The sequence below is a fragment of the Diadema antillarum genome, unplaced genomic scaffold, assembly GCF_040938485.1.
Source record: "Diadema antillarum isolate AM-2024a unplaced genomic scaffold, OU_Dant_1.0 scf00000146, whole genome shotgun sequence".
Classification (NCBI taxonomy): Eukaryota; Metazoa; Echinodermata; class Echinoidea; order Diadematoida; family Diadematidae; genus Diadema; species Diadema antillarum.
The window spans coordinates 1,855,856-2,000,034 of NW_027271035.1; the positions used below are offsets into that span (position 1 = coordinate 1,855,856).

At 37.9% G+C, this 144,179-nt stretch overlaps 3 protein-coding genes across 4 annotated transcripts; 2 read left to right on the forward strand and 1 right to left on the reverse strand.

Moving 5' to 3' along the window:
• Positions 1-1,094: 1,094 nt before the first annotated feature.
• LOC139721631 (uncharacterized) lies at positions 1,095-33,564 on the reverse strand. The gene is made up of 23 exons (XM_071632962.1): positions 33,370-33,564; positions 27,985-28,083; positions 27,346-27,434; positions 26,310-26,399; positions 25,272-25,460; positions 24,261-24,350; positions 23,566-23,677; positions 20,701-20,766; positions 20,015-20,088; positions 19,473-19,573; positions 11,857-12,051; positions 10,542-10,761; positions 9,911-10,009; positions 8,783-8,956; positions 7,812-7,922; positions 6,641-6,814; positions 6,048-6,146; positions 5,020-5,300; positions 4,182-4,478; positions 3,571-3,627; positions 2,930-2,978; positions 1,801-1,977; positions 1,095-1,256 (listed from the first exon to the last, which is right to left on the reverse strand). The coding sequence occupies exons 1-23, from the start codon at positions 33,413-33,415 to the stop codon at positions 1,095-1,097; spliced, it is 3,051 nt and encodes a 1,016-aa protein (XP_071489063.1). The 5' UTR covers positions 33,416-33,564.
• Positions 33,565-40,506: 6,942 nt separating this feature from the next.
• LOC139721665 (arfaptin-2-like) lies at positions 40,507-71,482 on the forward strand. Of its 2 annotated transcripts, XM_071632995.1 has the most exons (6): positions 40,507-40,943; positions 43,531-43,551; positions 64,538-64,725; positions 65,306-65,664; positions 68,440-68,614; positions 70,037-71,482. In XM_071632995.1, exons 1-6 carry the CDS (start codon positions 40,664-40,666, stop codon positions 70,190-70,192), a joined length of 1,179 nt encoding a protein of 392 aa, XP_071489096.1. In that variant the 5' UTR covers positions 40,507-40,663; the 3' UTR covers positions 70,193-71,482. The 2 variants fall into 2 exon arrangements, with proteins under 2 accessions (XP_071489096.1, XP_071489097.1); XM_071632996.1 differs by lacking the exon at positions 43,531-43,551.
• A 16,956-nt stretch (positions 71,483-88,438) lies between these two features.
• On the forward strand, positions 88,439-107,150 carry LOC139721600 (major facilitator superfamily domain-containing protein 6-like). Its single transcript, XM_071632931.1, has 4 exons — positions 88,439-88,502; positions 99,038-100,672; positions 105,069-105,272; positions 106,639-107,150. Exons 1-4 carry the CDS (start codon positions 88,439-88,441, stop codon positions 107,148-107,150), a joined length of 2,415 nt encoding a protein of 804 aa, XP_071489032.1.
• Positions 107,151-144,179: the final 37,029 nt, after the last annotated feature.

Below are 144,179 nucleotides of genomic sequence, written 5' to 3' on the forward strand. Positions count from 1 at the left end.
AGTAAGAAACATGAGGTATCATTGTTGTGTTTCATAGATTTCATCTCCAAACCAATTTCATTTCAAACCTCAACATGTTTACATGAGTGTATTTCTATTTCTTTTTCTTTTTCTAAACAGCAATTGAGTATGAAGTGTAATGATTTGGTGCATTTCTTTGGTCTCTGTATTATAAACCAGACAGAATGGACAAAGAATAAATCTTTGTCATGGATGGGGTCATAATTTTGATGATGATTTGATTCCCAATTGAAGGGATTCTGACAATATCACTGAACACATGTCCATCTGTTGACACACAAAATAATGCAGGCACACTTAACTCTCTTCAGAAGATATATATACAGATATAAGAAACTTTGTCCTCTACAACTTCTTCCGGGGTGTACATTTGGCAAAAGTTGCTTATATACATTGCTCACCACAAAGTCCTCGTAGGATTATATTGAGTTGCACTGGTGTTCCAAGGTCATTATTTCTGTATCGATCCTTCAATGAAATCAACGCAATGTTGCATAATACATGCATCAACAATCTGCTTACCAACTTCAAACTCTCATTACAACAAAACAATCTTTGTTTTTGCTTGTTTTTTTGCCAGTACCACAGTTCTTTGTTTTCCTATTTTCTGCTCAGATTTTTGCAGTTGTATCTGACAAGATCCATTCTGTTAGTTCCCCTCAGGTGTTTGTCATGAATTCCTACTGTTTCTGTCAATCAAACATACAATGCTCTTGCAGAAAGTACACCGATTATTATGACATCACAACTGAAATCAGAGAAAAAGAAATGAATTTGGTATTCAGGAGAACTGGTACACAGATTCCAAGCATCATCAGATTCACAAGTCATGCCCAAGAGCTACGTCTACTCATTCTTCAAATTGTCAAGCTTTGTGGAGTGCGTCGCTATTAAAATACCTTTTGCCAGATGAACTTCAGTTTCCTCTTACCCACCACATCTTAGTTGCTCATGTTCCATCGTTTCTGTAATGCCTAATTAGCAGCACTAATGACCTTGGCTTGTGCAGTGCTGGACAGCAGTAGCAGCACACAGCTGGCAAGATCACTTTTTTTGTCTAGCACAGATGAAAGTTAGATGTTCCTCTGAGCAAGCGGTGTCTTGTTCTCCTTCCCGTGGCTGAAGGCAGTGGACGGGTCAAACTTCCTGCGTCCTTCCGCTCTGTCCAACTTGTCCTTCAACTGGCGGATGGAACGGGTCTGCTTGGTGGTCTCCTCTCGTAGCTTGGCAACCTCCTGCATCACAGGACATGGGAGAGATGGGAACAGTGTATGGAGTTGTCATTATCTTCATTGTCATTATCACAGCATCTTCTATGATAGACAACCCTAGGATATCATCACTGACATCAATTAAATGTAATTTTATCATCATTCTTATTATCGATCCTATGATTGAAGCTATCGGCAATGTAGATATCATCGCTATCACCATCATCATCACCATATCATCATTACTATAACGAATACCATCGACATCATTATTATACTGTCATTATCATCACCACTACTACCATAACCCTTTACATTATCATCATTGGGATGACCAATCATTATTACCAGTGCAATCATCAACACTTTCTTATGGGAATTATGATGGTGCTGCAAACATTTAAGTGACTTTGAATTTGAATGTCAATATTGATATGAAAATATAATGCCTGCTATGTACAATACATTTTGCATAGACTAGTGTGTTTTAGGGCAACTCTCAAAACAATGTTGCTTGATAACTGATTAGGTTAGAGTGACAGAGGGATTGGTCCAAGAGTGTCTCTACCTTTTTGAGGTCGATGTTCTCCTCCTTAATCTTCATGATGTGGTGGATCTTCTGCTTCTGGTTCTGGTGGCCGAGGAGCTTGGCGTAGTCCCGGCTCAGCTTGCTGACCTCGCTCTCGGCCGCATCGTTGCGGCTGAGCAGCAGTCTCCGCTCGGCCTCAAACTGGTCTAGCTGATCCTGGTTGTACAGAAGGGGATGGGGGTCAAGGGCAAAACATAGTTCTCAGAAGGGCTTGAAATTAATCTATTACTACTATTACTATTACTATTATTTATAGTGCGCTTTTCCCACAAGGCCCAAAGCGCTTACAATCAATTCAAAACATGTACGACAGTATGTATAATTGGATAAATGTTATATATACAGCTACGAACTAGTTGCTACTGAAAAGATGTGTTTTCAAGGCTTTTTTGAACACACTGACTGATGGAGACTGTCTAACGGTAAGTGGTAAATTGTTCCAGTGCTTTGAAGCAGACACAGTAAATGTCCTATCACCGGCTAAGGTGCGAGTAACAGAGTATGTGAGACGAAGCGGATCACTAGATGACTTCAAATTTCTAGTAGGTGTATATAAAGTCAAACAGGCGTCTAAATATTTCGGGATCTCCCACCATTTGGAATTTGGTTGCAATACATCGACGGGGTCTACCTAGAAACTTGTCTAGCTGACGCAATTTACCAGGATGATGAGTTGTTACGTATTTTGAGAACAAACGAGTAAAATGATTTCGATTGTATGCATACGACTCTTATTCATGGAGAGTCCGCCCATTCAGTCGTGGGCAGGTGAAACATCACATGATGACAGATCATGCCCTAGCAATCATATTTACCAACAAGCTGCATGCGAGTCACTCTCACACAGAGAATCAATGGATACTGCTATGGCCCGATTTGTTGATTATCAGTCATAAAACATCACACAGCAACCATGATAGCATATGTTCTGAAATTGCAATACTGTATGTCGATATACTGTTCTGGCTAATATTTCACATTTTCATCATTACCCAATTGAAATTGAAATTGAAAATGCTGACAATGATATATTACAATACAATGAGAAAATATAATGATTTGACAGTAGAATATGACGGTTTACTAGGAAGTAAATCTACAAACTTACCTGAAAAGGAGCTATCTTTTCCATGAGTTCCTCAAACCTTGTCTTCCAGCTGAAAAATATGTTAAACAAACATGAGTCATAAGTAAAACAAGCCATGGAATTGAGCTGCAGACATTCAATAGCAGTGGTCATATGTACTCAAAGCTATTTGGAAGAAAACAAGGTGTTACCAAACTGTTCCATTTCCATTAATCTTGTGTCCCCAAGCAATGGCCAATGGAACTATCACTAATAAACTCACTTCTTAGTTTCATAAATTACCCACACCCTGCAAAAAATCCTACCTTACTGATAGCTACTGGTACTCAATCTAAGAGTTTCATACAAAATGCAGATATGACATTTTAACAAAACAAGCTCATTGCTTATTACTATAAAGCACCCTCTTTAATTCTGCTCAATGAAGAAGGAAATAAGGTGTGAATACTTGTGACAAGGTGTACAATGAAAAGTTGAAATGCCCTAAAACTCTTAGGCTACTCAATTAACAATATTCAAGGAAAGCAAAGGTTTCTGTTGGTGGGGCAAGAGGAGTGGGGAGATGGTATAGAGGGTTGGGAATTACTATAAATGAAAAGCCTTAGAGGTAATAATATCTCACTGCAGAGAACAGTTGGGTAGAATAGTTTGAAGTTCATTACCTCTCAGCGTCGTCCTTCAGCATTAGCAGCGTCTCCTCATCAACGCACTGGTGATTGCTGAAAGATTAGAATCATTGACAAAACATACAATCACTATTTGTCATACCAACAGAAAAAGGACTGTCATAAACACAGAATATTTTGTTGTTTTAACATTTGTAAGCATTTTGTGCTATGTAAATCCATTAAAAACAGAAATGCGCTAAATGTTTTCACTTCACTTCTTTTCACTTCTTCAGTAACTGTCAAATGACTTTAAAGATATGAACACCTAAACAATCTCTATCATTAATTGAAATATATTACTTCTCTTATAACATATTTTACTCTGTATATTCCTATGCATATTACTATGTATATTAGAAGGTAAAAGGGCATATCCAAAATGCATATATGTTAAGGCAGTAATGATTTTACTGCATCCTCTGCATAAGTTGTTACAGAAACAGAATAATTATTAAGCAATATGTGAACAGAGAAACAGTTGCAAATTACCTCCTGTAAAACTTTGCTGTTTTAACAAATACTGTCTAGAGATGATAGCTAAGATGTATTTGAGGAGAAGATTGGCAAACAGAGCTACAGCTACTGCACACTCATTTCCGACTCACTCTGCATTTTCCTGCAACTTGAAGGCCCTCTCCTCCAGTTCCTGGATCCGTTCCTCCAGCCGGGCCCGCATCTGGCCCACCTTGGCCTCGTGGTCCTCCCGGGTCCGGTCCAGCTCAGCCTCTTTCTGGGAGAGCCTGGTCTGGGTGTCCACCAGGCGGCGGCCAAACTCCTGTCGCTGGTGCAGACACGCCTCCTCCAGATCTTGCTTGAGGGCCGCCCACTCCGTCTCGCAACTCTGGAGCCGCTCCCTCAAGGCAGCGCTCTCCTTTTTGGCTGAGGCGGCATCACATTCGAGCCTGCTTGGACGGGAAATATTGATGGCAATTGGAGAATAAGAAGTGTGGGGGACATATATAGTAATAATTTTTCTTTCAAAAGAGAAATAGAAGCAGTTATTGATAGGTCATGAACTTATATTGTGAGCATTACACATATTCTGAAGTAGCTAATCATACGAACATATGAGGCTCTGAAAACATTTGTCTTTAATTGACTTAATATGATCAAAGTGTAAGCAGCAACATATCCCAGCTTATCTCTCAAAGAACAGGAAAGACTTAATAAAAATGTGAAACAAAATGATTCAAACTTGTATCAAAACAATCTAACTCCAACTGCTTCAATTCCTATCAGCTATCAGATAATTTCCAACCAACCAAACATTCCATAATGCAAACTTTGCCTGAAACATGCATCAAACAAGATAGATATATTGTACGTGGACATACATTGTACAAGAATGTGTGTGCAAGAATGTGTAGCAATAGATTTGCATGTAAAAAAAAAAAATGGTGGAAATATACTGCATTTATAATTCAAACCATTCACACTGCACACCTGTTTATCTGCTGCTGGCCTGCCAGCAAGTCAGCACTCAGCTTCTTCTTGGCTGCTTCCATAAGCTCCACCTGCCGGGTTAGACTCTCCTTGCCCTTCTCGCTGTCCTTCAGCCTCTGGCGGAGACTATCAGCCACCTCCCTCTGCTCCTCTACACTTGCCTCAACAGTCTTTTTCTCAGATTGTGCCAGTGCAAGGGCCTGCTCTGCACTGCTCTGTCTGCTCTCGGAGACTTTCAGGGCTGCCTGGAGTCTATCTTTTTCTAGCTTGATGTCCTCCACCTTGGGTGGATTGAAAAAAAAGGGGGGGTGATGCAACTTTTATGTGAGCTCAAGGAGAGTGGCATCAAATGATTAACGAAGTCCTATTCAATCTGATCATCAGCAGCTTTATCAACTTACTTGTTCATCAACAAGGATATAAGAGAAGCGTCTTCCACATTACATAGATATTATCTCAGCAGTAGTTGATTAATAAAGAAATATAAGCTTATGAGGCATATGCAGGTCATATACTGACTGTTTAGAACTTCATAGCCTTTAGTTTTGCATGATACAGATGATCTGTACTTATGATTTGATTGATTTGCAATACTAATTCTTTGTATATTGTGTATGTATGTGTAATATGATTACATAAACATCTTTCAAAGTCCATATGACCTTTGACAGTTTCCTCAAAAAAAAAAAAAAAAATTATCTGTGAGTGCTGTTACAAATACAAATGCATTCACATATTTGCCCTCATTTATATGCTGTAAAAGTGGAAGCTATCACGTACTCATTGCTTTTTAATCTGGGCCAACTTTAGTAAACTTTGAAGTTCACAATAAAACATGAGATAGTGATTTTGCAGATGAGAGTACTGCGTGTGTTACTCTTTTAACAATGTCTCAGCTGAGTGCACATTCCCACGTTGTGCAATATTCCACGTTTACAGCACTGATATATTTCTTACAGAGCACTAAGTCCTCGTGTATGGTAATTAGGGGTAGAGTGAAGCAGGGCGTATCGCAAGCTATTACTCACAGTTCCCTCCTGCTGGCTGATCCTGCTCTCAATGCTGCTCAAATCCTCAAGGTCTGCAGTCAACTCTCTCAGCTGTGTCTCCAGGCTCTCAACTTTCTCCTGAAAACAGACAGACAAATACCCAAGCAGAAAAAGGTTAAGATGATATCAAGGCATTTATTAATGTACATCAAATTGTCTTGTCCTTCTTCTATAAAAGGAAAACATTCAGACAAAACCACCATCGGATTTGGTTTCATTTCACACAAATCAAAAGTACATATATGTCTACATCTAAAAGGACAAAATGCAAGACAACCTTTACTCTCATGATGGATTACCCCGTTGAACTAGCAGAAGTTAGATAGCAGAAGATAGTTGGATGGATGCTGGATGGATGGATGGATGAATGACAGAATGAAAGAGTGAATAGAATAGTGAATGAATAAATTATATTAATTACTGGATGAATAACTGCATAACTCACCAAATAAACAAAAAGAAATAAAGAAATATAAAAACAAATCTGAACTGTATGCAACGGGTACCAATGTCATCAACTCAATGCCAGCATTAGTGACATACATCAAACATCAAACCAGAATGCTTTGTACCTGCTCTCTGCTAAGCTCCGTCTGCAGTGTCTTCTTGTCCAGGTCAAAAGTCCGCCTGTCACTCTCCCTGGTTGCTTCAGAGTCCCTGAGAGCTTGCTGCGTCTTCACCTTCTCCTCTGAGAGTGTGTCACACTTTGTCTGCAATTTGTCCTTCTCTGATTGCATGGCTTCAATCTATGTACCAAACATGGATGAAAAATGATCAGGGAGATATACTGTATAAGCTGTTATTTTCGCAAATTTCATGAATCACAGTTGGGCCGCGAATTCAAGAACATGTGAAAATGTACCTATGGGCTAGGGTAATAGTGCATTTACAATAGCTTCATTGTCAATACACGAAAACAACATCTCGCGAAAATGTCTGCCACCTCGTCATTCGCGAAAATATCTGTACGCGAAAATAACAGCTTATACAGTAATAGACATGAAATAAGACATATCTGTCTATCAACTACATTTTATTATTTGTCAAAATATAACCACTCATTAACTGAATTTCAAACTTTCATTTGATCCCCTTTATGAAAAATGGAATTTAGCGATATTTTTTTTGTGAATAACCAAATGGAGAGCTGCTTGACACGTACATTGTACATAGTTGTCAATTTGTCTTACTCTCTAAACTCTAACAGGCCATAATTTTTTTGTTTCTTTATTCTTTATCCCAAAATTTCACTGATCTGTTCCTCTGGATGTTCTGTTTTCATATAAAAGGATTGTAATATCAGGATGGCATTTACCTTTTAAGAACCTAATATCTTAAAGTTCGTGTGTCTCTTTTGTGACCCTGAAAATCAAATTCCTTTCATAAGCTGTTATATTGTAGAGATAAGTAATTGAGACCTTTCCTCGGAATAATGAAGGTGGAAACATTGTTATGATGGAGTGGGAAACAAAATTAAAAAAATAGATTTCCAGTGACTTTATTTACACCCTAAACAAATTTCAAGCATTAATCTAAGTACAAAAAGGGAGTGTACTTTCCAGTGACATTGATTTAGTTTTCCAATACTTGGAAAAAAAAAAATCTGAGGTGTATTACTGTAAGATTTTATACATGATGCTGGGAGACAATGTTCTTCAGCCATGCAAAATTTTGTGATATTTGCAAAAGGGATATAAGACCTTTACAGGATCATTAAACCTTTTGTCTCCCACTGGGCCTCACCTGATCCTCCTGTCTCTTCAGCTTGTCATTCAGACCACAGACTTCCTCCATCTCATCCTCCATCTCACGGCCAAGTTCCTCCAGCTGCCTCTGCAGGTAGTCCACCTGTTCCTGTGGGACAAAAAGAGATAAAAGAGGTGGTTGATCCATCCATAATCTACCATCATTACTGTAAAAGCTGTTATTTTTGCAGACAGATACTTTCGCAAATGAGGAGGTCACAAACTTTTTTTGCGAGATGTTGTTGTCAGGATTGACACTAAGGCTATTGTAAAACTAAATGCAAATGCCTGTTGTTTGCAATATTTGTGTGTGCAGCCCAACAGTGATTCGTGAAATTCGCAAATATTACACCCTCAGGAAAACAGCTTTTTACGGTATTAGTATTTCAAATAACATTGGATAACTGAAGCTTTACTCACCAGAATTAAAAAGAATCTATGGAGATGCTAAATTAAATGCTGTTTGTCAATTTTATGTCCATTGATACTTTTATGAAAAACACAAACATGTATCAAGTACCATAGTTGTCAAAAAGTTACAGATCACAGTCTCTTTGCGGGGCATCATAAGGGTGTCTCAAAGAGAAATAGAATCACCTGCTGCTAAAATGACAGCATATGATACAGAACTATCATCACATTAAAGTTGTGTTACCATTGTCAAATTTTCCTTGTAGAGTAGACTCTTTTGTCTCTCAGCAGCAAAAGAAAATTAAGGAAAAAGCAAAGAATGTGTTTATCTGTCATCTGCCATTGACAAACAATTGGGTATTTCAAGTTGGAATTGCGGCTTTCTGTGGTGAGATTAATTTGATGTGAATGATCAGATTCTGAAAATGATGAAGCCTATAAACTTTGCATAGCAACACACACAAACACACACACACACATAAATGAAAGCAAGAATCCCTCTGCTAGATAAAACATGACAAACTACAAACACTCCCATTTTAGAGACAAAGCACTGACCTTCTCAACACTGAGGGCAGCAGACAGCTGTGTCTTCTCCGTCTGAAAGAGGAGCTGTTGCTCATGGTGGCGTTGCTCCAGGGTTCTGGTCTCTTCCTCCGCCTCATGCTTCTCTCTCTCCAGCTCCTCTAAACGCTCCATTAGCTCCAGGCGAGTTGCTCTCATCTCACCCCACTGCAGCGGCCCAGGGATGGGGAAGGGGAAAGATTCAGTTATATACATTCACAACTATTGGCCCAGGACCAAAGCACTTTAGTTGGGCATGGTAAGAACTTGACTATGATGATCATGCAACTTGCAGATATTCTCATTGTTTCATCAGCTTTCAAAACAGTCTGAATGACACTTAATAGGGTGGTTTCTATAGATTTCACAGTATAAGGACAGCGATTGAAAGTAATTAACAGACCAAAGAATTAAGGAACAAGAATTGTTAAAGGGACTGTACAGTACTGGTTGAGGTGGGGATTCATGTTTTGCACATTCCTAAGAGAGATAATGAGAAACCTCTTATGAAATATGAAAGAGCATGTAATTCTAAGAAGGGTTCAACATCTATTTGATGAAAATTGGTTTTCAAATAGCTGAGATATCCCAAAAAGTGATAATAATAAAAGGCGACATGCCACAACTTTATTAGGATCTCTTTGTTTCACCTTGTTTTTGGATATCTCAGCCATTTCAAAACCGATTTTCATCAAATAAACTTTTGATACCCCCATGGAATTGCATGCTCTTTGACATCTCATAGAGTGGTTTCTGAATATCTTGCAAAACATTAAAAGCTAAATCCTCACCTCAACCAGAACTGTACACACCCTTTAAGCACTGTAATAATAACTATGATTATCACCATTCTCAACACTGTTATTATATCATTATCACCACCTCCACAATGAACATCATCATTACAATCTCGTCATTATGATTTAATTATCTCTGCACGCATATTGACAACACGCTTCGTGCCATGGCTGCATACATATTGCTTCTAACCTTAAGAATGTGTACTGAGAAAAATTACAGAAAAGGGAGAATATTGACATGGGGAGAAGACAATATAACACTTGGATGGAGGGAAGGGAAAAGAGAGAGAGAGGGAGGGATACATGTGATGACAATTCTCACATTCTCTTCCTGTGTCTTCACTCTTTGTTCAATCCGTTCCATCTCCTCCTTGTCCTTCTTCAAATCATCCACCTGTTGCTGCAGCAAGTCGGACTGTTCCTGCACACATAAATAAATGTGGAATCCATTCAAAGCATGTTTATTTTCTTCATCTTTTTTAAAGTCTTGATCAGGAAGAAAACTAACAGATTTCAAATAAAAAAGGATGACAAACTCTTCACAAATACATCGCTGAATAAGTGTGATGGAATTACAGATGTCAGATTATTTTTTTAATCATTTTAAGTTGTTTCCATGCAGGTCTCCTGCAATTAGCCTAAAATCTCTGGGTAAGCCTCTTTTTTTTTTCCACTGGGAAAATGTGGCCTTGTTTTAGCCCTCCTAATTGAGCCCTGCTAACTGCTTCTCTATGAAAATTTTCGTACATACACAGCTAGCTTGTTGACTAAGTGAACATGGGATAAGTTGTTTTTTTGTTTTTTTTAGACAAATATATTCAACTACGTACCATGATCTCAGACGGATCAGACTTTACTGATGTAGAGGGTAGATTTCATTTTTTGCTTTTTTTGAGTCATATAGTATTGATTCTCTGATCGACAAAGGAATTTTGAAAAGTAAAAATGTCTACCTTCTCCATGTTGTAGGCGTGGATGAGATCTTTGTTCTGGATCTGCAGCGCCTCACACTCTGCTGCCCTCTGTTGGCTAATGGCTTCGGCCGCAGCCAGCTGGGTCTTGTGGGTGTCCCCCTCCCAGGCCAGGTCTGCCTCAGTCTGGGCCAGGATTGCCTCAAGGGACTGGTACTTGTCACTCATCTGCCGCAGACTCTCTGTGGTACTAGACTCGGTCCTGTGACAAAGATTGAATTAAAGAAAGGACAACTTTAAATGCAGGATCATGCATTTACAAATGTGTACCAGTATGCAAAGTTCAAAGGAGGTTGGTTAGTTGTGGCTAAAAAGGCCTCCCAACATCATCACATTGATTTAAGATAACAAGTCAATGTGTTTAGGAGAAGGTATTCCTGGACTTGTACATCTGGAAGATATGCTCTAAAGGGGAGTGATATCCAAATATATTTGTGGGAATAAGTGAATGCAGTGCAATATATTCAGAACACAAAAGTGAAGTTTCACAAATATCAGACAATAAATTCGAAAGTTTTAAATCTTGTCAAGATTTTTTATGGCAACAGCTTGTGACATCACCACTGGACAACCATCTGAAGAACATATAAAAAGAATTCAACAAATTTTCATTCTTTAAGCATTATGAAAGATCACTTGACCTACCTTTTTCAGAAAGCAGGGGAATGATATTACCCTTAAAGGGACATTCCAGACGATTTTCATAATTTCACATCATGTAGTACATAAATCGACAACTCCATGTATAGCTTTATGGAATTTATTGTGGTTCTTGAGCAGAGAAACAATACTTTGAAAAACCTTAAACAAATTACACTGAACAAGGATGATGACATAGGAGGTTCACATATTTCAGAAATGTAGCAGTGTAACTTCATTACAATACCGCTTGCTTGCAAGTTCACCTGTGTATAATCTATGCATGCCTTCTACTTTTGTTCTGCTTCCTTGAGCCCCAACTCATGCATTCTTATGGTGACTCTGCCAAGTCATCATCCTTGCTCATTGCAATTTGTTCTAAATTTTGAAAATATGCTTATTCTTCTTCCCAATTATCACAAATTCTGAAACTCTGTCCTCAGTATAACTAATTTATAACTGTTCAAATGTAAAAATCAGAAAATCATCCGGAGGTCTCCTTTAACATATGCCAATGACAAGCCATGATAAAGTACTTATCATAAAGAATGAAATTTTTGTGGAATTGTCTTCATTTTGAGCTATTGAGAGTTAAAGCTTCTGTTTGAAATCATTACCAGAAGCCAGGCCATCCTACAGGTACAATATTGTATCTGACCTTTCCAGTTCTGCCTTGACATTCTCCGCCTCTTTCTCGGCCTCTTTTCTCTTCTCAGCCTCCTCCTCGTGCTTCTCCAGGGTGGCCGACAGCTCCCCTTCTAGTCTGGACAGCTGCTCCTTGAGGGCCGATTCCTGTTCCCTGAGGGTGGCAGTGCTGGCCTCAGCCTGAGCTAGCCCTTCACTCAGCTGAGTTCTGGCAAAATTGAAGCACAGAAAAATAGGAGTTTGTGACTTATTTTAGTGTAGTTTTTTTTTTTTTTTTCAGCTGGAAATTATGCTTTCAGACTCATACATGATATAGAAACAACGATTACGAAAGAAATGTTCTGCTTATTTGTGTACGATGCCTGTAAGTAAAACATACTTTGCACAAAGACCACAGGATGCTGACAGAAACTGACAATAAGTAGTCCTCCCTCCAGCTGTCCCTATCAGAACATATCCAGTTAGTTGTTTTCACACATGGGATTTTAGCCAGCTGTGTATGATGTCAATCTCCAGGTCATACATCCATGTAGCTCTCTGATTGTTTTCTAAACATCTACAGAAGAATTATTCTGATGTCTGACTTGAAAGAGAGACAATTTCTTTGAATCCTTAAATCAATTTTAGGCAATGATGCCCTCGGGCTCATGTTTACCCCAAACTAAGAGATGGGGACAATGCATACTCCGCCAGTTAAGGTGTTGTTGAGTTGATATGCAATAGCGCCATCTATGATAATAAGCAGTATAACTGTGACTTGTACCACTACCATGGTTCGTTGAATAAATGCTCCTCCAAGTATCAACAAACTAACGTTGTGTTTCTCCTTAATTGCGTGGTGGCAGCGCTGGAATACTACCCACAGCCTAAGTTAAATCTTGCCCATCACAGGAAGAAATTCTGCTGAAATAAAACAGCCAAGTCCACCGTAAACGTAAGTTTTTACTTAGGACTTCAATAGCAACTAGTTTGTTTGTACGGTACAGTCCCACACACCCACAATGGCGTGTGCTACGGCCAAAGTGCCAAAGCAATGGTGCTTGGGTAAAATAGAAACCATCACCTCGTTTGAGAGTTGGAGACAGAATCTCCTGTACACCCTAAATCTCGACCAGCACTTTGCACCCTTCCTAGGCGAGTCAGTGACATGGTCCAAAAAGACCAAGACAAATCCTAATCGGGGCTTTGTTGATGACACTAGCTCTGTCCCCACAGATTCTCGCAAAACAGCTCAGCAAAAGGCTGTCATGCTTGATTTAATGCTAGGACAGATTGCCAATTTCTGTCCTGTGATTGCGAGGAACTGTATAGTCCGCAGTTCCACTTCCCTCAATGACATTTGGTCGAAAATTCGTCTCCATTACGGTTTTCAGTCTACCGGTGCCCATTTTCTTGATTTTTCTAACATCAAGTTGGAAAGTGATGAACGGCCAGAGGACTTGTACCAAAGGATACTTGCCTTTGTAGAGGACAACCTGCTGACCTCAGGTGGAGGTATTACTCACCATGGCGATACCATTACAGAAGACGAAGAGCTCACTCCAACTATCGAAAATTTCATAGTGTTGCATTGGCTCCAATTGCTTCATCCTGATCTCCCCCAGCTAGTCAAACAGCGGTACGGCACAGAGCTCCGCTCACGTACCCTTGCTTCTCTTAAGCCTGAAATATCTCAGGCTCTCACTAGTCTCCTTGAGTCAGTTGAGTGTTCTAGGGCCATGCGTGCCGCTGCCCTTCCTCCGCGCAATCGCAATCAATCTAACCCTAGGCGCGCTCAACCACAATCTCGTGTTCGACCTCGCGCTAAGCCTGCTAGGTCATGCCCCCTCTGTCTCCAGGCTGGCCGCCCCAGCAATCACTTTCTTAGTGTATGCCCCTACCTCCCAGAATCTGATAGGCAGTACATGGCTAAAGCCCGCCAGGTTGCTAAGATTTTTGATAGTGATGAGATGCTTGCGGATGACATTGAACCCCAGGACACTCAGGTTGACCCAGATGCGGTGTCTGGGCCAGACTCCAGAGACTCCCCTGCTACACTCCGTGTTCAGGTGCGTCAGTCTCCTTACTTTGACGCTTTTTACAATCATCATGTTGTTCGTGTCACTGTTGACAGCGGTGCAACTGGGAACATGATGCGGGCCTCTACAGCACATGCACTAGGATGTATTGTGGCTCCCACATCCCAGTCTGCCCACCAAGCCGATGGATCATCCCCCTTGGAGGTCGTTGGTGAAACCCGTCTCACGTTGTCTCGTGATAGTCATGTTTTCCATTTTGAGGGCTTGGTTGTGGAGAATTTGGATGTTGAGGTCCTTGCTGGGACCCCATTTATGGAGCGCAATGATGTGGCTATTCGACCAGCTAAGCGGCAGATATCATTGGATGATGGCACTGTGTACTCCTATGGTTCCACTGGGAAGTCAAAAGTTGGCCATGCTGTTAGGCGTGCCCACGTTCTCCGAGCTCCTTCTAAAACCATGACTCTCTGGCCAGGAGAATTCCTTGAGCTTGCCTTGCCTCCCCAGTTTGCAGATGAGGAGACCTTTGTGTTAGAGCCTCGCACAGACTCTCCTCCTACTCCCTCCCTCCCAGAATTTTTCCCGGTTCCCCAGGTGGTCCCGAGTATCGCTGGTAAGATCCGCATTCCCAATCTGTCTGAGGCGCCCTGTATTATTCGGCGCAATTCGCATTTGTGTCAGGTCAGCCCCATGTGTATGGAGGATACAGGTCTGTCTACCCCACCCATCACAGGTCGGCTTGCAGCGCCCCCCACCCCGCCCCGTGGGGAAGGCTCCTCTGCCCAGTCTGCTGAATCAGTGATTCTCGATCCAGATGGGATTCTCCCAGCACAGACTAGGCATGCTTTCCAGGCACTTCATGCCAAGTGTGACAGTGTGTTTAGCTCCTCTTACATGGGTTATAACGGTGCTTCTGGACCATTCCAGGCTGTTGTGAACATGGGCCCAGTCCAACCACCTCAACGCAAAGGGCGGCTCCCCTTGTATTCCCATGACAAGCTTGTCGAGTTGCAGGATAAATTTGATGACCTGGAGAAACTTGGTGTTTTTGCTCGTCCAGAGGATATTGGTGTCACTGTTGAATATGTCAACCCATCCTTCTTGGTCAAGAAACCCAATGGCGGTCACCGGCTAGTCACAGCCTTTGCTGATGTAGGTCGTTATTCCAAGCCTCAGCCCTCGGTGCTCCCTGATGTTGATTCTACATTGCGTAAAGTTGGTCAGTGGAAGTACATTGTTGCATCAGACCTTGCCAGTGCATTCTATCAGATACCCCTTTCAAAGGAGTCCATGAAATACTGTGGTGTTGCTACACCCTTCCGAGGTATCCGGGTATACACCCGTTGTGCCATGGGTATGCCAGGCTCTGAGACTGCCTTGGAGGAAATGATGTGTCGCGTGCTTGGAGACTTGTTGGTTGAAGGCGTTGTTGTCAAGTTGGCAGATGATCTGTACTGTGGTGCCGACACACCACAATCCTTGCTGCAGAACTGGTCGCGGGTACTGCAGGCCCTAGCTGCCAATGGCCTTCACCTGTCCCCGACCAAGACTACTGTCTGTCCCAGGACTACAACTATCCTAGGGTGGATCTGGTCTGAAGGAACCCTCCGTGCAAGTCCACACAGGATGACAACATTGTCAACCTGCTCCCCTCCTACTACGGTGAAGGGCATGAGATCGTTTATTGGCGCGTACAAGATGCTTGCTCGTGTGCTCCCCAGCTGTGCTTCGTACGTGAGCCCCCTTGACGATTCTATTGCTGGCCTAAAGTCTCAAGACCGCATCCACTGGACAGATGAGTTGCATGGTGCATTCACCAAGGCTCAGTCCGCCATTCAGTCTTCACGGACTATCACTCTGCCACGCCCCTCTGACCAGTTGTGGATTGTCACAGATGGGTCAGTCAAGAAACATGGCCTCGGTGCCACCATGTATGTGACAAGAGATAAGAAACCCCTTGTGGCTGGTTTTTTTAGTGCTAAGCTGCATGGCCGCCAAGTCACCTGGCTCCCCTGTGAGGTGGAGGCATTGTCCATCGCCACTGCCACCAAGCATTTCAGCCCGTTCATTATTCAGTCACATCACCCTGTCTGTATCCTTACTGACAGCAAACCATGTGTTCAGGCCTATGAAAAGCTGTGCCGTGGAGAATTTTCTGCTAGTCCCAGAGTCTCTACATTCCTAACAACTGTGAGTAGGTACCAGGTATCCATTCGCCATCTAGCTGGCTCTGCGAATGTACCAGCTGATTTTGCCAGTAGGAATGCTCCTCCATGTCAAGAGCCCAAGTGTCAGATTTGCTCTTTCATTGCTCAGTTGGAGGGCGCCACTGTTCACCGCAATACCATAGACGAAGTTCTGTCTGGACGTACACGCATGCCATTCACATCCCGCAATGCGTGGGCACGGATTCAATCTGAATGCGCAGACCTCCGTCGTACACATGCCCATCTCAAGCAGGGTACCCGCCCTTCAAAGAAATTGACGGATATTCGCGATGTGAAGCGTTACCTACAGGTCGCTACCATTGCTAGTGACGGCCTCCTTGTTGTCCAGCAAGAACGCGCGTTCCAGCCACGGCAAGAGCGTATTGTAGTTCCCCGCAGGGTGCTTCCTGGCATCCTCACTGCCCTCCATCTCCAACTGAGTCACCCTACCCCACACCAGCTCAAACAAGTGGTGTCTCGGTATTTCTACGCCTTGGACCTTGATGCTGCCATTCAGCAGGTAAGCCTAGGTTGCCACTGCTGTCTCTCACTTCGGAATGTGCCTCATGCTGCCACACCCCAATCCACAAGTGATCCGCCATGTGTGGTTGGTGTATCATTTGCAGCAGATGTCATCAAGCGTGCACGACAGCTCATATTCGTCATCAGAGAGACAGTGACATCGTATACCTCATGCATGCTGATCCCGGATGAACGTGCTGGCTCCCTCCGCAATGCTCTACTCCATTTGTGCCCACCTTTACGACCGCTAGAGGGCCCTCTTGCTGTAGTGCGCACAGATCCAGCCCCGGGCTTTGCAGCCCTCCGGAATGATGAGTTGCTTCGTAGACAGGGGATTACCCTCGAACTTGGTCAACCCACAAACGTCAACAAGAACCCTGTCGCTGAAAAAGCAGTACGGGAACTGGAAGACGAACTACTCCGTGATGATCCACATGGTGGCCCAGTTACCCCCCTTGCCCTTGCTTTTGCTACAAATCGCCTCAACAGTCGGCTCCGTGGTAATGGCCTATCTGCTCGGGAGCTTTGGACTCAACGTGATCAGTTCACAAGTGAACAGATCCCTATCAAAGACCAAGATATCATCATGACTCAACACAACCGACGTCGTGCTAATCATGCTCCAAGTGTCAAGTCAAAGGCACCCACACGACCGCCCCCTTCACCAGACATCACCATTCACGTTGGTGATCTTGTCTATCTCCGCACGGCTCGCTCCAAGATGCATTCCCGACCCCGCTACCTCGTTTGTAGTGTTGAGGATGAGTGGTGCAACGTTCGCAGGTTCGTCGGTAACCAACTTCGGTCCACATCTTACCGTGTGCGCCGTTCTGACTGTCTGAAGGTTCCGTCCGATGTCCCCACTTTACCTTCTCGGTCCCCTGAATCTGATGGTGATGATGTGAGCGACCTACCCAGTGTTGATGCAACAGATCAAGCGAGGCCCCCGCCACATCCTCCTGAGGTTTCTACAGTAGCGGATGATCACATGCCCCCTCTGCATCCCAGTGCTATCACTTCGGTGCAACCTGACCTCCGGCCACCGGAGCCCCCCGATATCCCACATGAATTGTCTACCCCACACGATGAACCTATACCCCCACCAGCTCCTCCAGACAATTGTCAGACACCTGGTGTGCCCTCACCTAGCCGACGATATCCCCATCGCAGCCGACATGCCCCGCCTTACCTCTCCGATTATGTTCTCGAATAGATCAGTGCCTCGAGGCCCCCCCCCCCGCCCGGTTTTGTTCGTCAATGACATACAATGTAGTCTGAACTTTGTTGTTTTACACTATCATGTGACAACCCATGTACAGTTTGCGTAGTAACTAGTGCCTGGTGCTCATTCGATCCCCCAGCTAGTAATTTTTTTCAAGGACTGTAATTTTTGATAAAACATTTGATGTTATGTTTCACATGTACTATATACAATGTACATTCATTCTTTTGTTGTTTAATAGGTCATCCTGATGATATGTGCTAGCTACAGGCATATTTTTGTTCTATGGGGAAACTCTTTATATCAAGGTCCTCCAAGGAAGGAGACTTCTTTTTATTTGTTTTATTAGGTTGTCTGACATCATGCAGATTATGTGTGTTAGCTACTGGCATACAGGGGAAATCTTTATGATAAGGTCCTTGGGACCAAGCTGTTTTGTTTGTTATCAGATATTGTACGATGCTAGTCAAGGCGAATTGTGCTATTGTTCCCAAGTGCTGTATAGTACGATTTTAACAGTCAGTTTATATTGTATCTTATACAGAGTATAATGTTTCACACATGTCTTTTATAATTGTTCATGCATCCCCCTTTTTCTAATCACATGCCTTCTTTATTAGATACACGTATGTCGGTATATTTTTAGTCTGTCACCTCAGTTTCTCCCATTCCTATGGTGCCAGCTTTATTTCTCTTTCAATTATGATTAATCCACTTTATATTCATGTTTGCCCGATGCGATCAGATGTCTTATCAATATTGTCAAGGTTTGGAATTTTTTTTGGTTGCACTAGTAGGTGATGTCACAGATAACAAAAACAAAAACAATGATTTGTTTTGTTTTGAGATTTTGTTTATAATAATTGTTTGAGCAGCAGTAGTAAGGTATATTTGTATATGAAAGTTGATACAATGTAGTTTTTATGATACCGAGAAATGGCTATTTGTGCAGTGTGATGCTTGCAAAACATATTGTTCCCATGTTGAAGATTGTAAGCAGTTATTTCTTAAGATACAAGGTGTGATATTGGTTTTTTGTTACCCTACATGTAAGTCATTTATGAACATAGGTACATGTATATGTGTGTTGATTTATGATGTTAATTGGAGAAAGTATAGTGTAAAAGTTTTGTTTATTTGTTAGGTGACTTAAACATATATTTTATAGGATTTTCATATTGTGTTTGCTCTCATGTCACTATAAGTTTGTACTGTGAAGTTAGGTAAGTGTTGCGGTATGTAAAACTGTTAATTTTTGTATAATTGCTGCAAGGAGGAAAGAAGTGATTACGCCAGTTAAGGTGTTGTTGAATTGATATGCAATAGCGCCATCTATGATAATAAGCAGTATAACTGTGACTTGTACCACTACCATGGTTCGTTGAATAAATGCTCCTCCAAGTATCAACAAACTAACGTTGTGTTTCTCCTTAATTGCGCTCTTTCAGGGATATATAACTAGTATCCCGTCTGATACGGCCCCTGGCAGGAAAATATTCTATGCAGGCCAGTCACAGGAAAGAATTACGAGGCATCCTCACTTTATAGGGCAACAAGCATATTGTGCAACATCCCAAACTTACATGTACTTGCCCCAATGGGGGCAAGCAGAATTCTGAATTGTGTGTAGAGACCAGTCATGTATTTGACAGAGACTCACTTTTCTTGTTCTAGGGTTGAAACGACAGCCATTGAAGTGTGGAGCCTGGACTCTGCATCAGACAAGTTGTGTCTCAGCGACTCCTCCACCTTTTCACAAGCCTGGGGTTGCACGTACATCAAACAAGAAGTATTATTCATGAATCCACTCATGGAATGTCAGTGCATGACTGGTATTTAACTTAACAAAAAAACAAAAATATAAAAACTTATGCACAAGCATGACCAAGGAAGTGAATATCAAGTCATATTTGTTCAAGATAAAACATGCTACATTTATGAATTCACTCATAACATGGAAGTACATAGCACTTAATGAAAAACAAACACTACATAATGCACGTGTATAGCTCGCAAGGGAACTGAGCACACTACACAATTGTTTTGGCCTTATTCAAGTGTTTTTTTTTTCATAGTATGTCTGCTCTGCATAACAAGCTGCAAATCAACTGATACATTTCTGAGAAGAAAAAAAAAACTACACAAACAGCAAAAATTTAAACATTTTATTTCTGACCATGAAGGGAGTAAGTATGAAATTACCTGACATTGATCTTCAAGCTGACCAACATTTTCTTGCAATTGTCTGTTTTCTTTTCTGAGACAGTCAACCAGTTCTGTGGAACATATCAATACAGAAATAATATCAAAACATGTCTGTGTCAAGTGTGCAATTGTACTATAAAGATATATATCACCACATATATGTCTCAATTCATATAAAATCGGTTGTAATAATCTTCAAGTCTGAAGGATGCAGGACTATCAAAAGAAGAAGACTACCAAAAGAAGAAAAAGCCAAATTACATAGATGTCATAAAAGAGTCTGCATCTTATGTGAAATTCTATCAAATGTAATGGGCATAAATCCCTTGTTTTCATAGAGATGGCACTAGCTAAGTTTGTAGTGATCCATCAAAATTGCAAAATAGTCGCAAAAGCCTGAGAGCTGAGTCAGCCTCACACACTTTCGCTATACTCTGAATGAAAACAATTAAGAACAAAATGCCAGATAGGTCTCTTTACACATGACTGTTTAGGACCTCATTGCGTAATATGCCTCAGCTGGAAAAACAAAAATGATAAAATGCAAGTTTCAAATAAAAGCTTCTGAGCAAATACTGATCATTTGTTGTGATTTCTTACTTTTGGGGATCATCTGAACCAGTAAAATATTTAAAAATTGTTATACCAAACCTAAGGGTGGTTATACCATAATTAATACTCACCTTGCAGCTGTCTGATTTCATCCTCAATGCTATCGCCATGCTTCCTGATTTCCTCATTAGTTTGCTCTGTAGGGTGTGAGAGCATCATACCATTCAGTGTGTATAACATTTAGTCTGTATAAGTACATTCAATACTCCTCTTCTTCATACACATCTATCAAGCATAATCTCACAAACAAACAACAAACATAATACTAGTAATCCATCTTTTTCTTTACTTGGAAAATAGATCACACGTCAAGATAAATGTTGATGTGTCCAACAACAAACCATTATTGGGGAAAACCTAAACCAGCCGAGACATTACCATGGAATTAAACAGAAAATTTGCATACAAGCATGGATATATTCATGGCGTTCAGTAGCTGCATGTGTTTCAGACCAACTTCCAAGGTAAATTCAACAAACACATAATATAATCCAGAAGACGACATGTTTGTTGTTGTTTAAACTAAATCAGTTTGATTGCCAATAGGATCAAGAATGATTTGCATGTATGTGAATTGGTCACTCTGTCACAGTAAGTGAAATGAGAAAAGGTACTTTACTTTGGGGTTTTTAGGTCATGTACAAGTTCCGCATAGCTTGTAACACGGCAACAAACTAGTCATTATCCTCACATACTGTGGTAACAATTCTACTCTTCAAATAGCTTTGTGAAAATATGCCTCTATATAAAATTGGAAAGCACTGAAGGGACATAAGATTCATCAATAGAATCCATCAAGTGCACAATTAACAGTGCCTTTTAGGCTGATGAAACTCACCTTTCAAAGGTACCTGATAAATATTTCCTGACTACCATCTAATCTAGCAGTCGAGTTCTCCTCTCATTTTTGCATCTGTAATCTTGTCCTGTATCCACTAGTCTTTTGGATCTTTTTTCTTTGATGATTTCAGATTAATTGATACATGTCATGCTCCATTTCAATATTGGGATCACAGATTCAACATTCAGACACAATTTTGTCTCTGTATGATAATTCTCCAACATTTTTTTTCACTTTGTGCAGAAACAGTTCCTCAGTTTTTGAGTGCATGTGTTAGATGTAGACAATACAAGAAAGAAGAGAGTAAGAGACAAGGAGTAAACGGTGCAGTAGTACATGGATGATAGCTGGTAGTATGCTTTACTGTAAATAAACATGTCATTCTAAAATCAAAACTAAAATAAAACTAATCGCGATATGGCTGAAAGATTCAATTGGCTTGATTACAACCAACTCTTTACCAATGATCAAATGTTGAAACTATATTGAAAGCATGCATGCTTCTGTTAAGCAAAAAAATGTATTTTCATGTCATATTATAGCTCACCTTTCATTGCCATTAGTTTTATGCCATGATAACTGTATTGTATTAATCCATAAAAACATTATCTTTGTGACAGCATTGCAGTGTGTTATTGCTGTTAAATTTACAATCCAAGAATGCCAAAATTTAAAACACTGAAGCCATTATTTTGTTTTAACATGCAAATATCAATTTCTATTGACTGCTGGAGCATACATCATAACTTTGATTAATCAGTGGCATGATACTTTATGAGGAAATAGACACGGATACCTAGCTCATTTGCTGAAGAAGAAAAATGTGTAGGGGTAGAATTTGACCTTGTATTAGTCATAGGATACTTGTATATCACTGAAGTCATAACCCTGTATGCAACATATAACATCCTTTCTATAGCCATGTGTGACAAGAGAGTGCCTAGTCTAGAATATTATTGTTGAAGTGAGGATGTTGTTGAAAATTCATTTTTGTAACCTCGACATGGCAACCCGATTTTTATCAGTGGTTGTGAATGCAGATTTCAAAATGACAAGAGTTCAGACACTGAAATGTGTGCTAAATTCAAGATTATTCTTTATTTACAATCTGATTCTGTGATATGTGTATGACTTGAGTGGTACAGTTTGTTTAAAATCACCAGATATTTCAGACATTCGGGTGTAAGCATGACCAAAAAAATGTTGTTTCAGAAATGACATTGCATATGACTACATGTCTATTGATAAAGGGTGCTGCCAGCATCAAGACGTGGCAAAAAGTCATTTGCAACTATGATTGCTTTTGTTTTTTGATGAATTCAGAGTCACATTTCTTCTGATTATGCATCTATTTCATAAATTCCTTTATAGTCTCTTGCAGTTGAAACTGTTTTATTCTGGATTATGTAATATTGTAACATGGATCTCCTTGAGCAGCATGGCTTAAATCTTTTTTTCCTATGTCAATAAATGATTGTGAACCAAAATGTAATGAAAAAAAAAAAGAGAAGAGGGGAGAAGAATAAAACAAAGAGGAAAGTGAGCAAATAATAGCAAACAGAATGAAGGTGGTTGATAAACACAAATAAGAAATGACAAGCAAGAAGCAAGAAATAGAATCTACAAAAATGGAGAAAATAAACGCTTGAAAGGGGAAACAGGAAATGTATTCCTAGGAAACCTTACAATAATGACAAACTTGGTTTGTTTGTTTTTTTTTGCATGTACATGAAACCGACATCCTATGAGGAAAGAAGTTTTTACTGAAAATATAGTTTATACAGTATCATCAGTGTGACAACTTCTTAAACATTTATATGCATAAATTCAATCTACAATGATGAATTAAGAAGCAGGTTTCTGTGACAAAACACTGTAGGAGGTCAGTTTGAAAATGTATCATTAGGTTGATCATGTCTTAGCCAAGCAAAACTGTACCTTACAAAAACATATAAATGACAAAAAGAAGGAAAATGCATTTGTGTCAGTGCAGTGAGTTTGCCTGATGTAGTTTAAATGTTATATATGGTAATGATGAGTTACCAAAATTTAAACGGTTAATGTTACTACATTTCTTTTTTTAATTGACTCTTACCAAGAGCTTGTTTGCTTTCCTTGAGTGCCTGGATGGTGGTGTGTGCTGCGGTGAGGTCTGCCTGCAGGGACTGGACCTTACGGGTCAGCTCAGATTGGATCCTATCAAATTCCTGTGGTGAGGGGAAAAAATTGTTTTATAGACATAATAAACAACAGGAAACCACAATGCAAAAACATCAAAGCAAAATTGTAAATTGAAGCAAAATGCCAGTGTCACAAAAAAAAAAAAAAAAACTGTTGTAGGCTTTGTATAATTTACCCATATTACTTGTAAAGTGCAAGCAATAGCTTGTGTTGACAAGGACACAGATGTAGTTGCCCTTATAGATGCTGACATTCTTTTTCAGGGAGAGCAAGCTTCAGTTCATTGATGACATTTCACATCATGGTCAGAGGCACTCATCTGAAAATTAACAAGCTCTTTAGTTTTGAAATTAGAAATGAATCATTGTTTGTGCAATATGAAATGCTATCTCTAATGGATATATGCAACATTAACTTTGAACTTATCTATTTGTTACTCTATAGTATCTGTGACAATATCCAGAAATGTCTCATATCAAGTGTTAAAAATTGGCTGATAATCAATATGTTTGTACAATATGAGATGTTATCTCCAATGGATATTGGCTACATTAACTTTGAATTAATATCACCAGTGAGAAATTTTTGCAGAAATGATTTGCAACTAACCTCATCTCTCTTCCGCAGCTGCTGCTTAACCGTTTCTATCTCATCTGAGGTACTGTTGTGTCTGGCTTGAGTATTCTCCAGGGTTTCAATCTGAAGGGAAATAATTTAAAAGAGAAATACATGACGCTACATACACGAAAGACATTTGAAACAAGATAATGTGCTGATGAGCAAAAAGTGTTGCCCAGTTGCAAGTCTTACACTTTACATTCTGTACTTCTCACATTCTTCTACTGTAATATATGCAAGGGACAAGAATAGTGCAGACTCAAACAGCATGAATAGAAGTAATGAGTATGTACTGAAGATAAATCCTCAGTCATTTGAAAAGAAAACAAATCTTTCATACTGGCATACTGGCATCAACTCCCCTGATGACAAGGTTCTTTACACACCCCTTTGACTAAATAGTGCTCTGTGGATAGAGTAAATATTTTCTATTTAGAAAGTCAGGAAAACCATTACAGAATATTTTGTCAATCATGAGAATGAGTTTATGGTTTTAGGCAAATTTCATATTGGAGCCTTCAAGATTCTTCTGTAAGATTGTACATAAAAAAGTAGTGCTGGTAATATGTGACATGACATTTGAAAGTGTACTGTATGGCACCAATGTCTGCAAGCAGATATCACATCAAAATAATTGTTAGTCATGTACAAGGTAACTCTGGAAACTGTAACTGTAACTGTAACTAACTCTGGAAACTGCAGCATCAAAGTCTGCCTCAAAAAGATTTTACATCACGATTATTGCAAGACATGAAGGCCTACAGGGTTGTGTGAGTATAACTTGGAGAAAAAAACCCTGAAAAATATGGATGTGGAGAAAAAAAAAAACTGTGAAAATTTTGATGTATTTGAATTGCCAGAAAGTCTGAAAAGTGGGCTTTTGGTAGAGTAAAAAATAAAATAAAATCTGGAATCAGATTAAACTCTGAACTCTCACATCCCTGCATACATGTACAAGATAGGTAGATCAAGGAAACTGATAGCCCCAGTCTACCCCCTTACCTTGTTTCGCAGGACATCCTTGGAGCGGGAGAGTTCCAGGACCTGCTTCTCGGACTTGGCCAGCTGGGCCTTGAGCTGGCTCTTTTCCTTGATGGCTGCCTGGAGCTTTGCCTCCACCTTGCCCAGCTTGTCCCGGGCCTGGACCAGGTTGCGCCCCATCTCAGCCTCCTGCTGTTGCAGGTGCTTGATCTGAGAAGCAGAAATTGAGACATTGAGGCAACACGCACAAACGAATCATCCAAAGAGAAATACCAGTGGTATCTCACTGACTGTATACCCTCACACCCAGCACACTTGTCTGTCATGTATAGAACAAAATCAACAAAACAAACCAAGTCTTTTCAAATACAGTAGATGCTTTCCCCATTATTTATCTCTGACATTTTTATTTTTCCTTTAATGTTTTTAAATCTATTTTGCTATGATATCAGATGTAATAATCCAACCTTACCAAATGACAAGGTGATGTGAATTAGTTTATTGTGCTAGGTGTCCTAGGAGTCAATAATGTCATTACATGATTACTGTCAGCTATCACAAGCCTAGTAATGCCTGGGATCTCTCGCTGTGCTTTGCAAACAGGGGCAAGTATTTGTAAAAGGGGAGTAATCCATCAGAAGCTTACTGCAAGTTATTTTTAATGACATGGGTAAAGGAAATAGAGGCAGCATGGAAGTAAGAATTAAAGACAAAACAGACAAAATGAAGGGGGTTTTAACTCGCTGGATATCAGGTGATCATGTTACATTGTATGTAGCAGTCCATGAGAACTTCAAAGTAGCATCCTGGTCATTTGACAGTGGCATCTTGTATTTAAAAAAAAAACAAAACAAAACAAACAAACAAACAAAAAAACTACTCACTATTGCAGTTGTAAGCTCATTGTTGCTCATGATCAACTCATCTATATCAGGTAGTCCTACACAAGGGACACCAGCTCTTCATGACCTTAAACATGATGCATACAGGGCTTCACACACCCATATTCACCTATCTTTGTATCACAACCCACCCTCGATATAATAAACAAACATTTACCTTTGTTTCAAGTTCCTTGATTTTCCCATTTTCTGCCTGGGATGGCATCTTGTTGCTCCCTATCCTCTTCCGCCTCTCGGACCCAGGAACCTGGAAAAAAAAATTACCCAAAATTATACATAAGTCACAAGTTTACTTCTGTAATGACCGAATTTCATCTATTTTTGTGGGTGCTCAAGGATACATGAGGGAATTTTACACTGAAAATCATTTTAAGTTTCAGCAAGAATGACAATTTTTGCTTGTGAAACCAAATGAAAGAGAACAAAATATATCATGATATTATGGATGAGATGAGATAGACATGATAAGTGGCCATTACAAAGCACACATCTTTTTAGTAAGTCACAAAGAAATAAAAACCCCTCTGAAGTAATCTTAAGGGCAAAGAACAAAAGAAAAAGACACTTTTGACATGAAGGTATCGTTGCATGCGATATGCTTGTATCATCTACTGCATGATGCACTAGAGTCATTGATGATATTGAAGTTTGTTGAAAAAAAAATCAGAAATCAAAATTTTCAGGTGATTTTGATACATGGAAAAAGCAAAAGTGTATAGACTTGAGAAAAAAAAAAAATCTACAGAATATCATGCCTGTAAAGTCTAGACAGCTTTGTTGATTCCACCACAAAGCAGTGAGAGATTACTGAAATTAAACCATGATTTTTCGTCAAGTTCTTTGACCCTCAATGACCACAGCATTCATTCAAGACTTTGTCTCGGTCATCATATAATGCAAAATCTGTAAATAAATTCAGTCATATCTCTTCAAAACATTTAGAAGGTTCAGACCTTAGAGTACATTTCCTGTGAGGGCAGACAGACACAAATTCCATAGATATGTAATTGTTAGCACAAGGAAGCTGCTTGTATACATGTATATATAGTGTGTGCTTATAGGCATCTATGAATGGAGCTGCTATGAGAATCAAGTAAAATACATGTGTAATTGCAGAGTAAGGAATTTGCTGCGGTAGCACTTCAAGGAATCCATTTTTCACATACTGTATGAGGTAAATATTTTACACTCACCATGGACATGTTCACCTTGCTCGGAGTCCGAAGTTCACCCATAGATGAGCTTTGCGACAGGGTGGAGTCTGCTGAGCTGGCACAGGTATCTGCAATTTTTGAGTATGTCAAAGGAGTGTGAATTGATGAAAACTAATGAAATTAAAATAAAAATTTGCTTCAATATAGTTCAATAGTTAATCATTCATCAGTAAAGTTGGATGAGTAAGATTTCCTCCATGATACAAACTTTGAAACTTACCCACTGTTGTTGTTGTTTTTGTTTTGCGGTATTATCACATTGATTTGGACTCTGAAGATACTACAAATCTAATGTTATGTATCATTGTGTTAACCTCTTTTTCCATAACAGAATAACATTGTTGTGTTCTCTTCTTTGCAGGAACAGTAAATCAAAACATATTAGAAATGAGCATTGTAATTAAAACTTGGAAAGGTTTATAGATTGTATTGATGTGTAATTGCAAAGTGTCATCCGTGATGCATCACCACATATAATGAGAACAATAACAACTGTGCCAACAGGACATTACTGAATTATGTCAAAAGTGATCACTACTGCTGTTACATTACAGTTTGTACAACTGACTCGTTTCATTTGTTTGATTTCTGGAATTTCTGAGTTCTGTGACCTCTCACCTTTGACATCCTTGAATCTCTCAGTCTTCTCAACCATAGCAGCCACATTAACCTTCCTCTCTGAATTAATGTTGTAACTCCCCACAGCAGGTGCGCAACCTAAAAACATAAGATATTAAATGCTAGATCAAAATGATAAATAGTCGAGATGCTGCAAGATATAAAGGGGATAATCTGGTAAGAAATTGCCATCAATGTTAATTGTTATCTAAATCATCACTTATAACTCAAATGGGCACGATCACAATAAAACAGAAATCATGGCGCAATTGATGGATCATTGGATCTGGATCTGGATCTGGATCTGGTAGGATATTAGCATTAAACCGTTAAACACGGTACCTCTAGTAGTTCGGGGCCTCTTGTTATTAACTGTGTGCTCACAGATGTAGATGGTAGGCTGACCGTATGTACTTACCATATTACAGTTAGCAAGAGGTCCCTGAACTAGAGGCAGATTTATCGGTCTAGAACACCTCTAATAGTAACTTGTTAGACTGTAAAAATGACTTGCAGTAATGTTTGTGCTTTGGCAAACTGCATTTGGGGGAACAGAAAATTTGAATTTATTACCTATGATGACGCCCTTTAAATAGTCAAAGATTTTGTTGTAGTAGAGGGCATTGATCCAGTCACGAGCCTGGAGAGTTCAATGTGATGACTGATGTGTATCCACGGGGTGGTCAATTTAATTAGCACATTGAGTCAGGGCATCGATTTGCTGCAGGGGTTCAGTTTGCGGCACCCCTAGGAATAACTAACCATAACTTCAAAAGAAGAAGGGTTTTAATATTTTTTTCTAAATTGTTTTATTTGAAGAGCAACTGAAGAGCTTTCTTTTAATACCAAAATTATGAAATAATTCAGATGATGGCCTTCATAATTCTAATTTAAACCGTCTGTGTCACACTGTTTTTAAAAAAGTATGACTTTCTTAACAAAACGTTAAGATTTTGTTCTGTTGCTAGGCAATACTATCATCCCACGTTTGTAAATACAAAATCTTAATATCAAGAGGCCTGGAATGGTAAGGATTCCTCCTGTGACTGTGCTAAATATTCTTAAATTCATTTCCTTTATCAGTTTTGAGGATTGCAACAGAGACCAAAATGTCAGGGATGGGTCCCGTTTGCAGCACCCCTGTGGGATTTACACATTATAGCACTATTTTACATGTTAAAATGGGTGGAAATTGATGAAATGCACGCAATCTTGAAATACTATGAAATCGTGAATGATTGAGATAATGAATCCAAATAGTGTTCTAACAAGCTGAAAACTAGTTGGACCATCAAAAAATATTTGGTTTTTGCAAAATTTCAATGTTTGAAAAAATCAGGGGACATTTTTGTGTGGGGTGCTGCAAACTGGACCCCCTGCCGCAAACTGGGTCCTCTTGGTGGCTGCAAATTTTCTGCATAAAATTGATTAATATACGACTAGGGTAATTGTCCACCATACAAAATTGTGATGCAGTGTCAAGAGGCCTTTGGTACCTCTTTCAATAAAAAAATAAAATAATTAATTTATGTTGCACATTTTACCAGAATACTACAAAATACCCTTGAAAAGGCCGTTTAAAAACCTGCCGCAAACTGGGTCCGCTACTCAAGGTGAACTAGGAAGGTTCAATAGACTTGTAGAACCTGTATCAATTTTTGTGGAATCATGGTTGGACAGCTACTAACCCCAGGGCGCTCCTTGTACACAGTTATATTCGCGTTGGGGCTGGTCGCAGTTAGAAAGCTACTAGAATCTAAACTGTTAGACTCATTGACCGCTTTAAAATGCCTTGTATCCGAGAAAATATTCCTCAGTCTTCTGTCACCTTGATTTCCTTGCACTATGGCAGAAAATACCAGATTCAGATCACGGGCTCAGATTTTTTTACTTGTATCGTATGCGCGGAGTTTTTTGCGACAAATGAAAGCTCATCATTTTAATCGATCGACCCCCTGTTCTCCATTGATAAAACCACAAAGCATGTACTGAAGTAGGAAAGTAGTCAAGTGAATGGCAAAGACTAACTATACACAGCCCTGTCGCTGTACCGTGTGGACACTACGTAATCTTATAATTCTGGGGCGCCGACTCTATTTTGAATTTACTGCACCATATTTGTTACCATGACTACATAAGATGAAAACTTCATCTATTTAGCTACCGTTTTCAGCTATTGATATTGACACATATTTCACAACTTACCAAAAATGACACCTTTTTTAATCCTGTACACCACAGAAATCGTAGAAAATGATTCGAAATGTCGGCGCAGCACTCTGCAAAGGGGGCGCTGTCGACCGCGCGGACGTACAAACTCTAGCAGCACAATTTGCATCGTTCAAAGCTGGGAAAGATTTATTTTGAATGGCCCAGCGATGATCACAGCATTCCGGGATAAGATTGGACTTTTTGCTCAGTGTATGTTGCGTGAGGGCTCACTATGGACTGAAATACGATGCTCATAGTCCAAGCATCTCAATTCACGTGAGTGATTCGTAAAATTTGTGATAAGAATGTAGAAAGTTTCAACAGTTTTGTTGTTGTGTGGCCGTGTTCGAGGGGTTTATATGTGCATGGGGTTTAGTAGATACTGTAAAAGTGGAAATGTTCGCGGTGCTGAAATTTTCGCGCATTTCGCGCAACCAGAAACTACCGTGAAAATAAAAGCACGCAAATATTTTTGTTTGCCATATGTTCCTGTGCGTGATGTCGTGATTCCGCGGAGTTAAAAACACGCGAAACTCTTCCTTCCCAGCCGAGCGCGAAAAATTAGTCGCGCGAAAATATCCACTTTTACAGTAGGTCCATGTGTATCACACACCGTCAGACGCTGTGCGCTAGCACGGCGTTTGGTCGGGCTAGGCAAAGACGTGTTGACTGTACAATACATCAATCATGTGTAAGATGTTAGAAACTAAACGTCTTTGTGGGGATTTTCTTCAATTCTTTTTCCTCCAGTTTCCTCAGGTTCCCCTCATTTCTCTTGGTTTGTAATTATGTTCGCATATTCCAGCGTAGTGCGCCCCGTCCTGTGCGTACTTCTTTAGATCTTTTGTTTTATTTACACATTGTGCGTAGGTGGTCGATGAGTAATTATCTAACGTACAGTGTAAGACTGTATCAGACTATAGTCTCAAATGGTTAGAACTTTCTTCCTCACATTTTTTAAGCCCAAGAGCAAGACTTTAACTGTTATGACCCAGTGTTCTACCTTAGTCTGAACAGTTACACTTCCTAATTCTATTGACTTTAGAATCTATAGATTTTAAAATAGAATCTAACGTTAGATCTAACAGTTACAATAGTTTTTTTTCTAACATTAGGCAGAAACTCCTTGTTTATCATAGCACCCCCCCCCCCCGCCAACCAGGGTTAAAGGGATCAAATAGTTGGTAATCATGTACAAATGCACACCTACCGTTCGCTTCGCCGTTTGTCAATAAAATTTTGTGCAGCTATTAGAGATGCTAAATTGAACCATATCAGAGAGTTTTCATGGAATTAGAAAGCCGAAAAGGTAAGAAAAATATGAGAAATCGGAGTTGAAATGTACTCGGTCGCGAACATAGTCTCCGACGTAACTAGTGCACCGATTTCGCAGAGAACGATGTCAACAATTATAATCGATTCTGGTAGTCTCTAATTAGCCGCTTACTAACAATATCGAACTTGACTCGTGCAATACGTGTAGCCCCTACTTTCTTTTTCGTGTTTTTTTAATTATTATTGTTAGCTCACCTGAGTCGAAGCAGGGAGGTGAGTCGAAGGCTCAAGTGAGCTATTGTGATAGTTCTTTGTTTTCATTGCCACTATCATGATTACCACTATTCAAATTATTGATATGATTTATTCATACCAGGATTAAGACATCGATCCTTTCTTTAAAGATTGTGGCAAGTATTGATTTTATCATGACAAAAGTTGATAATAATTTTAAATTAAATTATCTAATTTGAATAGTTTTGAAGGGAATAGAATTAGGTTGAAGGAAAAGTGGAAGAAAAAGGTTGGGCTATTAGGAGGGAGAGAGAAAGAGAGAAAAGAAGATGAGAAGGAATTCAAAGGGGATTTGTTTCTAGTAATCTTCATAATTTGTAGGCCTAATTTAATAAATTGATGAGAATATTATTACAAAAAGTGTATTTTATACAATCATGTATTAATATTGAGGACTTCTCATAAAGTGCTCATTTTACCTACAACGAAACAGAATTTTGAGATGGAAATGGTAATATGTTTTTGATTGATAAGTTCAACTTATAGTAGAAAGAAATTGTTTTTATGATAGTATTTATTTTTCCATTTCATTTTTTTGATTATGTATACAAAAACTGCAACCCCAGTATTTGCTTTTGTTTTGTAGTAAAATCCATTTTATTGTGCAATATTCATGATGGATATTAAATTCCCATTTTTCATATATCTTTTACTGTTTTGTACACTGGTCACATATTATCCGTCCATCATTTAGTCAGCAAAAAATGTTGACAGATATACAGTCACACGCAGGAGAAAATTAACTAAAACGATAAAAAACAGACGCATCAAGATCACTTTCTTTTTTCCACATTTTACTGTCGAGCCGACGTAATTATTGTGGTTAAACACCAAACAAGCGGCTGTATTACAGACTACAACGATCGATCATCATCGTTATATCGCTCTTCCACATAATCGATCATCCATCATGCTACGCTGACACAGCCGTCGATCGGCGTACTGTCGAGTAAAAATTAGCTACTTTTCTTCTGTAATTGACTATGAAATTTCATGAAACCGTCAGATATGGTCCATCTTGACATTTCTGATAGCAACAAGAAGTTTTCATTGACAAATTAAGGAAGGAAATGGTAGGTGTGCATGGTGTGCATTTCTACATGATTACCAAATAGTTTTGGTTGAGACCTAATTTCAGGTTTCTAACATTTTTTGGTGAGATAATGTCGAGAAACTTCTTATGAAATATGAAAGAGCATGTAATTCTATGAGGAATTCAACATTTGATGAAAATTGGTTTTGAAATGGCTGAGATAGTCTATCCAAAAAAGAGCAATTCTCATGTGAGTAATAAAGTGTGGGATCCACACACACACACACACAGCACAGTGTCAGTGGCCATACTTGATTACTTTTTGTCCTCTTTTTTGGATGTTTCAGTCATTCCAAACCCAATTTTCATCAAATAAACTTTGATTTCCTCTTAAAATGGTGTGCTCTAGAACTATATCATAAATGTTTTCTTGGTATCTTGCATCTCCACCAACACTGTACCATCCCTTTAAGGTTATGGCCCTAAAATTAAAGCCATGACTTCGATCACTACTGTAACGTTAGATCTATCTGCTTTAGCCTTTGGCTTTATTCTGCATGCATTCTTCTCACCTGTCTTCTCATTGAAGCGTTGCACTCTGGACTTCGAAAATGACATGATTGATCAATTGCGTCTGATGGAGAAGAAGCTGGCTGATGGGCAGTTGAAAGGAGAGGAATTCAAGTATTCAAGTTCCCTTTGTTTACTAACTTGATCGAGTTCCTGTAAGACTGTGAAATTGACTGGAGCGTTAGATTATAGCGCGTCTCGGATCTTGTCTGAATCCCCGCCAGGCCGTCGTCGTCAGTACGATGAAATAGTTACCATTTACGTCCAAACGTACCGTATGTACCCGGGTGTGTATCTTCGTCGTGTGTCAGCTGTCGTGCTTGTGTGTACGATCTTCCAAGGGACGTACGTGTTTGGTTGAGTGTGTGTGATGTGCTTTTCCGGAACTGGGTCGGGTAGGCTGGTGCGTGCGTGTGTGAACGAGCGTGATAGTTATGTTTCGAAAAGACCTCCACAAAGCAGATGGTACCACATTCAACCAATCACAGTAGTGGACGTAAGAGGTGATTCCACAACTTATAAGCTGATAGAGGGCGTTTATATGTTTTTTTTTTTTTACGCACTAAGTATCGGCAAGTACTAGCAGTACTCAGTATAGTATTTCGCGTTTTTTTTTTTCTTATAAAAAAGAAGAAAAATTACATACTTACTTTGTTTTACTTTACTTACTTTTCCAGAACAGTGGTGCGGGACAGGGCCTGTTCATTGATCAGGCTTGGTTTATCCCCTGCTACTCTCCCTCCTTTCAATTCAATTCAAATGAAATTCTATTTCCAATAACACATGTTTGTTGTCAATGCAGATTCAAAGAAAAAAACACGTAAATGTATAACAACAAAAAATGCATATATTACTGTAAGAGAATAGACAATTTTCATGACAGAACATGTGCTTTATTTGAAAGGACTAGGTGTATACACACAATGGCAAATACAATGATTGAAAATATTTCACAAAAAGAAAAACATAGGCACTATGTGAGCCTATCAAACATCAAACATAATATTATTTACAAATCATACAAAATACATACCTACAAACGTTCAGTCGTTACTAATCTCATAACGAGGAAAGGTTTGATTATAATTCGAACATCATGTTTTTTGGCGTTTGTTTGTTTGTTTGTTTGTTTGTCTGTTTCATTTTCCAACTGAAAAATGGCTGGATAGCCCACATTCAGCTGCAATAGCTGGTCTTATATGGGGTCCAGTTGGATGTAAGGCGGGACCACTATAGCCACTTCACCAAGTTAAACATCCTGCTCTTTGCGATGAATAAATGAAGCGGGATCTTTTCAGTGCGTTATTCCGAAAGTTCGTTGTTCTGAAGATTCGTAATTCCAAAAATGAAAATGAGTTTTGTTATTCCGAAGATTCGTTAATCCAAGAACGAAAATTAATAAAGTTTGTTGTTCCGAAGGTTTGTTAATCCGAAAAATAAAATAAGGTTCATTCCGAAGGTTCGATCGTTAATCCGAAAATGTATAAGACGGTGCGCGACTAACGAACCGTTTTTCTTTTTCGGATTAAGGTATCTTATTTCATTTTCGGATTAATGAACCTTCGGTATTAATACGAAACTTCGGAATAACTAATTGTAACTATGTTTTCAAGGCCCCATTTCTTTAGATTCGGATACAAGATTTTCAAATGATTTGATCAGATATTGAAAACGTCACTCGACAATTAAACGATTGTTTTTATTGTCTTTTATTTCTGCGTTTGTTAATCACATTTCTCGAATCTCGTTGTCCGATAGTTTGTGACGTTTGTGGTGAACGCAATGTTCTCCCATAGAATACACAGTGAGTACACACGCACGGAACATGCAGTATGCTCCAGATCGTTGAATTTCAGTTCTAAAAATTCAAAATCTTTCATTATAATCCCCCCCCCCCTTCTGTCAATCTCCATGTCACAGTGAAGACACTGGCACATGGAGAAAAATATGTGATATTATTTAGTCATTCCTTACTTTCAGATTTAAGAATTTTCAAATATTCTGGCAAAAAGACAGTGTGCACCAGGAGGTGTTTCATCAATTTAGTCAGCGCTGACAAGTTTTCATTCTCTGACAATTTCAGTAAAATCCTTGGTTTTGATTGCCGGTTGACACACTCTTGTCACTGACTGTTTAATATACTATGGTAATTGTCAGTGACTGACAATTTGTCAGGGCTGACAACTTTCATGAAACGGTGCCCAGGTCTTTGAATGTCATTTCTATAAAAATGCAAATGCTCCTCCTTATATGGGAGGTGGGACACCTGGCCCCTCCCGCGTCCTCCGTGCTCGTTCGCTTCGCTATATCATACCTCATTTGCGCGTTCCACTCAAAATAATATTGAACATAAACCATTTCCCCACCCCAAGATATATATTCGTGCGTGTCCCGCCACAAAAGAAAGCAAAATGTGATGATCTTGATGATATCTTCCAAAGCATTTCTTGTGATATAGATTACGAATGTGGTTTCATTGAAAAGACTAGTTTTGTCCTACTTTTATCAATACATTTAAAATGACTCAGGCCCTATTATTGGTTTATTCGTTGTGTCGTTGAGAGCGCATTGCATTTTCATACCGATATAAATAATTCCATGTGTATTTGCATGGTCAAGTTAACTTTTAGACATTGATGAAAGCAAAATGAAATCAAACAAAAGGAAGGGCGAGGTCTCATCAAAACCGGATGTAATGACGACTTCAGAAACTTTCAAGGCCAGTTGTGCATTAACATGTAGCCGCTATTATGCATTAATGCAAATTAGATTATAAGTGGTTAAATCGTTCCCTCACTTGTCCCCACTTAAGAATGCAGACCGGATATCCATGTCGCAATAAAATTTCACCAAATCTCTTTCCTCATTCTATGACAAAAATATGCAAGCTCATAGCACGTCTTGTATGTCATACCATAGACCTATTACTACACATAATCATTCATCATTTGCTTAATGCATGCCTCTGTCTATGTCAACAGCGTCACAACAGCATTTTTAACATTCTTCCCTACTTTGATCGTATGAACTCCGCCGCCAACAAGCTGGGTCAAAACACAACGCAGCTTTGAACAATCTAAATTATATGCGCAGAATAATATAGCAACTGTCTTAAAAGGAAAATGCATGTGCAGTTGTGGTATATTGGTATATCACCGCTCAGACATTTTCATTAGCGGAATGCAGGTACTTTCGAAGAGATAGCTAGCTAATTGATCATGATTTGTTATCTCATTTTCTACCTTTTCCGCACATTTTTCCAGAGTAAAAACAGATAGTAAGGGAAGAGGATATGTGTATCTTTAGGCAAGGTCACTATACTGTGAGAGCGCTAGCGAGCGAATCGGTAATTTCCAATCCAATAAAACGAGATCAGTCATGTTCTGAGGTTTGCTGCAACATTATTCAAAGACCTTTCAGTCTGAATATAGGTGCATCAGCCAATTAAGACCGGAAAGAGGGAAAACAATTCTTTTGTCAGTGACGATGCAAGATTATGCAATCATAATTTTTGAGACACCTGTATGTACTCATTTTGAGATGCGCATAGTCAGATGGCGGCGGATCTCGTATATAGTCTTCAAAGTGGTGGGCTTCGTTGGAAGTCCATTCGTTAGTAGGTCCATGGTCAGGGTCTAGGGCAATTGCCCCCTGGGCAATTACCCCGGACCGTTCCCCTGGCCCTAATCCTAATCCTAATCCTGCACCTAATCCTATGCCTAACCCAAACTCCAAACCTAACCCTAACCCTAATCTTAACTCTTACCTTACCACTAACCAGTATTTAGCCGGGGGGGGGGGGGGGGGGGGGGGGGTAATTGCCCTCTGGGGGTAATTGCCCGGATACGCTATGGTCATACAGTAGTCCTAAACACTTTTTTGTTTTTCCTTCTTGATTTCATTCAAATTAGTCATGAATCAACCCATTCTATGGGTGTAACATGAAGAAAAACAATGCAAATACATTTCAAAACGCAAACAAATCCATAAACACACACACACATACACACACACGCACACAAACAAATACACACACACACACACACACACATCCATACCTATACGCGCGCGTGTGATATTCGCATATGTTGGAAATAGAATTAATCAACCAATATTAATGTAAACTGCAGATGAGATGGTCACACTGAAATGAAAACATTAGAGAAAAAAATATTTGTTAACGCTCTAAGTGTCAGATTGCGTATTCAGTATTCCTCTATGTGCCCCAACAGGGCCTGAAAATAAAATTCCTCACGAAGCAGGAGTTTAAATTGGTTTGTTTTTTAAACAATTAACCACATCAACTTAATATATGAACCAGCAATGAAGAGATATGGTGATAACATCTGTAGCAAACCATTTTTTTAAAACTTCATTTATGATCATACGAACTGGAGCTATACGTGTATATCATGTAGGCCTATAAAATATACATTAAAACATTAATGTTGCCAAGAAAAAAAATTCTCAAATGCTTGGAAGTTTGTCAGGTAAGTTCTTTATATATATATATATATATATATATATATATATATATATATATATATATACATATATTCATATATATATATGGTCGATCCCACGATAATTAATATACCGAATTTTTCTCTCACCAATCTTGGTCCTCTATATTAGAGAGAGCGAATTATGTGAGCTTATCTTGCGAGTGCTGTGACTAAAGAAAACGGATAATATTAATCAATGTACAAAACAAAAAATTGTACGAATGTAAATGAAGAACTTCTAGGTGTAAAGTATACCGAATTTATGCGTGGTTTTTATAAGTAATCTATATTGGCTGGTATTTAAACCAGACTAAAAAGATGGATAAGATCAAAATCCATTTCTAATCCTTTCGAGAAACGTTGGCCTTTTTAGAAACGAAAAACATTCTATATAATATAGTTTTCGGTTTTCACAAGGGTAAAACAATTTACAGAATCTATGATATCACCTACAAATGGACCGATAAGATTCTCAGTGATCACTTTTTTTCCCCTCCAAAATACCACAGTACACAATTTACTAAATGCAGCAATGACATGCTTGTGATATCACGCTGTTTATCAAAATAGATGGTGACCCGATAAAGGCTAGCTACTGTGCAAGTTGCATTGAGACTGGTAACTATCGCATCTTGTGCTCATCAGCGGGCATAATATGCACCTCTACAATGGCAATGCGAGAGATCCATCTCAGCGAAATTACTGTACACATTGCAAACGGAGACGTAAAGACTATAATTTCTACGTGTACGTGGCTGGACGAGAATTCCCGTGTAGGCGTAGTGTGGGATCTTCATAATCAGGTAAAATTACACACTTCTTTTCTATGCTTTGGTCAAATACATTATGCAGCTTCTGTCATAAACATCCCTTCTTATTCATTTCATATTTTCAAAGGGAAAGTAGGCTACTGAAAATGAGGGAACACATAACTTCTTTCATTCCCCACTGCCTGGACTGGTTTATCCAGATGATCCAGCGGAGCCGAATGTGTTCACGCCGCGGACGCCAGCTGAGCTATTCAGTGATGAAACTGATGAAAGTTATTGATGTCCTCGGCTCGAAGCTCGGTAGCCCTTTCGGTATCTCGAAGTGGGAGTTGCCCCTTCGGGCTTTGCTTCAGACAGTATTACTGCTGGCATGGCATTGGTCTAGCTATAGTCAGAGAATCCGTCATATATTCCCCTAACATTCAATACTCGTTGCCTAATTTTGAATGTAGACCAACTCCAGTGTAAGAAGGATTCTGCCTTTTTGACAGCAATTTATAGTCAGTAAAGTTAACACATTGTCATTGAAATTACAGGCATGCTGCAGCTGCTGGAGTGGACTGGAAGATTCATATTTTCTATGTGTAGCGTAGGTAATCTACTGTCAATGTCATTGCCAGAGCATTCCACATACCACACCAAGACAGACAGAGCATGTTTTTGTTGTGTTTGATTCTCAAGACTCAAGCTTGGCATGACAATCACTTAAAATTGAGCGTGGAAGAGTGGCTGCGTGTTAGTGCTACCTGCACATTTCCTGGTCAATGTGTAGTTTTTGTAATTTCTGCTGCATTCTACTTCTAGTTGATCAAATATATTTATATCATCAGTGACCAGCCCTAACACTCACAGTTAGTAGTTTTGACTCAATTTGTCAAGTCATCCATATGTATATAAAGTACTACTACTAGCAAACAGTTACAATACAGTGACATGTCCAGTATGATTGTTAAACAGAATGGATTAAATTAAGACTCATACACGTAAATACAGTGTAGTCTTCTACTACTCGTTCTGCCATACCTTTTAGATAAGATGAACAAATTACCAAGACTCTGTCCTGTATCAGGGCAAGTTCACCTTCATATACATAAGGATTGAGAGAATGCAGCAATTTTAGTAGAACATATCAATGAATGTTTGAATTTGTGAATTTTTGAAGTTGCAATTCTGCCATCGCTGGATATTAAGAGTACTACATATGTCATATGTAGAAGTAAATAGAACAGTACTATAAAGAAAATATAAAGAAAAGTCAACATATTTTCACTTTTCTTGCATAAAAAAAGAGCACTTGACTTGCCTCTTTCAAAAGGTAAGGGGAATAATATCCTTAACATATGTCAGTACCTGTATCAAATGAGTTAAGGGAATGTGTGCTTTAAAAAAAATGAAATTTTGTGGAATTCTCATATTTTTCTTATATCGTTCTAGATGCATGTGACATTATACACTATAGTACTTAGCCTTCTTATCCAGCAGTGACTGCACTTTAAAAAATTCATAACTTTGTTTCGAACAGATTGTCCAATTCTCCTCAAACTTTTACTGTGTTCTACTGATATTGCTGCATTCACTCAATCCACATGTATATGAATGTGAACTTGTCCTTTAAGGATTGCAACGATTAAAGTCTAAAATATCAGCAGAATAATGATGTACAAATGTAGACTAGAGGTAGACAGTGTTTCTTGGATGAGAAGATGAATCGATAATGATAGATCCAGCAAAGAGTGAGCATGGGTCCATGATCCATCCATCAGTATCATATGCTGCTTAATGATGAATTGTACACAAAAGTGGTACTGTAACTGTGGACAGAAATACTGCAATAATAATTTGCGTGTGTTTACTCTTGCAGTACTGCAGCAGACTGACCCACATGACACTGTGCATGCACAAAGAGCTGTGAGGTACACTTTTAGACAGGGAAAGGACAACATATTGCTTCGCAGCAAATACAAGGGAGCTCCCTGCTAGTGCTACTTTGCTCACAAATTTTTAATAACCGAAGAAGAACAATGAACCGTGAAAACGGAACAGGTTATGCTGCCGAAGACTTGGACGATACTTTTGAGCAGGACCTTCACAACATGATCAGGGAGGGGACGGGGGGAATCATGAACCCTCTGCCAGGGTCCACGGTAACTGGAGGGGGTGGTGCGTCGCTTGGTGTCGGACAGGGGAACAACAGCTTCACAGGAGTAGACCTGAATAGCCCACAGAAGGGAACAGCGCCCTCACCGTCAGTCAATGTTCACGCCAACCCATCAGTGGGAAGTAGACTAGCAAACACAAGAGGTGAGTTCTGTTGCCTTTCATATTATTGGCCAAATATACTGCATGCGAAATTATTGTTTGTATCATACTGTCTGAGGGAAAATGGGTTTTGAGACTTATTTTGTCCCCAATGCTTTGGAGTAGAATTACATATCATTTTTTAGTATCCATTGTTTATCCATCAAAAATATTGTAATTTGCTTTAAGGGTACCAGGAAAGAATTTGCTTGATGCTGCAGACACTTCAGAATGAATTACTTTGCATGTCCCATTTAGTTGTTTTAACATGTCATAGCATGCTTCCAGACCAAATTCAGTTGCTATGTCAACATTTTATTCATCAGCTTGGTTGAAATGGTAAAATGCTCCATGAAATATCTGTTAATTTCTAAATTCTTGAGAGTTTGCATATATTTGTTGCTCAAGAATATTGATGAAGAAGAATTTTCAGAAAGAAGCCACAGTGTTTTATGATACATCAGTCATGGCAAGACAGACTCTGGGACCTGTGTTTCAAAATTGAAGTAGGTGACATTGGATGTAATCCACACATTTTGATGATATTATTTACATTTTTGAAAATAAATTTTGCATGGTCAGATGAAGTAAATATAGGAATTCTGTACTATGAAGATGCATTGCATGTTTGATATTCAGAATTTCTGAACAAATCTACGCGTCACAATATTCTATCAACAATATGGTTTGAGAATACTAGATTCAGAATTATAAATTACTTTTAGTTGAGTTCAGTGATTAAAAAAAAATCTTATTGGTGCAACTATGCATGTAGGTTGCTGTATTTACTCTATACATTGTACATTGTATAAGCGTCGGGTTATACTATCAAAATTTATCATTATTGGGTTATACTTTCAATATGAATCATTATATTATATGAATTTTGATTTCTCTCATATTCTTACTGTTATTGTTAAAATGTACTCAGGCAAGAGCCCACAGGTTGTATCTCTAAACCAAAAAAGACGTCCACATGTGCAATGTAAGTGGGAGTGGTACCAAAACTACATGTAGACTTTGAAACTAAACTGCACTATAAAATTAACCAATTAGTGTTATTACTGTCACTGTAAATCTGCAACAACAATATCTACAGCCTTTTTCCTTTTTCCAGTACAGTTCAAAGGTAATCTGAAAGGAAGAAGTAAAAAGTTTTCTCAGCACAACAATAAAAATTTGATCAAGATCGGATGAAAAATGAATAAGTTATGAAATTTTGAAGCTTCTCTAATTTTCAGGGAAAAGTTCTTGAACAGTACGAATACCAGTATGCAAATAGTTCCAGTATGCAAATAGTGAAGAGATGCTGTCATCCCCTAACAACTTGCCATATAGTTTGTGCTCAAAATTGTGAAATTCCTGGTTTTACATTCAAACACAGTTACAAGTGTACATTGTATGTCTGAGTCGAAGCTCACTCATTTGCATTTTCACATCAACTGTATGAGAACTGTTCTGGAGAAATTACCAAAACATCACAATTTCATATCTTTTTTTTTTTTTTCCAATTTCAATGATATATTCACTGTTGTGCTTGTATTAAAGATATTACCATTTCTTATCAGACTAACCGTACTGGAACTTCTCTGTAAATGGGTATCTCTGGAGATTTTCTTAATCTTAACAGATCTTGACTTTTAGCTCTTTTGATATGGTTATTCTGGTTATTTAACTATGTACTTAGAGAAATATTCAAATCTACATTTGAAAGTTCCTGGTAATATAACATCTCCAAGGTTAAGAGATTTTTTTTTTCCTCTGGTCAATATAGAAAGATGAAATGAAAGCAAAATTTAGCAGATATAGACAAGGGTGATTAAAGAGTATCATTTGTTCACTGTGGGAATCAAAATAAAGGAGATATAGGTGTACAAGGAATTTAGCTCATAAACTAAATTCAGAAACTTACATTGTATTACCCCAATTAAATACAGTCTGTACTTTATGACTAAACCCGTGGTTGGTATGGAAGACTGAGCTGGACAAGGGCTAATTTGCCTTTGTGTCCAAATGTTGTTTTGAAGGATTGATAAACAGAGTCATGACAGAGAGACCAGACATTCTTGCATAGATTTGCCAACACTGATATTAATAGATGGGACTACACATCATGAGAGGGATTTTAAATTTTTTCCCAATTTTTAATTGTCACAAGAATCTCATGGCATATAAATTTGAATTTTTCATCCATGTCAATGCTGAAATTCTATAATTTGCATGTCAAAGCTCATGTTTGCATGTGCAAACATTGTACATCAGGGAGGAAGTTGTTATACTGAACGGCATTTTTTTTGTTTTTTGTTTAATGTCATACTACTAAATTTCGTTCATACACATATGATTGCATTGGTTGATGGCAATGGCAGCTACACCGATCATAATTTATCACTAATTTAATATCTTTATTGTCCTTTCCTTTCATTTCCCTCTCTTTCTCTTCTCTATTGAGCTACCTAATTCACTAATTGTGTGGGAAACGGTAATGGTTCATGTCATAATAAACATTAACAGATAATAGAAATTCATGCACGCTCCTAACATGCCTCGTAGATTTCACGATCACATTTTGCCTTTGTCTTTCACACAGAGGGGGAAGCCACAAATGAAAGTAAGCTAATATTCTTAATTTCTTTCCCAAACATGTGACTCACCCCCATTAATATGCATGTCTATGCATGTTTGTGCATGTTTGTGTTTGTGTTCGTGTGTCTTTCTTTATGTTTAGTTGTGGTGTGTTTTCAAAGATGTTCAATGGTAAATTGTGTTCTTAAACTTGTGCCAGTTTGCTAGTTGAAAATTCCTGTCTGTGGTGCATTAACTATTGGTATGATCATATTGTACACAGTACAACTAGTGATAAAGTTGAAAAAAAAACAGCAAAAAGAAAAGCAGCTTTGTATCCTCAATATGGGCAGTTCATTTACGTACATGTACAACCTGTATGTACATGTATTATGCATCATCTGGTTTTTCTCTACTGGGTGGACTCGTCTTGTTGGAATTTCTTATTTTTTTTTATTGCTTTCTTGTGCTGTAGCAGATTGAACACTTCAAGTTCTACTGCAGGTTCTGCCATTGACAGAAATGTAATGTTGGCTGTTTATCTGAAAATATTTCAATAAAAGCAGGTTCCATCAGAGTGTCACTTATAAACTGGGAAAAAAAAATGTTCCCTTATAAATATCTACAGCATGTCACATTCTCTGCTTGCCAAATATGATCTGTCATAGCTCGAGTATTCTACAATGTACCTATCATGCAGTAAATATCATTTACACACACTCTGCAAAATACTGTATACTATGATATTGATTTTTCCTAGCATGTGATGTTAATTTGTGGTAGTGTACCATGCTTGTATGTACACTGTAGGTATATTTGTGTGCCGCAGCTGTTAATGTTTTGAACTGCATTGCAGAGTGTGTTTCTGCGCTCACTGTCCCCATTCTTTTGTGGTGGAAAGATTTTAAAATATAATGTCATGTCATTATGGGCATGTTTCAGCAAAGTACTCAGTATACCTGTAACTACACATACATGTACAGTAGAAGATAGCCAGTTGGAAGAAAATTAAAAGTAATAGATGTTACCAGAAGGTCACAAGAAAAAAGTAAAAAGGTACAATGTAAGTGTTTCATGTATTATAACCGTGGAGCTCCATGGTATAATGATTGGCTAAATTTATACCGTGAGACATTCATCTTTAATGGGATATAAATAGTACAGCAACCTTTCTGTCCTATCACACTGAACTATAGTGTGGGTAGTCTGGATATTTATTGAAATATCAAAGATACACTCTTTATTTACTTTCTCTGCATCCAAATATTTTTTCACTAATGCATGATTATAGGCTGCCATCCCTCTTAATGCATAGAAAAATCATTTTCAGAAGCTTGAATTGGTGTGGTGCCTCGCAGGTCATGGACTGTAAACTTATGTGATACATGCATACTGCAAGTACAGCATAATGAACAGACATGATATTTACAATTCCTTCTTTGTTATGTGTGGAAAATGGCACTTTCAGTTTTTCAGTGTTCTGCGAGAAAAGACTGCAGTGTATTGCAGAAGTAAATATCCTCACACCCTTGAGTTGGCTAGTACTAAAGTCCAGATCCTTGAAAATGACAGTCATAATTATCCCAAGGAGAGGAAGTATCATAAGGCGTGTCTTCATCAGCCCGAAGTTCAAACTAGCGGGACATTTTGCGGTCTTAGAAAATAGCCCGATACAGCGAATGTGCGTCTTCATCAGCTCGAACAGCCTGCTTCGGGAAATTAGTCCGAAAATTGACGCATGCGCACTTTGCAATATTACTCTGCCTGGCTTGCGGTTCGAAAGTGAATTTCCCCGCTCAAAATCTCCTATATCACCGTATGTACGATTCTACAACCAGGGAGGTGAGCAGTACAGCAAATTCTCTCCAAATGGATATTAATAACGCTACTCTTTCTTCTGTCCAGTGAGGCATCTTATATGAAATTAACGAATTGCAATGTTTAAACAAATCCAAAATGCACACAATCTGCAAGAATCTTCAGCTAAGGTAGAGTGGACCAGAAGAAGAAGTTTACAAAAAACAGCTAGCATGCAGCACGACACTGAGTTTTAATAGGGAGGTGAGAGAAATCACCTCCCTTGTTTTAAAGATGACAACAACAGTAGGCCTATAGTACACACATGTGATCCTTGAATACACCTTGCGTGTAATGTACTATACACAATCACTAGCTTGTACATGCGCTTTCCATTGCCAGCTGGCTAACCAGAAGCGGTGAGGGATCGAGAAAATTTTGGACTGATGGAGACGCACCCAAAATAGCGCGCTATTTCACGAATTAGCGCTCTAGTTGACGAACTAGACCAAGATTTTGGGGGAAATTTTCCCGATCAAATAGCACGCTATTTGCGTCTTCATTACACAGATAGCGCGCTATTTTGACATCGGACTAGTTTGGTAACCGCAAGATAGCGCGCTATTTTGAAACTTCGGGCTGATGAAGACACGCCTAGTGTCACAAGAAACTTCAGCCCTCTCTGTAGCTGATGCATAGATGCTTGTACAGTTAAACCTGTCTTAACAGCCACCTGTCTATAATGGCCACCTGCTTGTAGCAGTAACTGAAAAATCCCCAACAAGAAATTGCTGTATTACACACCCTTTATACATTGTACAGCAGTCACCTGCCTAATGCGGCCAGTGGCCACTCATTTTGTATCCCGTGGTGAATTCTGTGTACAGCAACCACAAAATTGTAGCTGAACCATTAGATCAGCTATGAATGCGTTGTCTTTGATGTTCATTTGCGTGAATTCTACCCAGTCCTACCTAGCTCAGTCACAATAACATGTACCTTCGATTGACAAATGCAGCTCTTTGCAGTGAAAAGCTGTCTTGCCACTAATTTGACTAGATCTACAATAGGCTTCAGTAATGCCACCCTGAATAGATGCTACAAAGGCAAAGACAGCTCCTATAACATCTTAGAATTTTACCAAAATGCTGACTAATTAGTGATGGAAATCCCTTTGAATAAGGACAGTAGGATACTTGTCTGGGTATTGTTTGTTGTTAACGTCTGCTTCGCACATTATCGATCCCCTCGAACTCGTTCATGGAACCCCATTCATGCAAAATTGGTAAGAACCAGGTCCTTAGGCTCATAGTGTTATTTTAAAAATCAAAAGAACTGAAGTAGGCTAAAAGAAATTTAAAATGAAGTAAATTTTAATCAAAAAAATAATAATACAAAGTCCCATATCATAGCTGCTCATGCAAACTTGCTGTTTTTAAGAATAACATGTGGTATTTTATGCTATTATACAATGCAAGTGTTGAAATTTGAAATAGCCACTGACCTGTCTGTAGTGGCCACCTGTCTATAGCGGCCACTTTTGTTGTTTCCCTTGAGTGGCCGCTATAGACAGGTTTGACTGTACTTGCTTTGTCGTGCACATGGCTGATAGCACCTCTCTTTATTTTTTCCTGTGGCAGGCACACAGCACTCTTTCATAGAAACATTTAATAGTTGCCAAGTTGCTTGCAAAATATGATCACACATGCAGTAGATTGGCAGCTCCAATAGAAAATGATGCTTCAAAATAGACTCTTCTTTTCCATGGACACCTGAGACACTGTGGTTGCATGATCGAGATGACCGACTGAAAGTAGTTGTGAGGTCAGTATGGATTATGTGACAGCAAATAAATGGTCATAACTCTCTCATTGGTTGTCCAGTTTGCTGGAAGTGTTGCCTTTTGTCAATAACAGTGTGCTTTGGATGGCAAATTCTTTACAGTTTTTTATGCCATTAGAGTAATATGAATGTAAAATGTAAAGAATTATTGTGAGAAATTGGGCATATTGCTGGTCAATAGGAAATTGAAAAGTAATTTCACCTTAAAAAAAAAAAAGGTGGCTTTATAAAAGTAGAACAGTGTTTACAAACATTAGTTGACATATCATAGAATCTTAGATAATATGAGAGAAATATGAAGTCTTCAAAGTTTTACGTTTACAATTTCATGACACAGTGATACAGTTGTTTCCACATAATCGGGTAAGAAATGCACTGCCCGACACTACCCGAATAAGCGGAGAGTACTGTATTCATGAGTTATAGCCTACCCATGCAAACTACATAGATGAGGTGATAATGTTATAGTCTCACAATTCTGCTTTTTGTTTGTAAATAATTAATAATATCATTTTGATCAATAGTTTAAAATCTTGAACCCCCTTTCCCTCCAAAGTCATCATTTCTGACTCATAGCATCTCTACTTTAATCAGAAATGTGATGTAAACGACACAATCTATCAATTTTGATGTTGATCTCCTGTATCTCCATTTAACTAAGAGAGGATATGCTTCCTTCCACATTTAGAGGGATGTTAGTTATTTTAGCGTACCTGCAGGGCCGGCGGAGCGTTTTCAAAAGTGTGGGGGCCCACTTCCGGGTTTCATGAGCTAACAAGCAAAAAAAAAAAAAGAATTCAAGATCTCTCTCTATTTCTATTTAGTGCCACTTACGTACTTCCGGGTTTAAAAAAAAGTGTGGGGGCCCAAAGTGATGACACCTGCAATATGTATTCCTTTGTATGGTGCACAAAAAGTTTGGGGGCCCGAGCCCCCACGGCCCCCACGGTTCCGCCGGCCATGACCTGTAGATTCAGCAGTCATGCAAAGCCTTTTGATCTCCCACCATAGTTTGAGCAGGGAAAGCCCCACTATACATTAGTAGATTCCAGGACTGAAGTGAAACAAGTCACTTTGCTTCATGTAAACTGGAAGCTCCTTGATATAAAACTGGAAAGACATATTTTAATTTGATGGAATTTTGTACATTTTGTACTACATGTAGTAACATAATCAGTGGATAATTATTTATGGGCGACTGTTGTGTGACACCTCATGTACTTTGTGCAGAAGCATCCTTTCATAGTGCCGGTATTTAGTGCTTTGTTCTACATATAGTGATTTCACCCATGGAAGACTAGTCCTGAGTATACCGAGGCAGGTGTCTATGGGAAAACATGTGTTAAAGCAAAATCAGCTCTTCTGCAACGGGTTTAAGTGTTTTAATGCATTACTGATTGTAATTGGATACCACTTAGATGGGTACTCAGCTTAACAGTCCTGAGCGGAGCATGAGGAGTGGGTTCTAACATACAAAGTGTAGGCTGTTTAATCCAATAAAAGGGTCCCAGTCTCTGTGTAAAGATGGGTACAGAACTGGGCCCCGTTGCAAGAAAGTTGCAATCAATTGCAAATAATTGCTAATTTTGAAACAACCATTCTGATTGGCTCAGGGTCCGCCCTATTAAGAAGACATGCATGCAACAATGATTTTGATTGGCCAGTGACAATCAGTTGCAAGTTGCGTTTAAACGCAAAGTTTCTAGCAACGGGGCCCCGACCTGATAAAAGTCAACAATTGGAGCATCTTTAGTCACAAACTAGATACTTTTTCAGGTGATATAATTAGATGCACTGCCAAGGACATTTCATTCACAAGAGTGTATGTTGTACCTTGTGTGATATGGTTATTGAACAATTTGAATGTGTAGCATTATCCCAGTTTCTTTCACTAAGATTGCTGAGTATTCCAAAAGCTCACAAAATATCTGTGAAACTTGCCACTGGCAGGATACTGAAGTATCATCATCATCATCATTGTAATTTTTAATACATGTAATATAAAGATGGAAATATGAAAAACAATTAAAGTTATCAGTGAAGGCTTCTTTGTATCACAGTTCACAGAGATATCGTATGTACATTGTACTAGTAGTAAGTCGTGCAAATTATTTTATGCGTAGTGTGCATCAATGTAGAGAGTAGTACCAATTATGACATTTGTGCATGTGGACATGCTGTCTAGCAAAATCCTAACCCCCCCCCCCCCCCCTTTCCTGGTCTAATTGTGTTAGAAATGTGCTGTCCAAACAACCAACCTTGCCAGAATAGAAAGTACCCTTTGGTAACCAGTGTGCAGCTTTGCCTTTTTGTGTGTGATTTAACAAACAAAGCTACAAATTGTAAGTCGCAGAATGCAGCAATACAATATGACACGCCAGCCAAGTCACCTTTCAATACAGCAAGAGCAAATACTATGAATTCTTCCTTCATTTTTTTTTTTCAGATATGGTATTTATTTAGACTTTTTTTTTCATTGAAACAAGCTGATCACGAGATCATAGTATTGGAGAAAGTTGAATAACTGTTCCCTCATGGTATAAAGTACATGTACGACACGTAGGCAATTGTAACGTAGGCAATATGACCCAAGCACAGTTGTTTGCAAGCAAAGAGTCTACAAACATATGTGTATTAAAAACGAAAGACGAGAAACGCCTACCAGTACCTTTGTGGGGCTCTCTCAAGTGAGTGGAAATTTCATACTGCAATTTTTCAGTCCAATTTCATGACTCAGCGTGGAAAGGTACTTAATTCATACATTTTTGAAAATACGAGTGAAAATCATAGAAGAATGATGTACTCACACAAATCAAGGAGGTTTTTACCTGATATAGAATTTCATTCTGAGAATTCCAGCTGTAAAATGAAAGCAAGCTATTTCCAACTGCTCTTCTAACAAACCGAATGATCCATGCTTTTGAAAAGTCTGTGGTTCCAGAGACCATTGCAAAGTATTGATATAACTGGAAGCTGGTTTATTTACATTGACTACAAGACATATACTGTATACGCCGTATATTTCGCGAGTCTAAATTTTCGTGAATCGGGAATTCCCGATGATTTCGCAAGTGGTTAAATTTGCGATCGTGGAGTCCTGTACTGAACGGAGATAATGTACACGCGTACGTCACATCCACATCGGGATCAGAGTCAATATTTTCGCATGTCTTTAATTTTGTGAATAGCACCTGACTAGCGAAATTCGTGAAAATAAAAACCTCGTGAAATATTTGGCGTATACAGTAGTTATTGCAGCATATATTTTTGGCGTAACAGATGATGAGGAGTTTATTATGTTTGTCATGATTATCAACACATTGATACACAGCAACCTTGACTTCCAGTATGCTGAATACCAATTTGAGGTACTAGAAGACAATTTCAACCACGATGAAAGTATACAAGAGCTAATCATGCTGCAGATGTAAGACTATTGAAACTATACTAGCCAGTTGGTCATAAATAATTGTGAATGTAGTCCCTGCCTGCCATCAGTTTATCAGCCGATCAAGTACACGCACAGATCTATGGTCCGTGTACAAAGGATAGGCGAATGGTTACGTGAGCAAGTTGAGCTGCAATTTGTACAAACTGGGAAATTCATGCCTGGCGCCTTTGGGTAAGTGAGTGATAACACATGTGCATGCATACCTTCCCACCAGCTCGGCACTCGCTGATTGGGTCTCATTCTGGACAAACATGATTTTTGCTAAGAACAGTTCTAGATTTCAGGGCCTGATGAGCAGTCACATCATTGTTACCATATAGTAACCGCTCAATTTTGTACACAGAATCTTGATTTGCCGTCCGCATCGAGCTTGCGAAAACTCCCTATTCTCTGTATGAATGGACACAGAGGGGCATAAAGATGAAGTAATTCAGGAGCGCTCTTATGCCTGACTTTTACCCCTTTCAGGTAATCGTGGATGTGGATAATAGGAGCACTAAGTCGTAAAATTTTGATTACATGAACGGGAGAGGAGTAAAAAAGTCCGCATTATTTTGATGCTGCTATTATCCGCATTATTGCAGCATCAGGAGTTGATCGAGAATACATGAACGCGTTTTACGACTTATGCGGACTAACATTCCACAGTTCGGTCAAAGGTCACTCGATTTCCCGCACAACCGCTGATTGCTGAGCTTGAGCGAGAGCTGTGCATACACGTGAGTCCTGTCCCGATCACGACTGCGTTATAAGCAGTTTTGCAGTTAGTACACGCACGTGCATGTGTCGATTGGAAATATTCAAATGTTAGCTTTTATGAAAAAATAAATACTTCGTGTCTGTGTATTGTAATAAATTAATATTTTTTTCAATTTGAAATTATTTTAAAAAGGAAAGTTAAATTACGTCATTATAGAGGCGTGCGCAGTAACCATGACAAATACTCCGTCTTTCGCACTGTTATATGAACGGGCGCTTGTAAAAGTAGTGCGGACTTCATGGGATATGATGAACGCGATTTTGATTACTTCATCCGCATTATTTGGATGCGGATAATTGAACCGCGATTACCTGAAAGGAGTATTTGTACATTAATGGGGAATCATATTCTTCCTGTCTAAGGGGGAGGGGATGTAAACATTGCAACCCCCTTCCCAGTCCTGCATCCCCCTTACCCTGAAGAATGTTCCCTGGGGCCCCTGACTATGAGTTATCATAAGTTGTATTATTGAGGACTTTTTACAATAAAAGCATCATATTATATGAGTGGGAGAAAAATCAGCCAGGAGCCTGGAAGCAAGGCTACATGTAGCTGCTGCTGTGATGGTAATGGCAAAAGAAGGGGAGGGGGTCTCACTGAATCATATTTGGCAGATGAGCAAATATGGTGGGATGGCTTGATGTGATGTGTAGGTGTTGTAGAGGTGTAATGGTGCAGTTTCTGCTGATTGCCTCTCAGCTTAAGGTAAAATACCTTCTTAAAGGTTGCAGCTCACTTCGGCATGTCCTCTTATTAAAATCCACAACATTTTGACTCCAGATGCCCGATGAATCTGAGTATCCTGTGCCAAATTCTGAATCAAACTGCTGCCCATTAAAGACCCGATAGTGTGGGGATTCATAGAGTAGGAAGGCTGGCCCAGCTTGGATACGATGATATGCACATTTGTATACTGTAAAACGAGGAATGTTTGCGTGCATTTTAATTTCGCGAATTTCGCGAGCGCCAAGATTCGCGAAATTTCTTATCTACACTATATGCATTGAACGCAAGGGGCAATTCGCGAAAATTTCTTGCCACGAAAAAGGCCGTCGGCTCCAATTCGCGAAAATTTCGTGCCGCGAATATATCATGTTTTACAGTATTCAAGAATCCCCTTAACTCTTTATGTGCCGTGGTTGAAAACCCCTCTGTGCCACATTATTCTGAGACAACAACGTAGTCATGCTTTGAGAAAACATTCTGTTTTTCAAATCTATGTAACTTCTATACAGATTATTGTTAAGCTGGACATGTAGTGAGCAGAGTTGTAGAGAAAATGAGAAGCTTTGCTTTGATAAAAATTGTATGACAAATCGATGATTGTTTTTCTTTGAAATGACCAGTAGCTATATTACTATAGGCCTACAGGCATGACTTTTGCGCACAAAACAGTGACAGAAACTTAGAATTTACACGCAAATCTATTAGGGAACACCGCTTGATAGTCAGTCACCACATAAAATGCAAGCTATATGTGACACGAGCGGAAGCGCGAGAAAAGCTTTCGTTGTACTGCGGCATTTGGCGATTTATCGATCGGTTTTGGGCGGGTTTGTGGGTTTGAGCAGAATCTGCGAAGTTGGCACGCCATCGACTGAGTCGGACGTGCGAACGTGGCACCGAAAGAGTTAATGAATTGTGTGTAGCTTTATCATTGATCTTGGTGTAAGTACATTGTACACGCACAGCTGAAAAATCTTTGCTGGAGTTAGTGACCATTACTGATGAGCATGCACTTCAATGCACATGTTTGCTGACATGTGGCTGACGGGCAATATATTATTATGATTTTCAATGTACATGTACCCCGGTAGGAAGCGAATAAAGATTGATGCAATTGGGCCACCCTTGCTAGTGGGTCTTTAAAGGGGTAGTTACATCATAGTTTTGGTTGAAATGGGGATTCAGGTTTACATTTTGCGAAGTAATTAGAAAATGTTTATATGCAATACTAAAGAGCATACAATTCTAGGAGGAATTAAAAGTTTATTCGATGAAAAGTAGTTTTGAAATGGCTGAGATACCCCCAAACAAAGAGGTCCAACAGTATCAAAAGGTGGGACCCACCTTTCATTAGAACCACTTTGTCTTGCTTTGTTTTTGGATATCTCAGCCATTTCAAAATTTGATTTTCATCAAGTGAACTTTCAATTCCTCTTAGAATTGTATGCTCTCTAATATTTCATAAAAGTGGTTCCTATTTACTTTGCAAAAGGTTAAATCTTGAATCCCTATCTCAACCAAAACTGTACCATCCCTTTAACTCAGGCAATTGTCTCGATAGATGGGAAATGTGTGTTATAGCAAAATCAGCTTGTCCACAATGGGTTAAGGCAGGGCTCGACACTAACGGTGACCCGATGGCCCGGGGCCACCAAATTTTAAAAAAGGGCAATTTGGTGGCCCGCCTCGGGCCACCAAAATTTTTTGAAAAGTGTCATTTATTTATGTTTAGATGTTGCAATCCATGTGCCTGTCAATGAATATTTATACTTAGTCTTACCATTCAGCAGTTAAATTTGTTTAAAGGATGGATGAAAAGGACTGAATGAGTGCCTGAGAGTGAGTGTTAAGAGTTTGTTGAGGTTTATTTATGAGTAGATATGTCCAGCTTCCAATTCTTACTATGATAAAACTTAAATATTTGACTCATCAAAAAAAAGCAGGAATTTTAATGTTTTTTATTGTTTTTTGGGGGCCACCAAATTTTTCTCTCGGGCCCCCAAAAATTTGAAATTGATGATTTTGGTGGCCCCATTGGGCACCAAATAAAAAAGTTAGTGTGGAGCCCTGGTTAAGGTAAAACATCTTCCTCAAGGTTGCAGCTCACTTCAGCTTGTCCTGTCGTTATCCAACAAGATTTGGACTCCAGATGCGTGAGGATTCTGAGTATCCTACAATGTATGCCAATATTTCAAATCAAACTGCTGCCCTTTAATTAATCTTTTTGGTAGTCCTCGTGTCACATCCAGCCTCTTATTTGTTAGTGAAATACTGAAAAAAAACCCCATAATAATGATAATGTCATACATGTTTTATGGTTTCTTTTTTTGGAGAGAACATTGGATGGATGAGCTCAAATTTTCCCGATAGGCATGGGTACGAAAATCTGCAACAGCAGGCCTACACCATTGCCTCAACAGACCTACCAAAGCATTAGTGTCGCTACTGCCCTCCCATGTAGCAACCCTGTTTTAAGTGCTACCAGATGTTGTGATGTTGTAATTTCATGTTAGGTCAAAGCCACACCACAAAGATAATTATTTCCTCTCTTTGTGGTCGCTCGTAATGCTTTGTTAGTAGGGCCGACGCCCTTTAATGTGCACAGATGTACGAATGTATGCTACATATTATTGTACCACAAGAGGCATTCCAACGTGTTTGGCATGCAGACAATTTATGAACTTGTTTGGATCTTACCAAGGAGGTATCACACACACCTCCTTGGTCTTGCACAGAGTAGAGGTATTTGAACGTCAATTTTGGATTTTTGTCTTTGGGTTTTGTGTGTGTGTGTGTGATTTTTTAATTTTTAGCTCACCTGAGCCAAAGGCTCAAGTGAGCTATTGCGATCGCCCTTCGTCCGGCGTCCGTCGTGCGTCGTGCGTCGTGCGTCGTCCGTCGTCCGTCGTCCGTCGTCCGTCGTCCGTCGTGCGTCGTCCGTCGTGCGTCGTGCGTAAACTTTTTACATTTTCATCTTCTTCTTGAAAACCCCAAGACCGATTTTCATCAAACTTGGCAGGTAGCATCCCTAGGGGGTTAGGAACTCAATTTGTTAAAATGGGCACCATGCCCCACCCAGGGGGCCCCCAGGGGGGCCCAAACCCCCCAAAATTAAGGAATCTGTAAAAATCTTCTTCTCTAGAACCAGAAGTGATAGAGCTAAGTTAATACTATGAGTTAGTACATTGATGACTGTAGTTTCAAGTTTGTTCATGGCAGAATCAGGGGTGCCCCCCTTGGGACCCAGGGGAGGGGGGTGGGGAAGGGTTCTAATGGGGCCTAAATTGTACATTTTCATCTTCTTCTTGAGAACCCCATGACCCATTTTCACCAAACTTGGCAGGTAGCATCCCTAGGGGGTTAGGAACTCAATTTGTTAAAATGGGCACCATGCCCCACCCAGGGGGCCCTCAGGGGGCCCAAGCCCCCCAAAATTAAGGATTCTGCAAAAATCTTCTTCTCTAGAACCAGAAGTGATAGTGCTTAGTTAATACTATGAGTTAGTACATTGATGACTGTAGTTTCAAGTTTGTTCATGGCAGAATCAGGGGTGCCCCCCTTGGGACCCAGGGGAGGGGGTGAGGAGGGGTCCTAATGGGGCCTAAATTGTACATTTTTATCGTCTTCTTGAGAACCCCATGACCCATTTTCACCAAACTTGGCAGGTAGCATCCCTAGGGGGTTAGGATCTCAATTTGTTAAAATGGGCACCATGCCCCACCCAGGGGGCCCCCAGGGGTCCCAAACCCCCAAATGAAGGAATCTTTATAAATCTTCTCTAGAATCAGAAGTTATAGAGCTGAGATAATACTATGAGTGAGTACATTAATGACTGTAGTTTCAAGTTTGTTCATAGGAGATCCAGGGGTGCCCCTCTTGGGTAGGGGGGGGGGGGGGTGGTTGGAAGGGTCCAAATGGGGGCCTGAATTGTACATTTTCATCTTCTTCCTGAAAACCTCATGATGGATTTTTGTCAAACTTGGCAGGTAGCATCCCTAGGGGGTCAGGATCTCAATTTATCAAAATGGGCACCATGCCCCACCCAGAGGGCCCCAGGGGGCCCCAATCCCCCCAAATTAAGGAATCTTTAAAAAAATTGGGCCTTTATTGTACATTTTCATCTTCTACTTGAGAATGCCTGGTCAAATTTTGGTAGAGCTGTGAATAATTTAGGTTAGTGACTGCGTGAAAGGTGAACTTGCGATACTCAGGTGAGCGCTAGACCCGCGGGTCTCTTGTTTATTTTCAATTTGGGAGACATTTTAAAGATTTACCAAAGTGAAACTACCCTGAGATCTATATTTAGCACATAATTCTATGATGATTTATTTTGCCAAATGTAGTCATTATATATGTCCATCTGGATAATGGCTATCTGATTTAGTTTTTATTATCATATGTGAGGCAAATTGATAATTATAACAGTATAATATGCCTGGACAGAAAGTGAATTCCGCAGTATAATAGACGTCCCTTGTGATATGGAATCCTGAAGTAAAATGTTTTTATTGTATGTTGAATGTGGCAGAAAAAAAAAATAATGTTGTGTAGTGCTTTACTAGCAACAGGAAATTCTAACCCATGACGTTGATCATAATATAATCCACAATCACAGTTTCTTGATATAGACAAAAACATTCTATAGAGTTATACGATTGCCATTTGAAGCATTATGATTTTAAAAAAATGCAGAGTTTACTAACAGGATATTATCAGTACATCGACATGCAAGCAATGCAAGCTATAATTGCCACGCCTGTGAGAACATAAACGTCACTTTATTTGCATATTGCCTGCGAGTGTTTTAATCTGTATAATGTTTACCCATGCTTCATACTTTTCAGGATGAAGTTTACTTAAACATTCTAACTAACAAGAGATCTGAAAAGGTGTGAGGACATGGCAACTTAAAAACAAAAACAAAACACTGTTTCACTAACTTGTATTCTTAGTGGATAAAAGTATATTTTGTGCTGCAGTTGTCAAAAATCAATATCTATCATTTATTGAGTGAAGTTCACTTCATTCTTTAATGTCCAACGTGCTTCTTTTGTTGTTTGTTAAAAATACAAATGCACAAATGATAAATTTTTCATTTGCACACATGATCTAGAGTCCTCTTTCAAATTCATCATTGGAGATGATAGTTAAACATTTAGCATTCATTCTCCACCAAATCTGCATTTTTTTTTTTAAATTTCCAGATTTTATGCAAAACATCTTTTTTCTCAGAGGGCAAAATATCCTGTAAAAGTAGCAGCAGCAATAGTGGAAAAATCTTGGGCAGACTTTTTTCTATCTTATTGGATAGTCCTTTGTCTATTTTGTTTCTTGTTTTGCATAGTAAAGAACAATGCTTGTAGTTATAGATCTGACTCTTGCAGATTCGTTATTTTCTAATACCCAATATTCTAAAGAAACAGGAATATCCCCTTTTGTTGGTTGAAACCCCAAAATACAATCACAAGGAAAATAAATGTTTATTGTAATTTATTGGTATACAATGAAACAATTCAATGTAGATAGTGGCTTACCTAAAACTGGATGGATTATATGAGTATGACTTCTGAAAGATTCTGCAGGGTTCAATGTCCTGTCAAGATAAAAATAATCCCCCCCCCCCCCCTGATTTACAAATTACATACCCATTGAAATGAATGTAAGCCATGGGTATTGCCCATGATGCTCTTGGGAATCTCACTGATTGGTTTGGGTGTGCCTGTGAATGTTGTCAGCCCTGCTGCCGAGGTGCCTTTAATCGTCTGTGTGTTTGTGGTACTTGACCTTTAACTACAACTAGTTCACACTTGTATGTGTCTCACACACACACATGTATATACTCGAAACATGGAAGTGCTGTACTCACTCTCAAATGCAGGCATGTATAGAATGATTACAGGTCTGAACCAGACACAGTCAACCGAAAGTACCTGTTTGTTGGATGTGATCATTTTAATTTTAAAAATCATACTGCAGTATGATTCCATAACACATAGTCTACATTGTACGTATAATGGATGCTATCTGCTTGTGTGTTTGTGTGTGGGTGTTACTCTACCAGTATGTGTTTCTTTATGTACATTATATATTGGTAGCTGTGTTCTGATGGGAAAAATACAAGGTGCATACAGTGTATGTGTTTTGAATATGGAATCAATGAAAGATTATGGAGAAAAAAATTAGTCCTATACAAACGGTGATAATGTTTTTCAGTACATGGCTACGTTATATCACGGAGGTCGCTGGGCTACCGAAATACATTGACATTGTATCAGTATTATTATCGTCGGGGATATTTTCCGTGGACATCACTGGTACGTCTGGGCCCCGTCTTATAAAGCCCTCAAATCAATCGCAACTTGCATTGAAGCTCACATGAAACTTGTGATTGATTTCTATCACAAGTCTTTATAAGACAGCTTCACGGAACCCCCTCCAAATTACAATGATAATACAAACTGAAGGCTAAGTACAGGTGGGATGCTCTAGCACGGAAACCGATTCGCCCGTAATCAGTTACTAGTACTAGTTCAGAAGCGCGCAAGCGCACGTGCGCGTGACTACACGACACACACATGCTGTTGGCAGAGCTAAGAGCTCAGGTACTTGGTACAGGTAGGTGGAAGTACAATTGTATGTGGGAAGGGGATTTCCTGCACTCAACACGTTATACATTATGCACATTTCACTGTCAAAGATAGATTGTTGAGTGTACGATTGATTGTACTGTATCTGTATGCATCGTGAGTTTGCGAACAGTGTTGACGAGCGCGAGCTGGTAGCTGTGTTTTCCATGAAAACTACACCCAAATCTTCAATTTTTCGAACAGTCGGTGGGCGTGATTGCCGATGTGTTTATGAGATAATACATACAATGTAATAAGATGAATTTTGCCGATCTATCACGTCCTTATAGTCAGTGTAGGGACAGTGATGCATACCGCTACGCAGCGTTGTAAATTATGTCGGCCTTCCGTGTGTCTCGATCTCCGGAGCTCGGAGGAGGACCGTAATACTGAACAGTAAAATAAAACTCCGAACAGACGAAATCTTCGTCTAACGTTAGCCCTCACTACTCCTATGAGCAAACGTTAGTTGATATCAATAGCTAACGTTAGCTGACTTCCCGGCGGCTCCGTTAGCTAATGTTAGCTAACGATAATCTCCGTTAGCTAACGTTAGAAGTGAAACTTTATTGTGACGGATACTGTACATGTATTGACAGCTTGTGTACTGGTAGTTCATAAACATATAATGTATCCTAATGTATTTAATTCTGTATGCTAATAGTAGGTTGTTTGCTGTACTACCTTTTGTCATAAACAAAAGGAACACTGTCAACAACCAAATACCGTACACCCAGAATCGAGCAAAACTTGATTGGAAAATATTCCCAGAGCACAGGCGACCTAATGTGGCTTGAGAAACAGGTTTTGGAGAAATGTAATTCCAGCGCTCTTTCAGACTTGCTAAAACTCAATGATTAACATTAAAATGTGTTTCAGAACACATTTACGAATCAGTTCTTTTGTCTATCTGGAAAGGCTCTCCATTACAGTTTGGATACTTCACACTCTTTCCTTTTGTAATGTGTTTGTGGAGAATTGCTACGGGACTAGCTGTAGAATGTAGATTATGCTGCATTAGGCACATGACATTTTACTTGCTGCTGCCCAAATATTTATGAAATACACATGTTGGCTACTCAACTACAATTGCAATGGGTCTTTGTTGAATATTTTTAGGTGAGAAGTGTGCCTCTTAGAATAGCAGCTGTCCCTTCACACTCTATCAATCAATGTCTGTTGATTGTGGTTCATAAAACATTGATATGCAATCATAAACGAGGGCAGTATATAATCTGCAAAGGGGCGGGGGGGGGGGGGGGATGGGGAAGGGGAGAGCTTCCTGTGTAATACCAATGGGATGTTTAAAGTGCAGAGAAAGTATTAAGCATGCATGCCTGAGAAAGTTTACCACATTTAGACATCAGGAATGATTAACAGGCTTTGATTTGTTGCAGTAGAGCAAGGGAAGAATGACACAAAGTTGCCTCCCAGCAAACACAGAACGTTTTCAGAACGTTTCCTAAACGTTTTTTTGAGGTTCTGTACGTCTTCGTATAAAATGGACATTTGTAAAACGTACATACAACATCAAATTGGGGACTTAGCATTTACCGCAAAGCACAGGTTTTTTGGAAAACGCTTTAGAAACGTCAATGGACGTTACAAAATGTTTTTATTATGTCTGCAATGTCTTCGTCCTTTGTAAACGTCCACAAAACGTTTTTATTAGGTCTGCTACGTCGACTTCGTCTTTAATGAACGTTTAAAAAACATTTTTATTTCGTCCTCTATGCGTCTCTTTATTATGAATATTAATGCATAGTTATGAATATTCAAATTAAGGTGTGTGTGATCTAATTTTAGTAACCATGTCTTCATGCATCACAACATTTTGGTGGTATATAAAAGAATGTGATACAGATTCATCAATCGGGAATAGGTGGTAGGACATTAGGAATGGGTTAGGATAGGATTAGGGTTAGGATACATTAATCTCAGATTGCATCTATAATCTCATAACTATATTTTTTTTAAATACTCTATAAAAAATAAACATAAGACATTCTTAAAAGGTTTTCTGGATGTTCTAGACGGATATGGAAGATTCTCTGAACGTTCTGGAAAGGGTCATAAGACTTTTTAGACGTTCTTAAAACGTTCTAGACGGTTTTCAAAGGTTTTCTGGACGTCCGCAAAACGTCCACAGAACATTTTGAATAGTTTTAAAAGGTTTTACTGACGTCCACAACGTTCAAAATGTTTTCTGCAGGTCCTTAAAAATTCTGAAAGGTTTTTTATTGGTTTTCTAAACGTTTAAAAAACGTTTTTATAACGTCCATTTGAAACGTTTTGAATACATCGAAAACCTTCCACAAAAAGACGTTCTGAAAACGTTTGACAAAACGTCCAAATAACGAACTTGGAATGTTTCAAGAACGTTTAGAAAACGTCCTTGTGTTAGCTGGGCTGTGACGTTATGGTTGCATGTGCACTGCCCTTCATTTTGCCCACCCCTCAAATTAAAAAAAAAAAAAAATCTTTTTGCCATTTTTCTTTTCTTCTTCTCCTTCCAGTTTTCGTAGAATTACAAATAGATTGCCCGAAGCATGGTATGGTTGAATGTCTTATACAGTGACACCCTAACATTTTTTATCCATAGGAACTTTAGTATCTCACAATATGCCTGAAATTTTACTCACATGTGGAGAAAATGCTCTAAATTCACAAGTGCATTTGAAAATGTGATTTGAGTTACACATTCAAAGATTGCGGCTTTGAATGCGTGGTGTTAATTTTCCACACTCGAGTGTGCTGCACTTTGAAACAGACACCCCTTTCCTCTTTTGGCAATATACCTAGTTGAAGTGCACGTGATACATATCACACATGTATTTATGATTTATGGTATCATTTTTTTTTTCACTGTTTATTATCAGGGTTTTATTTCAGTTTGAATAGAAAACCATTGCATGTGGTCCCTTGCATGCAATTTTGTTCTTTACGTGTAATGCTATAAATAAAGGGGTGTCGGTTTCAATGTACAGTGTCAATGCATTAAACACCTACCATACTAATCAAATATTACTTGTATGGTATCTTATAATAGAAAAAAAATGCGAGCCTTGATACTGTATTTCCCCCGGCTTTCCTTGAAAGGTGATAAGGTGATGCTTGCCGAGTGTAGGAGAACCAGTATCATTCTAGGACTGATCATCACATTATTGCCTTAGGCAGCTACAGCAAAGCATCGGGGAACTTGAATACACTACAATTATATTTCCTTCATGTAACAGAGACCCTTGAAATCAATGTATCGCTTTATGAAAAAACGATCAGATACTAGTAGCATTGTTATGAGATTTGAGAACAGTATATACGCACACACACAGACACACATACCATCCTCTGTGTTCTGTGTGTCATAGTGAGGATTGTATGCCTTTGCTAAATGTATCTACAGTATTGCTTTATGATTCCTTTTCACAGAAGGCACACCTTTCCAAATTAATTGAAAACAGCCATGACTTGTTGACATTGAATAGCAAGAACGTGACATACTGATGCACTGTACAACTTGTCTATGTTCACAGATATAGATCGTACTATGCATATAGTTTAAGTATTTAAAGGGATGGTACAGTATTGGTGGAGATGAGAATTGGGCTTTTAACTTTTTGTGAGATACCAAGAAAACACTTCTGAAATAGTACAGAGCATACCATTTTACGAGGAATTCAAAGTTATTTGATGAAAATTGGGTTTGGAATGACTGAAACAGCCAAAACCAAAGTAAAACAAAGCGATTGTAATAAGAGGTGGGTCCCACACTTTATTAGAATCGCTCTGTTTTGGATATCTCAGCCATTTCAAAGCCAATTTTCATCAAATAAACATTGAATTCCTCATGGAATTACATGCTGTTTCATATTTCATAAGAGGTTTCTCATTATTTCACCCCCCAAAAAATGTTAGAAACCTGAAATTAGGCCTCAACCAAAACTATACGATCCCTTTAAGTATATTTGTGTGTGTGCGTGTGTGTGTGTGAGTCTTTGTGTATGTATGGGGGTAGTAGTCACTTTTGCCTTTGACAGCTAGAAACTGCAGAGGAATAAACCATTCAAGCCTTGTGCAATGATTTCTATTGATTACAATGCAACCAACCTGATATAATCAGCCTTGTGAAAGGCCATTCGAGTCCTCAGCTAGGTCAATGTACCTGTTTGTATCATGCAAGTCTTCGAATGCCTTGGAAATAGATACAGCCTTGTGCAGTACATACATGTGAAATGAATATTGCAAGTCAAAGCTGTTTTGCCTTTTTTGTCTGTCCCAGCAGATTCAGGTTCCACGAAATCAATAGTGCTTCGGGGAGAGAATGGTGTCGTGGAATAAAGTTAATATATTCTGATACTGTGATTGTTTCTGAAAGGAACATAGGCCCATAGGGAGAAATTGAACTTGCGACCTTCTGCTTCTAAAGCAGATACATGTATAAATGGAGATTTTCCACAGTGTAAATGTAGTGTTGAAGAGTGAACTTCAAGGGTTTGGAATACTTGTAGTCCTTCATCATTTTGAGAGGTTTGTTAATCAATCTTCAAGCAGACTTACCAGCACCTTTATATGTACCATACCTCTTCTTGTTTGGTTTTCATTGCGTACACACTTGTATGCTCTCTATGTCTACATGACTTAAAACATATTAGTAGTCTTGGAAACAAACTCTAGGCTTCTTCTTTTTTTTTCTGTGCACCATTGTATTTGTCTGTTTATGTCCCCTGTGAGTTTGTAGCTTGTAGAATGAGTACTGATATTGTGTCTATTCATGTGTTTGTGACTACCTTTCATGTATGTTTAACCCTATTTCTCATGAGATTAGCTATTTTGCAACATAGTATAACGCTATGACCGTCAGTGACAGTCGAATCTATTGTGACAGATATTTCTGTTGTATCGCTTCATGTTGTATCTTATGAAATCAGTTAGTCAGAGGTCTTTGGTTTTCTCAGATTACTGCATTCATGTTTAAGTATCACCGATGAAGTCCTGGACCGTCATTTGCTTCAAAATATTTCAGCTGTAATTTTAGGCATGGAAGAAATATTAGGGAATAATTTTACTTGTCAAATTTGATTAGCAGTTTTGATCTATGGGAAAATACTTTTAATAAAGTTCTGTACTGTCCGATGTAAAAAACCTGCGACACACAAATTTTGTATGGCAGTCATATAAAAAAATGCATAGCAAATCGCGATGCGATGCCAGGAAAGTTATTCCCTGAATATAGAGGCAAGAAATGGGCATTTGAATAAAAGAAATGAATATAGAAAAGCTGTGTCAAAATTAAAATAAATCATGTAAACATTCATGTTGAGAAAATTTGAATATCAGGATGAAGCAATCCATAATTCTGGACCATCTCAAGAAGTTTGCTGCTGCTTTATTACTTAGTAAATGTTGTATTACGTACTCTGCAAAGGTTTGTGCCAAAAATGTTACTCATTCAATCAGCAAAGCATCAGCAAAGCTTGTGTCTTAATGAAATAATAAGTCCAACTGAAATGCATTTAAGCCCAAAACATTTGAGGTAAGTTGAAGTTATCTTCATAAGAAGTAATCTTGTAGCAAGCTTTCTATTTACTCATGATTGTGAATGTACAGTGTAGTCTTTGCCACATTGATGTTCATCAAAACTGGAAAGGTGACATGATTTTTAAAGAGACGACTGCATTATCATATCGTCGTTTATTTCAAAACTACTGCATCCATGGCTTTTCTTTAATTAGTACCTGTAATAGGGACACTGTGTTATTCAAGATAAGATCTGAACACGATAATCTTACCTTGTTTGGTCATTCAAACTTTCCATCATGCGTCCCCACAGCATCACCGATACCAGCACAGCAGTCTCCCAGCGATGTTAGTCCCACGGGGAGCGGGTTCAGCAACCCCATGGCAATGGGCGGCGGTCGCGGGGACCAGGGGACGACGACGGCGGTGGCCAAGGCACGCCTCGACAGCTTCAAGAATTGGAGCATCTCAACGTACAAATGCACCAAACAGATGATGCAGGTATGGGTATTTCAACAGGCCAGGAGAATGGAGGATTTGGCTGTAAAATACAGGCATTAGGACCATTAGTTTGCAGACTTATTTTCTCGTGATAACAGTGTTGGACTTCCATTTTTCTGTTTCCTTAGGATATTGTAGAAGAAATATGTTATGTTTCATATGTCTATGAAATAGCTATAAAACATTGATTCATATTTGATAAGCCATTGTGTTTTTCATTCACTGGTGACAAGGCGGATTTTCCTTTTCACTAACTGGCTTTAAACTCGATGAAAGCTCAAGTTTTAGAAGTCAAAGATGTCATAGATTATTATCATCAGTTCAGGTTGTAGACTTACAGACCAGCATACTCTTCTTATTATCATGCCTTACCTTCACTAAATTTGTAGGCTCTTATTGGAAAGGCAATTTTCCATATGACTGGGTTTCTTTTTCCCCATGGTACATAAATCCCCCACACAGAATAATTTGATAGGCAACTTCTGTTACTTGATTTTGTTTTTCCTCTATCTTTCTATTCGGGTGTGGAATCGAAGTGATTGGATGTAATTGTGGTGTTGCTTTTTCTGTGTATCACCAGGAGAAACTTGGCAAAGCTTCGCGGACCGTCGACCTGCAGCTCGAGGCACAGATTGAGGTCCTGCGCGACACGCAGCGCAAGTACGCGCACATCCTGAAGCTGACGAGGGCGCTGACCAACCAGTTCTACCTGGTCGTCCAGACGCAGCGCTCGCTGGGCGACGCCTTCGGAGAGCTGGCGCAGAAGTCGGCCGAGCTCCAGGAGGAGTTCTCCTACAACGCCGAGACGCAGAAGTCACTTTGCGGCAATGGCGAGACCCTGCTGAGCGCCCTCAACTTCTTCACGTCCAGTGTCAGCACGTTGTGCAACAAGACGATGGAGGATACGTTGCTGACCATCAAGCAATATGAATCTGTCAGGTGGGTTGCGTTGGCTTATGCGTGGTGGTTATCCAGATCAAGTTGCTAGGTCAGGCAAATGTCCTGTACCTTCTTTTTTTTTTTGAAGAACAACATTTGCTAAGAATTACTCCAAATAATTCTCTATTAGATATGATCTGTCTACTACATGCACAAAGTTGTGTATATTTGTAAATGATTGTCAACTTACTGCAGCAGTCTTCACAAAAAAAAAAAAAAAAAAAAAAAAAATGAAGGTGGCTAGATATAATACTATCCGTAACTGATATACATGAATTTTTTTATTTTTAAATTTTCAGTCATTTTAGCCAAGTAAAAGAAAACACAGACAAACTGTTCAATATGAAGAGACTGCATATACAATAGCTGTCTACTGGTGTCAGTATGTGGCAATTAATACAACTACATCGGGTACATACACTTATCCCTGTGTGATTGAGATGTGCAAAATAGCATCAATGACAGATATGGGTTAGAGCATAGAGGGCAGCATCACCAAACACTAGGAACCTGTAGACCAACTACACACCTTCATGCACAAATGTTGCTGCTGCTCCTGCACTGTAGGCAGTATACCTTGTGTGCTGGTCACATAATTGAGGAATGTAATGTAGGCATGATACTGCAACCAATTTTCTTTGCTTTAAAAAGACTTTATCCAGGCATGAGACTTCACGTAGCAATGAGATGAATGTTGTGGTTTGATAAATTGATTGTGGGGGGGGGGGGGGACTTTTGCTACTGCTCTATGGGGTAATGCATCCCATGTTTTATGACATCAGTCCTTAAAATTTGCACATAATATTGTACAATAAATGTCTGCGAAATTGATGGTCCATGTATCTATACCATGTAAATATTCATTTTTAAGTACCGTGAGCTTCTGTTGTTTTAGGATCCCCCCCCCCCCCCCCACTCTTACTGTATTCACCAGTCAGTGCCACTAAAGGTAACTAGCTAGTATCTTGCTTTCTCTTCCATTGTCATGGTCGCATTTCAAGGAGAGATGGCAGTTGCTGGTTACAGAAGACTGCAAACTTCTTGGTGTCTGATGTAAGACTATAGGGCAGACCCTGAGAGGCATTGAAAGAGTTACTTGCAGAGGAAATTAGAACATCAGGGCCCTGTATTATGAAGAGTTAAAATTGATAACCGTAAAGTTCCGTGTATAAGACGCACTATTTTTTCGTCGGAAAACATTGAAAATCGGGGGTGCGTCGTATACACGGGTACAGTCGAATCACGGAAAAAAATCTGTCATGTACACCCAATTTTATAAGGCCAACTTGGGGGCCATGTATGCCCATCGACGTTTGGAAGGTAAGCAATCACTAAAACTTACGGATAAATGGGCGATCTTTCAATCTGGACGCACACAAAAGCTGCAAATACGAGATAAACTTACGATCGGCCTTGTGCAGTAACGATGTATCAATCTGGCCATAGACAACAGCTGTAACACTTAACAGCACTGCTGTATTCTACCGATGTCACTAGTCTACCAAGCTACCAACAGCCAACCTAGTAGCTGGAATACGCGATGTACAGGTATCATTACTAAATTACCGATACCGTAAAACTTATCAATGTACTAGTATCAATATGGCCATAGACAAAAGCTGTAAAATACTGAGTAGGATCGACACTATGTCACCGTAAATATGAACAATGTGTGAAGCATGCGTTTGCTCTTCATTTCACGATGCCAGCTAGGATACTGTACTGTAGCATAGCTACACTGTAGCTAGCTAGCTAGCTAGCAAACCTTTGGCAAAGGTAGCAGCTGCAGAGCAGAGAGGCTTTTGCAATGGACTCGCGTGCACACAGCGATCGGATCGTAGCGCGCTTGCCCGTTGCGCGCTGTGTGTGCAAGTCCATTGCTCTCTGTGTGCGTGTGCTGAAATTATAGCGAGCTGCCTTTTGCAAAAGGCTAGCACTGTGCATACAAGCATGGTACAAGAGACACACATGTTACTGGCAATCCCTCCGGGAGAAACAACAGTGAGTGTAATTACCGTACGCACCGTACGTCTCGCCGTATGATCCCTCTGCTACACTTGTTGATGTTTTTCTTATTTTTCGTAATGAACCTTCCAATTTGACATGCGTCAATATGCGAGACACGTACCCTCTGCTATGTATGACAGCAAAGATCGTACTGTACACTCATGAGTACGATATGCATGACACATGTACCATGATTGAAAGGCGAAACAATAGCAAGTGAGTACCGAGACAAGTCTCGCATTTTGCGTTTTCTATATTTTGCCAATGTCCGATGAATACCGTTAAAAGAAAGTATAAAAGGAAACGAAAAATAGAGCAATTACATGCTGCATTCTAGGGAAATTTTGTGCTGAAATAATATGTATGAGACACGCAATATTTGCGTGGAAATTTTTTATTTTTTTTTAAATTTTAGGTCCGAAAGTAGGGGTGCGTCTTATACACGGGTGCGTCTTATACACGGAACTTTACGGTATATGGATAGTTGATTTTAACTGTAAGTCTATGGCAGCCTGTGTGGTAAGGAAATTTAAAATCGATTTTATGTTTTTATAAAATGGGGCCCGGTCTCACTCAGTAGATATCCATCCCCCCATACCAAAGTGACAGACCAGCAGGAGAATGACATGCCCAAACCTGTGGATTTGGAGAAGGTGGCCATGAAAAGTTGAAAATGATACAAATGGATGTGTGCAAGGCTTCTACCGTGTTTTGTGTCTTTGTGACGAATGTGTGCTGCCTGTTTTCATCATTGTGAATGTACTTCAGGTTAGAGTACGATGCCTACAGAGCTGATATGGAGCATCTGACCCTGGCCCCCAAGGATGCCCAGACCCAGGCGCGGCTCCATGAGGCTCGCAGCAAGTACGAGGCGCAGAAGGAGAAGTTCGACAAGCTGAGGCAAGACGTAGCGGTCAAGCTCAGATTCCTGGATGAAAACAAGGTCAGCTTTTCCCCACGCTCTTTGTGTTGTTTGACCAGATTACAGTTATAATAATGATAACAATGACGACGATGTTGATAATAATAATGATAATAATAATAATAACAACAACAACAACAACAACAACAATGATAATGATGCCTTCTTTATCCAGGGTAGCCTCTTCACTGTTGAGCAGTGGGCCCTGCCATTATTATTACCCTAGCTCTGCCAGGTACCAATTTATACACCAGAATCAAGAGGGACGTGGTGGGTAAAAACATCTCGTCCAAGGACTTAAAGCACTGGGTAGAAATTGAACTCAGGTCCTCCGACTTGGAGTCGGGAGTCTTATCCACTATGCCACGGCGCCCCCACGAATGGAGATATAATACTAATATTAGTATATGATGATGATAGTGATGATTGGTGTGATTATAATGAAGAAAAGAAAGAAAAAGTAGACAAAGATGGAAGACAAGGAAGCGAATGAGAAGGGGAATGAGGTCATTTTTAACCGTATCCGGGCAATTACCCCCTGAGGGCAATTACCCCCCGGCCAAATACTGGTTAGTGGTAAGGTTAGAGTAAAGATTAGGGTTAGGGTTAGGTTTAGGGTTAGGAGTTTGGGTTAGGGTTAGGGTTAGGTTCAGGATTAGGATTAGGGCCAGGGGAAGGGTGTGGGGTAATTGCCCAGGGGGTAATTGCCCTAGACCCATTTTTAACCAATGAAGCCTTGTCAATGTTAGCATTGCTCTTCTTGAGGACTGTACAAGTATGATTTGCCCTGTATTGCCAGGTGCATCTTCTTACCATGTGGTCTTGAAGGACATCATCTCTGTATTTTAACACAAAGAAAAACAAATATGCTTTTGGAAGTAAACAGGTCAGTTTTCTATTTCTTGAGTGTATTGACCACTCTTCACTCTACTACAGTGTTGTACAAGCTTAGAGGGACTGCACAGTACTGGTTGAGGTGGGGATACATGTTTTGAACATTCCGAAGTGAGATAATGAGAAACCTTTTATGAAATATGAAAGAGCGTGTAATTTTGAGACGGATTCAACGTTTATTTGATGAAAATTGGTTTTCAAATGGCTGAGATATCCAAAAAAGTGATAATAATAAAAGACGACAGGCCACGCCTTTTATTAGGATCTCTTTGTTTCACCTTGTTTTTGGATATCTCAGCCATTTCAAAACCGATTTTCATCAAATAAACTTTTGATACCCCTTAGAATTGCATGCTCTTTGACATCTCACAGAGTGGTTTCTGAATATCTCGCAAAACGTTAAAAGCTAAATCCTCACCTCAACCAGGACTGTACACACCCTTTAAACCTACTTATTCCTTTATGCAAACAAAGACTGAAGATTTGAGGCAATTTCCCTATCACTGCTTTATTAATGCTATTTGTTGCTTATATCTGCTTCCATCATAGGTGAAAGTAATGCACAAACAGCTGCTCCTGTTCCACAACGCCATCGCGGCGTACTTCTCCGGCAACCAGCAGGCCCTCAACGCCACGCTGAAGCAGTTCAACATCAAGCCCAAGGCGCCCAGTGAAATGCAGCCATCCTTCCTGGAATCACAGTAGACTCCAGGAGACAGGGGCCCCACCCTCTGTTGCCGGGCGTGGCTCTCTCACAACCCTGTGAGATTCTAGCACCCTGTCCTCCTCCCTCTTCCTCTCTTCTCGTTTGGAGCTTGAAAACCATTTCTTTTCTAGACAGAAACCCTGTATTCTTTAACCATCTTCTGTTTTATCATGACTTCTTTGCTCTCATATTATGACCTATTGAATTTGGAATAGTTGTGGTTAAACTGTGTAAGTGCCAGTGTAGTATTGTCAAACAGTGGACATGCTGACGAGGGAAATGGATTTTCAAAATTGATGTGTTGGATCTTGTGATGTTGTTGATAGTCTGCATACAATGTCATGGAAAGCTAACAATGAGGAGTGGAAGTGATTGACCAGATATCTGGCAAAATGAAATGTGTATTCAAGACAGAAAGCCCAAGCAAAATTATATGATATTAACATAGTGAGATATGTATGGCAGGAAAGTACAGGGAAAATTTGCAGAAATCTCCTTTATGTTTTCCTTGCCCATGCTAGTGTTCTTAAATCATTTAATGTGTTATTCTAATGACCCTTCTAATATGTTGTCTACATCGCATGACTAACTTTGATTGCATAATCTACCTTGTTTTTGCAAGATAATGTCATTTGCTCTCACGTTACCTCAAAAAAAAAAAAATAATCAAGAAAAATGTTTTCTTTGTGACTCTGAATTTTAATGTATCCAGGATATCATGTAGTTACCCAGCTTTCTTGGCACAGGATTTTTATTTCTTGGTACAAATATAGTCAGGGTAGTACTTGTGCATCCAAGGTACCTCACATTTAACTGACTGGAGACTCAAGACTAGGAATGAAAAACCATGTTATACCTGACACAGAAATGTCAGATCACTTGGAGTACAAGTATTTTGCATTATAAAAGTCATTGTAACGGTCTGTCATGTATAATAAACATCTCTTGCAAGTTGATAAATTCCCTGTACATCACCATTTCCTCAGCAGTAATACAAGACTGGATGAGTGATTACCTGTTCTGATCTGCCTTCTGACAAGGTAATTCACAATTCCAGTGTATCTGGGAATGGGATGGCTTCCCTGGTGTCGATTACTGTGAAAGCTGTTATTTTCGTGAGGGTTTAATTTTCATGAATTTTGCAAATTGCTGATGGGCCGCAAATGCCACAACAGGCGAAAATATCACCACCTGATTCACTAGTGGAGTGAACAGACAGCCATTTGTGCACTTACGATAGCCATGGTGTCAAATTGTGAAAATATCTTTGGCCTCCTCATTGGCGAAAATATCATTATATAGAAATAACAGCTTTTACAGTATTCTGTATCCCGCATGATGTAAACAGGTAGGCAAATTCCAAATACACCGTCATATGTGGCATGGAGTTTGTCGAAGCTTTTTCTTATTTCATAAATTATCTCAACCTTAATTCTCTGGTTAGTGTAGTGTATACTGTTGACTATATTGTTGATATGCTTGGCTCTAATTTTGCTGTCATTAATATATACCTCCAATTAAATATTTTTCATTGCATCTTCAGAAATTGTGTCTTTAAGGATGCACCAAATGCATCAGATTTCCTATTAAAGCAGTTTGCCATTGACGTCATGTTGACCAAATGATATGTGGTTCAGTACAGAAGACTTTTTCAGGGACGATATTATCCATCCATCTTACATACAGGCATCCCTAGATAAAGATATATTTTGAATTACCCCAAAGATGGTCAATTACACCTGCAAATATTTACACAAATATTGTACCATTAATCAGGATATTTGATATTTTTTCTTTTCTTTTCTGGCATCTATAATGAAGGGGAAAATGTCTGATGAAAAAGGCTGTCTGTGTGAGCAATTTCTAGGGTATATGTATTGTTATTTGGAGTGGGAATATCTAAAAATTCTCACCTCAAGTCGTTAGGTAGCTGCAACTTTGGTCATGAGCAAGGGTTTGTTGAGATGGAACAAAACACTAACTTATTGCCCAGTGGTCTGGCTCTGTATGACAGAGACTTGTCTTATAGATGTATTTGTCACATGAAAGATCCTCATTGTCTTTTCTCCTTCACACATACATGTAATTCTACACATTTCTCCCTTTTATCTGCTTATTGCAAAGGTTGAGCTTTTGATTTGACTCTAAGATGTTGAATGATTAGCTCTATGTGTACCCCATATCAATTTTAAGATTTTTTTTTTTTTTTAATTTTTTTTTAAATGAGAACTTGTTTGCATTGATAAGTTTCATGTGAGATGCATTTAACTTGCCTGTGCTGGACCTATACTGTATTGACAAGAAAATAAGTTAACATCCTAAGAGGCTGAACGGGGGATGGTTGTGAAGTTGTCAACTTGGCTCAAAAAAGTCCCAAATGAAATTAATTTGTCATTCAGCAGAGGGAGAACTAATTAAAACTGTCATGGTCACAAGGTGGATTCCTCAGAAAAAGATATGAACTGAAATGGTCTCTTAGAGAACTGCCTTAACAAGCTGAGTGTGAGCTGATATTGCCGTAATGCACATTTCCTACAAACACCTGCCCGAGTATACTCGAGACTAGTCTTCAGTGGATTAATGAATTTCTTGAGATGAGATAATATTGGAATCTTTATCTATCAAATTTATTCAGGCATTTCTTTTCCCTCGCAATAGACTAAAAGAGCAAGAAAGAAAGGATTGAATTTAAATGCTGTAGACTAGTGTGGTAACAAGAATTTGAGAGCTAAACTTGACCTTTGGACTGCTGTCAGTCAGAACCCCGTTTTATCAAAACGTATGATTGATTATAAGTCCTGGAAATCAATGATAACTCTCGCTTGACCAAACGGGGTCCAGGTGTAGTAAAGTTTAACATGTTTTTACTCCTGACACATTTTATGGTTAAGAGTCTGAAAGGTTAAAGCAAATGTAGGAGCTCCATCCATATTTTCTCAAACTATTTGATTTCTAATGCTTAACTAATTCATTACCCATTTGATGTCTTCTTCATCCATAGTAGATTTTTTTTTTTCAAGTAACACATTTATAGAACATTTTGACATGTGTAATTTTGGTGTTTTATTTAAATATTATTGTATTGAGAGTGGCAGGACAATATGTTTTGTAAAACAAAATAAAGACAAAGAATTTTGTTATATTGATATTGTACATTGGAAGTGAATTTGGTATGGTATGTGCAGTACTCATATGTATGAAACTATTATTTCAAAAACTTCTGTGTGGATAAATACCATATGTTAGTTATCTGCTGTACGTATACCATTTACTATGCGTTATCTTTATGTATTCAGTCCTGCTTAGATGTAGACATAGGGAAGATTTCAGATTTTTTTCCTCTCTCGATTTTTATCTGCCATTTCCACTACATTGTTCAGCTCCTTGTTAGGCTTGCTACCCATTTTGTTTTATGGTTTGTTTGTTTTTTCAAAATTTTGCTTTTCAAAATTTAAGACTCTGATAATCTGACTCTGAATAAAGTACTTCATATTAACAAAAAACAACAACAAACAAATATATAACAAATTTGATTTAAGCATAGGTATGGACAAGAATTTGGTTTGATGTCTAGAGAGCAATTGTTAACGTCTTTTACCATGTAGTAATCAGTCAGGGGTTGATCGCCAAAGAGTGTAACTCTGAGGTACAAGAAGAAATACATGTATATGAATACATGTATATTTTCCCTTCAAGCTTCATGGTGCTGGCACATTGAGACAAATAGGTGTAATAGTTGTCTCAATGCAGTGTATTAGTTACTGAGATTCAAAAGAGTTGTAGCTTATGTAACTCTGGTATTTAACTTAGTATTGAAGTTAGACATGCATATATGTGATATGCATTGTAATTAATTTGCCAATTGGGTACTGAAGAACTGCGATGAGAATGATGTTGCTGTTGTGCAGGTCAATCACTCAAGCTTTTTGATGTACGTCTTTGTCATACAGAAGCAGATACTTTTGTTTGCAATTAATATGCTTGTAATCTGGTGGTAGCTTACTGATTCATATGCCATCTTCTCAGCACTTTCTTTTGAATTTGAATTTTAGACATTTGTATTAAAAGGTCCAAGCATTCCTGTGTGTATATAGTTTTTGACAAAATTTTTTGAATACTGCGCAGAGACCCGAGTTTACAGGCGTGAAGATTCTTGTGCTCCCGTGTCATAACCATTTAGCTAGCTATTCTAGGGTTTCCTTTTTGGTTTTGTTCAAAACAGTGTACATTCTTGCTTTTCCGCTCTTCTGTTTCATAACCAGTGCAATGTATCCAGATTCTGATAATCATATGGGAAAGGCAGATTTTTGATGGAAACTTTTCCACTGACTTCAGAGACTAATGACAGAGTAGAAATTAAATGATGAAGAGTTGTATAAACTATTACAGTATGACATGTACATTGAAAAGATAAGAGATATTAGTTATCAGGTCTCTTTTGTATGCCTTTTACCAGTCCTGGCTTGTATTTTGCATTGAGAAATTTGTTAACATCAATAAGGAAAGTGAGTCGTAGTGTCATGCTTACATGTAGTCAGTTAAACATAAATGAGTCTTCACAAGTTTTAAATTTAGTCCATACAATCAGGGTGCTCAGATGCACACAAAATAATGTATGTCAAAATGATATAACTATACCAAAATTATGTAGCTGTATGATGGATTTACGTGTCTAAATACTGATGATACCCTGACCCTTGTATATAACAAGACAAAGGTCAGGGTATCGTTTCCAACTAGAACTTGATAACGAATAATCTTTCCATGTGTGTGTCTGAACATATGGTGACCATAGAATGGTATAGCTAGGTGGAGCTTAAAGTGAGGAGGTGCAAAAGGTGACCTTTCTTCTTATTGCATCAGGGGCTAGTGGTGACCATAACAATATGCACTGTGGACAACTGCATCTATACAATTTCTTCTTTTTTTTTCAAATCGGTAGCGATATGTGTCTGAACGGTCTGTAATCTATACAATGACAATTATCCTTATCGAGTTTCAGTATAAACATTTTGTGTCTGAAGAGGGGACATGTTTCGGATGTACGAAATTGTTTGTGCACACCACCAAACAATGGGAGAAGCTTAAAGGGTGGATCAGTTTTTCTTAAAGGGATGGTATAGTTTTGGTTGAGATGGGGTTTCAGGTTTCCAACTGTTTGTGAGATAATGAGAAACCTCTTTGGAAATATGAAAGAGCATACGATTCTAAGAAGTATTCAAAGTTTATTTGATGAAAATTGGTTCTGAAATGGCTGAGATATCCAGAAGCAAAGAGGTGGGATAATAAAAGGTGGGACCCACCTTTTATTAGGACCACTTTGTTTTACTTTGTTTTTGGATATCTCAGCCATTTCAAATGTGATTTTCATCAAATAAATTTTGAATAATTCTTAGAATTGTATGCTCTTAAGTATTTCACATGTGGTTTCTCATTATCTTGCAAAAAGTTCAAATAAGAATCCCCCATCTCAACCAAAACTAAACATGCCTTTAGAAATTAACATGTGCAATTTCCAGTGTATTCCTCGTATGACTCTCACTTGAGCTCGACTAAGATAGCGAGTTCTTGTCTTCACCATGTTTTTGCTATTCTGATCTCGATTTATTTCTCAGATAACTCATAAAGGATTTCAGCAAGAAAGAAACAGTCCTGTACTTTCCTTGTACCAAATGACGATTAAGTTCTGCAGCAGAAGAAGAAAGAAAAAAAAAATGTTTTGCTTTAAAGAAACTTGGAAGCCAAATATCTTTAGGGAACAGATGTTGCCAGGACTGGTGGGGGTCTGTGATTTATTTTTTCTTTTTTAAATTGTGATTTCTCCACAATAAACTGATGTACAAATAATGAAATGTATGTGTATGGTGTATCTCTGTTCTTCTTGAATAAAATGTCTGTTTCTCAATGAAATCTGTTCTTCCCTGGGCTTTTGTATATGTTGATTTTTTTTTTCTTTTTCAGTATCAGTTAGTTTGTTGCTGAAGTGGCCTGTATTGTATATGAGTACATAGCAAAATGTGCACACTTAGATATTACGGCAGATGAATGTGAATTCATTGATCAAAAATCATGCATATTATAGTAGACTATAACAACACTAGTGGTTTACTATAACAAAATGATTGGAAATACATTGATATTGCAGTGATATACATACACATTATGGATATTGAACATTGAAAAGGCAATATGAATTGTGTTTCAAGATACTCCGTCCATTCTGAACTTATTAGTAAGAAAACAATATATATTAGCGATAAAACTAGTACATGAATTTTTTGTAGTTTCCTATATTTCATCACATTTTGGTGCTCAAGAAGCTGCTCAACACTTTGTAACTTGTTCACTGGAATCCAATACACTCATAAAATACATGCAATTGAAACATCAGATAGGGCATTAGTAAGAATTACCCGCACAAGGTACCTTTGGAACAGTCTAACATGTGTGGACTGTTTTGCATTTACTGAATGTGGGTAATTTTGCTAACTCCTGAATCACAATGATGTGTATGGTTTACTTCACAAAATGATGAAGCAGATCTTTACTGTTTGATAAATCACCCATCAAGCATAAATTAAACAAAATCTTGCATGGTCACTATCACGACTGTAAAGTGCTAATGAGCAGCCATTATACTTCACTAAATGGAGCAAAATTGTGTGTTGGGCAAAATGAATTCCTGGTCTTGTGTACGCTGTCAACCAATCATTGGATGAGGATCTGCTTCATTATTGTTTCGCCCGTGTAGCGGAAGCAAGACATAGGCGTCACTTTTCCGTCGGCGGTGGTGGCGTCGACGGCATTGGCGTCATCAGAAGTTTGGTGTATTCTATCCACAGCTTTTTGAGCTATGATCACAAAACTTGCATCACAGGTACAAATCTAAAAATGCTGGTCAAATTTGAATATGGGTGCAGTCCGACAAAGGTCAAAAGGTCAATGGCTTTGCCCTGACAAGCACTGGACTCACAGTATTGCAGTTTACGATCAATAACTTTCCACAGATTTGAGCTATGATCACCAAACCCACACCACAGGTACATAACCCAAAGATGCCAATCAAGTTTCAATATTGGTGCAGTTTGACAAGGTCAAAGGTAAAAAGGTCAATGCACTTTCCCTGATAAGCACTCTACACAAAGTATTGTGGTATACTCTCTTAACTTTCCACAGCTTTGAGCTATATGACCATCAAATTCACACCACAGGTACATCACCTAGAGATGCCAGTCAAGTTCAAATATTGGTAAATTCTTACAAAGCCAAAAAGGTCAAAATGTCAAACTCGCTGGATTAACCACCATAATGACTGTGTGCTCTCAATAACTTTCCACAGCTTTGAGCTATGGCCACAAAACTCACACCACAGGTACATTACCTAGAGATGCCATTCAAATTTAAATTCTGGTTAAGTCAGACAAGGTCAAAGGTCAAAGGTCAATAAATTTACATTAAAAAACACTATAATATATGGGTTGTTTTATGAAGTGTGATAACTCTGGTCCTTGGTTTGTATCACGTTACAGCAATGTTGCCATTTCAGAGTAATCTCATTCCTTTCAGGTATCCATTTTTGCACTATGAAGAGGAAGGCAAGCTCAACTTTACATTTACATATACATGCATTGCGAAAGGCATGGAATTCCAGGGTTTAATTCGAGAAGATTCTAATACAAATGTAGACCCCTTTCACATGTGTAGAAGGAAATAGATAGTTTTCATTGAGAGTCGATATTTACATGCTGTTCTATTCACTTCTTCCTACTAGATACAAGCTCAAGATTCTAGGACAGTTGTATTTTTGTTGATTACTTTTTACATTCGATATTCTACAGTTCAACAATTTCAGTTTGTATTATTTTCATATATTTTTTTTGTGTTATTTGTTTACATTTAGTTGTTTCTCGTTTAAATGATTCAAGTTTGTTTAATAATTTTAGTGTACGGATTTGAATGGATGTTTTTGATGTATAAGAAAAAATGAATTTGATAATTTCTAGTCGTATCATAGGTTGGTATTTGTGGGATAATGTAGATTTTTAACCCTTATGATTACTAGCATTATGTGCTTTCCTTTTTGTTTTGCACTCATGGATAAAATGTAGTTTGTAAGTTTGTTTTCATTTTTTACCAGTTCACAGACTCGATGAAGCACAGTCTTTGACTAAAGTGAATGACTGTAAAATAACTTAAAAGTCAAACTCAAATTCATACATTCTTCAATTTTCAATCGTTCTTTTTGAGAAGTATTTTTTTTATAGAATTAATGTATAAAATATGAATATCTTATTGACATTGGTTGTTTGTGGTGGCAAAACTAGAAGAAATTTTGGCATTATGTCACCATGATACAGTTGCTCCAAGTGATGTTCAGTTGTTTTTATTATGAAAATGCAGCATCAAAATGCACTTGTGATTTTTTTTTAACTGCTACGAAGAAGAAACGCAATTGTTTTGTCAGTGATTATTACAGATAAGAGAGAGAATGAAAAAGTATGCAAGAAATACCAAAGAATCATAACATTACAGGCAAGACTGTGTCCAGTATGTGGTATATTCGGTATAATATTCCTAATACTCTTCAGTCATTATCGATGCAGTATACTTTTGTTTTCCTTTCACGTCACGCCATGATAATAGTCAATTTTGTCTACTCGTTACTTATGAACACTGCATTTTTTAAAGTTTCCTTGGAAAATATTGTGACGGCAGATACAGCGTTGCCGGGTCCCAACTGAACAAAATCACCGAAGGCACGTGGAAAATCACCAAAGATCATTTTAAAAAGTCACCAAATTTGGAAAATTGTAATTTAGGCTTCAATTTCAAGACAGACACGAACTGATTCATCACCGATCATGTCAATGAAACTTTGTCAAACACTCTCTGAATGATTGAATTGCGCGAGTATCGGTGCAATTTGTGGCATCCACACGTCGTGGTCACACACGCTACATGCAAAACGTATACAAATGTGAATGAATAATACTGTGTGTGTGTGTGTGTGTGTATGCGTGTGTGTGTTGAGTGACAGAAGACGCACATGTTATGTTTCTAAAGGAGATTGCAATGTAGTTTGGGGAGAACTTTTGGGAAAATGTTTTTTTCTTTTTTGATTCATTGTTATCATTTTCCATTGATCTTGAAATCACACACCCAAAAAATCAACAAATATTGATTTGATTACCAGGCTAAAATGTTGTCACCAAGGGTTTACAAAAATCACCGAATTTCACCCTTTTTGGTTACCGAAATCACCTTGTGGCAACACTGGATACTTATGTATATAGGCTTACATCTGGATGAATGATATTCGCGTGGGTATTATGTATAGACACATCCAATATTCAAGTGTTGTAAACATATTCAGAAGACATCATGCAAGAGTGTTTTCATCAGGTAAGTTAATATCACAAGTGTTTGTTAAGCCGAGGACAGTGTTCTCTTGATAACGTTTACCGCTTGTATACTTCCAAATTAAGAAACCGTCTTTTACGGCCATTCCTTGCTGTATGTATACACGTATATCTGTAGGACCCTACACGATACGTGTTATCTTCGGTAGATGGTTAAACAGCATCAGCGAGTCGTTGGTGTGAACTTCGCGTAGTTAGTTGTTGCTGTTCTGTTTTGTGTTTTTGTATTTTGCAAACAATTTACATATACTTTTAAGCATTCCTTTATTGCTCATATGTAAAATTAAAAAAAACACGAGGATAACAGTGAAAATAAAGTGTTAAACTTGACGGGAAACGCTTTAAATGACTGTTACTTGGTATACATACTCATACAGATCGCGGCTTGCGATCTTCTAACTCCGTCTGTGCCAGCTAGCTTCGCATGTATCTGACAAAGCATTGAAATGGTGGTGCTCGGTTTGGTCCGCAAATTTACGGGCGCACACACACACATACACACACATGGACTAACGCGCACTACTGCAAAACAGAGGCACCACCACCTGTCGTGCTCTCCATCCACGAGCGGGCGGTAAAGTTGTCGAGTACGTTGCATGCATACTACAGAATCTGTGTGCGCGGTGGCGGCAGCACCAGTACGGTCTGCGCACATTTTGTCAGATCGCGTTCGTCACATACAGCACACGCGTCGCCACGCCAAAAAGCACTGAGACAGACGGTCACGCATCACGATCTTGCTTAGCCTGCTCCATCACCTCCATTACCCATTGAGATATAGGATTGTAACTCAACGCAGTGTTTGGAGAGAGCCGGTGTTCTTCGTCTATCTTTTACTTTGCTTTGAAAGTAGAAGTGTGATGGCTCCGCCACCATCTCATTGAACCACCAGCATCACGAAGACAAGGATGACTAATGCCGACCATCGGGTAATTTGCATACTAGCGGCGTAACAAGGATCCGTCATGCGATGGTGATTCACTGGGTAATGCTTTCGTCTCTCTCTCGTCTGCGTCGTGTGCAGACCTTGTTGACCATCGCATAATGTGCATCCAGGCTACGCACCAGCCGGCGATTTAATCAAAGTCAATGGTAAAAACCAGGCTTTATTGGCTCCCAACCACACGTTAAACGGAATTGATGTGCTGTAGGTACATGCACTGCAGACACCGTTTATGATATGTGATTCTGAGTCGAGAGAGACCATTTCCACTAGCACCAACACTATCTTACCACTTCGAGGACTACACTTACTACGATTGGAGATAATACAAGTGAGTATATCTTATTGCAGAGCAGTGTTCTCATTCTAACTTTTTTAAGTGAGCAATTAGATGTAACAAACAGAAGACATCGTTTTTCAATCTAAAGGGTCAACTTTGACTCATTTAGCCAATAATTTTATGAGCCAGACTGATCATAATCATATAAACATACAAATTAGAAAAGTAATGGCAATGCTTAGTGTTCAAGCATAATTCTTTGAAGAACCAATGTTCTGTGATATTCTTCTCCCACATTTAGTCTTTCCTGACACTAGTGGAAATTTCAATATCATTTGTGTGTGTGTGTGTGTGTGTGTGTGTGTGTGGTGTTGGCACTGCTGATAATTGTAATGCCCAATTGAGTATAATTATTTTGACTAGATGTCTGCAGTAATAATTGTGCAATATGAACTTTCATATGATTCTTATTATCGATATATACAAATTTATATATAGATTATAGTACACATACATGTACAATATAGACAATATCCCTTGGATATCCATGGATCCATTAAGACTTTTATAACTTTCTTTGGTATGACAGGTGTGTGGACCTTCATGAGTTCATGTATATTTGTGTATATATTCCTATAAATGTATTTATAATATGAATATAGTATTAATCATCTTTGTGTACACAATGAAAGAAAAAGAATTAAAGTATTAACTTTGGATAGAAGAAGTCAAGTACTCTTTAGTTTATACGCTCAATGCAATACTTTGATTTTGTATATAATATATATGTACATGTGTATGTATTTGCATAAGCATGATGATGACGTGTGTTTAGATGCATTTACATCCAGAGAATATGCGATATGTTGTGATTTAATAATATAGATAAAAATATATGTAGTTTTTATGTACATGTACATGCTCATGTGTACATTGTTTACTTAATACCCAACCATCACAGGGTCTACTTATTTTCATACTGGGTAAAGGGGGATATCATGGGTTAAATATCTTGTCCAAGGATGTATGTGGGGTTTGACCTCAGGATCTCCCATGTCAAGAGTCTAGTCCATAGCAAAGTTCTCTTGCTATTTTCCATCTTTAAATTGCCAAGACGTCAAATTATATCCATACATCATGTTAAATGCATATAACAGTTATTTATCAGTGGCTTAGAGAAAAGTATCTCCCAGTTGTGGCATGTTAGACTAATCTATGAATACAGCAAATGTCTACAAGTTACAATTTGGCATGCAGAGAAGCAGTATATGCACAGAAATATCTTGCAATGTGATTTTTTTTCAATTATGACTGCATTGCTATTATACAAGTAGGATTCTGTATGGCACTCGCAAACAGCTTGAGATTTAGGAAAAAACTAGGATTTAAGAATTATCTAGCTGGAAGGCACACTATTCTTATTCACATCGACATTGATTAAGATATTGTTTGCATATAAGTCTTGCATAAACATCAATTTAATGACTATATAGGTTAATGGATTTCTACGAGAGTGGAAACTATCTGATCTTTTATCTGTATTATCTGAGATCGAATGAAGTAGAAAAATCGAATGGCAAACATTCAGGCAGCCGTACTTAATGTGGCACGCTTAGCTTGGCAAATGACCTTAACGAATGAGCAGACCACAAAGATCCCGCAAACTATTCACACCTTTGCCTTTTATCCCTGATTAACTTTTCATTAGATTCAGAGTAGTCAATAAGCTATCTTGATAAAGAAAGAAAAAAAAAACCTTTAATACTGCATGCTGTGCTCTTAATGTTGGTACTTAAGTCAGTCTGATTTTGCTAGCTGTGCACACATCCAGTGCTGGCCGTAAGGCATGACTCATATTTGGTGTCAAAAGCTACTTTCATCACCATGCCTAGAAACCCCTCTCCACTCCTCAGAGTGTATTTGGTAGCACTCAGCAGGAGTAAGGATAAGATGGATATTTGTTGCATTGATTCAAAGTTATTCTAATTTAAAAGATGCTACATTGTATCATCTCCTCGAGTATATACTGTATTAGCTTTAAAGGGATTGTATAGTTTTGGTTGACACGTAACTTCAGGTTTCTAACATTTTGTGTTGAGATAATGAGAAACCTCTTATGAAATGTGAAAGAGCATGTACATCCATTTGTAATTCTAAGAGGAATTCAACGTTTATATGATGAAAATTGGTTATCCAAAAAAGAGTGATCCTAATAAAAGATGGGACCCACCTTTTATTATGATCGCTTTGTTTTACTTTGTTTCTGGATGTCTCAGCCATTCCAGAAACGATTTTCATCAAATAAACTTTGAATTCCTCTAAAATGGCATGCCCTGTACTACAGTGTATATCATAAGTGGTTTCTTGGTATCTCACAAAAAGTTAAAAGCCCAATCATCATATCCACCAATACTATACCATCCCTTTAAAGTCTTACATTACACAAATATTGACTTGTCGTGTGCTGATATAATAGAGATCACTTTCCTTAAGATTCAAACACTTTCATGACAAAAACAGGTTATTCAAAAAGCAATGCTCAATTTCAAGGAAATTTGAGTCTATGGATCTTCAGTTTGACAGAATATTCCAAGAAATCACAGGATATTTTGCATCATTTGGCCACTTGAAACCCTGTTTGTATACCAGCTGCCAATTTATCTGTTGACCCTGTGCACATAACAAAAGCAATACAATATTTTAAAAAGGAATGAGAAATTTATTCCATAGACTATCTCCAGTTTTCATATTGCCATGATCAGAATATATTATTATATAGAATCTATTGTTCTTCATTCTTTTAGCTGCAACAGGTGAAATGATGATGCATTTAAATTTCAAAACATACGTCCTAGTGAGTTTGTTTCTCTGAAACAAGTTTGTATGATTTACTAGTCCTGTGAAAAGTTGTTACTTCTACATGATTCTCTTTATTTGAGTAAGATTATATTTGCAATTAACAAACAAAAATTATGATGATAACAACAGTGCAGTTGCATGGGCTTTGGTTAGATTGAGATTAGTAGGACAGAAAATGTTTAGATTAAACAGTTGACCATATCTTTTTTTTTTAACAATGGAACTCAAAGATGGCACTGTTTTGTCTATTTTTTCTCTTTCTATCATGATAAAATGATTCACACATTCTCTTTAACTGGTGGGTGCTCACACACTTAGTTTTTAACCCCTTGAGTGCCAGGGACTTTGGTCAGTGTATACAATGCAATCATAGTTTTCTGTGTCACTTGGCACTCAAAGGCAAAGAATGGGTTATATCGTCACATAGTCTTGTTGTCAGTAACACACCTCTATTAAAGTAGAATAGCTTTTCATATTCCCACCAAATTTTTTGTGTGGAGTGTCAAATGATGTCTAGAATTTCTAAAGGGGAAACTCTGAATAATGATGGATGTGTATGAGGTCATGAAGAGAGAGTAGGAGCTAGTATGTGATGATGTGTGATGTATGATAGAGCAAATAAAGTTGAGTTCACATATACATGCACTACAATTATTCATTAATGAGGGCAAATGGAAACATGTGCACTTTTTTGTTTGTATTATTAGCATGGGCTTTGAAAGGAAGCTCTGAGATTTCTTCCTAAGATGAGTCAACCTATCGTCTTGTTAATATGTCTTTCTTTGATTTTTTTTTCTCAACTTTATTTTCTTGACTTTACTCAACTCCCAGATTAATGTTTCCAAAAATATTGGTGATGTCACTTTGTATGTGACAACATAACAAAATATTGAAACTTAATTTCATCAAACTTTATAGTAGGCCTACATACAGTACATATGATATTACAGTAAAATTAACATAATATACCTTTGGAGATTATATTGTTTGGTACAATACACTCTGTAAATCCATGGTTTGTTTGTAAGCCAAATTGTACATTCATAGGGGCATGTTGCTTGACATCATGATGTTATATGTTGTGAAGGATCTAATTCTATTTGTATTTCTTCATTTTGTTTAAATCAGACCTTCCTTGGATGGAACACTTTGTTTGTGTTGATTTCCCTCTTTGTTTAGACTGGTGTCCTTCCACTTTTATATATCTCAGTATACAAATATTTCTTTAATCATTCTCATTCGTCAAATATTTGACCTCAAGAAGGCATCTAGTGAAAGGATTTCATATTATCTTTGCTTTCCAGCAAATCTTTGGCTATAAGAACCCTGAGGGTGAGGTCAATTCTAGACAGAGCAGAGAATATTTAGCACTCTGATCACTTCGACATTGACCTGCCCTGACTTAATACCATTCCTTGTCTTATTTGCCATAGGGTGTGCTCTACTTTACGAAATAGAGAATGGATTCATAAATTCAGAATATGCATCACACGCATCATAATTGTTTTACAAAGGATCATAAAATTGGCTGGAAAAAAATCTATGAAATGCTGCCAGTGGAGTGAAGTGTTAATCTTTTATTTTTAATTCATGAGTACATATTAGGTAGGATGACAGTTTTTCATTAAATACTATTCAAGATAATCATTTTATGAATGCATGCATTTTGAGATAACAAGCTGACTTAGAAACTGGTCTCAAAATTTCCTGCAGAGTATACATTATGCATGTATGAATTGTGGATAGCAAGATTGACAATAATCAAGTTCAGTTACATGAATTCTACTCCAAGATGATATTCCCTTTCTGGTGTATGACCATGAAAAGATCCATTATTCATCTCACAATATTCGTGCATGACAAAATTGAATTATCTATATGCAGCGTTCAATCAAGTCTTTCTGATTTCTACTACTCAGACAAGAGAGAGATAGGCTGGCAAAAAAAAAATGGAGAGAAAGAATGTGACAAAATGGTATAAAGGGGAAAAAAGAAAGAAAGTGAGACGAAGATATAGTGAAAAAGAGATGAGATAGAGGTATATAGAGTAAAAAAAGAAAGAACAGAATGATAAACAAGATGGGAAAATAAAGTGAGATTATTGAAGATATGAAGAGGATTAAAGTAAAATACAAGTATGCAATTGACATATAATGAGAGAAAGAGAGGGATTAGAAAAAGAGAGAATTTGATCGCACTTACCTCATAGCACATTCCATACACAGGTGAAAAGAAATGATATATTCTCTGATATGTATGCCTCTGCCTTGCCCTATATCTCCTGTCACTTCCATTCCAGATTCTGTGCTGTTTAAAAAAAGATGAAACAAAATAAACATTATTGATGGAGACTCTGCAAAGGTCACAACGCAACACAACACAACACGACACAGTGTGGAAGTGTTCTTTCTTGTAACTGCAGTAGAATACCTTGAAAATCCTCATCCATGAGAATCTGTACAACAACAACAACAACAACAACAACAACAACAACAACAACAACAACAACAACAGAAATCCCCAAACAGGTGAAGTCACTTTCAAAAGTGGTTCATGCAGTATGATCTAACATACTCAGGATGCACACATATTGTGTACAATCTCTTTGATCTTGTTTGCTGTACATAAAACCTGTAGATATCTTGGACTCTGCTTTCATGCCCTTTGCCTCGACTGTCATTATCCATTTCTGCATTGGTCGGTTCCTTAATTGACGACCACTGTGCGTGGCTAGATCTGTGCCGTATGGGAAATAAACCCTTTTAAGCCGTCTCCTTTTCATCTTGCTCCATTTAAGAGGCCATAACAAATATATGCGTCAAGAAATGTGTCTAATCTAAAACACACACAGGGAAGTCTTACTTAAATATTTACAGACTGTTCCTTTGAGTGCATTCTTCATATGAAACAATAATTAGCCTATGGCAATGGTGAAAAAGATTCATAATTTTGATAACTACAATAAAAGGGTGATTTAAAAAAAAATGCATCCAAATTGTGAGTACTGATTTACATAGCCATGTGTTTGTTTATCAGAAAGCAGTGACACCAAGTTACTGATACATAAATCAAAAGTTGTGATAAAAATACCAGTAGTTGAAATGCATTGCTTGCTGAAAGCAATTCATCAATCATGCTTTCATGTTATCTTCTGCTTTATTGTACTTTATATTAAATTTGGATAAGAGTTTAGAGGTAGGGGCTACTTACATTAATCTACACATGAAAACCTGTGCTTACATCGCCCTGAAACCCATTTCAAAGCAGCTATACAAACCTGTTTTCAAAGCACCTCTAATTTGTGTCAACAAGCATTAATGTTTGCTTTTGTTTTTTGATAAACTGAAGTAGAAACTTATGATACAGCCTTTCAAGTTTAAGAAATTCAAAAATCTTTTCGATTTAAGAATATCGGGAATTTGCTCTAATTGTAAGTCTTCCAGCGTGGGCTTGTTAAAGTTACATAACCTAAATTTCTTTTCCTAAACTGTACAGTATAATCTGAAGGACTGCAAAATGCTGACTTTTTTTCTTATCTGTGTTTATTGCATTTAAAAAGCAAACCAGCCATGCCTCCAAGGAGAATAATGGCAATATGTTTTTTTTTCTTTCCTCTCAGAGATGCAAATCTAGAGGAAAAATAATTGTCCAACCTATATCAAGCGCGGTTTGTTCCAGTATTTTGCCTTGAGGTGTTTGGCGTCGTATTGCAATTAAGTCTTGGCAGAGACTTTTTGACTTATTGTTGGCTAGGAGCAACCGGACGCCTCTGTGGATGTAAATTTAATTAAGGAGGCTCTTTAAATGCCAATTTTCCTGGTATGAAATGCGACCAGCATAGATTACATTGCATATATGTGGTGTTCTTGAGCCTCTGTCTCTTGGAAATGCATGCTACATGAAGATGAAGTGCTTACCAGAATTTATGTTTTTGTTTCATACTCATGTATGATATGACCAATTGATTTTAGATTTGGAGTCTTTACTCTCATGCCTGTCATTTGATTATTATTAATGTAATGTTTTGATCATTTAATAAAAATCATTCTTTTGCTACCCAAGGCTGTAATTGTAAATGATTCCACAAAGTCTGATGTAAACAGATCGGCAAAACATCTCAATATGCTGTGTTGTTTTGAGCCTGTGATGTTATTTCTCTACTTTCTTTGTATTAACAACTTTCTGACATCATACTGATATGCATGAGTGCTATGTGGAAAGAGAATGGCAGCGGTTCATCTATCTGTCATTTTCAACTGAGGAAAGATTCATATTATTTATCACACACTGTATAACATAAAAAGTACTTAGTGTGTGAGATTGAAAATTTTGAAAAGTGCATGGATGAAGTAGCTGATTCTTCGCGAATGCAACTTTAGTGATTTACCAGGGTAATGCCTCACAGATTCAGTTGAGTGAAAGGTTGCATGGTGTGTACAAAACTCAAAAACTCACAAGTTTAAATGTGATATATCTCTACTGAAAATATATGATTTTTTTTCTTTCAGCCCCACCCAGGTATCTACCATCCCCGGGCAAAGGATTCAGTTTCAAACTTGTGACGGTTGCAGTCGACATATCCCAGGATAGTGTGACGGGAAACGTGTGTGATAGCATGGCGGAAGAGGTCCAGTAAAAGGCAATATGCGGGAGCCTATGGCCATCGTCGGCAGGAGCAACCCAACCCCCTGGAAAGTAATAACCCTGTTGACTGAGGGAAGCGGAAGGAGAAAGCTTCCTCGTGATGAAGCTACGCATCAGCCGGGCGCTGCTCCCGGTAAAGGCAGTGTATTTCACACATCTGGCTGGTGAGTGTAATTACTCAGATGCAATCTTTTCCTCATCCCTATTTAGTCCCGTCACCATCCCCCCTCTTTTTCCCCCTTTTAATGGTAGTTCTCAAGAGATGAAGATAGCTGAAAGATGAAAGATGTGCTTAAAAATGTGTACAGTATGGGGAAGGGAAGGATTTTGTGATATAGTCAAGGTCTCCTAGGATGACCGATTTCTGCATAATATGGCATTACTTCATCCTGATGCTTGTTTGATGTAAGTTTCATATGTATAGATAGATACATAGATAGATATATTATTTCATATATTATTTAGGTGTTCAGCTTATGAAAAAAAGCAAGTTTAAAAGCAAGCAGCCTGGATGCCTCTAGGTGTGATTTGCATGAGGAGCACATGCTTCTGTCTAATGATGCAAGTACATACATGTTCAATTTGATTTTGTGAAATCTGTGTTAAACTAAACATAATGAGAAAGTTAAAGGGATCGTATAGTTTTGGTTAAGACCTAATTTCAGGTTTCTAAAATTTTTTGGTGAGATAATGAGAAACCTCTTATGAAATATGAAAGAGCATATGTAATTCCATGAGGAATTCAACGTTTATTTGATGAAAATTGGTTTTGAAATGGCTGAGATATCCAAAACAGAGTGATTCTAATAAGTGTGGGATCCACACTTTATTAAGATCGCTTTGTTTTACTTTGTTTTTGGATATTTCAGTCATTCCAAACCCGATTTTCATCAAATAAACTTTGAATTCCTCTTAAAATGGTGTGCTCTGTACTATTTCATGAGTGTTTTCTTGGTATCTCGCAAAAAGTTAAAAGCCCAATTCTCATATCCACCAATACTGTACTATCCCTTTAACCATTTTGTCTTATCTAAAACCTCAAAGCAAAGAGATCATGCTTCTACATTCCATCTTAACCTTGATTTGTTTGAGTACATGTCTGTACTAACCTTAAAGCATTAAGGAAAAATTATGTATGTGGTGACTACAAGATATGTCTCTGTAGTACAGACAAAAAGGTTTCATTTCCTGTGATGAAAGTCTTTAACATCATTTTGTTTTCTCCTTTACATAACCTTATCCATCTTGTATGTCGCAGTTTTGAATAATAATGCATTCACAAACTTGTGAAGAATGTTTCATCATGTATGTAGACTCAGATGTGGCATCAAACCTTAGATGTATACATACAACATGTACAAAGAGATGACACAAATTAAACATCTACCATACTTTCAAACATTGGACGGTATAACTGGTTATGACACCTGTGAATATTAAAAAAAAAGTATCTATGAACTGTATCATTTGTATACAAAAACACATTGCTTGTTTTATTCTTGCTTTCATGGGGAAAAATCAATACTGATAAACAATCAAATAGCATGCAAATGAATGATGAAAACAAATACATTACTAGTATACTCATGAAGCAATGATTGTGTGAAATCATGATTTGTGACTCCATCAGATTAATTCTTGGATATTTCAAACAATATGACAAATTTATTGCATCTTACAAGCATGAAACTACAAATTGGAGATGCTTGATACTGTCATCATAAGTGCAGCTTTACTAGGATGGCTGCCTCAACATAAATGAAAAGTATATGGGAAAATGTCTTTCAAGTGGAAATGAGCAAAAAGAGACAGTGTGCTTGTGATAGTCTGTAAGAGCAAGCTCATTTATGATGGCAGATAGATTTACCCTAAGCATCATGAAAGAAACTGAGGAAACTAAATGACTGTTGAATAGGGCCATAAAATTGAAAGCAGGATGTGCATGATATGAATAAATGCCAGTTTGGAGAAACTTGAATCAGCTGCATACAATATGGTGTATCATTTTCCTCGTGACGGGAAATGAAATGGCAGAAGTAGAGAGAACATCTATGAAGATGCTTCCACATTATGTCCCATCACAATCATCATGTAGAATGTAAAGTTCAACACATTTGCTCTTTGATTAGCTGTCTCTAAAAAGATATGCTGGAATAGTCATTGTCAGAAGTCTAAAGCTTGAAATATATTCAGTGGGTAATGAAGAAATGTGCGAGGTCCACTAAGGAGTTACTAGTACTTAGAAAAAGTAGCGTGATAGCTAGGCTGTGAAATGCATTCATTATTGTAGGAGATGTCTGTTGATACCTAAACATCTGGAAGGACTGCTCTCAAGGAGCCTGTGATGATATTCTTGCTGGAAGGAGACCAGATAGACTGAAATGAAAGGGTACTTGATGGGAGATACACCAGTCCTAAGCCAACAAAATTCATATATAGTTGAAAAAAAAAGGAATACATGAAAAAACACTAAATTTTCAAAAGTGGCAGAAGCCAAATGTTTAGATTTACAAACCAAGTGCCTGACCTGAGTAAAGAATCAGGTCTATAACATGTTACTTTGTAATTTGGTATCAAAATCAAAGAAAATGAAGATACATATTTGTATACCTACACAGATTCTGTGGATCCCTGGCTATATTTTCAATTGGCAGCAGATGTTGGTCCTACAGTATGTATCTTGCCAGATTTGCATTAACATACAAACCCTGTATCTCTTTCAGGGACTTAGGATTAGACTGATCATATCACTCTTGACTTTGATTTGTTAATACAAAGTAAATTATTTCCAATTTTATATATTGTTTGACATTTCTGTTGGTACATTTTGGTCCTTGGTATGAGTCATGATATCATTACAATGCAGATAAAACTTGGCTTAATCCTTCAATATCAAGACCCCTAAATCTTGAAATAAGAAATCCCCTAATACTCTGTTTGTGTCATACTGAAAATCTTATTTTTTGAGGTTCCCATATAAGTGATTCAGTTCTTCCTCATGCCCAAGAAATATTTACCAAAATAGTAATAACAAATGTATCTCACTGAAATGTTACCAAGGAAATGATCCCAATACATACCATTTGTTTTCAATTTGATATTTTTAGCAGACTGCAACAATTTTGGAAAGGGTTTATTACAGGAGAAAATGTTTTGAATCCTCTAGGCTGATTGAAATACAGTGCCTTAGAAATTATTTCTCCTCTGAGTATTTTTCTCATGAAAATGCATAGCTTCATTACTGTATAAAATCAAACTTGATTTGCAAAACAAGATTTGAAGACAAGATCATATAGTCGGGAGGGGGTGGGGGAGTGCTGCAGAAGTTGGCAAGTTTTCATATTCAAATTGGCAACATTACATTTCATTGCACATCCTATAGTGGAGAGAGATTAGATAGATTTTTTTAAATTCCTTAAATCTGTGTAAAAATCAGAAATAAATTGTTCCAAAATTTGCCAATTTGAGAGAGAGCAGGAGAATGTTTTGATTTCCTGGACTTGATAAGTCAAATCAGAGCAAAAGAGGGAGAAAAAGTAGATGGCAAATGAATAGATGTAGATTCGGACAAGTGCTTTTCTTTAGTAATGGGATATGTACAACATCAGAATTCCCAATGACAGGCAGATTTCTTGGTTACTGGCTTGTTTTTATTCCAAGTGCAGCATTTTGTCATGTTGGTAACCCTGTGACACCTAAATCATCGGTGGCTACCTCTTTCAACAATAGTTAATGAACCACCCATGGCCAACTTTATGTGCATGTACATGTAAGCGTGTACATGTGTGTGTGTGTGTATGTGTGTGTGTGTGTAAAAAAATGTTTTATATTCTATACGTGCTTATTTTGTTTGATTCATTATTATCCCTGTATCACCCTGCTCTGCTATTTGATATCTTGTTTTGAAATAGTGTGCTATTTACTGCATCCATTATTGAGTAGAAGTAAATACTGTAAAAATCCCCTTAGGTCCTATGGGGTTGGAGCAAAAATTCACATACAGCTGTCTGACCTTTATTTAATCAGTGCAGGCAAACCCTATTAATATACCTAGTTCATATGACAAAAATTCAATGAGTGGTAAATTTTCTAATTTGATATGAGAAACCATATTTTGGCTCATTATTAAGCAATCATTCATACAGAAATATTCATTACAAAAATAGACAAATAATTGGAATGGCCATGAACATCTGAGGAGTAGATTGTATCTGATAAAGCTGCAGTTTATTCCAAATATTGTACAAATGTCAATTTAGCATAATGAAATGGCACTGGAAATCTAGATTATTGCCTAATCAGAAGTGCAGACAGCTTAGTGGCTATTTTCGTTTGATGTATCAGGCATGATACTCCACTGATGTTAACGAATAGGAGATACCGGTAATCACTTATCAAAACTTGTGATAGAAGTTAAGACTTAAATGTGCATGTCAAGCACGCATATTTGTATGCACTTTTTTGTGTGGAAGGTTATTCTGACTTTCGTGATACAGGTGTATGCTATATTTTCTTGACTTTAGAAGCCATTAAGACTATGATATATACTCAGGAAATTTTGTAGTATTGGATATAATGTACACGCTTCAATCTTATTTCTCTGATTATCATTTTGTCCCAAATTTTGTAAAAATCTTCATTAACTAGACAATTTAGTCATGTACACCTTTTTCCAGAGTCACATTACTGGAGCTGCAAGCCATTCTACATCTTATGAAGAAAGGCAGTGTTTATCTACAGGGTGCCCCTCCGACAAGTAGGATAAGAATTTCAGGGCACGCAGCTGACACGCCCTTTTGCCAAACAGAATGACTGACAGTTGTGGTAAACCACTACATCAAGAGATACATTTACAGCAGAGTAAAACAGTGATTTGCCAAACACACATCCAGGCTTCCTAACCCATTGAGGGCAGGTTGATTTTTGCTGTAACATGCATTTCCCATACACCTGCTCAAGTATACTCAGGACCAATCTTGGATGGGTTAATCACACTCCCTTATAGCCTGGAATCTGCACACCTTCTTGTCAATAATTTTACAAAAGGTTGTATCTATATATAAAATGCCCTCTTTCCAAATTATTGAACAGTCTACATGAGTAAAATCTACTGGTTGAGTAGACATTAACATTACAAGAAACTGTTAGGTGCCAATGGGTTATATACAGTGCGCATAAAAACAAAGGTAATCCAACTTTGGAGGGCTACTATTTCTTAATTGTCATCTATGGAGAGCACAATGTTAGTTGAAAGGAAAGAGGAACTCTTCCTCTTTAAATTGGCACCTAATTATGTGACAAACGTCATGCATGACTAAGCAATGAACTTTAAAGACAACAATAACAAATTGCACTTTTTCCAAGTTTGTGTGTTATTGTGGAGGAACAATGCACGTGTCACTGCACGGATGAGATCTGTCAATGAAAGTGGCCAAATAGGTCAACCTGTACGAATGCACGTTTGTGTTTAGGGCAAGTGTGTTTAGGGTTTCTTCTAACATTTTATGGTCCATAACCTTTAACATGGCCACCTGTACGATAACTTAGTCACTCCTACAGAGGCCAACCCAAACAGTCCATTTTCTCTGTTTACATTCAACACATGGCTGGCAGCGACAAACCGTGTCTTGAATATGAGCAGAGAAAATGGATAATGGTTTAGCCTTTGTGGGAAGGACCAGTTATCGACAACATGGCCATGTTGAAGGTTATGAAGCGTAAAAGGTTAGAAGAAGCCCTAAACACGAACCTGCAATCGTGCAGGCTGGCCTAATGATTTGGCCACTTTCATTGTCAGATCTCATCCATGCAGTAAGACATGCATTGTTCCTTCACAATAAAACTTAGAAAAAGTAAAATTTGTTATTGTTGTCTTTAAAGTTCATGTGCTCAGTCATGCATGATGTTTGACAACATAATTAGGTATCATCGGAAAGAGGAAGAGTTCCCTCCTCACAACCAACATTGCACTCTCCATAGCTGACAATTATAAAATAGTAGCCCTCCAAAGTTGGATTACCTTTTTTTTTATATGCACTGTACGTACATATCTGCCTACCTCAATGTTCACCGATGTTCAATCGATGACAAGTTCTCAGTGCGCTTTTTAGTCTGTCATTCCCACTGACTTTGATTTCAAGTGTCTCATTGCATGAAAAAAAAAAAGCTTTCACCTTTTGGTGAAAGGTATAGAAACATAAGGCTTCATGCTTCCTGCAGGGGCTGAAATTCAGTCTGCTTTGCACCACCTGTTGTGCGAAAGATAAACTTGCACACATCAACCGGCTCCATTTTCCTCAGTTAATGCATTCCTTGCTGTCTCAAATCAATTTGCACAAAGGCCAAGGAGGAATAAAGACAGTCTGAGGTGGGGGAGGTAGATGAGGACACTAGTGTAATAAGATATTGCAACCTTCATAGGTTCATATTACCTTTGTTTCTCCTTTTCCATGCAAGAAAAAATGTTCGTAAACAAAGCACATCACGTCCAGGTGCTTGTAATAGGTAGCGTTACTGGGCAAACGTTTGCCCACATCATTGCACTGTATTCATTCACCCATGTGTAAACAATCAACCAGTGTGAAAAAGGATTTTTTTTTAGTCGAGTCTTTCTCAATGCAAATGTTTCCCAAGGGAAGCCCTAGCTGCAATAATCATTTCTTTTCTACATCTTTTTTTCTTATTATGGGGGGGGGGGGGGTACATTTGTCTTACCAGCTCATGTTATAAAATATACTAGATATAGTCTGTTAGCTTAGGTGATCACTTCTTCTTCTTTTTTCCTTCAGGAAGACATTTTTGAAAGATGGAAAAACTGTTATAGTGAAGAGCAGATTGGACAAAATTACTAATAAGTCCAGAATTTGACTATTTTCAATTTTATCGAATCATTTGTGGTAGATGGATGATGATATATCTTGCAGAGGTGTGTCAGAATAAAATTGTATACAAATATACATATACACTGTAGATCAGTCGTATGCAATCATATGCAATGCATATATCTAAACTATATGTAACCATAAGAATTAAAACATTTTTTTTAATGTGAGAAGTGTCTTTTTTCTATTAACATGCTTATTTCTGTAATCTCTGTGTTATTTGTATGTCTTGATTTATGTTTTGACATCTTAAGCTATTAACAAATTTGTGAAACCTGCAGTGATAAAGAATTTTACATTTAAAAAACATAGCACTTGTATATAGCTTCAAGTATAAAAATGCTGTGTTTATAATTATGTATTTTATTTTTATCATTGTTATGGCTGGAGAAAAAGAAGTGTATCATTTTGCTTGCATTTTAGTCTTTGTCTGTACATGTATGTGAAGTATCATTTTAAATTCTACTTGCAAGATGTGAAGTTAGTGTGTGATGAATCAATTGAGCTATGAAATTTGAACTCTTACCTGTCTAGATCATCAAACAAAAGAATATAATTCAAGTGTGTAAATCTAATATCTTTTCAATATAATATACCATCACATCTCAAGGGATTAATATACTTGCAACCTATAACCTACTTTAACTGCCTTTGCCATGGAAACAGCTGGAAATTGTGAATGCTAATGGGATGTTGCCATGGAAATGACAAAAGAAATGAATATCATAAAGGCTCTAGCATATCACAGTGACATTGATGTAACACCTCATAAAGGCTCTAGCATATCACAGTGACTCAGCTTTTCAACTAAAGTAATGTATGCAAAGGAGAAATTTGTCTTATGTGATTATTGCGAAACAGCTGAGCGATATATTAGAGGTACTTTAAGTTAAGTGCATTCATATGTTAAATTACATGGCATGAGGATAGGAGGCAAGAAGTGCTCTGGTGAGATGTGACTGATAACTAGGCATGGAATGACTTTTTCCAAGAAAATGCAAATGTGTGAAGGTTGGAAGAGCTTATGCCTTTCAGTGGAGGATGAGAGTCTGCGTGGAAAATCTCGAAAGGCAGTCTCAGTTGGATAAGCCCTACCGTGGGACGTGATCAGGGTTATTGACAGAGTGTTGGAGGTTTGTGCACTGCACATACAAAACATCGAGAAGGATCCACTCCTATGTCCCAAGTGGGAGGAGTTTCATCCATTACTACTGTACTCTTAATGCCAGAAATAATCACGAAAAATCTCAAGTGTGACGTATAGATTTAATCCAATTGGCCTTCACGTCAATACTTTATGGGGTGGCTCAAAAGAGATTTAAAACATACATTTCCCAAATGATCTAAGTAGAATGTAGGTAAAGAAATGCCCCACTTTTGTTATTTGAAGGAAATGATTTATTCGCAAGACACAAATGATTCAGAAAGAAAGAGCAATGGGATTTATCCAAGAATAAGTGTCTTTTGGGAAATTGTAAGTCAGATTTACTGAAGGAAAATATAATTCTATTCTCAGTATACCTTTGATACAATGTAGTGCACAACTTTTTACATTATATCTTCCTTGCCATTGATGATTTCTTTGTTTGAAAGTTCATCGTACTGCAAAGATTACATTCCTACTGGATTTGTCATTTTGCAATTTAAGCAATTTGTATAGTTTGCATTTCTACTTCCCTGGACAATGTTTTTATTTCTTATACCTCATAAACATGTTCCGGCTAGAGATACATATACTTGGAGATGCCAGCTTCAGCTATAAACCTTGGCAACAGATCATATTTATGAATCCTCATCCATTTTCATCTTTGAGTATACTGTGTGGACAAGGTAACAGTATTTTGTAAGAGCAATAGTACCCATGACATTTCTGGATATTGGATTTTGAACTTTTTTTAGATGGTTAAAGTGGTTTATGGATGAAAAGTGAGCTTGAAAATGTTGTTTGGAAAACATTTTGTGACATAATCATTTTTGAAGAGCAGCAGATGAAAAAGAAATACAATGTATGCGAGGTTGACCAATATCTTCCTTCAGAGTTTGAATCAAGTAGATATCTAAAAGGTAGTTTAATTGTTAACTCCATTGATGTAACACCTCAACCTACATACATCCAGTCATATATGAACATACATGTATATCATAGTTTTGTATCATTTATGCCATTATTTAGTTAGTATTGTTATATGCCCATTTGGTAGTGCTAGTGCAGATAAAAGCCTGACTCTGTTTCCTGTAGTCGGACTAAAGACAAGTTCTTTGACTAACTGATGAGTCAGAGAGAACATTTGTCTTATATTAAGTCAGATTTTGTTGTGGGAATTTTATAAAAATGACAAAATAATGTGTATTTGAATGATAGTGTTGGCACCCAACTAAGATTTCAAATTCTTTTTATATCCATTTCTGTTTGAGTTCTGCACAAATCATCTTTACACTGTAATAAATCTCAGAGAGATTTTATTTTACTTAACATGTTATAGTTGACTGATAACTGTAAAAATATCACCTCCTACAACACATTGTCTTCAAGGTGGAAAATTCCAAATTTTCTCTTGAAAAGGGATAACAATTGTTTGTAATTCCCTGTATTACATGTTCATCCATTATCAAATAAACCCCTGGGAAGTTGTCTTATGAATCCCGATTCACATAATATTTTGCTTTCAAAATATATGGCATGTATGTGTAGAGCACAGGTTCGAGCACAGTTTTTTTACAGGTGGTTTTGTGATTGTAGTGTACTGACTGCATTATTGGCTTTCTACCCTATGACCTTTGTGACTTGCTGTTCAGAAAGACTAACAGAGTACAGCACACGTGCACAAACACATATTAACTTATGATGAGGGGTTAACGTGTGTATCTCCCCAAATGACCTGCTTCTTATTCATGTGAAACAATGTCAATCAATGATTCATCATGGCGAACCGCGATTGCCGGGCAGCTGGTATGGATGGAAACCTCGGATTCCACAAATTGATTTCCAATGCCATCACGTCCCCGAAAGCAGCTCCACTGAGCGGGGAGGCTCGCGAATGCCAGATGATTTTTTGCGACTGCATCGCCAGTCATAACATCCAAGGCCATTTTGAATACATGGAATGGGAACAAAATCTAGAAATCTGGAATAGACAGTGATGAGAAAGCCCAACACGAAGCTTTATGATGATAAAACTGCTAATTTCAGCTTTTTGCACATGTGAGGCTATCAAAGAGTAACCTGCTGACACTTGTGTATATTCCCTCAGGCATGACATACGTCATGTATATATATGCATATATATAGCATATGAGTTCAATGATACATATATATATATATATATATATATATATATATATATATATATAATATATAAATTTAGAAAAAAAAATGCTATATTTTGGTTTTGGTGGCCTGATCAGGCAGCTGAAATTCAAAATGAATTTTACATATCCTTTTACTTCAGGCCACTACATTTCTTTTTTGTGCCACCAAAATTTCACATTCAAAGATTTTAGCAGCCTGAATGGGCCACCAGAGGAAAAAAAAAATTAGTGTCAAGTCCTGAGTAGATAAATATGAAATCTACTGTTTATGTTAAACAATAATGCAACACACATACAAATGAATAATGCTAGTGTTTCAATTGCATATACTCATACCCCGCACATCTTTTATAACCTCCTAGAATTTGTTTAAAGAATTAAGAATATATCTATTGTACTGAGTGAGATTGTCCACCTCTGCACTGCCAAGGTTTAATTATAATTATGTCTTTTGAATGAAATATAAAATATGTATAGATTAATATATGACAATTTCTTTTGTCTGTCAGGTCTCTCCAGCCTAGTGCCATACCTGCCACTCTTCATGGGTCAACTAGGACTGACCGCTACCCAGATTGGACTCATACGAGGGCTGGAGCCCCTCCTCGCGCTCGTCTTTACCCACCTGTGGGGCAGCATTGCTGACAGCTTCAACCAGCACCGAGCTGTGCTCCTCACCGCCATAGGGGGCGCTACAGTGTTCCTCTTCGGCACTTTCTTCGTGCCAGCCTCCCTGCCTCTGGGATATTCTACTCTAACCAATGTCACGCATCGGCCTAGTGTTCAAACACAGCTTGTGTCTTTGGGGCCGTACAGAACTACTGAGCCATTTCAAGAGGCAAGCGCCACCACTGAACTTCCAACGTATTTGTATATCAGTACACCATCAGTGCATTCTTGGGATAAAGAAAATAAGAGTATGCCTCGTTCACAGTCTATCATGTGTGACAGTATTTGTGCAATATTTGCCGAAAGGGAAGTCTGCAATTTCAGCAAAAGTGATACTTCATCAACAATCACATATCAGTGTTCTCAACCAATTTGCTTTGTTCAGCATGACAGAAGGAACAATGATGAAGCAAAAATGTGCAATGGAAGTGAATCGTCGGATCCCTCGGATTGCATGTATTCAGACAGTATTTGCAGTGAATGCCAACCAGAAAGGTATTGGATTACTGAGGATGGTCAACGAATGCCTAGCGAGGACATCGTTTGTTCCAGCAATAACAGAACTCCAGGGTCAAACGCCGTGTTAGTGAATGTATCCATGGATGTGTCCCTTGATCTGTTGCCCAGCAACAGAAACTTTTCCTGTCGTTGTCACGACACCGATGCATCACTGGAAAACCAAGCCCCGCCTGGCAACAGTTCAGAATTGCTCTCCACATTCTTCCTGCTCCTCATCCTGGTGCTATTCAGCAGGTCCTTCATGTGCACCACCTCCCCGATCCTCCACTCCACAACTATGGAACTCCTCCACCAAAAGCATGATGACTTTGGGAAGCAGCGCATCTGGGGTGCCTTCGGCTGGGGGGCATTTTCTCTCATCTCCGGTGTCCTCATCGATTACTACAACAGGAAATCCGCGGACAGATTTTCCCATTTTGACCCTGCTTTCTACCTATTCCTTGGATTCATGCTGGCGTCGGCAGTCGCAGCATCCTTTATCGTCTTCCCACCGCAGACATCGGTCAAAGCGCAGTGCCAGAACATCCCATTACTCATACGAAAGCCAGAGATTCTTGGTTTCCTGGTGATGGTGTGTGTCCTAGGAATGGGATTTGGTGTCATAGGGACATTCTTATTTCTCTATCTGCAGGAACTGCATGCCTCCCACACTCTCATGGGACTCACGCTAACGATAACGTGCATCGCGGAGATACCATTCTTGTTTCTCTCGAACCGCGTCATCCGCTTCACGGGCCACATAGGTGCTCTCTGCTTTTCTCTCTTTTGTTACATGGTGCGTTTCCTTGGTTACTCCCTCATCACCAATGCCTGGGCGGTGATTCCCTTTGAGCTACTCCATGGCATCACGTACGGACTGTCGTGGGCCGCCTGCACGTCGTACGCCAACCAGAACGCCCCTCCTGGATTGGCTCTCACCCTGCAAGCAGTCTTCACAAGTGTCCACATGGGATTTGGTGAGTGCACTGATGGCAGTTTACATTCAAACGTTCTGTGACACAGCTCTTTAAGCCTGTAATTTACATTTGCCCAACAAAGAGAACATTTCCACAGCACCTTGAGATTTGCTGTGTCATTTCATTTCATTTCATTTTGTTCCTTTCAACACTGAAACAACAACCATCACAGTTTCAAGTCATGATGTAAATATATCTGCCAAAAGGAGATCAATGAAATCCTATAAACCTTGATGGGGGAAAGACCCTAAAGTAAATAAAAGACTTTGAAATGTATAACATGCAGATAGTATGATAAATAAACAATGAAAATGTTGCTTCTTCTTACTGAAGATAGCAGTTCATTTCATACTTTGTGTCAGAGATTGATTGATGGTGTCACTCAATTATTGTCCAAATCATTAATTTTTCAGCACCTAGAAGTTTCCTAATTATTGGAAACTTCCACCTCTGAAAGTGGCAGAAAATGTCACACTATTCTTAGGTGTTCGAGAATAGAGCAAGGTAACATGCACAAATGACATGGGGCAGGCGAAGAGAAGCACGTACTTTTATACACCCACCCATGCAGCACTTAGACACAATACATAACTCACCTGCACATCAGGGTGGCCACATACATTTCGGGTCCAAAAGGGTCAAAGTATGATACGCTGCATGAGATCTGCATTTTGTCACTGCAAAAAATTCAATCTGATGGGTGTTCAATGCACATTTTCATGACGGGTTCCCCTCCGCACCCCAACCCCCACCCCCACAGCATGATACTATCTGAAGTAGATGTCGATGTACTATTCGCAGACAATCCAAGAGCAATACATGCATGCATGCAGCTCATCTTTCATACAACCAGCTTGCAGCAGTCACTAGTCTCACTTTCTACTTTCTTATGTCTTTTCAATGATTAGTTCTTCCAGAAAATATCCCACAATGCTTGATATTCAGGTATCCTTTTATTTTACATTCATATTTCACTTCAAAAAATGACTCCTCACTTTTGTTTCCTCCACGTTTATGCCTTGATACTGTTCCTGTATGTTTTTGTGCTGATTATTCAGATATCCTTTTATCTCTTATTAATTTGTCATTTCCAAACATAAGAATCTTCCTGGTTTCCCCCACTTTTATGCCTCGGTCCTGTTCCTGTATGTTTTTGTCTCTTCTCTCTTATATCTCCTCCATGATCGGTCTTTCTAGAACATTTCCCTCAATGCTATTTATTTCACATTCATTCATCACTTCAAAACATGATCACTCTTTTTATTTTCCTCCACATTTATGCCATGTCCTGTTGCTGCATATTTTGTATTCTATTTTTACTTTACATTCCCCTTTCCTTGTGCGTCTTACAGGTTTCTTTAAATGTATTTATCTCACTCTAGCTATCTCTCACCGTAGCTAAGATTCCAACTGATCTGTAGACTCTCTCTCTCTCTCTCTTCAGTTTTCTCTGGGTAATCAAACTTTCAATCTGAAATGACTCACACACTGAGTGAACATTTCCATCAAGCACAGAATTCGAGGCGATTTCTCTAGAAAAGCTGACTCATAGCTTCCAAGGATATTCCCCAGTGATTGTATTCACCGTTCAGAGCATCAAACTTATCATGTAGAATTAAATCTCATTATTGACAAATTTCTCTCACGAACCGCAGGGCATGAATGTAAAATTGGTAGAGACAAAAAACAAAGGCCCAGTGAGCACTCTTTTTATTAACCCCTTGGGTCCCATTGAGTTTCAAATGTCGTTGCTTCGGGTAATAGTCTGTTTACATCAGTTTCACTTTCGTGAAAACATATGTCAGCAGCAACACTAACATTAATTTACCATTTCAAAGGAGACCAATAAACCCCCTATTCAGACGTATGACATTTTATACCGAAACTCGATAACGAAACGAAGTATAAAGAATCATCATATAGCCGACAGACCGTTCAGACACTAATTTCGACCGTCCTGGGAAACATCAAATAGATGTGCAGTTTCCCACTGCACATGCTGTATATACAGTCATGAGTGACAGCTGTGGGGTCACCTTTCGTGTGGGCTCCCATTAAGCCCCGCCCAGTTTTACCATTCCATGGTCGCCGTATGTTCAGACGCACACGGAATACTGATTCGTTATCGAGTTCTAGTTCGAAACAATTCTCTGACTGTCATTTTGCTATACGTTGTTTCGTTAGTCAGCGTTCAGACGTATAAATTCATCGTATAGCTATACCGTTTTAGTATATTTATACCGTTCTAGTATAATTTTTTTTTTGCATCTGAATGCCCTGTTAGAAAAGGAATAGCCTCTGGATATCTGGATATTTTATGCAAAAATTAAACCTGTGTCCATGGAAATGCTTATAGGGAAAAAAAAATTGCTTTACGAGATTTTCCTTCTGCTAAGAAAATTCAAAACTATTTCTAGCCAGGCTAAGCTTGGTTAGTCTCTAGGGAACACTAGGTTGTGGCTTTGGTGAAAACTTCTAAGATATTTATAAGAGCCTAAAATTTCTTCATTATGTATAATTGAGTATAGAGTGATATTGCAACTCATAAGCTCAGCATAACTTTGACAAGGCAATCTAAATATCAACTGCCAATCTGTCATGTCACAGATAAGATTGTAGAATGTTAGTAAACAACATGAATGTTGATGTGACATAAAATCATTATGCTGTTGTGTGCAAAACTTGCATGCATTCATATCGAGGCTTCATATTACTGGTTCGTAAATGTAATATACACCTTAAATTTTCGCCTCACAGAAAATTGCTGTTTGTTGATATGGCAAGAGTATATGTGCTGATAATTTGCGGCAAACGTGTGTTAGTGGTGTGGTAGCTTGCTTGAATTCCCCAGACAGGACGGCGGGTAATAGATGATTGCATAGTGTTTGTCACGCTTCTCTCTCATAACCCAATATAACACGACAGCCAACATATCCACCAACCAGACATCCAACTCATAACCTATCACTGCAAGGCCCAGATATTGACTATTAAAAAGCCCCAAAGCATTAAAGGCAGTATCCCTTATTACCTGGGCTTGTATGGGTCTGAACCTTCCATTGATGGCTCATAAATGTGACTTGAAACATTAAGTCATAATTAGAAGTGTAATTGAAGAGTTTGTTTGCAAAAACCGATAAGTCCATGTTTGCCAAATGGAGATATTTGCGATTAAAGGTCAAGAAAAATAAAGAGAATAATATGAATTTTTTTTTTTACCATAACTTCAAAAATGTACCTTTATATGTAGCGACCAATATATCATATAAAAAGTATTACTTTGTACTTTATGACAGAGACCATAGGGCCTACTTCAAAATCTTCAGAAATGGACTTATCGGTTTTTGCGAACAAACTCTTCAATTGGTTTCAAGTTGCACTCAAGTATGTAGAAGGAGGGAACACAACCTAAAGTGAAGATCCTTAAACCTTTTTGTTGTATACTGTGTAGGCCTATTCGAGTTAGTGATATAGATATCACTTCAATAGTTCATGGCATTAATTTTGCTCCTGTGACAATTTCTCCCATGAAATATCTGCATGCTAAACTAAACACAAATTCTACCCACAAACATAACCCTAACCCTAATCCTCACATCAAACTAAACCTAAAATGCTATCACAACCCTAACCCTAACTCCAAGTCCTCAGAGAAAATAAGACCGGAGCAATTGTCCCAGGAGCAAATGTTGTGTCACCCTCTCCAGTATTATGAATGCTAGTGGGACAAGCTCACTGTAGAACTGTCTCATCTTGTTCTTAGTGTGAAGCGTATACATTTTGCTGTCTAATATATGTAATCATTCAAGTTGGCTATAACTCACTATCGAAGAAGATTCATCGTGAACCTCATCCTAGGCTACTTGCAAAATAAACCCCGCTACCTCCTGAATGAAGCAGTAAATGTCACTCTATACTGTAGGATGATAGAGAGCAGTGCAGGGTAATAAAGGAATGATAAAAAGCAGGTAAAGAAACACACAAATCTTAAAACTCCCACAGCCCACACACAAACACCTACACAATGACTTTCTAGAGGTAGGGGGTGGGGCAACTGTGAGTAGTTCAAAAGATATTACTCAGAAAACTTCAGCATGATGTAATCATTAAATACCACATCCTTTTGTATGATTTTCAGTGGCAGATCCAGGAGGGGGCACACCGACCGCGTGCCCCCCTATTTTCATTAAAACAAAAGAAATAAAAAGAAAACAAATGTGGGGCGCGTGTAAAGGCACCCCATTTACGGAATTCCTGGATCTGCCCCTGATTTTTGTACATTGTGGTACTTGTATCACCCAAGTCATAAAGTAGACAGAGAAAATGTAAGGCATGTGAACTCAAGAGCTAGAGTAATTTCTGTGATCATCTCCTCTACTGTCCCCTGTTCATGCAGGCAAAGGGCTGGGTACCCTGCTTGGGGGGCTTGTCTATGACCGGTTTGGAGGCCGCAATCTCTTCCGGTCAGCGGCCTTTGTGGTGGGGCTCTCGGGTCCCCTCTACCTCGGGTTGTACCACGTCTTTACCAAGCGTCATCCCTTGGTCCTCTACAGCCGCTTCAGGTCGGAGGAGGTGGGAAGCAGAAGGAACAGTAGAAGAGGTGAGTCTGCGCAAGGTTTGATATCGGTGCTGTGAGACCAAAAATTTTCATGAGACGTGCAAGAAACTTGTGCGAATTTTGCAAGGAGCCAAGATTTGGGAAAGTAAAATGAATGCGAAAGTTTTTTTGTCTGCACAATGCATTGAATGACAGTGGCAGAGCATGTAAGTTTCGTGCCGCGAAATGGGCCGTTGGCTCCAATTCACGAAAGTTTCATGCTGCAAGTGTCTCTGGTTTTATAGTAAACAGCAGTGAAAACATGAAGTGTTAAGGTTTGGAGTTATATGGCCATTGACCACCAGAAGGCATGTAATGTTCAAGTTTGAAGTAAATTCAAATTCCAGCAAACGTGAATCAGAAAATGAGAAAGAGAATGTTATGATAATAAAAAAATTCAAATATTCAAGATGTGTAGGCATATACTTTCTTTAAAGGGGAAAATCCAGTCCAAATATAAGTTAGTCTGATAAGAAAGAGTAAAATATTATGAATTCAACGGTATAAATTTGATCGAAATCGGACGAAAAATAAGGAAGTTATGACATTTTGAAGGTTCGCTATTTTTGGCGGAAACAGTTCTTGATCAGTCAATATGAATATGCAAACGACAAAGTGAGCATGTCATTCCCTCACAACTTACCATATAGTTTGTAAATAGATTTTGGAAATTTCAATTTTTCATTCAAATGCAATTATGCCCGAGGCTCAAATCCTCATATATCTAACTGATCACTATTCTGAAGTTATTCAACCGAGAATAACGTCATGTTTCAGACTTCAAGGACAGAAACATTGAATTTTCACCATTTATTTGTACACGATCGATGGAAAATTGTGAGGGTATGACATGGTTAGCTCACTCATTTGCATATTCATATCCACTGTACAGGTACTGTTTTGGAGAAATTATCAGAACTTCAAAATTTCATAACTTCCTTATTTTTCATCCAATTTCAGTCAAATTTTTACCGTTGAACTTGTAAAATTTTACTCTTTTTTATCAGACTAACTTATATTTGGACTGGATTTCCTCTTTAAGCAGAGAGCTGATGATGAGCTAATACCTCTCTCCCTAAAAAAAACAAAACAAAAAAAAAAACAGAAAGTGTTGACAGTCTAATAAATTGCAAATGCATGGACATTGGATCAGTCAGTAATGTTCATTCTGATATTAGTTGGAATCTTTATTACCAGTTATACTCATTGTAAAAGAGCTTCATGGTCTTGAAGATTTCACTAGATCCAGAAAAAAAATGTTGCAAAAGTATTAAAGAAAAACCAACAACTTGCTGTATCATTTCAATGTTCTGATAAAATATATTTTCTGGTAATGAATTCAGTGAGCAATTGTGTCATCATATTCCAGAGAGTAGTGCAGGTGATCGTGGGGCTCAGTCCATAGAGATGGAGGCAGAGTTGGTTGAGGAGGATCCACGCCCTAAGCTAGACGCCAGCTCCATGAGGCTGGCCCTACGTGACATCAACCGCCCCGCCTCTCCTATAGATGCCGACGCCCCTGGCACGAGCGGTATGGGGCGTGGCTACCAGCAGTGTGCCATGGAGATGCTGCCCCACCCCGCTGCCTTCCATGGACCGGTGTACGCCCCGCCTCCACGACCCCCTCGGGACTTCATGGTGAGGATGCCTTGCGGATACTACCACAAGAGGAGAATGGACTCCCTGGAGGATGATGATGTCATGGATGGGTCGCCGGGGGCAACCAGTCTTGCTGCTCTTATCCAGGGTGAGCAGGGGAGACCTGGACTCTACGGGCTGGACATGGTGGAGAGGGAGCGGCTCATGTTACATAACATTGGTGTGAATATGATGTCATACTTGGATGATGTTGATTTGGACCAAGCCATGGATGCTGTTTAGTGTATAGTGCAGGTGGAAACTGAAATTCTTCAACTCTTGTCCAGCCTTGGTTTTTATCTTCACATTAGTTTTGTGGCCAATGATACCAGTGCCACATTGTTTTTAATTTCTTAACAATGTTGAGCATGGTTTACGAATCACTTCTGTGTCAAGTTAAAATCTGGTAAGCTGTGTACTGTCTGTACTGTCTATTAAACAAATTATACTATTGTTGCCAAAATAGTAGAAATAATGTTAACTTTTCTTTTTTTTGTGATAAGCTCAGAGGATACAATTTCGAAGAAGTGCTGGGAAGCTTCCATTCAGAATTCTGTGAGTGGGTTTTATATCAATAAAAATGAATGACCTTCTAAAGTGTTTCCAATCAATAGAATAAACTGTACATGTGAATGAACTTTCAATTATGACATGTCATTGAGATGTATATAAGTTTAAGGTGTAAATGTCTTTATACTGTTTATACCTGCATTATTCTTTGTCACATAGATCCTTATTTGCATTTTGAAGATTCTGTTCGGAATTTTACCAATTTCCAAACTGAGAATAACTGTTCCAGTGAAATCAAAATGGAAACTTTCAGGAGGACGGATTCATTGGTTTTATTCATCAAACTTCATGTGCATAACCATTTGCCACATCATGTTTTGGTGGAGTAAATTTAACTAAAACCCAAAATTTTAAATAAGTTAATTTCATTAAAACCCCAGTTGTAATTTAGTATGTAATATCAGCTTTGTGGTAAATCATAACCTGCATAACAGACCATCAGAAAGAAAGTGGGCTGTTTTAACCACTACCACACAGATATCATCTGTGCTTTGTATGAAATAATGATGTGTAAGGGAATTTGCTGAAGAGTAGCACTGGATCATCATTACAACTGATCATTTATGCAAAACCAAAGACAGAGAACATGGAAAACAAACTTCAAAGTCACTACATTTATGCTCTCTTGAGTTTGGTTACTAGCTATCCCATTGTCCAGTGATGGTAGACCAAAAAGGAATTAGAATTTGAACATAGCTGAGCAAACACCACCAATTGTCCAGCAGAACATGATACTAACTGTGGTACAGGCTTGTAAGAAAAAATGGAGCTTATCAGGGATGCCGGTGCTGTATGAGGTAAATGTATTCCCTTTTAATGTGATGTTAGATCTGTTAATGTGCTGAATTTTTGGATATAGCGGTGCAGGTAAATTCATGATGTGGGATTACGGGCAGCACAGGCAGTGAGATCAATGCATAATTTAAGAAGCTCTGGTGGGGACTGTGAGGGGGAAAATGTCAAATGATTCCAATTAACTGAAAATGTCAGCCAGTTGGGAGGCAGTTTTCTTTCTATCGGCACTCTAACAACTGACAGCTGATGCAGCTTTGAGGTTTATATGCAGGGGCACCTAAAAATTTATCTTCAAGCTGTTCAAATTTTGATATGTATTTTTCATTACTGTCAGGTGATTTATCAAAACATTCTCTCAAAATGACTCCTAATGTTAGTTCTGTGGCAGGTCTGTTGCTTTGACCCAGTTTGGTTTTAAAACAAAATCTTGCTAGAAGTAAAATTCTGAGGTCGATGGTGCTCAAAAAATGAAATCATTTTTGCAGCCAGAATATAAATGAATTAACAAATTTACTAAGATGATCAAGTTTTGGGAAAATAAGTAGTAGGGAACAAAGAGCAAGGGGACATCTGAAATATGTGGGAAGGAATACTTGATTAGAGATTGACAGATTTAGTTTGGTTGTAGTGGACCTTAAGCCTACAAAATGGTACCAATTGATTATGTGAAATTTATTGACAATATTATGGAATTTTGCACTCTGTTTACCTAAAGTAACAATGTCCTACTAGAAACCATGATAGTCTTTGGAAAGCAGGAAAATCATAAAGTAAAGAATAGGTTACCTACAATTTATCACCAATCATTTTCAAGATGATTTGATTCTAGAAAGCACCATTGAACAACTTCTCTGAAATGATCAATGTGAAACATTTAGATGAATTTGATGCATGTTTTTCATGTAGTAAGTGCATGCCATCGTGAGATATACTATACCAAGCCTCAAACAGTTTATTTAGTGTAATCTATGAATACTTCCTCATGATACGGAGAATTACATGTTGTTGGTGTGTTAAAAATGTAGTGTTTTGGATGTTGTCTTGTTATTGTCATGATGTTGAGCTCTTACTCTACACAGTGGACTCCCATTATAACGAAGTCCTCGGGACCGGCTTTTTTCTTTCGTTATATCAAAATTTTGTTATAACTGAACAAATAAACGATAAATAGAGCTGATAATTTTGTGACCTGGAGTTTTATTTCCTTGTAACCAGAATTTTGTTATAACCGTGTTTGTTATAACAGGAGTGCACTGGAGTGTATCACAAAACACTGCATAAAAATGGGTACAAATTCAGAAATTCAAAGGATTCAAAAGGATATTGAATTTCATATCTTCTCTGGTGCTGGCAAGAAAGTTTGGGAATTAGTGAACAAGATGCAAAGGCTTTTTTTCCCAGAAAATCTTACAAATGCGATAACTGACATCACTTTGTTTTGTTTCTCTTTTTGTTTATGTTTTAAACAGGAGAAACCCAAAGCTGCAGTTGACTTGGTTAAGTAGAAAGAATTACCTGTGCTTTTTAGTGCTGCTGCTGTGTAAGTGCAAAAAGTCATACATCCTTTCCTTTGGGTTAGGAAGAAAATGGGTACATTACAAAGTGTACCACGTATTAGTCATCTATATCTAATGTCATGAAACCATATGAGAGAACTTCAAAATCTACCTCCATGTTGATGTGAGCAAAGATTGTGCTGACAAAGTCCCATAGAGGGCTCACTTCAAAAGCCACACAAAAAACTTAACCCTGTCTGTATCACTCTGTTCCATGACATTTGCTCCTGCAACAGTTGTTCCCATGAAATATCTGCATGCTAAGCCAAACATGAAACCTACCCACAAACATAGTCCTAACCCTAGTCTGGTTTCCAGACCCTTTGTGTCACCTACTCTGAGAACTACTAGCGCCACCCATGTCCATTATAGCTCTCGGTGAATAGTAATTTTCTGTAGTTGATATCCTTTCACTGAGGAAATAGGAAGGAAAATGTCTGTATTTGACATGAAATTGTTATACAATGCATTCCTCTCGACCCTCAAATAATAAAGTAACATCCAGTCTACTGTGGTTGCATGAACTTCAAGTTCACATGTTGTTCTAACAGTTTGGGCATGCTGAATGTGGTTAGTAATAGCATATGCCATTCTGCAACTCACAGTTTGTAAATTTCAGGCATTAAAAGAGATTTCATACATGGCATTGAGTTGATTGCTTTATTCTCTGTTTTGTTTTCATCAAACTACAGTAAATATGAAAGTTTGAATGTGAGGAAAGAAGGTAGCTATTAGAAACTCACCATGGGCACCTTGCTGAAAGACAAGAAGGTCAGAAAAGACAGCATCTTAAAACTCACCGAGGTGTCATCTTGATACAAGAAAGTGAGATATCCAGTTCTAGAATGGCCATTACCACCGCTTTTTGTGTCTGAAATAAAATGGTGGCACCTCTCAAAAGTTGTCTTCTCATCTTTAAAAAGGCACCTATGTGATTTCAATAGGTTGCCTTCTTGCGACATGTTTGAGCTTCCAATAGTAGGCCCTACCCAGTGAGAGTTTTAATGTAGTGAATTTTGAAAATAGTTGGCTCTTGATCAAAATGGCTACCAATACAAGGTTGGTTAGAGCTATCACAGTTTTACAGGGTGTATTACACAGTATTTCTCTGAAACAAAATGAGGCCCCTGTAATGTTTGCTCACCTGATATACTCATGTCGCCAGGTGACCACTATAGACAGGTTGCTATGAGTGCAACAAAGAACAAGTCAAACAGTATTCTCCAAACAGAATTTTTTGAATGGCCCCTGTGCTTGTGTGCTCTCTGTATTCAGGTGGCCATTGTAGACAGGTTTGACGTTTGTTGTTGTATTCCTGCCTTAGGATGCTTGGTTGTTACGGAATTTTGTTAATTTCCCTGAGCAGTCATTCCTTTTGAAGTTTACTGTTATCGTTTTTATGTCTGTTTGCGTAGGTACTTTAATTTATTTTGATGGACATGACGTCATGCCTCACACTGCATCAGAACTTTAATTTCTAAGTGTTCGCTGGACATACTGACCAGTACTTGAGATGTATTGGTTTGAGTGCTATGGAGTTAAGTTGATAAATTGTATAGTAAATTTGTGCAATGTTTATATGTCAAATAAACCAAAAAGAAGGATGAATAAACAAAATGAGAAATCTAAGAATCATGATTGTTATCTCTGCAGATATATATGTCAGATGGAAGAAGTCATAATGACATTTGTTAATATGTAACCTGGCTGGTCAATCTAAACTTCTCTGATAGAGATGTGGTACACTGAATAATTTTGAACATTAATTTTCCATGATTCTTGTATTTTTGGTATCATCAGCCAGCCTTTACACTGTAAGATATTTTGCAACATTTCTTTCTCACCGGTTGTACTGTATAAATTGCAAGATGGATTAAATAAAAATATAAACTCTGAAGGAGAAACAACAGCTTGTGTAGTCTCAACATTTTCACCATGATATCTCATATTTCATGTAAATATGGCGACGTCAACTTTAGTATTGTAGTGGTGTTATGACGGTAATCACGGTATAGTGATTGGTATTGTGTGCATTTGCGTGCTGGTGTGTGCATGTTTGTGTGTTGTTTATATGGATTTGTACAGAATCTAGAGTTTTGCTTTGCTATTTATGGTTTGTATAGTTTAAAAATAAAAAAGGACCCCAAAGACTTTATAGATAACTATTATACTCTGTATTGTTCCATTTCAGAATTTATCATATCTTGTGATTAAGGAGAATCTATTCAACTGAAGTAGTTTAAAACTGAGCTGGTGAAATAATACCAAGCAGATCGTTTTCATTCAGAATGAATTCAGAAAGATGACATGACATTTACTACTTATTGACCGTCATCAACAGAATACTGCCCTGATCAAGAACATTACATACATAACTATCTGATCATGTGCCTGCACTTACTATCAGTCACATAACATACCTTCTTATTCTAAAGAAAAGTAAAAAAATTCTTTCATTTGTTATTCATGTGGAGTCGACATAGCTTTTAGAAGGTACAAGAACAAATGTAGTGACTTGATATATCATAGGCAGAATCAAGAAGGTAGCGCTTATTTCTTCAAACTTTTTTTTTTTATAATTGGGACCATTTCTAATAGTGTGATGGGAGAAATTCTCTGATGATGCAAGAATGGTTTCAGTCACATGACCCGAAATGCTCTTTAAAGAGTTACAGCTCATTATTTTGAAGGTTTGTTATTTTGAAACTTTGTTATTTTCCGAAAATGAAATGTAAAAGCTAGTTATTTTAAAGGTTAATTCATAAATCCAAAAGTGAAAAAATGGTTTGTTGTATTCCGGAGGTTCGTTCACCTGAAAAGGAATGTTCCTAATTCCGAAGGTTCTGTAGTACACACATTCTTTTCATTTTCGGATTATTATACCATACCTTATTCATTTTTTGGAACAACAAACCTCATTTCAGTTTTGGATTATCAAACTGTCGGAAAGACGAACCTCATTTCATTTGCAGAATAATGAACCTTTGGGATAACGAACCTTCAGTATATATCACCACAAATATTCAGATTAGCAAACCCTATTTTATTTTCCGATTAATGGACATCTAGGTAGGTATAGGGAATTTGTGTTTTGGAATAACAAACATCACCACTTTAAAGATACTAAAAGGTCAGAATGAAATTACAAATTCATGTCACATGAGAGAGCTTCTGCATTTTTAGAATTGCAATATATTCAACCATCTTATGCACACTTGGTGAAATATGTGGAAAACTGTCAATCAAAAAAGTAAGAAAAATTAATAAATTATTCACGTTTTTGCCACCTCTTGCTCTACGTGTGTCTTCATTTTGTACTAAGTCTATGGAGGTGCATGGATAGTGCTCGTCGACAATGGCGATGTAATAAACAGGCAACCCTACTGAATGAAGTGGTGACATGCGGTGCACGATTATATCATAAAATGCCATGTGTCACGCTTGGTTAACAAGATGCACGAAATTATGATGTAACCATCAAGCACATGAAATAAAAAACAACAACAACAACAAAACAAAAACATGAATTGTGTGCGTGATTTTCTCATTTTCTGATAAATTACTCCACAATCTTATATCCAGGTTCAAAGAAAAAGGTGGTCGTCATTTTTTTTTTTTTTTTTTTTTTTTTTGGCGGGGGAGGGGCGCAACTGCCCCTCTCTCCCTCCCACTACGATACGGCCATGTTCAGATATATAAAAATAGAGCATTGTGCAGCTAAAATGGAAGCTTCGTGCTAAATCTGAGCTCTTCGAACCAGATTTGAACCCTCTGTAGTCTCTATAGCTCCTATCAGTCGGGGCCCACTCGTTAACTAAAACCAGATTACCCAAACTTCTTTTGTCTAGGAAAGATACACTCACAGTTTGCTGTCATGTGCTTGTCCTAGTGTGGATCCCAAATTTGCTGGAGTTACTCACTCTTCTAAAATAAAAGGGCACCATGAACGTCAAATTTAGCTCTTCTTGAACTTTGTCTGACACACTGACATGCTCTTGGCAGAGGCACAGCTGCTCCCATCACGTTTTCTCCTGACATCGTCTAATGATGGGTCGATGTGTCAAGCAGAGGTCACCTTTGAGTGGGCTGTGATAAGTGAAGAAATAGGATACTGTAACTCTTATTTCCAGCTCTTCAGGATAACAGAAAGCATCCCTTGTTGTAAGGCACAAACACATACATCCACACACACACACACACACCTATACACACACACACAGGCATGCACACAACATAAACACATAAAACATCAACTTGCATTCATACATGCAAACATTTATACATACATACATATGTACATATATACATACATACATACATACATACATACATACATACTTGATACATTTATACAAGAATTTATGCATAAATACATAGGCCTACATAGCCTACATAAATGCATGCGTATCATATGTGCAAAACATGATCATACTCACCATGGAAAACTACCTTCATACGAGGAACTGTAATTTTCCTATTGCAGGCCTGGTAAGTTCCTCTGTTCTTAGAAGAGTAATCATAATTTTTTCCCCGAAGCATTCAAAGAAACACCTTTTGCATCAAGTCATGAGACTTGGTGCCCTTGATACACTTTGAACGCAGTCTTCTTTTATGTCAGAAAAAAAAAGCCAGTAAGTGGCTCTTTCATGCGAGAGCAGGTGAATGACGCAGCTACGTTGCTCATCACGATCATAATGGTCACGGCCAAAGTAACTGTCATTAGGCAGTTCCAAGGATGCAATATGAGCTGATGATATATTATACTTGCATTCCAATGATTTACACACACATATGATATTCAAGCATCTCCCCCACCCCCATCCGAGCTCCCTCTCCCCCCTCTCCCTCTCTCTCTCTCTCTCTTTCTATCTCATCTGTCTGTGCATCTATCTATCTATCAGTCTGCCTGTCTGTCTGTCTATTTCTATCTATCCATTCATGTATGTGTGTATATGTATGAATGATCGAACGAACTTATGTATAGGTGTCTTTGTGTTTGCATGTGTCTCTGTGTCAAAGAGTTGTCTGACGTTACTCAAGGCAAAATGAGGGAGGTGATACTCTGGTATCTCCATGGTGTCACCAAGAATGTTACCTCCCTGGTTTCACTCATCTATCAAATCATTGCTGCTATACAATATTGGAGGAGTAAATTATACTCTGACCCCATCAATTAAACGAAGTTTGGGCTGGTCAATTGGTGCAAGGGCACCCGCCAGATAACTGTACAACCGTCATCCCCAAGCGGCCGGAGTTTGTTGTGGACAACCTACGTAGCAACGGCACAAGTAAACCCTCACAATGTCCTCAGCTGTGGTTGGCTGATGGAAGAGGATCTGCTTACGGTACCTCGTGCTGATTCGTCGACAGTTCGCGTATATCAACATCAAAGTTGCGCGTCGGTCAGGCAAGGTTCCTCTCTTCCTCTCCGAGCCGACACCGTTCCATGTAAATAGACAAAATCGATACAGACAAAAAGTTAACTGAAGTTCTTCAGTCGGACTTTTCTTTGCGAATGGCTCCAAACACAACAAACCATGTTTTATCAAACAAGGTATGAATACAAACTATATTGTCATTCATATTATTATGTCGTATCAAGGCACACCTCAGTGTATTATAGCAGCGTCGTGAAATAGTCTGTACAAACGTTCGAATTGTCACTTAGCGACCAGTTATTACCCATGGAGATGGATGATGACCACTCCTACACGTGAGATAGCGTGTATGAATTATGTTTCGCAGCTGGTGTGGCCAACGGTCATCTCGATCAAATTGCGCGACCGTTGGCCACACATAAGTGAGTTAAGTGCATTACACTTCCTGTTGACGAAAGCTCGCCAGCCTCTAATGGCCCGTAGTTACCATGACAACAGCTAGGAGAAAATGAGATCATTTAGCTGTTGCGATAGTAACTCCAATGACGATAACATACGGTACATCAATTGCAATATTCATATGCAACGGGGCAAATATTGTCAGGTCTACGCAATGTAAGCTTGGTCATCTCTTGGTTGCGATATAAGTGCATATAAATATATTAGGTATAGAACTGGGATTTTGAAGATTTTTTTTAATGCTCCACCAAAAAAAAAAAAAAAAAATCATCTTAAGACTGCCCATATTAAGGAAATGAATCAGAGATAAGGGATTAAGGTGTAAATAGATGCGGTTTGCCCGAGAAAGCTTCACAGGATGGCATCCATGGCTTTTAAGGAATTATTCAATGAGATATCAAAGGCTGGGATTAATTACTAAAGCACTCTCAGTGAGTCACAGATAGCTTAATTTTTATGGCTGTATATTTTATGAATATATTAGTCATACAAAGATGACCGATCAATCACAATCGATGAATAACCGCGATGACACTTCTAATATTGTTTATAAGTAGGTCTACTCGTTTAGACATATACACACCTAATAATTGTCTTTTTGAATAATGTTGGTGATAATGAAAGGAGTGATGTTCGTTATCCAGAAACGCACAAATTCCTATACCTGTATAGATGTTCGATTATCTGAACATTATTTTGTGGCGTTATTCCGAAGGTTCACTAGCTCGAAATATGGTTCGTTATTAGAAAGGTTTGTTCATCCGAAAATGAAATAAGGGTTGCTATTTATATTCCGAAAGTTCATTAATCCGAAAATGAAATAAGGTTCGTTAATCCGAAAATGAAAAAAGGTAAGTTCCTTATTAGATTTTCGAATTAACGAACCTTCGTAATCACAACCGTTTTTTTTTTCTTTTCATTTTCGCATTAATGAACCTTCGGAATACCGAACCTTATTTCGTTCTCGGGTCAAGAACGAACCTTATTTCGTTCTCGGGTCAAGAACGAACCTTCGCAATAACAAACCGATAAACCCGTAAATATGCCAGGGCACAGTATGCCTATCCCCTCCGTCCATAGATGAATCACAATACCACATCAAGTAATGACGTATAAAGTTTAAACAATTTTTGTTTTCTTACAGGAGAATTACCCCCCCCCCCTCCATGTTGCTTGACTTCGAATTGTCAATATGATGAAGCCAACAAATCAGTAAATGTCTTGGCAAGGTCCGTTATATAAGAACAATTTATACCTTTGAATGTTGGTATAGAGAACAGCACCATCTATACGCAGCTTATTGGTAGCTTGTTTGAAAGGATTCAGAGAAGTAACCAACGCATGAGATAATCCAAGATCAATGCCAAATTTGCATCAACTGTTTGATTTCGGGTTTATTTAAAGAGGTGTAAATTTTAATTATCCTCCTGCATTATGCATCCCGAGCAGAATCATATAAAGTCTCAAATTATTCGACAAAGATAGATATACAACATCTTATTTTATGAAATAGATAAGGGCAAGAGCTGCATGATAATGCACGTGTGACTTAAATTTCTCTTTCTCTCTTTCAATCCTTTTTCTTGTTTACTCTTATGAGCAAATCTCCTTCTTAAGCCAGCGGGGAAAACCTCTTTGTTGACGAAAATACAAAGTCGACATTTTATCAGTGGGTTGTTGTTTCTTTGTTGTGTGTGTGTGGGGGGGGGGGTTGGGGCAGCTTAGACAAACAGTGAAAGAGAAATGGCCATAATTTTATCTCACAAAATGTCACATCGCCACAAAAAAATAAACAAACAAACAAAAAAGATTTGCAGTTTTCTCACTCAAGTGAAATGTGACATTGCTCGCATAAATGCATTTTATTCATCCAGTGGGAGTTATCTCTATGATCAAAATAAATCGGTTTTGGAAAAACAAAATCTCTATTAATTCCCTGCGGCTTCTGGAAACGTAAAAGCTGCGCTCAAAGGTTATTCAACTTTTTGCAAAGAACTTCATTTTAAGAAGAGAGAAAAATGTCTTGAACCATTTTCTTTTGTCTGCAAGACAAGACTTTTGGTACTTGAGTTTTATCTTGAATCAGGACAGAGGCGAAAAAATTCTCAGGCATCACATTTATTTATTTATTTATTTATTTATTTATTTATTTACTCATTGATTAATTGATTCTATTTCCGAATTTCTTTCTCATACATAGATGTAATACAAAGTCAAGCGGACAAACTAATTGACTACAGTATTATTCTTTAATCTATCAGTTGAAACAAATAAATGATTTTAATTCGAATATCATTCGGCATTATTCCATGATAATTCAAAAATGAAAATGAGCCGGTGTTACTCTATGCATTATGCAGACATAGAATCTCATGTGCCTGCCGTTGAAAAGACAAATTAAGCAATTCTAAATAGAACAGAAATACATGTGAGACCATCATCATAAGCAAACGCTCGACGAGGATAATGACCTCAGAAATGATTGTCGAAACAATATGACGACAAGGGGATATACTCGAGTCACCACTCACTGGGTGGAGATAGAGAGAGAGAAAAAAAAATGAAGAAAAAAGTGCAGCGGTAAATTGTGCAAAAATGTGAATTGTGTTTGTGTGGAAATGAGTTGTGGATGTAATGATAGCATTGATCGACTTTCGGATAGACGCGATAAACAGTTGTTATGCATTATGTATAAGATTGTAAACGAAAACATGCCTTCACATATAAATGAATTATTTATGTACAGGCAATATTTGTATGGTTTGAGGAAGACAACCCTCCAGCTAGATGTACCCAAACCAACCACACATTTTAAAAAAACGCAGTTTTTTTCATATCATGGTGCCGTAATGTGGAATAGTTTGTCAAGCGATGTTAAACAAAGTGCTTCTTTAGCTGCATTCAAAAGTGCAATAGATACGTTTTATACAAAGGTAGGATTTTCAAGATAATCATTTGTAGTTTTATAATGTGTGTGTGTATTAAGTCTATATGTTTGAATGGTCCCACTTTATTTTTATTTTTATTTTTCTTTTCTTATCTTTTTCATTTATCACATGTGTGTAAATACATATGCATATTTTTCTTCTTTTGATGCGTAAGTAATTTTATGGAATCATTTCAGTATAAATTGTAGTATTTCTTAATATGTCGTTGATTTTACAGTGTATAATAATTGTGTTTGTTTTTATCTCTTATGTTTTGTATACTAAGTATAAAATGTTGTATTATGTTACTTTGATCTGTTTTTACCTCTTCACGGACTCACTGAAGAACAGCCACTGGCTGAAGTGAGTGACCGTGTCGAAATAAAATAAACTGAAACTGAACTGAACTGAAACTGAACTGATATTGTGATGATGAATGTGTCTTTTATGCTCGTGTTTGTTGTGTACGTTCGTTATCAACATGACCACAATTACCAGTATAACTATTTTAGTACCATCACCATCACCATCATCGTCGTCATCGTCACATCATCATCATCATCACCATCATCATCATCGTCATCATCTTTATAATCGTCATCATCGTCATCGTCATCGTCAACATTATCATAGTCACATCGTAGTTTATCATTATATCCAACATCGACATTACTTCCGCTGCAATCATTTTCCCAACCAACATGATCATCCCAGGCACACGCGCATAAATGTTAAGTGTACTGCGCCTGCGCAGTATCTGGTTCACGCGCGCGGCATGCACCTGCCGAATAAAGTGAAGTACCGGGTACCGCATCAATTTTGCAAACTGTCACGTGCGTGTGTAATCGGACGGATGCCGATAAGCAAAGGGTATGACCGCGGCTCTGGAGTCCTGTCAAAGCAGGGAGGTCCTGGTCCAAGTTAGAGAATTCGGTCGCTGCAGCACAGTAAATTTTTGAGAAAGGTGAGTTTTCACTTTCTTTGTACAACATCTTTAACGAAACTAGTTAGTTGGCCATCATATTATTGTAAAAAAGATACGCATCTGTTGTACAAGTGTATCATTATTTCGGAATGATAGACTGAGCTGCAAACGATGTAGCTGTAGGCAATAGCCGATACCTCATCCAATGGATTCTACTTTCTAGATGTACCGGTAGATCTACTTCCCGTCTATGAGATGAATATAGTGTTTTGTTTATACTTGTAGTGTTGGCGCTCTGCTTTTGTAAGTATAAACTCACCTTGTCTTTCTACTACACTCCATAGAAAGAGAAATTTATCTATGGACGCTTGAAGGATTGAAGAAAGAAAGACAGTGCAAAAGTATATCAGTGATTGTCACTTCTAAACTTCTCTAGGTCTATACAAAGTCTGATGTTTACATCTAATTGTGTTAATTTTAGTGACGCAATCTTGTGTACTGTACTAGATAGAGATCTAACCAATTTATGACCTTTTTCTTGTTTGCATCAGTGTATTATTAGCTATGGCTATTAGGCCTATTTAGATTTTGAAAAGTTAACTTTAAAGCATAGATGGCTTCTTTGTTTTTAAATCAGCATAAAGCTGAGGAAAGTAACAAAGTCATGAAGTGAGAGTAACTAGACTCTAAATACAACAAAACATGTATTCAGGATGAAAACAGTTATCACAATGTGGTTGTAAATGTTACTGGAAGGCCTATAATATAACATTACCTTTTCTTGTTTCATTTATTTACTTGATAATTTGCAATATAACAAGAGAACTTTTCTATAAATTGGAAGCCATAGTAATAGACAGCACCTAAAATTAATACTCTTAGAATATGGTCAAACCTCATAAAAAAAACTGTAGTTATTAAAAAAAAAATCTATACACATATCTGAAAATGACATTGCTCTTATTTCTTTGGTTTTATTATATTTTACAAACATGGTAACCTGCAAAAAAAAAAAAGGTTTTTTTTTTTTTCAAAAGAATACATCATGAAAGGTCTCCTACCCCAATCTCTTGTATTGTTTTTGTTTTTATTTTTTGGTCTGTTTCTTTCTCTTTCTTTCTTTCTCTCTCTCCCTCTCTCTCACGATATATCTTTCAAGATCTCTTTTAGTTGTAACTATGCCCACCTTTTATCTTTTTTCTACTTTGAGTGTCACAAAGAGATATAAAGCTTCAGAGATTAGGAGACATGAGTTAGTTGTTTGAGGAGACAATAGTGATCAAAAGTGATTATGTGATTATTACTTTGATATATGACCATTTTATTTTGATTTCTGTGAGTTTTTAAGCCTGTGAAATGTTGCTGTTGTTGACTTGAAAGGCACCCTCATTCACTTTTGATTATTAGTGGCTATGTACACCCGGGAATGTGCTTGGATTGTTTTCAAGATTTTTTTTTTTTATTACATGAATTTCAATAGCTCAATTGCATTACTTTAAACTGATATCGAGGAATATAGAAAACTGCCATGTGCATTAAGTGAATGCTTCATTGTAACATTAGAATGAAGTTTACTTGAGGCAGCAGAGCCTGACAGTATATAATAAAAAGTGATGAAGAATTGTTATTTTCCTTTAAAGGAGACCTCCCGGTGATTTTCAGATTTTTGCATTTGAACAACTATAAATTAGTTATACTGAGGACAGAGTTTCAGTTTTAATGATAATTGGGATGAAGAATAAGAATATTTTCAAAAATTTGTAACAAATTGCAATGAACAAGGGTGATGACATGGCAGGGTCACCATAAGAATGCATGAGTTGGGGCTCAAGGAAGCAGAACAAAAGAAGAAGGCATGCATAGATTATACACAGGTGAACTCGCAAGCAAGCGGTATTGTTATGGAATTACACTTCTACATTCCTGAAATATGTGAACCTCCTATGTCATCATCCTTGTTCAGTGTTGAAGGTTTTTCAAAGTATTAAGTCCATGGGCCAAGAGCCGAAAAATGGGTTGTTGGTACCACCCGAGGTGGCAAAACCTTTTTGGTGTCATTTTGTTTGTCGGACATAGATACGCTTATCAAGCTATGATAGCATTTCCAAATGAATAGCTTAGTCATAATAAATGAATTTTTAACCAATTTGGTCTCGTTTTTATATCCCTATACTTCTGAATCGAAACTAACCGCTATACAAATACGAGCATTGCCTTCAGTACGTCCACAGGTGTTCTGTTGTAAAAGCGATGCGCTTAGTCTTCATTCAAGGCAGCGAAGGGAATATCCAAAGGGTTATGATGTCCACAGCTGTCACACGGTGCGCTTAGTCTTTATCTAGAACAATGTACCATTATCATATCTAAAGTTCCTAATAAAAGGGATTATCTATACTGTTTTTATACCACCCTCTCAACAAATACATCAGTTTTAAACAAAAATCACTCTGTTCATTTACAACATTATTAATTATAATGTATTGTAGTGTACAGGTACATTGCTTTTGCATAATCTTTCATTGTTGGATGGAAATAAAGCGACATTGGCGTGGTATTAGCGTTTTCAACCCAGCGTTTTCACCGGAAAATGATAAATAATTGAAAAAGACGCTAAAATTCACGAGAAATTGCTTTTTTGTTGTTGTTTTTAGATAAAGGGATATACACTGTATCATAAGCTTTGGATATACCCTTCGCCGTCTTGAATATTAGACTAAGCGCTGTGGACATCATAACCCTTGGATATTCCCTTCGCTGCCTTGAATAAAGACTAAGTGCACCGCGTTTACAACAGAACACCTGTGAACATAAACAGAAGACAGTGCTCTTCTTTGTATAGCGGTTGGTCTCGATTCAGAAGTACAGGGATATGACAACGAAACCAAATTGGTTTAAAATTGATTTACTATGACTAAGCTACTCATTTGGAAATGCTATCATAGCTTGATAAGCATATCTATGCCCGACAAACAAAATGACACCAAAAAGGTATTGCCACCTCAGATGGTACCAATATCTGGCCTGGCCCATGGACTAATTGTGTCTCTGCTCAAGAATCACAATAAATTCCACAAATCTATACATGGAGCTGTTGATTTATGTACTACATCATCTGAAAGTATGAAGATCGTCTGGAATGCCCCTTTAAAGTTGACAAAAGAAATAAACCAAACCAAACCATATTTCATACTTTGATGCTGTTAGCACACCTTATCTTACCTCCCTGATAAGTCAGAAAATGCTGTTTACCAGTCTGTTTACAGGGAAATCAAGACAATAGCAAAAGCTTCATTCTGTCCCACCTTTTCCCCTAACCTAATTCCTGTCCATATCCATGTCCCTGATAGTAAAGCCTGCTGCTTTACACTTACTGCAAGTTTACTTCTAAAGTGACTTGTTGAACATCTATAATGCATAATACTGGCCTTTCATCTTCAGTTTATCGTGTACTTGATGACCATTAACCCGGCGGCTTTGTTACATCTTCCCTGCCCCTTTAACCACAGTTTGTGTCTTGGAACAATGCAGGCCCAATCTTCTTGCAAACTTTTCTTTTTTTAAACTGTTGCACTGAACTCAAATGATTGGGGGAGTGGGTGGGGGTGGTCTAGGAATATTTTTGTCAATTTGGCTACTGACTTTTGAGACTCTGTTTTACTGATCACCCCTGTGAGTATGTCTCCCCCATATCGAGTAATGTATTGACCTAGAATCCTTCTTACTGCTGTTTTTTTAAGCCGGGCAGCTGTGTCTGTTCATCGATTTGTCATCAGACCTCCTTAAAGCAAAGCACCGAGGGTTTGATGCATTTGTACATAATATGTGTCTTGGTTTGCTCACTTCTTACTTTATTTTTGTAAGAGGGCTCAATGAATATTTGTTATAACAAATAAAGCATGATATGTTTTGCATATTTAGATTTTTATTGAAAATAAAATGAATAGATAAACTAGAATTAAATGAAAGAAAATAAAGTAGGTTCTTTCTTCCATCATTACATGCACCCAAAGTGAAGTTTTATTATTATTTTTTTTAATTAATGCAGTTGTGCTTTGGTAAGGATGTGTGCCTGACTTAACTTTGTTACCCTCTTAATTGTGCACTACCATTGACATTCTCCCCTCAGATTGTACTACAGTAGCAATATCCACAGACCATACTGGGCATTAGGGACTGAAATCTTGATTATGAGTTGAGCCCGAAGTTTAAACAACGAGAGAAATGCCCAGAGCCAGTTTGCCTTTGTCCTTGAACTTGCAAAATGTACTTCCTGTTAGTGGGTGAAAATGTGCTGAATCTATCTTATTTTAGTGCTACATCTTGATAACAGTGACTCATGTTCTGACAAGAAACAGGAATGTAATGTGCAAATGATTCTCAGGCTGCTAAGCTGTGACAGTGGACTGATAACAAATTGTGATATTCATTTGATGGTACAGTTGCTCTGCTGAATATTTGTAAAAAAAAAGTTTAATTATATTGGAATCCTGAAACATTGTGTGGCACATATCTTGCCAATTCCTTCAACCTCTTGTTGAGTATACATGCACAGACTTGCAGAATAACAGCTGATGGCTGAGCAAGTTTCCTTTTTATTACCGTGTTGAAATAAAATGAAAATGAAATGAAAATGAAATGAATACCACCATAATAAAGAAAATATGAAGAAAATTCAACATTCAACTTTTCTAGCATAATGAAAGACTTAACTCTTTCAGAAAGCAGGGGGGGGGGGGGGTTAAAGATGCCCTACTTATCAGTAATAAGTCAAAGAAATGTGTTCTTTTCATGAAAAAAATAAAATTTTGTTTATTTTTAAAAAAACATATTTTGATATCGTTTTTCATATCTGATGTCACAAAACTGTAGTGGTCTTCTCATCCAGGAAAGGTTGCACTGGAACTTTAAGAAGTGATAACTTTTACTTTTCAATGGATTTAGTTGTCCAATTTTTTGAAACTTCACTGATGTGTCAATATTTCACTCAAACCACATGTTTGGGTTTCATTCCCCTGTAAAGGAATGGGAGTCAGATAGGAAGAAACGCAGTTAGTGAAAGGGATGTTTTATTTATCATTGTGTCTGTAATGGAAAAATTTTTTAAGCATTACTTTTTTACACTGACCAGTCAAAAGAGTGCAGCTGACAGATTTGAATGCTACCTTTGTCCATTCTCAAAAACAGTGTACCAATTATTAATTGCACATGGCAGAGTTAAACTGACAGATAAAAGAGTTATACACAAACCTTGATTGTGGTGATTGTGGTGGCTAAGTATTGCATGATCCATTCATTAACTTTGTAGCCAATTAAGCTGTCAGAAGAGAGAAAGAATAGGGCTATTCACGTGTCAAGGTAACTTCAAAGGTCTGCGGAATTTTGCTGCTGTCAGATCAAACCAGGCAGTTAGCCAGCACGTTTTTTTGGGAGAAAACAACAACAGAAACCAGGCGCATAGTTTGAGGTTTGGCTCAGTATCAACGACTGCATGCTCCCCTCCTCCCTGTGCTAGCAAATCGATGACACGGAGTCAGATAAGTGTTGTCATTCCAGCTACATCCTTTCATTAGGGAACAACCTCGTCGGAACTGCTCCGCCTTTTCTCTTTGGCATTGCCTCGGAAAGCTTTCAGACGTTGACTAGCAAAGGAAAAGGAATCCTCGGAAAGGTCAGTTGAGGCTATTGTGAAGACAGTGATGTTTATTTAACCATTTATTCCTAATGTGATCAGCAGTAGTGCTTAATCAGCATATTGTACTTGTTTCATAACCAGTAATGATCTGATCTGTGGTTATAAAAATTGCATTTAATTTAGGAAAATCATTTCATTTTCTTCTTGATGGGATAGGGACTTTTCACAACCTGAATTTTAGGAGCAGTAAAGGCAAAACATGACTACTTGTAAGATTTTCAATTCATCAACATATTTTGTCATTGAAAATCCATTGGAAGTATTAACCTTAAGATTAGTTTGATGAGATCAGTGCAGGATTTTGGCTTTTCACAAAGTGTCCAGTGCAACTTTTGAAGATCTATGCTTGCACCACTCTTGGCAAGAGTGTTGTAAATCTTATGAAAGATTCAGATTCTGAACTGGAATGGTGTTGCTACTACCAAAGAGTATGTAAATGCCACCTTTGAGATTAAATCAGTATTTCATTGAAATTTTGATGAAGTCTTCTCAACTTAAAGGGTGTGTACAGTTCTGGTCGAGGTGAGGATTTAGCTTTTAAAGTTTTGCGAGATATTCAAAAACCACTCTATGAGATGTCAAAGAGCATGCAATTCTAAGGGGTATCAAAAGTTTATATGATGAAAATTGGTTTTGAAGTGGCGGAGATATCCAAAAACAAGGTGAAGTAAAGAGGTCCTGATAAAGTTGTGGCATGTAGTCTTTTATCATTATCACTTTTTTTTGGATATCTCAGCCATTTGAAAACCAATTTTCATCAAATAAATGTTGAATCCTTCTTAAAATTACACACTCTTTCATATTTCATAAGAGGTTTCTCATTATCTCACTTAGGAATGTAAAAAACATGAATCCCCACCTCAACTAGTACTGTACAGCCCCTTTAAAGCCCTAACCTCTCCTCTTAAAGGAGTTTGTGCAAGGCGAAAGTTGTTTAGAATATCACTGACAAAATAATGAAGCATGAATGACATTCCATGATTTATGAAAATATTTGGAGGTCAGCAACATTGTGGCAAATTGCATCTTCTTCAAACCTGAAAAAGTGATCTCCAGGGAAGTTTGTGGGACAGTGGTATCTCTGAGGTTTACACTGACTTCATTTTTGCTCTTTTGTTTGAAGAACATAATCAATGAAACAATAAAATGTGAAATATAAAACAAAAATATCATTGATACAATAATGAAAATTAAATGATCAATTGTTAATTGACCTCATACTCTAGACTTTGCAAGCATGAATTCATGAATTATTAAGTGTATTTCTTTCATTCACTTTGCACTCCTCAGACAAAAAAAGAAAAGAAAAGAAAAGAAAATCCTTACCAGGAATTTGATAGAATGCATGAGGTTAGACAGGGCTTGATATCAACGGTGGCCCGATGGCCTGGGGCCACTAAAAATTGATGTTGGGCGACCAAATAAAAAAAAGAAAGATTATCTTTTGGTGGCCAGATTGGGCAACCAAGATCCAAAATGGATTGTTATGTTTCGTTTTAGTTAAGGCCAATACATTTCTTGTACAGGTCACCAATCTGTCAAATCGAAGGATTCTACTGGCCCAAACGAGCCAGAGAGAAAAAATAGTCGAGCCCTGGGTTAGCATGTCCCTGGGTTAATTTGTCTGGCAGCAGTGACATGGAGAACATCCTTATATCTGGGCTTCATGTGATTGAGGCAAGGCATGACCTTGTAGCCAAAGAAGAAAGTTGAGCGTGCTAACGTTGAAGTCGCACTGTCTGCTCAAGTTTCACAACCTTGACAATGCCGCGTCTATTGTTGGCTTTTTGCGTCATGTAAACGACTGAACCCAATTCATGAATAGGATGGAGCACATGTGAACAGTTGCCTATGGGGGCTTATTGCTTTGAAGGCTGTGAAAAGTTCGCGAGTTTGTTTCGGCTACCTCTACTAATTAGATACTATGTTACATGACCTGTTTAAAGCTGCTATGAAGTTTCCATGACAAAAATGATCTGCAGAAACACGGTCAGAAATTCTATGTCCAAAACTACTGATCAATGTGGTGAGAATGTACCCAAATATCTGTGTAGTATCAGATTTGGAAGATGAAAAAAAAATGTTGGAAATTTGAATTAATCGTTTATCTGTTTTAACTGTCAGATTCAAATTATACTGTGCTCAATGAGTTTGTTCAATTGACTTTGTATTTCATTTATGTATGAAAAACTGAAAAAATTCAGAAATAAAATAAAATCAAATCAAATAAAAAAGCAAGAGTAGACCAGATTGTATGGAGTTTATACCATAACCACATCTTCTATCAGTTCTTGAGACAAAATTTGCATAAGAAGAATTTTTTTCAATATCTCTAAACAGCTTGTTCAAAGTGAAACATACAGAATTTCTAATTAAGTTTCCGTTGCTAGACTTTTTCACATTGTTGATATATTGATTTATCAAGATACGTTGTCACAGTTCTATCTTAATCATCAGAACATTATGAGAGCTGATGAATCCTCTGGTGTCATATCATAGATGATTGATAAATAATGTTCCTCCGTTGGAGCTTTATACGAAAAGAGCATATCAGACAAAACAGTACACTCCAAGCTCCTGATAAAAGGTCATGTGTTAATTCCTTCTGAGGCAAAAAAAAAAACTTTTTTCATTCATCTTTTTTTGGTCTCTTCTCGATTTGTTGCTCGTTGAGTCTGCCAACACCCACTCATTTTTTTTGTGACATTATACAGGATAGAGTCATCATTTAGACAATAATTGTGTGGATGAGAAAGGGGATTATGTGGGAATTTTGCAGATTATGTGGCATTGCTGATTGGATGCCCCTTTGACCTTTCGGTATTTGGGGCTAATCTTCCTTTCCCATGTGAGCAGATGGTTACAGCCTGATGGTAACAGATGTTTTGTACAGTGCTATCCAATTTATCTGTGTGTATGTGTTCATGCATGCATGTAATAACTATTTGCAGATCACTGGGAAACACATTTTTTTTAATGATTAAAATTAAAAATGTTTAAAATGAAAAACATGGCATTGTTTCAAATAGAGATAAAGGTAGCATTGGGCACAGAAAAAAAAAATGTCTAGTGATTCTCTGATCATTTTTGTGGTATTTAATACATGTTGGATGGTCTTCCTGTACAACTGATAAACACTGCTCCATCCAAAGACAACAATAGGCGTTTTCACATCAGCCCGATGTTTCGAAATAGCGCGCTATTTTCTGACTTGGGAAATTGGAAAATATCTCGAGCTTGGATTTTTATCGGGCTGATGTGAAAACGCCTAATTTCTCTCACAACATCACAGAAATATATCAAACAAGTCGGCTGGAAAGTGTTTTCTATTTTTTATTGGTCATGTCAAAGATATTCTTTCATATTCATGTAAAGAATGAAATAGCATGAATAAAATGGTGTGTCTACTTCTAGAACACAATTGAAAAAAAAAATAAAAGCAAAAGAATGTAAAGCAGGTGCTGGATGCAGGTGTTGAAAATGTATTGAAAGTTAGTCATAAGAGTGTTATGAATAGACAATGTTGCAGCATAGAAATTTAAACAAGCAATACAAGCACAACTACATTAACAACTGAGTGGCAACATTCCATGTTCTAGATACCTCAAAGGGTTGGAAATGTACACACCAGAGAATGGACTGCAAGTATTCCAACAGGTGTTCCAAATTCTACAACAGATTTAGACTGAATGTATCACAGAGAAGAATGGGCAGCATGTAGTCAACAGGTGTTCTTCATTCATGAAGGAATTCATGTTGTGCTTGCCCAGCACAAAAGAATGGGTAGTATTTATTTAAACAGGTGTTTTTTGAATATGTAATAATTGGCAGCATGTACCAGCATTCAAACAGGTGTACTGTTGCATTGTTCAAAGGTTTCATTAGTTGAATGGACCACATACACAATGGGCACTTGAATGCAATGTATGTGTATCTGGCAAGCAAAAGTTGGTCACCTGGCTACTAATGTAAATCTCTCCTTTTTTTTGTTTTAGATACAAGCTGAGCCATATTTAGCATCTTACTCACGGATGGCAGTAATAATTTCTGTCACCTCTTTAATGGTCAAACTGAATATCTTTAAAGAAATAATATTTACAAACATGTTTAACTGTATTTGTTTGTTTTTACCACCAGTTTGCTATATTTGTTTTATTCAAACCCATCTTTTCTTATTTCCTTTTTTATCTTCATCATTTTCTCTATAGTGCTCTGTATTTTTCCTATTATCCATTGTATTCTGTTATTTTCCATTTTGTGGTATCTCTCTTGTTTGTTGTATCTTCTCTTCATCATCATCATTATCATCATCATCATCATTAATATCATCATCATCAGCAGCAGCAGCAGCATCAGCATCATCATCATCATCTCATTTCTAGTTCTTTATCCCCCTTCATCTTTTGACACAATTTCCTTGACCTCAAAGACTTGTTGATAGAAAAAAAAGTGTATCACAGTACATGCCATGCCACACTAAGTAGGGCCTAGGCATCATGTTGCTATGGTAACGGTCACCTGGAATCCTGCCACTGGCCATGACGTCCAGGATGCGGGGAGGGACTGGGTATTGCTGAATGACGTTTGAGAGGATTAATAGGAAGAAGGAGTTGATATGCCCTGAGCGTTGGAATGGAAAAGGGGGGGGGGGAGGAGGAGACTGACAGGCATACACACAAACAGACAGATGGGGAGGGGGAATGAGGAAAGGGAGTGGAGTAAACAAGTCCTCTTGCATACTTTTTATCCAGAGAAACGCATCCATGTTTCAGATTATGACGTGTTTCACGAGGCACAATCAGGTCAGAGATGAAGAAAAGAGATCAAAGGTGTTAGGAGGATGGCCAGAGATGCACAGGAGAAATCATAGATAGGATTTGTGGTTGAAATTGGCACAAAAACATTTATAACAAGAATAGATGACAGAGGGATAGACAGACCAAGGAGCTATCTTATGGCTCCTTGGACAGACAGACAGACAGATAGACATAGACAAGACAGAAAGTGGGGAAATAAAGTGAAGATGTAGGGTTAAGAAACTTCTATGCTACACTTTACAGCTTGTGATTTTTTGTTTTTGTTTTTGTTTTTGTTTTTTGCTTGCATACCTGGACCCATTTTACCTCTAGGTCAGGGATTAGAGAAAAGCAAAGGGGTGCAAATCGGTCAAGGGCTAGAGGCATAGAAATAAGCTCATGTTTATGGTCAAGATTGACATAAGATACTTTTAAAGAATGATTAAAAAAGACAGGAGATAATGAGAGAGGGGGTAAGGATTATGGGAGAGAGTGGAAGGGTACAAATGATCTTTAATATATTTTGCAACTATAATAGCTATGGTGTAGAAACTGACCTGTTTCATACAAAGGAAATAGGTCATACCAAATGAGATGAATGCTGGGGATTGGGCAGAGAGTTAATTATAGGATAAAAAGAATCTTCAGATAGAGTTTGTGGTTAAAAGTGTATAGTATACAGAAAATTGAAGATAGAGACAGAAAGAGAGAGAGAGAGAGAGAGAGAGAGAGAGAGAGAGAGAGAGAAACAGACAGACAGAAGAATAAGTGGAGGGGATCAACTATGTTCTTACCATTTTGCAACAAGTACAAGACATTTGTGTCGCAGAACTGGGCATGTTTCATCTTTTGGAAATAGGTCAGAAGTTAGAGAGTAACAAACAAAGTTTGTTGATGAAAAGGGGTAGAAAGTTATAAATGTGCCTGATGATACTGCTTGCTGACTATGGCCAGTCACTTAGATAGGGCAAACCCCGAGGGGTCAGCATCATTCACCCGTTTTTCTTGTGTAGGTAGGTCGTATCACAGTAAGAGTAATACAATGAAAAAGAGTTGAGACTATAATGATAAAACGTGAGGAAATCTCATGGTTACTGGGACAGTGATAATGACAAGTTTCATTCCCATTTTACCAACTGAAAGGGTCAGACTCTGTAAATTTATGATTATGTGTTTTAACAATCAGGGTATTAACTTGAATCATGGCATTGAATCCTGAATAAACATCTGAATAATCATCAAATGAATTTGAGTCCAGTTATCAACTTGTCTTCGTAGATCAGCCACAATTTGTTTGGGAATCACCTTGAGTCAGATTTATCCTCATTAATCAACTTAATCAGTACCAAGTCTTTACAGTCATTGCAATGCCACTTTCACACCTGTGATGATATCTTAATTAATCACTCCGGGTTGCTCCCATGGGGGATGGGGGAGGGGCGAGGGGGAGTCAACGTCAGCTGACTGGCTTTTTTTGTAGACGTCACCCTTCAATGTTGTGGTTTTGATGATTAACCCATGACAAGGGGATGTAGACCTGGTAATTTCACTGCGAACTAGGCTGAGAGGTGATATAGGGATATCAGACATTAAAACAAAAAGACCCTTCTGCGCAGCTCCAGGGATTCGAGGTCTTCCCTCGTGCTTTGACAACGGAGCAAAAAAAAAGCAATATTCTTGTTGCAGAGTCTTGCCATAAAATGTGGTGCCTCTGTCTGTGTTCTTGACTCATAGCATGCTCATCATATTGTCTTGTAGGAGATTTTACGCTGGTAAGTTTCTTTAATTTCTTTTAATACAGTATTTGGTGCGAGTGCAGATCAACTGATTTGTTGGGATATATTCTCAGCTGTAGTATTATATATCATGATAGGGTTCTACAGTGTATGTTCTCTTCAGAAATGAAAACATCTTTTGAATTTCTATGATGTGCGCATATCAGTGCGTGAGTGTGTGTAGTATTTTTGTTGTGTGGTACATGTGTTTGTAGACATTATGAATTTATCATGTCACTTTTGCTTTGGCTGTGTAAATACAATTAAATACTTGAAGATATATATCTATACTTGATATATGTGTTTATGTATATTTTTTTTCAGACAATTGTAGCATGAATCAGGTACAAGGCACAATGTGAAAAACCGGTGTGCATATATGCAGTGTTGTTTACATCAATGTTGGTTTTGCAAAATGATCTTTTTAGGCTTAATTGCTGTATATCAAATACTGACAATTGATTCTTGAGAAGTAATCATCTTTCTCAACTGAAATGCTTTTGAAAATTGTCAAGTAAATTGATAGCCACAAGTTGATATTGATAAACACTTTCACTACATTGTCAGGCAACTACATGTGTACATATAAATACTTTACACTAGGTTCACTTGTACTGATTTATTGCTGCACACCAATTTATAGTCACAGTAAAGGGGTTCTAAGCATCTTATGGGTTGTGCCTTGCAAGGTGACTTGACATACAAACTTTAACTTCCATAATCCGCCAAATTTCCTGTAGATTTATCCTGCCTTCGGCAATTTTCGTAATGACAATCCACGCCTGTTTTTATCACTCTGTAATGATCGAAATGGTTATATACATCAGCAATCATCATTATAGGCTTTCCATAAACATTGTTTTCATCCAAGCTGATGGATTGGCAATGTAGTGCGTTGGCAAGCCGTCATCCATCGTCGTAGGATGTGACATTTTGCCCCTGCCAAGTTTTGTTGGCAGGGATGTTCTGCTCGTACTGTCCCTCCGTGACACCAAGAAATGTTTTTCTGCCCTCGTGGCATGGCTATCATGTCGGTCATAGCCAAACCAAAGGCAGCATTTTAGTTGCATGTGATGAACTGTGACAGCGGTACACCCATTTCTCTTGAAATGATGCAATTTCATTAAATTTATGAAAGTTACACCCAAGACATCAAATGGAAATTCTTGAATCATGCTATATTCTTGAAAACCTTGTTCTCTTCCTCTCACCTTATAGGGCCTATGTTTACATGCAAATATATCTATCTATCTATCTATCTATCTACTTATCTATCTATCTATCCATCTATCTATCTATCTATCTATCTATCTATCTATCTGTATGTTTCATATATATAAATGTATGTTTGTGTTTATATTTTCAACAAGCTAACCTTTGAGTAATAGCTCTTTTAGCAGCATTTATGAATGTGGGCAAAAGGTTGTCTTATATACCTTTGGTGTGTCATATTGAAGACCCCACAATATCTACTGAACTTCACAGTTAAGTGTATGATATCTTGCAAGAGAATTGTCACTCTATGTTTGACTGTGAATACGGCATGTCAAAAGACATGTCTCTGTTAAGGATATAAAGGAAAAGGAAAGGAAAGAAGAGATTTTGTGAATATGTATGGCCCTGTCAGTGCCTGATGTCTGAAGGTTGAGACTAAAGTCAACCAGCTGATTGCCTGTAAATCACCTCTTGTCCTCTGTGCGCTGTCTCGTCTCTGAGTCTCTGCGCTATTTTCAAACAGCATGAATCATTGATGCCCTATCGTTCACATCATGTCTTTTGAGAGTCATACCAAGCACATCGTGTGATAAAAGAATAAAAATAGCAAGTCATATTTCTTTTTTGGGGGGTTTAGGATCTGTGTTGAATTTGTGTGTATGTTGCCCTATCACGTCAACTCTGTGGAGCTTGCATCTTTTAGCCATTTTTAAGAGAGGTTTAAAGCAAAGATTTACTTAGTATATCATGACCAGTATACAATTAACATATTAGGAAATATTTGCAAGATTTTCTTTTTTTTCAGGCTTAGTAATCCTTTAATCATATTTTCTGTCAATAGACCAGTTTACTAATTAGATATAATGAATATGATAAACCTATCCGATAACAAAGATTGTTCTTGGTGACCATTGAGCTTGGCAGAAACTTTTTTCCCCTCAGGCTTGCCCAACATAGCAACAAGTAATCCATGCATAGTGCATTATCAGTATTCAAAGGCACTGAATATGTAGAGGTGGATGGAATTATTTGTTGCTATTGTCCTTGGAGGAAGAATATCTGTATGAATACATTTAATAGTAAACTGGCCAATCATACTGATTGTCTTCTCTGCTATTCTAAGCCCTTACGGGTTGAGGTTTTCTTTGAGCGCATATGTCAGAAATATCTTTAACATGCTCTCTCTCCCAAATATGAGACTTATTATTTCTTCCCTTCGCTATATACTCTACTTGAAGCTTAGCACATACTGATTTGGAGCAGGCAGTATCCACCTACAAAGCATGGTAGCTCTGTTCAGTTCAATTTAATTCAACAACATTTTTGTAACATTCAGCAGATCATCAAATGAAAATACAAAGCTCATTGATGTGTTATGTTGGTAATACCACTAGAAAAGTGTGAATCAAATTTTACACAATTCGCAGTTGACCCAGACTATCTAGCATTGTCTCTACATGCTCATCCCTGTTTTTTTTTATTCATCCCTTGGTTCTCATAAAAAAAAAACAACTATATTTGCAAGACATACAGTGTGATATACAGTATATTTCTTTGATATGCTGGTTTCTTTTGTGCTCTGTATCTCACTGTGCCATAATATGAGCCTAAGTTTGCAAGTCCCCATCCATTCTAAAGACACAACCTGTCTCCCACGCCTCCTCCTCCCCCCCCCCCCCCCCCCCCCCCCCACCAGCCACTGCTCTTCTTCCTCTTTCAACTTCTGTAATTGATAGATCATTTCCCTGTGGTAGAAAGAAGAAGAGTCAACTGTTCCCCCAAGATCCCTTAATATTTGGTGCCTTGATACCCCTTGTTGTTGTTGTGTTTAAGAGGCCTTCTCCTTGAACTTATTAGTCTGACTTCAAGACACCGCCTGATTTTTTTCCCTTCAAGTATCAAACAGACCCAGTTAGGTGACATGCTGTTAGCATAACACTAGTATGTTTGTCAAAATGTCTTTTTCTTTTTTATTCCTTTTTCTTTCAGCCAAATTTTGTGAATGAAATATATGTATCTCAACAATGTCTTGACAAGTGAACATGAAATTTTATATCATCTTATGTCATAATCATATAGCATATGATATATATCGTGATCTGAATGGTCACGTGGAACATCCATTTTTTCCCTTGTTTAACACCACTATAATTATAATCTTGCTTTCTCTAAACATGGAATGAATTTTACAGAAAGATTTATCTCTTCAAACAGCCTTCAAGAAAATTCATGAACATTGTTTTTACTCTTTCCCATAGTTGTAAATGTGGACAAATTGAGCGATTTATTTGTTTTCCAACTTGTTTTATTTTTGTGTCTGAGAGAGACATGCAATAGAGAGATGGAGGGGGGGGGGGGGGGGCACTGCATACAGGGAATTGGTTGCCTGTGGATATTGGCATATTTGGGAGAGATGCTAGCCCATATGGTCCATCCAAAGCTCTCATGACCTTACCTTGATTTAGCTAGAATCCCCCTCAAAGTGGAAAATTGGAAATGGTTGAGTCTGGAAATGATTTGATGATTGGCACAAATCCAGCGTGGAATATGGTGGGCGGATAATGCGATATTTCATTTCTTCATTCCCCGTGCAGCCCTTAATGCTGAAGCAGGCTTGATATTTCATTCGAGAAAGGTTAGGAAAGTTGGGGGCTGGATGGAATCTGTTTGCTGCTAGATGGAAGGTATATTGTGTGGTACTGGTCAGAAATCCAGTAATCTGCTCAGTATATGTTCCTCTAAATACAATATCTATGTCATTAACAACACACGCTACTGACACTAGAGTCGGACTAGTTGAGGAAAATTTTAGGGGATAGGCATTTTAGAATTTGGATTTTTTTTCTGAAAAATCATTTTCTGTTATTTAATGTTTTTTTACTACATGAGTGACAAGAACAAATTAATAATTTCTATAAGGGGAACCCTTGAGTTTGTCATTGACCCCTGCCCTGTCATTTGTCAATTTTCTTGCTTTATCAAGTGTTTATAGGAATTATGAAATAATTTTTTTTCTTTTTTTTTTCGCCTCGTGGGAAATTGATTATAATTCCCTTTGGTGTGTTCTTCTATACTTACTTTTTCTTTTGAAGTAAATATTCCCATGCAGCTTATTTTTATGATTTGCTAAACTATTCACACAATATGCCTCATTAGGGGAAAAAATAAGATCATGCTGTGCCAAAGACAGCTTGCTGCCATAGTGTCATACTCTTAGCTTTTGTTCATGTGCAAAATGATCCATTTCAATGTAAGAAATTATATGAATAGTATACAAAGGAAGCATAGAAAAACATTACAAGTTGTACAATAAATGTGCGATTCTTCTCCCCCTCTCTCTCCCTTCAGGTAACCTTTTAGGGTGAAGACTTCTTAAAAGTTGCTTGACCTCACTCCACTGCAGCCTTCACCCAGATTTCTACACTTGAGACACTGCGTCTCCCTGTTGACACTGTCTTACACTTTCCTCGCGGCACTTCCACGATGAACAACCAACCGCAGAAGATCCAGCGACCCCCGTCCTACGCTTCCAACGCCTTTGAGGCTACGGATGAAGAGAAAGACAGTAGGGGTATATCTGTGAGGGTGAGTTCAATGAGAACTTTCAATATCTATACAATCATTCTGACGTTAGTAGACATTTAATGAGGGATCTGTATTAATATTTTTTCATTAACCTTAATCACTTCCTTATCATTTTGAGGAAAAATACTTGTAAATGTTTTTGTTATGCCTTAAGTGTTTGTATGTATATATAATTCCTGTTTCCAAATTAGAAATATATTCTTTGCATGATATATTCTGGTTCTTCTACAAATTCACATTTCCTACACCAATAATCTTTCTTTTCCTTCTCATTTTCTTCTCCATTTTTTGTTCCATTTGTTGTATCCTGTTTTGCAATTTTTTGAGAGTTATATTGCATTTTTGTTATCATACCTTTGTGTGACACTGTACTCTGAATTTACTAATCTGTAAAAAGTTGTTTATCGTCAATATAAATGCACCAAAAGTTGAGCGTCAATAAATCAGTTTTTAGCAAAGGTGGCTTGGCTAGGATCAAGTGGAATTACATAAATTATATAGACAGTCGTAGCAAGTTTTGTTCAATGCTATTTTAGTCACTTCTGCACCATTCATATAACATGCACTATATCATAGTATCCATTCATATCCAGGGTGCATCTGCATTGATAGAATGGCAAGCCAAATTGTCAGTACTGTTTATCCATGTTCTGAATGACAGTCCAATGGAGTAAATGTATCATTGTATGTTGATTGTCACATGATTCCAAACTAGATTTTGCATGCCAACAAATCCCCACTTTAAATTCTAAGCCAGATGCTTTAAGCACATCTTCAGTCACTAGGTTAAAGAAAGAGTGTGGATTAATAAGTGGCTTATCTTAGGGTGGAAATAGATGTTATTGATAACTGGTATAAGAATTAACATAGATAAGCCTATGTGTGAAGTCTTGTAATATCAGTAACTGAAGAAAGCATATAGTATCAGGCTGTGCGTTAAGGTGTCAATTAAGAAAAAGAGCCTTATGCAACAGACATACATTAGCTAAGTGGTTGTGATAACCACACATTGGTATGTTGTGGGGGGGGGGGGGGGAGGAAAAATATATCAATCAGAAAAGTTAATGTAAGGAGAGGAAGGAATTTAGAAAAGAGTAGGTCGGGAAATCTAACATGGAACATGATGAATGCAGTAGCCATTGTTATGAGGCTAGCTATCTCTAAGTTTTTTTCCCCAACAATTTTTCCTCCAGACAACAGGTATCCTCCACATTGTCATCGGTCTCACCATGGTGGTGATCGGAATTGTCGCAGCCTTCCTCCAATGTTACCTCTCTTACTACATCGTCCCAGTTTGGAGCGGTCTCCTGGTGAGTTCGTTGACCCCCCATAGAGACACACTTATCCGATCCCCTCTCCCTCTCCATTATAGGAACTATGCAGTGAAAATTCATGATGACTTCAATTTCAATTCAATTCAATTTATTTCCACAGACTAGATTGAAAAAAAGTATTGATTCATCAACGTGGCCCAAAAATATCTAAATGTGTGTCATATGTTTTATGATAATTTTTCGACTATTTTTCTTCAGATTACTTGGATACGCCCGCAAAAAAAAAAGAAAAGAAAAAGAAAGCAGCGTTCTACCATCAGTGACATCATGTGAATCACTTTCAAAGTACTCATATGATTAAAAAATGGACAATGGAATACACCTTCCACAGACCAAGCATAACTTGCATGTTTCCCTGCAACGTCTTTTGTTAATCACATTAGTAACATGGAAACATGCAAGTTATGCTCAGTCTATAACAAGGCACATTCCAATGTCGTTTGTTAATCATATCAGTACTTTAGCAGTGATTGACAGATAATATCACTGACAATATCTTATCTTGGAAAGCTTTTTTATGTGGACATATCCCAGTAATCTGAAGAATTATTGTGGAATTATTATTATGATATATATCGCATATATTTAGATATTTTATTTGGCGGCATAAGTGATATTGATATTGAGAATCAACCCAAGTCAACATGAATTTGCTTTATATAGTTCCTCGATACCACATCCCATTCCTCCAATACCACCCCTCTGTCCCACTCTCCTTATTCATCAACAATAATATGCATCATTTATGTAGACAAGCACATCTCATATGTGGCTTTTTAAGTGGATTCTTTGAATCACACATCTATTTTTAGTTCATTTCACTATGCATTGCATTTCATGCGAGTGTTGAAAAAGTAATGAAAAATTCCATTAAACTCTGGCTACATTGAAATGAAAATTGATATTTGGAGTAATCTGCAGTGACGTACACTGGTGATGAAAGTGCTCAGAGAAAAGCTCTCAAAATATGAGAGACGAAAACAAACGGAACGGACCACGGGAGTAGGGAGACCCAGGATATCTTCCAGGCGACATTTTACCACATGAAATCTAGTGGGAAGCATCCACTTGAGAATGTTGTCTATGATAGACGCAGTAGATAAACCACAGATCACTGCACTTCTGCAAAGACAATGTCAGAATTAGACAGTCGCAGCCTCTTCAATATCGGTGGATCATCTCGCATGGAGTTTAGATAGATAGATTTATAGAGAGATATAGAAAAAGAGTTTAGAGAGATAGATAGATAGATAGATAAAGAGAAAGAGAAAGAATGAGAAAGTAAGAGAGGAAAGGGATAGTATAAAAGGAATTTGTTTGGAGAATGTGTTCAAATGTGACTTAAATCTGTTTTTCCTTGTCTGACATAAGCAAGGGATCCCCCCCCCCACTTGGGAGAACAGCTGCATTTAATCATTACAGCTGGCTTTAGGTCATGCTATTTTTTTTCCATAAATCTGTTATCTTTTCTGTTTATATCTCTTGCCATTCATGTATTCAATTCAGTTCACTCTCATTTTTTTTTCAACAGAACATAACATGAGATAATTAAAATGTTCTTGAGTACACAATGGTTGACTGTATGCTGAAAATTAGAAGTAATTAGGCTTATCAATGCATTGATTCAGGGCGCAAACTCAAAAGAAATCCCTGCTGTTCTGAATGACCTGTCAGCAAAACTTTTTCAACAGACAATGACACATTAGTAGAAAGAAATGGGGTGCTAAAACCAAACAGGAATGAAAACAAGGGAGAAATTAATTAAGGAAAGAACAGAGTGGGGAATGAATGAATGAGTGGAGAAAAATTATGAAAAAAATGGTTTCATGATGGGTAGAGAGTGTGACATATCTATATGTCAGGCATTTTTGGAACCCCATCCAATCCTTAGTCTCTCATTGCCACTTGTAGCTGCAGAGACTCCAACTCTCCCGTTTTCGACGGGAGATCTCCCGCCGAAAACCCATATTTGCAAAATCTCCCGTTCTCCCGTTTGAGATTTAATTTCTCCCGCCCTGGTTCTTTGTCTCCCGTTGGAAAGGATTTCTTACTTATTTCTATCGTATGTTGAAAAAATAAGCCTTAGATAGCACCATCAGAGAGCATCTAGAACCCTGGGAATTTCGCGCTTCGCACACATCAAGTTGGAGTCTCCCGTTTGCTAAGGGTTTCAGGCGGGAGAATCTCCAGATCAGAAGGTGCTTGGGGTTGGAGTCTCTGTAACTGTGGTGTACATGATGTCAATGAGACATTACACAATAAGTCTTTTGGGTGTTGATGATATGATGGTCAGAACTTGTAGTGATTGGTGGAAAATAGAAAGAAACTAGAGATTGTAATTTGTCATTACTGACAAATTAAGGTGATCCGATTTTTTTTTTCATCAATGATTCCAGTCCTGATCGCAATAGGCATGACCATACAGGTTTCGTCTGTTGTTAAAAACGTTGGCCGTGTGATGTTTGAATTCTCGTTTAGAAAAGGGAGTCATATCTGCCATCTTTGGTACCAAATTCCGTATACACTAGATAACGAAGATACAACAAATACATATGACCTTAGACCCACCTTTACACTCGCAAGATGGCATCTGAGGAAAAAGTGGTTATTTTGTGAAATGATTCTTGCGACATCGTCTATACGTGTGCAAAATATGGGAAAGATAGGACAGGTATTCGCCAAGATACAAGATGAAACATTTATGACCTTTGACCCTAATTTACATACCCAAGATGGTGTCCGATCAAGTAGTTGTTATTTTATGAAGTAATGTACGTGACATGAACTAAACATGTGCAGAATATGGGGGTGATAGGGCGTGTTTTTCTTGAGTTATTGCAAAGAAAGTTGCAGAAAGAAAGAAATATCTCAATACATAGAAGATAAGCTTTAATTTCAACCAAGTTTTTTATCGTGATCCCGACATCGTATGAAAAAACAAAATCAAATTTAACGATAGCGCAAAGTCTCAGCTACAACATATTAAAATCTGGGAGAAATTCACCGAAGGGTAAGTGAGCTAGTGCTCGATAAAGACAATCATGTCAATATTCACATTTAAAAAAATTCCCTCCCATAGAGATAACACGTCATAACGAAGAAGTACATATGACCTTTGACCTCAATTTGCACAGACAAGATGGCATCTGAGTAAAAAGTGGTTATTTTGTGAAATGATCCTTGTAACATGGTCTTTGTGTTTGCAAAATATGGGAAAGATAGGACATGTATTCACTAAGATACAGGATGAAACACTTATGACCTTTGACCCTAATTTGCATACCCAAGATGGTGTCCGATCAAGTAGTTGTTATTTTATGAAATAATGTACGTGACATGAACTAAACATGTGCGAAATATAGAAGTGATAGGGCGTGTTTTTCTTGAGTTATTGCAAAGAAAGTTGCAGAAAGAAAGAAATATCTCAATACATCGAAGATAAGCCTGAATTTCAACCAAAATTTTTGACGGGATCCCGACATCGTATGAAAAAACGAAGGGCACATTAACGGTAGTGTAAAGTCTCAGCTACAACATATCAAAATCTGGGAGAAATTCACCGAAGGGTAAGTGAGCTAGTGCTCGATAAAGACAATCATGTCAATTTTCACATTTAAAAAAATTCCCTCCCATAGAGATAACACGTCATAACGAAGAAGTACATATGACCTTTGACCTCAATTTGCACAGACAAGATGGCATCTGAGTAAAAAGTGGTTATTTTGTGAAATGATCCTTATAACATGGTCTTTGTGTTTGCAAAATATGGGAAAGATAGGACATGTATTCACTAAGATACAAGATGAAACACTTATGACCTTTGACCCTAATTTACATACCCAAGATGGTGTCCGATCAAGTAGTTGTTATTTTATGAAGTAATGTACGTGACATGAACTAAACATGTGCAGAATATGGGGGTGATAGGGCGTGTTTTTCTTGAGTTATTGCAAAGAAAGTTGCAGAAAGAAAGAAATATCTCAATACATCGAAGATAAGCCTGAAATTCAACCAAAATTTTTGACGTGATCCCGACATCGTATGAAAAAATGAAGGGCACATTTACGGTAGCGTAAAGTCTCAGCTACAACATATCAAAATCTGGGAGAAATTTACCGAAGGGTAAGTGAGCTAGTGCTCGATAAAGATAGTCATGTCAATTTTCATTTCCAGAAAAACTGCACTCCCATAGAGATAACACGTAAACTGGTCAAATTTGACTAGGTTACTTTCAATCCATTTTTACGAGGTGATACCGTTATCCAATCAAAATTTTGTAATTTCATGTTTGAAAGAACAATAAATAAGCTACAACATACTGAAATCTGGGTGAAAATTGACAAAGGACTAGTGAGATACGCTCGAATGAACTTGAAATTTGATGACGTCATTTTGAAAATTTACTTTTTTTACTTTATTAAGAAATTTGCTATCTTTTAATCATTTTGTCAGCATTGCCACCCCATGAAATGACATGTACAACTCATCAGGTTTTAAAATATGTAAAGAAAATGGGGGGTCACCGTCCATCCTGACGTGTAAAATCGAATTTAAAATTAGCAGTTTTTTGGCATAGTTGCACTGTATATCGCCATTGACGCGCGCGCGGAATTTCAACTTTGACGGGCCCGTATGACGTCATATTGAGTCGCATTGATTTGAAACTTGGTATAAATATTCCTTAACATTTCAGACATCCGATCAAAGTGAAAAAACTGGAAATTTCAATTGCACATGAGCTGTGCGTGCGTATATGCGCGCGCGCGTACGCGTCCGTCCGATTTTTTCAATTTTTCAAAAAATGCTCCAAATGGTCTGAAACGTGTGCAAAAAAAATTTGAGCTCGATTTGAGCATACAAATATTTCAACGCGCGCGTACGCGCACATATCAAGAGAAAATGTGAATTTTGAGAATATGAGTAGAATGCGCATAACTTGAAATAAATGTGACGTAAATTTCATTGAAAAACTTCATTCCATTAATGAGATATGATTGAGAATGTGTTTTCATATAATGACGTCATAGTGACGTCAAGGTCGACTGATCACTTTGATATTAGTTCGATTGCCGTCTTTGGGACACGATACATACATGGTATAAGTTTGAACTTGATAGGCATAGCACTTTCTGAGCTAACCTCTGCACAACTTTTGGGGAGAAATAAAGAAAGAAGAAGAAGAACTAGAGATTGTAATTTGTCATCACTGACAAATTAAGGTGATCCGATTTTTTTTTAATCAATGATTCGACTCCTGATACTGCAAAGTCTCAGCTACAACATATTAAAATCTGAGAGAAATTCACCGAAGCATAAGTAAGATAGTGCTTGATAAAGAGAGTCAAGTCAATTTTCACATCTAAAAAATTCCCTCCCATAGAGATAACGTCATAGCGAAGATAGAAAAAGAAGTACATATGACATTTGACCCCACATTGCACAGACAAGATGGCATCAGGGCAAAAAGTGATTATTTTATGAAATGATCCTTGTAACATGGTCTTTACGTGTGCAAAATATGGGGAAGATAAGACATGTATTCACCAAGATACAGGATGAAACATCTATGACCTTTGACCCTAATTTACATACCCAAGATGGCGTCTGATCAAGTAGTTGTTATTTTATGAAATAATGTTTGTGACATGAACTAAACATGTGCAAAATATGGTGGAGATAGGGTATGTTTTTCTTGAGTTATTGCACATAAAGTTGCAAAAAGAAAGAAATATTTCAATACATCGAAGATAAACTTTAATTTCAACCAAGTTTTTTCACGTGATCTCGACAACGTATGAAAAAACGAAGGGTACATTCACGATAGTGCTACGTCTCAGCTACAACATATTAAAATCTTAGAGAAATTCACCGAAGCATAAGCGAGCTAGTGCTCGATAAAGATAGTCATGTCAATTTTCATTTCCATAAAAATTGCACTCCCATAGAGATTACACGTAAACTGGTCAAATTTGACAAGGTTACCTTCAATCCGTTTTTTCGAGGTGATCTCGTTATCTAATCAAAATTGTGTAATAATATTTATGAAAGAGCATTTCATAAGCTTAAACATATTGAAATTTGGATGAAAATTGGCAAAGGATAAGTGAGATACACTCGAGTGAACTTGAAATTTGATGACGTCATTTTGAAAATTTACTTTTTTTACTTTATTAAGAAATTCGATATCTTTTAATCATTTTGTCAGCATAGCCAGCCCATGAAATGACATGTACAACTCAGCAGCTTTCAGAATATGTCAAGAAAA

Coding starts and splice junctions, on each gene's coding strand:
- LOC139721600 (XM_071632931.1), top strand. CDS start 88,439: ATGAAGCTACGCATCAGCCGGGCGCTGCTCCCGGTAAAGGCAGTGTAT. Junction 100,673..105,068: donor AAGTGTCCACATGGGATTTG/GTGAGTGCACTG, acceptor CTGTTCATGCAG/GCAAAGGGCTGGGTACCCTG. Junction 105,273..106,638: donor CAGAAGGAACAGTAGAAGAG/GTGAGTCTGCGC, acceptor ATCATATTCCAG/AGAGTAGTGCAGGTGATCGT.
- LOC139721665 (XM_071632995.1), top strand. CDS start 40,664: ATGAACCGTGAAAACGGAACAGGTTATGCTGCCGAAGACTTGGACGAT. Junction 40,944..43,530: donor TAGACTAGCAAACACAAGAG/GTGAGTTCTGTT, acceptor TCTTTCACACAG/AGGGGGAAGCCACAAATGAA. Junction 65,665..68,439: donor AAGCAATATGAATCTGTCAG/GTGGGTTGCGTT, acceptor AATGTACTTCAG/GTTAGAGTACGATGCCTACA.
- LOC139721631 (XM_071632962.1), bottom strand. CDS start 33,415: ATGTCATTTTCGAAGTCCAGAGTGCAACGCTTCAATGAGAAGACAG. Junction 25,461..26,309: donor TCAAGGAACTTGAAACAAAG/GTAAATGTTTGT, acceptor TCTGCTTCTCAG/ATCAAGCACCTGCAACAGCA. Junction 3,628..4,181: donor AAGTTGCAGGAAAATGCAGA/GTGAGTCGGAAA, acceptor CTAATCTTTCAG/CAATCACCAGTGCGTTGATG.